General features: G+C 46.8%; 2 protein-coding genes across 2 annotated transcripts in view; one reads left to right on the top strand and one right to left on the bottom strand.

Moving 5' to 3' along the window:
- Positions 1 to 32,228, top strand: part of LOC144174476 (rho guanine nucleotide exchange factor 17) — a 178,152-nt gene extending 145,924 nt beyond the window's left edge. The window contains exons 9-24 of the mRNA XM_077703190.1: positions 1,585 to 1,635; positions 1,731 to 1,840; positions 3,708 to 3,802; positions 5,459 to 5,571; positions 7,965 to 8,074; positions 8,236 to 8,327; positions 8,555 to 8,828; positions 9,730 to 9,861; positions 9,955 to 10,007; positions 11,060 to 11,168; positions 11,426 to 11,512; positions 11,590 to 11,657; positions 12,960 to 13,108; positions 17,960 to 18,134; positions 20,788 to 20,958; positions 27,655 to 32,228. Coding sequence (XP_077559316.1) covers positions 1,585 to 1,635; positions 1,731 to 1,840; positions 3,708 to 3,802; positions 5,459 to 5,571; positions 7,965 to 8,074; positions 8,236 to 8,327; positions 8,555 to 8,828; positions 9,730 to 9,861; positions 9,955 to 10,007; positions 11,060 to 11,168; positions 11,426 to 11,512; positions 11,590 to 11,657; positions 12,960 to 13,108; positions 17,960 to 18,134; positions 20,788 to 20,958; positions 27,655 to 27,947 — 2,082 coding nt within the window. The 3' untranslated portion in view covers positions 27,948 to 32,228. The remainder of the gene's footprint in view (positions 1 to 1,584; positions 1,636 to 1,730; positions 1,841 to 3,707; positions 3,803 to 5,458; positions 5,572 to 7,964; positions 8,075 to 8,235; positions 8,328 to 8,554; positions 8,829 to 9,729; positions 9,862 to 9,954; positions 10,008 to 11,059; positions 11,169 to 11,425; positions 11,513 to 11,589; positions 11,658 to 12,959; positions 13,109 to 17,959; positions 18,135 to 20,787; positions 20,959 to 27,654) is intronic.
- Positions 32,229 to 73,719: 41,491 nt separating this feature from the next.
- LOC144173263 (uncharacterized) lies at positions 73,720 to 132,793 on the bottom strand. Its single transcript, XM_077701750.1, has 7 exons — positions 132,741 to 132,793; positions 113,251 to 113,314; positions 105,901 to 105,921; positions 99,918 to 100,030; positions 98,001 to 98,135; positions 96,165 to 96,281; positions 73,720 to 73,851 (listed from the first exon to the last, which is right to left on the bottom strand). The coding sequence occupies exons 2-7, from the start codon at positions 113,306 to 113,308 to the stop codon at positions 73,720 to 73,722; spliced, it is 576 nt and encodes a 191-aa protein (XP_077557876.1). The 5' UTR covers positions 113,309 to 113,314; positions 132,741 to 132,793.
- Positions 132,794 to 137,500: the final 4,707 nt, after the last annotated feature.

The raw sequence follows: 137,500 nt of genomic DNA, 5'->3' as shown, positions 1-137,500 counted from the left end.
GCTTTGGCCTGAGCAGACAATGGTTTTGTTTTTCTTTTTCTTTTTTTCTTTTTTTTCTTTTTTGAATCAGGGGTAAAAATCGGGTGCTATTTTTGAAACTGGTAACTGGGGATAAATCGCATTTTTTTTTCTAAAACCATTCCGAAATTCGGGTTTGGTTCAATATACAGATGTACTAAGTAATACACCCAGTTTATTTTATCAGAACGTATCGCGGGCTTCTTATCTAGTGCGTTAAAATTGGTGTTTCTTTTAAGCTGGCAATCGGGGAGACATCAGGGTTTACTAGCAAATACTGTCTGAAATTTGCCGTTTCTTTGGAAATAAATCGGTAATGAAGACAGTCAAAAGTGTTGGTAACCTCCAAGAAATAAAATTTATTTACAAAAAAAGCTGGTCATCGATTTTTTACACATTTTTGTTTACATTTATCTGCATGCTCAACATTTTGTCGGTCTTCATTCGGGACCTGTCCGATTATTGAACATATCTTGGTCGGCAGAAAGTTCTCTCATCATCACAGCTTCCATGAGCTACAGACAACAATGTCAGTGCAGCATGTGCCAGCTTGCGTTTGTGGGGCTTGCTTCCAGCAATTACTGGTTGAGAACGGCGGACCGCCCAAGCATGATTATGGGCATTGCTACTTGGAAAAGGTCCATTCGGGGAGAAATTGGGTGTAATCCGAATCTCCTAAAACATGTTCGGGGTTTAAAAATAGGCTAAAATCAGGTTTTACCCTAAAATGAACAACCCTTAGAATGCAGTGTTTGGATGGTGGGCTGAAGGGAAAGAGTCCGGTCCGACTTAGATTTCATTGTAAAATGGTAAAGATCTGAAGTCGGCAGAAGGTCACGGCTACTGTAGTAGTAGTTTGTGCATCTGTTTATTGCATGCGCCATTGTTGTAACTGATACCTACACCTCTCAAATAAGCCTAGTGGCAGTTGTGCTTCTTTTTGGGCACCGGTGTTTAGAGTTGGCATCACTATTTATTATCTAGTGGGTAAAAACCATAGGATGCTGTTCATAATGGTACCTCTGCCCAAATGAGATGTGTCCTGTGATAGATTGATTACTTTTTCTATGCCTCTGTTACATGTTTTTTATGTGTTGTATCTTGATTGAGTATCACATTTCTTTTTTTTTTTTGTGTGTGTAAATAAACAGCTTTAGTTGAGGCTGCACTTATCGTGTGAGCTTGCTGTTGAGCTTTGTTTTTATTTGAGTTATTACGCTATTAACTGGGCATTGAATGTTCTTATTTACAGTAAGCTCCCATTAAGTTTGTAGGGACTGGTAGTAACTACTGTTTGTGTTTCGTAAATTACCTTAAGTGGATGTGTTTTGCATTCTGTCGAAAGCGAGAGAGAGAGAATATTTTAAAGTTGGTCTTATGCAGCTGGTTGCAACAAGCGTCCTTTGTGTTTAAATTTAACGTAAGATAAATTTTAACTTTTTAAGGGTTAGCATGTGAAGAAATTTGATTTAATTTGGCACTGATTGTCATAGCATTCACGAGTCATGAACTATAAATGTAAAGATATTGTAATCTGGCTTGCGGCTGTTTACTTTCTTCCCCCAGCTGGTCCAACCAGATCGGACATTCATTCGATACGACTTTGTGACAATTCCTGTGAGTATTCTCCTCTGCTGTGTGGCTGTTCCTCGTCAAAGGACATCGTTGTTCTGGTCGTATTTCTAACCGTGCCTGTTATTGGTGCTTTCCAGGGTGGCCTAGGCACCAAAAAGGACAGATGCCTCTTCCTGTTTTCTGACCTCTTGCTCATAACCAGCATCAAAAGGAAAAGCGGCACGATGCGAAAAACATCGCCCTCTTCGTAAGTTTGCACACCCCGCAATATGAACCAGGCACTTTTCATGCCTAGTTCTAGAGAGCACGGCTTCCACAGAATGCTACTTTTCTTGGTTTCACAAAAACAAAAGTTTAGGGCCAACTAGTGGAAGTTCATTTTACTTGTAATGTCAAGCTTTCTTTTTCTTTTCTGTAGTTGTGTTCATCCTTCTCCCCCGTAATGGGAGGAGTGAGATTTTAAAGATATGACTGCTTGTTCATGGCACGCGCACAGCAGCCCACTCAAGAAATCGTAAGTTGTTGGCATCGAAAGGTTTCTGTTTCTAAATGCCCAGAGATCCTTTCGATGCACTGTAGCAAACTTTTTCCAGAATGTGGAAATGCGAACTTTAATTCTAGTATTCAATTTTTACAGTGAGCTAAACTGCGTCATGGGCATGGAAATATTTTTAATGTTTTGTACTGCTGAGTTCATCGTTCGTGCATTCGAAAGCAACACAATGAGGAGAGGGGGACGGGACAGTGAGTACCTGATGGTTGAAGTACGCCTAGTCTGAGTAGTGAAGCCCCATGGGCACACATTTTATTACAGAATGCCGACAGGAAAGTGCATGTGTGCAACAACGAAAGTGCAATAACGGACTTCCGGTTACAACAGACTATTTCTGTTGGTTTAAGCCAACAGAAATGGCCTGTTGTGGATTCCACTTAAAATGCATGGGGACCAGACAATTGTTTGGTCCTCATGCATTTTAAGTGGAATCCACTCCGCTCATAATGGGCTCGTCTATAGCAGACTATTGACTACAACAGACTAAATTTTGGGTGGGAATTACTTTGACTGAATGTAATAGTGGACTTCCGCAATGCCTGCACCCGATATTACCGTATTTTTTATTTATTTATTTTGGCGAGAAAACTACTGTCCGACAAAATTGTCAGCGTAGAATGGGTAATTGGCGTGGCCAAGCCAATCCAGTGCCGGTAGCCCCACCGATTAGCGGTAGGTTAGCTGGTTTCACTGTGTTGTAAACTAAGCATAATTAACGCTGTGGAACATGGTGAAAAGTAGGCCGCAATCGCCAGAAGTATGGGCCTGTCTAAGCACACGGTCCGCTTGGCCGTCAAGAACAAGGACGCTGCCAAAAAACGCGACTTGGTGAGGTTTAAGAACAGCGCTTTTTAGTACGCTAAGTGGTGCACCCAGAGTCTGCCCTCATCACGTTTTTTTTTTTATGTAATAAAGAACTCGGGTTCAGTGAATTTCAGCATTTATCATTCCCACATGTGCATCGTTCCCGTTTCATTCGATGAATAAGGTAAAAAATGCCACAAGAAGGGAGATGGTTCCCATTTCTTGTGTGCAATCTTTTTCTGGCTGTGTGGAGTCCAACTGGTCTAACTTCCAATTTTACAGCTGTCCTTTATCAGATTATTTCGTATCAGCCAATTTACTGGCCAGACTAGATTATTAAAAATTCAGAAGCTGTACTGTCCATTTATTTGCTCAGCTTAGCGTGCATCTCTAAGCACTCGACTGCATGTGCTAGGCCTTTGACAAGTGCGGTGCTAATCTTCGAAAACAGCTTTCGGTGATTCTTTTCTCGCACGTGAATGCTGTGCAGAGATGCTGCAGGAGCGTAAAAAGAAGAAATCGTTTGTAGCATGCATATGCAACACTGGTCAAAGCTCCCACTTTTCGCTCATATATCCCCCCCTCCCCAAATCGGATGCTGCATACTTCAGACACAGCAGACATTTTTTTCCTGATCAAGAGGGTTCGTTGTAACAGGCGTAGACTTCATCTCCAAAGCTGTTGAGAACCTTTTGTCATCCCATAGGTATAGGATAACGCCAAGGTGCCACTTCTAATTTTTTCCTGCCCTCTTCAGGAGTTCCCCAGCTGGGTTTGGATTCACAGTCTTTGACATGAACAAGTACAAACTGCTGCTGAGGTTTTCTCTGGACAACCTGGACATCTTGAAATGTAAGTTCTTATCTTCACTCACCTCTTTTTTTCTTTTATGAAATCACAAGTAAATTGGACAGAACTTTCATAACAGCAAAGTACCATCAGTCAACCATTAGTAACAGTGAGGAGTTGAAATTTTCTGCTCAGTGTTGTGTTATTTCAATGTGACTACGCTCTGAAAATTTTCAGTGCGCTCAAAGTACAGCAATCCCTTGTAAACTCAAACTCATATACTCAAAACATCGGTGAAGTCGAAACTTTTTCTTTTCGTGCATTTACTTCCCGTAGCTGCTAGGTATTTTTCCCCCTTTATTTTGAAATGTTTCTTCAAAGGATCAAGGATATCTCGAAATGTTGACGGAGAAGACACAGCTCAAAGTCCGCCACAGGGCGCTGATAAGGTCTCCGTGCGAACGCTCAGCTCCTACTGCCTGCCAGATGCAATCGCGTGCGGCAAATTTGAAATTCCCGCCGCCGCCTTTGTTTCCTATCCAACATGTCAAGCAACTCGAGAATGCTTTCCTGGGACAAAATGCGAACGGGAAACAAGCGAGCATTTCGCAGTCATTTCTTCCACAATAACAAAAATTTGTTTTTCCTGCGAATTATTTCGCCTTTATTGTGAAACCTCCCCTGTGCAGCGGATTTTTGTTACCAGCACTAGCTCTTATTTCAGTGACCTGACCACAAATTTTTGACATTTCGCTTACCTCGAAACTACGCTCATCTCGAAATTTTTTGGCGGATTTTGTGACTTCAAGTTAACGAGGTGTTACTGTAGATTCGACTAATTGTGTGCACCCCTTTTGCAGCCACAGTTTTGGCCCCGCAATGATGTTGTCGCTCTCGACCCTGCCGAAAAGAATGGGAATTTTCTCATGGCTTTTCTGTGTAGATAATAATGGGGTCGCACCAAAACAAAGGAGTGGTCGTGGAGCATGGGAAAATGAGACGTGTACTTGTGCAATTTAATTATGCAGTGCGGCAGCATGACCATCATTTGCTGTTTAGCTCTGTGGGAACCTGTGAAGACAGCAGCATGCTTGCGTTTCAATGTTTGGAGATAATCATGGCTTGAGGTACTCTTGAAGGAAGAAAAGATGCCACATTACTACCTGTAAAGAATTACATAAAATAATGTACAGAAGCTTGCAGCTGGCCTTGTATATTGAATTTCTCCATGGGTTTCTGTGTCTTCGAAGTTCCTTGCATGTTTTGTCCTGTTTATTTCAGTACAGCAAAGCTTTTTAATGAAACAATGCATTTAACTATTATCTTGTTGGCTATCCTCCCACACTGAAAGGCATCAGGCATTTAGCTTTTTTTGTGTTATAATTCACATTTGATCCGTTAGAGCGTATTATGTAAGACGACGTGGAAAATATTGTTACATAGGAATATGGATATTTTTGCGGCTTTCAAAGCATACCTGGCACACTGACTGTATGCTTCAGGTGAAATGGGAGGGTTTTGTTCACTATACCAGAAAGGCTCATGAGGGTTATTAAATCTATTGCTGCACTTCGGGAAACACCGTTGAGGTTGGTGCTTCTCAAAGTAGTTAATGGAGGCTACTCGCTTTCCACCTTTGATCATGGAAGTATTCAAGGGAGCAGTGTGATGAGGACTGTTTATAGCTCATCGTTCATCAGCGGTAAAATTTCCTTTCAGCTGCTGATGTTGGACTGAAGAAGGCACTGCGAGAGGCTGAAAACCTGGAAGAGGACATGTCCCTCATCTCACAGATATCCGAACTTGTCTCTCGACTGAACTGCCCTCATCAGGTGAGGAGAAAAGGCTTTCTTAAACACATAAGCATTTCTATGTGGAGTCAACGAGGAAACCCATCTGTCTTTGTATTACTTGATGTCTCATACTTTTGCCACCTAACAAAATGCTATGAAGGAACTAGGGCCTTCATAGTTTACTATCATACTCCTTACACTGCCCCTAAAGAATGTGTTTCTAGCAATGCATTTTTGTATAGTAGTGAAGCCGGATGTAGGAGCTGATTGCATAGCTCTTCATAGGGATACATGGTCTTATGGAGGTATTTAATAAAAGGCCCTGGGGCCTTCCTACTTTGATATCAAACTGTTTGCATTTTCCTTGGAAAATGTCTTGCCAGCAGTGTCTTACTGTGTAGTAGTGAAGGTGACTTGAAAGGGGCTCCGTACATAGCACAGTGGCTTAAGCATTTATCCGACAATTTCCAATGAGGCGTTTCTGGAGCTCTTTTTTTAATGATTGAATAATCCCCGTAGCATTGTCAGTTATCCCTGTAGTGGCTGCAAAAACATTTACTCAGCTGGGACTGAGGAAATTAAAATCCTGCCCAATACACATTGTTTGAGAGAACCGCACAAGCAAAAGCTATTTGTAGTCTTTAGTGAAGCAAACCTGACTGCAGCAACTTGTTAGGCTTCTTGTTCAAATATGCCCATAAGAAAACTTAATCTGCCTCCCGCGTAGAGGAGACAAACCAACACAAAGTGTGCACCATAAGCGAACTTGTTGCTATGAATTGTAAGTGCTACTTGATCTCATAGATGTCCAGGAAAAGCTTGAGGTGGCAGCTCAGCTGGGAGTATTTCCATTTGTCTGGCAAGCACTCAATGTATACACCCAGCTGATACCAATTGTAGATGCTCACAAAAAAGCAGAAAAACATTATTGACACACTGTCGCATCTTATATCCTTAGTTCTGTGTCTCCCCAATCTATTTTCTATTTTCTGGCACTCCTCAGGGATTTAGTTAGTTATATAGTTTATGACTTATGTTACCCTTTGCTTCTACTTTCGGGCCTTTTGTCATAATACATGGTCTGTGCCTGGTTTGAAGCAAAAATTTGTGCATATGTCATGTCGCGATGCATTTTTGTCATTGTCATGAGCTGCCCCTTACTAATGTGATAGGTGGTATGATGAGTCGCATCCAAAAATCCTGCCCTTTGTACAAGATAGTAGAGAGTCACCCCCTTGTCACGTAAGTTAAGATCGGGTGGGGCAGGAGTGTTGTATCGCTCTTCATGGAGCTCCTCGTCATATCCTGTGTTTTCAACCATTTCTTCAAAGAATAAATTAACCCTGATTTTTCATTTAAACGTAAACATATGTGGGCGAATTCCCGCGCACACAGTCTGTGTGTGCTTGTGCCTGGACAGAGTCCTATAATGGGAAATGGATTATGAATACCTTTCTTCGGACCTGTTTAAAGCACGTAGCGCACCACGTCCACAAAAGCTGTCACATTTGAAACTGCTTGCAGATTTACAGAAAGTACAGCGAAGTTTTTATTTGTTCTGTGATGTCTGGTTTGGTTGCATGGATCTGGAGGATTTTCTGAAATGATTACGAGTACTATAGCTTTGTCCTCATTTCCTGCTGTGGAGAATGTCGCTGTACTTCAATCCCTTGCCAGTGCCAGTTGGAATGAAGCTGCTGTTACAGTTTCCTGTGACAAATTTGACAGCAATGCAGCATGTATTTGTTGAAAACTGAAGTATTCTCGAAGTAAAGGTATCTTCGAAGTAAATGTATCTTCATTGCACTAAGGCATACTATGACAGTCATTCCACCTCTATTAATAATGAGCATAAATTCATTGTAAGTGCGGCCAGTTCCAGTGGGCTTGAACTGATACCAGATGTTTGGGGAAGCATTTTTACAATTTTACGCTGCATTGCAGCGTTAAATCACCTTTCTCCAAATCTGCAGTCATGAATATTTTTAGTTAATGTTTTCTTCTTTACAAAACCCTGAAAATGTTTGGCATTTTTCTGACAACAAGTGGAATTCAAGTCAAGTGTAGTTTTACAGATTCAGGGTGAAGTTTTACAAGACACAATTTTTGCTAAAATGTATTGCTGAAGGCACTAATCCCTTTACTGCGTGATGTAACAGCTGATCTTTTGATGCAACACCAACTTGACACCACATTGGCAGCAAAAAAGACGTGGACCAAGAAAGAAGCAGACCGGACGATTGCTAGAATAAAAGAAGCAGACAGGACAATCTAGCGATCGTCCTGTCTGCTTCTTTTTTGGTCCGCGTCTTTTTTGCTGCCATCATGGTGTCATGTCAAAGCAACTAGCCCAACTTTCAGCTTTAACTGCGACACCAACTGTTTACGTCAGTGATTCTTACACTGGTTTTTAACCAATTCAACCATTTCAGGCTCTGGACGAGGCAGTGAAAGAAATGACGAGTTCCCTGAACAAGCAGCTTGCCGAACGGCAAAGCTACGACCTGCAGCTGCTCAATCTACAGCTGTCTGTGACCACTCCGTGAGTATACTGAAAACGTGCGCCGCCTTCATTGTGTGTTCCTGATTGTGCTGAGTGCCTGTTTTTTTTCCCCAACAAACGTTGCAAATTCGCTAAGCAAAGTTTATTGTTTAACGAGTAAATTGTTACTGCTGCACTCAGAGGTTCTTCTGCAATTGCAGGGAAGGTGTTGAGAACCTAGCCATTATCTTCCCTTCGACCGAGAAAAGGTCGTCCTGGGAAGTTGCCTTCAACGAAGCCAAGCAAAAGCTAGGTAAGCGAAAAAGTTCACGAGTCTCCATGAGCATTTTATTTTCTTGTTGCCACGGCATTGAAATATTCGGCTAAGAACCAGTCTGATTGCAGTCTGGCCAGCGTTAGTTAGCCGCTTCTGCCACCGTAGAGCAGTACTGTTTGCTGCTCTGGAAGGTTACAGGTAAAAGAGGCAAAAACGTGCTTGAGGAGGCAGCGTTTTAAACAGAGGACGTTCAACGATTGCAGCGCTGTCCACGGACCGTCGGCCCCCGCCCGAGTTCCTGCACCCGGTGCCGATCCGCAAGACGCGGGCGGGGCTCCAGTTCACGTGCGCGGTGGCCACCCTGGGCCTGAACGCCCATGGCTTGCGCGACGTGTGGGTCTGCAACAGCGATGGCTACGTCGGGCAGGTGTGCGTCCTCAGCCTCCAGCCGGAGCCCACCGTCATGTCCTGCAATGGTGTCTGCAACGCGCGCATCCTCTGCATTGCCTCCATCCCGGCTGCCGCCAGCAGCAACACGTGAGCACCTAGCTACTGGTCCGGCTTGCACTTAAAGGGACCCTGCAGCACTTACCATTGATTACTCGGAATGTATTTTGGGATAAAGGCTATTGTCCCAGCAATCTCCTCCCGCAAAAATTATGAAAATCCGTTCACTATCGCCGAAACTACACGCAGGGAGAAATCGCACATAATTGTTCCCTCTCAACTCGTTCGCGGACAAAGCGACGAAAGCTGCACGCTCTCTTCTGAAGAGAGAGGCGGCTTGTGGCATTCTCTTTGGCAGCCTTCGATATGTCACAGGCCGGGGAGTTTTCTCCTTTTCTCCGCAACGGGGAGGGGTCTATTTCCAGTCTGGGGCCACAAAAAAGCAGGCATGGCTGCCTGCTCGCAAGTGCGCGCTCAGGCTGGTAGGACATTTTTGAAGAAATAAACATTTGTTGTCGAGTGGTCTTGTTGAAAGGGGAGTATTGAGTTCATCACTCAAACTGCACGCGTACTCCAAACACAAAAGAAACGCCAAAACTGTGTGTACAGGTTCAGGCATAGAAGAGGTTGGTACACAGCGCCGACGATGGCGGATCGTCACAGGAAATGTGAGAAATAAGCCGCGAAGTTGACCAGCGACAGCCAATAGGACAGCCATGGCCGCAATGACGCTGTTTAGGCCGTGCCAGAGGTGCATAATGAGAAAAATTGAAGAGAGTGCGGTTGGGGTTTTTCCCGCGTCTTTCACAGTGATTTGCGTGCTCACAGCTTCGCGTGCACGTGTAATATTTGGCTCAGGTATTCCTGGCAGTGTAATCTAAACGTCACAAAGGTTTACTTGCACTGCTCAAAGAGTGTTGCAGGGTCCCTTTAATAGCACCCCGAATCTTCTTCCTCCTCGAATACAAACTCTGCCACTTGCTTTTCGCAGGCTGACGTCAATGGGACGGAGGAAATCGCTTGTACCTGAATCAAACGCGCTTGCTAGCACGGAGACAGAAAACAAAGAGCAGGACACGACCACAGCTCAGCCAAACAACAACGGCAACATCCAGCTGGACAGGTGGGGAAGAAGGAGCAGTGCGGATCATTTCTCGCAACTTTGAGGGTTGTGCATTGCACATTAACGCCTTCAATTCTGTCTCATTTCTTTCAGTGAATCTAGTGACGATGAGGAGGAGGAAGAAGAAACAAACAGCGAATCCCAAGGTACAAACTGCTCTTAACAACTGCTTCTTTTTGTATGTTGTGCATAATATATTGTGAAATGCTGGCTCGTTGGGCCGCATCACTGCAGCTTCTAATAACTTATTTCTGGGAATAACTTGTGTATTACATTTAAACCACTTGTCTCAGCCATGTTGTGCTGCAGAGCAAGCTTTCAAATTGGAAAAAAAAAAAAAAAAAGTTTAGCGTTTATTTTTTCGGAGTTTGGGTCAACCAGAAAATTATGAGAAGCTGTTCGAAACGGTGCGCTTGTTGACATACTGCTGCCGCATAGTATTAGAGCATATGTTCTGTGGGTTCAGTTGAACTGTGGAAACAAAGCAACGTGCTGTTTTCTTTTTGTTTTGTTTTGTTTTGCAATCTGCATATTTTTAGAATAGTTTCTGAACACTGTGCTAGCTATGCAGTTTCCCTCATTCTATGTTTATGCATAATGAGGCAACCCAATTAAACACTTTAAAACCTCATTTGCTTTAAACCACTTCCTCGTTTTCACTCAAATTTTATGCCTACATCAGATTTTGTTGTCCGTTTTGTTTGACACTGTGATCAGCAACTACGTACGCATGCCTAAATGTTTCTTTATTAAATAAAACCAACCTTAAATGAAAACAGATGACCACTTTCAGCACAGCTTGGAATTACATCAGCCTTCATCGGTTCCGAAAGAAAATTCTTGGTGCATATCCACAGCAGGATGAAGTACTATTTTGTTTTAAGTAGTTACCAGATGGTGTCGCTATTACAAGGGCTGGTGGAAAGGCTGTTTCGGTGAATATCCGAACAGATGAAGGTTGTTTTTATTCCATTTGAGATAACCAAGTAAGTGCAGTCAACAACTGTGGCACGGGACGAAATATGGAACCTTAAAATCCAAGCTTTACACAAAGTTTGAGAGAGAGGGAAAGAGTGATCTAGACAAAACAGATCTTTGAAGTGCTTTTGCAACACCATGACGTTTTTTCAAGTTCTGGCCACTCAGCGTGGGCGTTTGTGTGCCTATAACTGATGTCCTTTTGTGTATCTTCCTTCAGAAGAAGAGCAGCAGCCAAAGCCTCAAGAAGCTCCCAAGGCGCCAAAGGAAGAGGTTGAAGAGACTGACAATCACTTTCCCACCATGTGGTTAGGCACCGAAGATGGCTGGTAGGAACTTTCTGCAGGCTTTTTTGACACCACAGCCTACAAATTGATCCGTGCCTGACAAAAAGTGGCATTGGCTTGGTCGGTCGTGTACTGTGCTAGTAGCACGCAACACAACTTTAGTAGCTGTTAGCATAAAATGTGGACTCTAGGAAGGTTTCGATTCAAAGTTTGCAGTATTTAATTTAACAGCCTCAATTCATAGCTGTGCTAATCAGGTAGGTAATCTCTCTCTTCCTGTTTGTCCCTCCTCTTTGCAGCATCCATGTGTACAATTGCAACGACAACATCCGAATAAAGAAGAACAAGATGAAGGTGCAGCATTCGGCTGCAGTTCACTGTATCATGTAGGTTTCTCTCGAACACAACTGGGGCGAGCACCTGTAGATGGGAAAACTTAATTGCGCTGTCCTTTTTCTTACAGATACCTCGACAACCGTGTATTTATATCATTGTCAAGTGGGGAAATTGCAATCTACAGAAGAGACCCTGGTAAGAGAGCACTGAATTGTTATTGGTTTGTATTTAGGGTGCTTTGTTTTCAGGTTTTGTATATATTTTTAAATCAGGTGCAATTTTTTAAACTCATAATCGTGGAGAAATCAAGTTTTTTCTAAAACCATTCCGAAATTCAGGATTTTTCGGGTTAAATCGACACGTGTACTAAGCGCGCGCTGAGGCTGGTAGGGCGTTTTTGAAGCAATAAATGTTTGCTGTCGAGTGGTCTCGTTGACAAGGGAGTATTGAGTCTGTCACTCAAAAACACAAAGGAAACAGCAAAACTATGCGTACAGGTTCAGGCACAGAAGAGGTTGGTACACAGCGCCGATGACGGCGGATCGTCACAGGAAATGAGAAATAAGCCGCGAAGTTGGCCATCAACAGCCAATACGACAGCCATGGCCAAAATGACGTCATTTAGGCCATCCTAGGGGTGCATAATGAGGAGAGTTGAAGAGAACGCGGTTGTTTTTTCCTAGTCTTTCACAGAGATTTGTGCACTGACCGCTTCACGTGCCCGTGTAATATTTGGCTCAGGTATTCCTGGCAGTGTAATCTATACGTCGCGCAGGTTTACTTGCACTGCACAAAGAATTGCAGGGTCCCTTTAAGCAGTCAGGACTTTAAAAATTTATGTGTTCATGTATCAAAGCTTGAGAAGAAAAAGGAACACAAAATTAAAAATATAGAGGATTAAGACAAGCCGGCAAACCATTGGATCAAAAATTTAGCAGAAATAGATTGCCATGAAAAAAAAATGCAGGTTCCTCCACATGCTTGTGAATACAGGGAGTGTATTTGACTGGTCCCTCAAGTCACATTAAAAAGAGAATAGGTATGCTAGCAGCTGGTATGACCAGTAATTTAATGCAAGCGTTGCCAAGAAGTAATAAGTTCTGATGCCTAAGCTATGCGTGTATATTGGCCGGAAACTCTTCTTCACCTCATAAATTTTACAGCGGCAGCATTCTGCTTAAGCTAACAGACACCAGAGTTAGCATAACACACTTGTTTCCCGCATGGCGTACATGGGTTAAGCTTTTCTGCACAGTTTCGACGTTGTGCAAAAAATCGACCCATAGGGGCATGCCATGCAGTGACGCTTGGAAAGTTTGCATGCTGTGCGGCAGGGCCACTTTGATTGCTCTGTTCGTAAATTCCAAATATGCGAAGACTTCGAATGATAAAACTGGGCTGGGAATTGAATCGAATGGCAAACACTGTTTGCGAAGTATTTATGCTACGCCCCTCACTTTGACTTATCGCATTTATCACTCTATCTTCGTTTTCCAGGGGGTGGCTGGAACACGAGCGACCCGCAGAAGGTGCAGGTCGGGAGCAGCGTGGCTCCCGTGCTGCGCATGCTGGCTGTGGCCGGGAAGCTGTGGTGCGGCTGCCAGAACTACATCAAGGTCCTCAGCACAGCATCCCTAGAAGTAGAGGTGGGTGCGAGGAGAAGGGCGCCGGCAGGCTCTTGGCTCTAGGCCCGTAGTTGCGAACAGACGCTTCTTTCATCATCTAATGTGGCTGCTGCTGAAGGTTGCGTGCACCACTGAATTACTCACAACTTCACATCCACCTGAAATGGTAAGGCCTCTTGCCTTGTGCCATCACGTGGTTACCAGAGTTCCCCACAAAAATGTTTGAGAAGAGACATGCAGTCTTCGGGGTTTAGGCAAACGAATAGAGATATTTATACGCAAATACGTGGAGTTGGGCAGGTCATGTGACGCAACTTCCACACAATTGGTGACCATTTGTTTAACAGAATGACTGCTAAGGGACAGCAAACGAAACAGGGGAAGGCCAAAGAACTCTGCGAAGGGACAAAACATGAAAATTTGCTGTCAAAAAGTGGGAGGCTTGCAGCAGGAGTGGTTGGAACTCTCTGGGAGAGACCTTTATCCAGTATGAAATGCAAATGGGCTGTGGGTGGTGATGATGAATTTTGCTTGGTAGCTAATTATCACACTTTTCGAGCACCACAGGCAGCCAGGTGTTTCAGTGACAGACTTAGCTTCATGCTTTTTTAACCTGCCAGATGGCAGGGGCAATCTCATGGGTCTCACGCATGCATTCCTGAGTCGCTGGTTTTGCCATGGCTGTGTGGTAATTTTTTATGCACTGCATAATCAGCGATCTCTGAGGACACAAAAGGCTGTACTTGTACAGTCTACGCCTGTTACAGCAGACCCTCTTAATCAGGAAAAATTCCCCCGCATTTCCCCGAGGGGGAGAATGTGAAAGTGCGAATGCACGGTTGTCGGCCCGCTTGCGGCGCTTGCGCTCGGCCCCCGCAGCCCACCGCCTCGCCGCCTTCTCTTCCATCTCTTCCATCGGGTTTGTAGTATCACGTGTACACCACGCAGTTATCAAGCCGCTATAACGCCGCTGAGTCGCCAACGCACGCCGCTGACGACGTAGTTTGAATGCGTTAAAGATATAAGGCGCGTCAACACTGATATCACCGTCGCGTCCGTGGCTTGATCGGTAGAGCGTCGCGCTGCGGCCGCAAAGTCCGCGGATCGAAACCTGGCGCCGGATGCTGTTTTTCTTTATAGAGGAGCACTGCGGACGCCGCCGACGCCGCCGACGCCGGCGGTGGATGGTTTGGGGTCGCTTATAAAGTGTATTCACACTTAAAAAATGTCCGCTGTATCCGAAGCATGCAGTATCCGATCTGATGGGTGAGGGTGAGGGGGGGGTTGGTATACTATTAGTGTAAAGTGGACTCTTTGATCAGTATTGCATATACTTGCTGCAAACAATTTGTTCTTTTTACACATCTGCAGCATCTCTGCACAACGTTCCTGCGGGGGAAACATCCGCCAAATGCGGTTTTTGAAGCTTAGCCCCGGCACTTGTGAAAGGCCTAGCACATGAGGTCGAGTGCGTAGAGACACATGCTAAGCTGAGCAAATAAAGCAACAGTACTCTTACGAGCAATTACTAACCAGCTATAAAAAAAATCCATGGCCATCAGAATCAGCCAGTCACTTTTCAATCCCTTAGGGACAAAGCAAGCTTACCTGAAACTGTTCATCAGACAATTCGGATCGCTGCTTGACGTTCCCCCAAGGCAGCTTCCGCATTTTTAATGATCTTAGTCTAGTCAGTAAAGTGGCTGATGCGAAATAATTTGATGAAGGATAACTGTGAAATCAAAAGTTAGACCAGTTGGACTCTGCACAGTCAGCGGCAGATTGCACACAATGGTTGGGAACCGTCTCCCTGCTTGAGGTGTTTCTTACCTTTTTCATCGAATGGAATGGGAATGGTGCATGCGTGGGAAGGATAAATGAAGAAATTCACTGAACCTGATTTTTTTATTACACAAAAAAACTGTGACAAGGGCAGACTCGACCGCCAGGTGCGTCACTTAACGTATTCGAAAGCGCTGCTCTTCAATCTCACCGGAGTCGTGTTTTTTGGCAGTGTCCTTGTTCTTGACGGCCGAGGGAACCGTCTGCATAGACAGACCCATACTTTTGGTGATGACAGCATATTTTTTGTCGTGTCCGACAGCGTTACTTATTCTTTGTTTATCTGACGGTGAAACCAGCAACCCTGCTTGCTGCTGGTCACACACACGCACACACACACACACACACACACACATAAAAAACTGGCTACCGGCACTGGCTTGGCTTGGCTGTGCCAATGGCCTGTTCTACACCGACAATTTTGCCAGACAGTAGTTTTCTCACCAAAATAAACAAAGCAAAAATAATATCGGGGGCCGGCAACAGGGAAGTCTGCTATTAACAGTCAGTATAAAGAATTTCTGCCTGAAATTTAGTCTGTTGTAGCCGATAGTCTGCTATAGCGGGGTCCATTATGAGCAAAATGGATACCACCTAAAATGCATGGAGACCAAGCAAACCAACAGAAATGTTCTGTTGTAACCAGAAGTCTGTTTTTTCCGGATCCACTGTAACGAGCGTAGGCTGTAATACAGTCGCTACCCGCAATAACGAAACCGCCGGGGAAAGCCAGAAAATTTGCTTTTGCGGGAATTTCGTTGTTGCGAGAATAAAACATAAACGACCAAAAAATCGGCCACAAACCAAAAATTTATTTCCTAAAGTCAGTTATATTACTTCGTGAGCCTTACCTTGCAGCCAGCGTCACAGTTCAGCTCTCACTGTACAAGTGGTTCATTGCTAGTCGTCGTGCGCGCCCAAGAACAACGAGATCGTGTCAAACGCATCCAAAACATTCCGTGGGTTCACCTTCTCTGCACGTTTCTCGCCCTGGCCCTCGGCACCGAGTATGTCCAATCATGCAAGCAAAGCCCAGCTTCTTCTGTTTACGAACTTTGCCAGACAGAGTGGCACGTCGTTGCACCAATACTGTTTAGAAAACGAAGTGAGCACCACTTTGTTGACGTCCAGAAAGGCCACAGCCGTCACTGTTTTGTTTTGTGCACGTGCGCCATTGAGAACTCGTGGCCCGCATACCTGCCAGGTTTGCCGGGATGGCATTAGGGAGATTTTACCGGGGGGGGGGAAGGCGGGGGAAGGCGGGGGGGGAGGTCGCTCGAGCTGCCCGCACCACTTCACGGCTGTGGCCGTGAAGTGGTGCGGGCAGCTCGAGCGACCGCTTTTAACTGCTCGCTGAAATGCCGCACGAGGCGCAAGCGAGGATGCTCATGCAAGAAAAGAGCTGATAATACTGGCGAAAAGAGGAATATAAACTGCCATCCACGTTGCTTGTGAAAGCACCCATCAAAAAACACCGCAGTGGTAGGCCTAAACATCTCTGCGCGGCCAGCCGGCTGGTTGGAGCGTTTCGGATCTCCCGCCATTAGGTGCGCGTCTCCCCATTGGTGCAAGTCGTCAGGCTCCTACCACTGCCATGCACTGCCACGCGAAGAAGCCACCGCGAGCGCAAAATCGTCGACACGAGCGTGAAAAAAACGCATGCGCAACGCCGTTTTCGTCCGAATTGTGTGCGAAAACGGGCCATGCGGTTAACGTTTAATAGAAACAACTTGCCACGCGCGGACGGGGACGAGGGTTGCTATCTTCCGAGGTGCGTCAAGCAAGGTCATTTGTGGTTATCACGTACGCGTGAACTAAAGGGTGCCTATTCTTTTGTTTTGTGTCGTATTCTTTTGTTTTGTGTCGAAGTTAGAGGAGAGCAAGGGGTGCGCATTGCGTCAGATGGCCGACTTCATCCCTTTTTTTTTCTTTTGCTACCATAAAACGATGTCCCAGCTGTGCCGGTCGATCAGCAGCCCCGCCAGAAAACCGCACTATAAACGGTATTGTGCTTCGGCCAACCGCATCCTAAGCGGTATGCTTATGCATTGAGTTCTATAGGAGGTGAACTGGTGGTCACAAAAACCCGCATTATACCCGGTCCCGCACTATAAGCGGTTACATTATAAATGGTCTACACTGTATGGCGGCGGCCATGGAAGCATGCTGTGGCTGAAGTTGACGCACTTCGAGTCCAAAAAAATGCATTCGAGCACTTTTTGGACACAGTTAACCTCCACTGGGTAGGTAAAATGCCGACCAAACTTGCACCGAATTTCGTTAACGCGGGATCAGTTTCCGAAAACGTTTCGTTGCCGCGAGATATAAAATACATGGGCGTCTATGGACGTTCGCCGCGAAAATATTTCGTTGACGCGGGAATTTCGTACCCGCGGGATTTCGTTATCGTGGGGTTTGACTGTACATTCAAATCAGGCAGCAAATGTATTCTTTGGTTCAGTGGGTGTAATGTACTAACTAAGTAGCATGTCTGATAGATGTAGTTAAAAGGGCGACAGGATAAAACGGGGTGATCGTTGACCACAACAACATTCACCTTCCAGTGCTTTGATTGATTGATTGTAGGGTTTTTAACGCACAGGCGCAACGCAGGCGATGAGGCGCGCCATAGTGGAGGGCTCCGGGTTAATTTTGACCAACTGGGGATCTTTAACGCACGCCGAAATCTCAAACACACGGGCGTTTTTGCTTTTTGTCTCCATCAGAAAAGCAGCCGCTGCAGCCGGGAATCGAACCCGCGACCTCATGCTCAGCAGCACGACGCCTTAGCCATTGAGCCACCATAGAGGGTCCCGTGCTTTGGCGTGGGTTGTTCTTGAGGGCAAATAAAAAAAACAAGGGTGTCACTGGCGGTTTTTACAGGCTGCAATGGTGCATGAAATGCATTGTCCTTGTTCCTGTGTGAGTGAGTGGATCAAGTTGCCCACACTTAGTCGTGCTGTAAAGACATTGCTGGTCTTGGCAAGGGGGATATATTATTGATTGGTGCCCGCTGGTCCTTTCCTGCAGCATTCTTTCCAAGTGAGCAGTGACTCATCGCGAGCTGTGCTGTGCATGGTGACGTCAGGACTGGGCGTCTGGCTGGCCATTCAGCACAGTGCGGTCATCCGACTGTTCCACGCCACCACCTACGAGTGCCTGCAGGATGTCAACATTGCGCCTGCTGTTACCAAGATGCTTTCAGGTGCGCAACAAGTTAAGGAAGCGCACTGCTCTTTTGAGCAAGCCTCGAGATGCAAGGGGCAGACTGTTCCCGACTGACTGGCGTAATTCCCAACTGCTGCCTTTTCTCCTTTTTCCAGCAATAGGGACATGTACGGGGGTGTCTCTGTTTGAAGGGCGTCTGGGCTGGAACAGTGTTCATCATATCGGTTAGGCCATATGCCTGTTCACTGCAGTTTGCAGCACAAGTGTTCTGCTGCTTGCAAATTCCTTTAGGCACACTGAAGACTTTTGTGCAGAAATCAACAGTTGAAGAATGCTCACTTTTTTTTCTCCGTTCTGACCCATCACCTTGTGACATGCCCATCCCAAGTCCTCTTCTTTTTCATTAATTGAGCTGTGAAGTCTTCCACCCAAGTTGGTTCCTAATCCAAGACATTCATTTCCTATGCCTAGGAATTTCCCCTGTCATATCTGGCCCCATGGCTCTTTGGGCTTAATTACCTGAGTCTGCAAGACAACGGGATACAATCTGCGACATTTATTTCGCAAGCTATGAACCGGCATTTGTAAGGAATGGAACATCCCCCGAAAGAGCTATACCTTTAAGGGGCCATGCAGACAAAATACAAGTTTGTTTTATTCGAAAGATTTCGTGCTTTCCAGTGCCCCCATGCGCTTTTCCGGAAGCAACGATGCTTTATTCACTCAGAAATTAATCAATTTCAGTTAAAATTTTGATTCTCCCGCCAAATCGTGTGTTTTTATGGTGTCTGCAATGACGTCACAAGAACAAACCTTCAAGCTAGACATAGTGCGCCATTAGGCACTGCAGCCGACTCCGGAGCCTTGTTTACAAGTCATTCATCCTAGATGGCGCCGCCATACCGCGTCGGGCCATTTTATGCCTTTGCTTTGTTTTTGACTGTAATTGCACCTGGTTTGCTTTTGTTAAGGTAGAAATAATCGTTTCGTTAAACATGCTGTTTGCTCGACAAGTACAGGGTGTTGACGATAATTAGAACAATATTTTTTCCTAAGTTAACCGCTCCGTTCGGGTCAAACTTCACAGAAAGATTGAATTTTGTGGTCTATTTTGTTTGACACCGGGAACAACGATGGTATGTGCCTGTTTATTCTGAAAATAAATAAAAATGATTTTCGCATACGAGAAAATTATGGCCAATTTGGACGTGCGTGCCAGTGCAAGCTGATCTTGGAACGATGACGTCACCTAATGCTAATCGGCCAGTGTCGCCTGAGACAACCCTAAAAGCTAAAACAAGCATAGTGCGCGCAGTACCCACAGCAGTACGTATCGGTACTTCTATGTTTACATGTACTTTTGTAACTTCCACTGTTACCTCACCATTCTTACTGCTATAAAAAGAATCTGCCCTAAGTTTAAGCACAAATAGCTCATTCGGCAATCTTATAAGCCCTGCCTAATTTTCGTTTGCTTTTGCTGGCCTCAGCCAATCGCAGAGCTGGGCGTATGACATCATAAGTTTTGTTGCAAGAAATGAGCTAGTGGGTCGCATGGCCATTGCCTTTTTTCCTGATTATATAGCTTATTTGAGCAAAGTGGTGCCAGTATGATTCTAACGAGAAAATATTTCGAATGAACCAATCTTGTGTTTTGTCTTCATGACCTCTTGGTGTCTCTTTAGCTGGCCAGCACGCACCACCAAGCTTAATTTTGGCACAGAGAAACTAGCTCCATTTGTACTTGCTGCCTTTTTTGGATAAGATGAAAGAGCATGAACATCTGTCGTACAGCAACTGTGTTCCATTGATCTTGCTTGCGTTTTCTTTTCCCTACCATCTTAAGTTATGCGGCAGCATGAACACATTTGTTTTTCAAGATCACTGGAAATTTTGAGCTTTTAAACATTGTCTATGCCATATTTTCATATTCAGTGGCAAGAGAAACAAATCCGCTATGGCTCTTGTTTGCTGCCATTTTTTCACCCTTCAGGATCTTTTCAATCATCGCTTCCCAGCTTTCATGTAGGATGCTTTTAGTTTATTGCTGCCCTGTTTGGTATGCGGATTTTAATTCGAAGTCTTGTGCTGCTGAGCACGAGCATCCGGGTTCAATACCCGACCGCGGCGGCTGCTTTTATGATGGAGGCTAAAAGCAAAAATGCCCTTGTTTTTGAGATTTTGGCGCACGTTAAAGATCTCCAGGCGGTCAAAATTAATCCAGAGCCCTCCACTACGGCGCGCCTCATCGCCTGCATTGCGTCAGGACATTAAATCCTACAATCAATCACTTTAATTCGAAGTTACTGCACACTGCTGAACACAAAACTGGAAGCAGAAGCCTTTTTCTCTTTGTAATCTGTACGTACACATTCAACACATCAATGTAGCTTGTCTCATACAGTATCAAACACTTGCTACTACATTTATTTTAAATTATTTCTTCTTTGGAAATTTTATGCATCATACCACACCTTCCCACTCTTGGCTATTCTTGTCATTTCTGACCGCAGAGCATGGAGGTTATGACTAGTATGTAGGGACGTGGTAGACACATGTGATATAATGAGCTAAGAGGAGCATAGCTTGTGACAAAGTGTCGAGTGGAGAGTTGAAGCTGGGCTTCGGTTGTAGTTTGGCTTGGCGGGCTGTTGAGACGGCGCTTCGCCTTCCCCCACTTCCCTTTGCAGCGTGCGACGACATAATCCGGCAGCACAAGGCTGCCTGCCTGCGGGTGACTGCCCTGCTGGCCTGCAAGGACCTGCTCTGGGTCGGCACTAGTGCGGGCGTGCTGCTCACCCTCCCCCTGCCCCACCTCACCTCCAGCACCAGCCGCCTGGGAAGCCCACCCAACATTGTCGGTGAGGGAATTGTCACTGCCATTAAGTTACAATACGTACAGCCCTGAAGTGAAGGCTGCATTTCAGTACAGCTGAACCTCATAAAATCACATCAGTAACGAAAACATTATATCCGGCATCCTTTAGTGTATTTACTCGAATCTACGCCGATGCTTTTTCTTAAAGTTGTTTATGAAAGTCGAAGGCCGGCTCTAGATTTGAGGATGCGGCTTTTCTGTCACCGCTATACACTCAACATCATCTAGCGGCCGCAGGCTTGCAGCTTGCAGGTTTGCGGGCTCCATTTTGCTTGTTCAAACGTTATGAACCCAGCTCTCAGCGTTCCGTGCTTGCTTGCTTACGCCGCTGCGCGACCTCGAGAAGTGCTCACGTTCCCAGAACAATGATGCCCACCAAGCGATGTTACTAGACTGCAGAAGTAGTCTTGGAGGCCAAGAGAACTTAAAACCTCCAAGCACAGCGCGAATTCGGCGTCGCTGAGAAGAACATGCGGTGATGGCGGAAGCAGTGGGAGGAACTTTTCAACTGCACTGCCAAGCAAATGGCCTTCACAGGACCCCAGAATGGTCGACACAGCGAGGTGGGGAAGGATGTTGCGGAAGCAAAGAGAAGGTGGAATGCCTGTGACGATGGAGGTAGTACAGGTGAAGGCGAGGGAGATCGCAAACATTCGAGGCATCACGCTGACTCAGTTCAAGGCTTTCAGGGGCTGGGTCACTCATTTTATGAGGCTGTTTGGGTTCAGCCTGGCCGACGGACGTCCGTGTGCCAAAACTTACCCCGTGACTTCAAGGAGAAGCTAGTCACATTCCAGTGCTTCGTTATCAAGAAGCGACTGGAAAAAGAGTACAGACTGGGCCAGAACGTTAATACCGATCAGACCCTGGGGTATTTTGACATGCCTGCGGCCTACGCAGTGAATGAGACGGGTGCCAAACAATTGAAAGTCAAAACTGCAGCCTACGAGAAGCAGCACACCACCGTGATGTCGTGTTGCACTGCCGATGGGCAAAATCTGCCGCCCTGCATCAATTTAAGCAGAATATTCTTCCAGCCTGGAAAGTTTGCCCTAAAAACGGTGTCGTATGAGCCCATGAGAATGGGTGGATGAGTGGTGCTCTCTTCAAAGATTGGGTTGAGGCTGTTTGGCAGTGCCGGGCCGGGACTCTGCTGTTTAATGAGCCACTCTTGGTTCTCTACTTACCGTGGCCACTTGACAGTTGCCATTAAGTCCGTACTTTCAGAGGGCAGTACGGACATTGTGGGAATACGCGGCGGTATGACGAGCCAACTACAACTGCTCAACGTGGCCATCAGCAAGCCATTTAAGGACACGCCATGGAAGCATTACAATGACTGGCTGATGGTGCAAGACCACCAACACACACTGACCGGCGCATCAAGCGTGCTTCGCTTAGCTTAGTGGTGAACTGTGGCGTTACAGCATGGGACAAAATTCCAGCCGAGCTAATTATGCGGGCCTTCTGTAAGTGCAGCATCTCAAACACGCTGGACGGAAGTGAGGACAGTGCACTGTGGGAAGAAGGCAGCGGCAAAGAGGATAGCGACGTCGACAAAAACGACAAGTGAGCATTGAACATGCAACGACAATTGCCGCAAGCGTAATAAAGTGCATGTTCTAGTCCCAGTTCAATGCCTTTTTTCGTTCGGCTTACATTCGAAGCAAGCTTATTTTATTTTCTTACCTGAATTTCAAGGGTCGACCTATTGAGGCTTGGCTATATTCGAGTAAATACAGTATATCCGGCCATGCAGGAGATCTGCAATGCCATACACATGGAAAAGTGGACTGTGAAAGGGTTAACTAGTGCATTTATAGTAGCAGTATATAATTCTATGCGAATCTGTTTGATGCATTGCATGCCGCAACACATGACACATCCTCTATGGAAAGACAGAGTACCCTTTGCTCTAGAAAAATGGTCCCGTAAACAGCTTGTTGTAATGTTATGAGTCACTCATACCACCATACAACATATTTGGCACATTTATACCTTGACCTTGGCTTCATATTTTATGTCTCGTTTCATGATTTTGCTGGCCAAATGCTCAAAGCATAAATTACTTTATTTTACGTGTCTATTCTTGCAGATTTATTTTTCTTTTAAATGTCACAGCATGTACAGTGCCAACATTGCTTACAGACATTTAATATAGTGTTGCACCCTAGCTCAATAGAATCGAGGATAGGTTGAGTGCTAACTTCCCATTTACCAGACATGAATAGAAAACGATTGTGGGGTAGGAGAACTGCTCAGTTTCTTTTTGTGATTGAGGAAGAGGTGACAGCTTCCTGACTGCCGGTACCTATGGCACCAATGCATGCAAACAATACAGTATTTACCGTACTTACCCGATTCTAACGCGCCCCCGATTCTAACGCGCACCGGATTTTTCAGACAAAAAACTTGCACCTCCGATTGTGACACGCACGGAACTTTGTGATCAAGAAAAACGAATGCGAGAGAAACGGGCAATTTATTTTTTGAAGTAATCTCGTTCATCTTACTCCTCGTCGCTCTCCGAGAGCTCCTTGTCGCCTTCCGCTGACCACAACATCTCGTCCTCAGTGCCGTCAAGGGCATTCGCGATGCCACACTTCTGAACGAACACTCAGCCATGGTCGATGAGATCGAGGCCCATGCCTCGCACGCCCATCCCGCGAGCTTCTCCAAAGGTGCACGCTTCAGCTGACCACTCGTTGTGAACACGTGGGAGCCGCTCATAAGCCACTCGTGGAAGCGGCGCACCTTTGTTGCCGCTGCTGCCATTGCTATTAGCAAGCGCGCAAGTGGAACAATTTGACGATTTCTGTGAACGGCGATAGAACAAAGCCTTGGCGCCTAGGCTTCTGCGTCCAAAAAATCCTTGCTAAAAGCTTTAGTGCCATCTTGAGATGGCAATGGCGATTGGTGGGACGAAATTTCTGCTGTTCCGGCAGTTTCGGTTGCATATCCAATTCTAAGGCGCATGCGATTTTTCGGCCAGTTTTTCCGGAAAAAGAATGTGCGTTAGAATCGGGTAAGTACGGTATAAGCTGTGTAACAGGAAAGTCATATAAGCGACATTCCAAGAGGTTTATGTATTGTCAATGTTTGCAAAAGGTTCACACCCCATGTAGCTGCACCGGGAATTCATTTGAACTGCACGCCTTGCCGTCAATAGACCCTCACGGTCTTCCTGTCTGTGTGTATGAAAGCGAAAGACTGATGCATTCGGGGGTGCCTTTTGAACCTGTGTGCTATATCAAAAATGGCAAATGTTTTGTGGAATGTGCAATGACGTGGTTTTTGGGGGAGTGCGGATGTCTGTATTGAGTGCATTGAAGTAATCTTCAGCGACCGCAGCACGGTAGTGCTTGCGGACTTTCAATAAAAGCTTGCTTGTCATGCATGGGAGTGTTTCTGTATACAGCATGCACAAGTGAGAATGTCAACGTTGCAATTTGGTGAGTCTGCCACCTGGGCCATATCTGCCGCCATTTCTCATCTTGGGGAGTAGCGTAAATGTGCAATTGCTTTTCAGCAGCGCCAGGTTTCCCATGGTAGAGTGAGTGATTGTTCCCCACAAATGGCTAGAAATCGACAAAACGGGCAGAAATACTTCTGCCCCTACGGGCAAATTTTGCCCATGCGGGCAAATTTTGCCCATTCTGCCCATACGGGCAAAGCTGGCAGAAATAGCCCCAAAAATGCAAGGCAAAGCTATTTCAATAGTGTGAATACACAAATATTGCCACAACACATGCATTCATTATCAAACTTGATACCTCCCCTAGCAAAAATTCTGATACAAATTCTAATACACGTATATGCTTATTGCCACTAATAGACCTATCAGTCTGTATTAGTCTATTAGGTCTATCAGTTTGTATCAGCCTATTAGTCCTATCAGTCTGTATTAGTCTATTAGGTCTATTAGTCTGTATTAGTCTATTAGGTCTATCAGTGTGTATTAGTCTGGTAGGTCTATCAGACTGTATTAGTCTGATAGGTCTACCAGAGTGTACTAGTTCTATCAGAACCAGTGCAAGTTCGAACAAAGCAATGAAACATGGCAACACATTTTATTATCAGAGTACACAGGCAAATTCCTCTGGCTGACAGAAATCTGGCTGAATAATTTAATGTTACATAAGTTCGTAACCTGATTAAGAACGAATGAATAAATTGCAATGCGAATCCACAAAATAGCTGCAGCATGCAGTCAGAAAAGCTCGTCAAACCTGTACGGTCCAGCCGTAGGTACATATCGAGCGCATTAATGGCCGATTGAACACCATTCCCATTTCGATGCAACTTCAAAACGGCATTCACCCTTCCGCAACACGCGATTAGAATAGAGTCTCTTCTTCGTGAGGCATTCCCTTGAGAATGAACAAAGGAGTCCGAAGCGGCGAGGTGACGGGTCAAAGATGGGTCGGGCGGCGGCCCGGATCACATTTGTCAATGTTCGGCGGGCGCTAGACACATCGCCAACACTTCTGGATGACGTGATGCACACGCTTTCTTCGATGACAGGCGTTCATTAAACAGCATAGCAGACAGAGCAAAGATGTCCGGAGCCGCGAGGTGACGGGTCCATGATGGATCGCGCTGCGGCCTGGTTCATACTTGCCAAAGTTATACGGGCGTTAGACACATCTCCAACACTTCTAGATGACGCGATGCACACGCGTCTGATGTGAAATAACGCTAGAAGCCGCTTCCTTCTAACCGTCTTCTTCCCGAACGTACACACACGCCAGCCGCACTTTGATACCGTCGCCATCTTGGCTACCCAACGAAGACCATTGGCATGGCTTGGCTTGACTTCGTTGCAGTTTTTTCGGCTTCGTTAGATTTCTTGCTGCTCTTCTTGCAGCCCTGCAGGTACGGTCAGGTTAAAGTCCCATCATCTGCTTTAAACGCCGATCAAGGGCCTTTAGGTCAGGTTAGCGTCACTAAATAAAGGCGTAGCTTATTTAGTGACGCTAGGTCAGGTAAGGTGGCTTATCGCTGGCGCAGCACTCCCAGCTCCCATCAGCGCTCTTAATGTAGCGCATTTTTTAGGAGCGAAAATGAAAAAAAAAAAAGTTGACCTATTTTGCATAAGAATTTGGTTGGAGATTTACGGAGATTTGTTAGTGAACAAAACGCTTCATAATAATATACCAAATAAACATTATTGCTCAAGGGCGATCCTTTCAACCTTTTTTGGCTTGTGATTTTCCAGAAAAAATAAAAATTCAGGAAATCGCACTTTGCGGGTCCATTTGTATTAGTTTTTATTAAAACCAATACGTCTCTATTAGTTCGTATTAGACTCAGGTCTATCAGATCTATTAGTATTTGTAAACTAATACAAACTAATAGGTGTATTTGTATTAGACTAATACAACTTGTATATGAAACTTATAAAACTGATACAAGTTTGTATAAGACTAATACATGTCTTATACACCTAATACAAAAATGTATAAGACTAATACAAGTTTCTATCAGAATTTTTGCTAGGGTCAGGTAATTGCAGGAGTGTTGTGAAGTCGAGGCTCTACAAAGGTGCCTCCGATTATGAGAAAATTAGAAGAACAAAAAGACATTGTTAGTGCTGGAAGAAGTCACAGCCTCACGAACTTACATGAACACTAAAGGGCATTGCGTGGTAAGCATCGTCGGGCCCTGCAACAAAGTAAACTCATCGTTCTGTCTGCCTGTAATGCATGATGTCCTACACTTCTGCTGTATACAAAAGTACTATTAATGAAAGGCACTAAGGCCTTCACACATTGTTATCAGACTCTGTGTACAGCCCCTGAGAAAAAAAAAGGGGGGGGGGGGGGGCGCAGCTTGCACTCTTGGTGCAAGGCTGGAGAACAGCAGAGCTGGCGGCCCCTCTCCCTTCGTCGAAGACCCGGCTGTTGCACCTCACATGGATTTCCGAACTTGCCGCTGAAACTTCTCCATGACTGCAGCCCCCAGATCGTTTTGTCCACAGTCTTTGACATCTGTCCCAAAGTGGACCGGGTTGGCAAGCACTAGAACCCGCGACAACTGGCTTCGTGAACTTGGCATCTGTAGTGCGAACTCGGTGTCTGTGCGCCCCACTTCAGATGCAAACGCACGTAAACGGCTGAGGAGAAGAGCACATGAGAGATCATGCCACGAATGCTGGGCAAAGTGTTCTCAAAGGTCAAGCTGGATGTCGCAGGCCCTCCTTACGACGCGCACACTCACAAGCACTCGGTATTTTTTCTTGGTAGTTTTTTGCGAACGCTTTTGGGAACGCCACCGGACCAAGCTTTCTCCATGACAGTTCTCTATGACAGCTTTAACAGCTCTGCCGGTAAAATGTCTTCCCAGCAGTTCGTATGGGTATAGCAGTGACTGTCATCATCGATAGTGAAGCTGACTCTCCATTCTCTCCTTAGAAATATGAGGGCCCTCCATAGGAATACGAGGGGTCTTTTGGAGGTATTTAGCAATAGGCTCTAGGGCCAACACACTTGCATAGCCTATTGCCCGTGGATAAATATGTGTTGAAGTCGAAGTCGACTCAAGTCGAAATATGTGTTCCTTGTAATGCATTAGGGTACAGTTGTGAAGCCAACTTTAAAGGGGCTCAGTGTATAGCAGAGTAGATCCGACAGTTCCCACTCTGGAGTTTCCGTGACGTCTTCCCCGCGTGCGGCTGCAGGCGTGCCCCACGGCCACACGGGTCACGTGCGGTTCCTGACCGCCGTGGAGACGACGGAGCCCGCGGCGGGCCGGCACCACCACCACCGGTCGCTGCGGTGCTCGCGTGACAGCGGCCCCGCCTCGTCGGCCGCAACCGTGGCCGGTCGCAGGGCGTCTCTCACCCCGGCCGCCGGCTGCCGCCTGCTGGTCATCAGCGGCGGTGACGGCTACGAAGACTTCCGCAATGCCGGACTGAGCGAGGCCGCTGGCCGAGACGACAGCACCAACCACCTCTTGCTGTGGCAAGTGTGATAGACGACGAGGTCTCGCGCATCGCGCCTGCGGGGACACTCACCGCCGGCTAGGGCCGCGGGGAAAGACGCCGTTGTCGAGGCGGCACAATCGACTCGAGACACCAGGGGGGCCCGTGGAGTAAATTTGTCGAGAGGCACTTACAGTGCACAACCCCTTAGCTTCATTGCAGATATCCATCTCCACTACAGTGCACTCCACTTGTCACGGTATTAAAAGTCAAGTCGTTGTGACAAGGCTGATGTTGATAAAAGTCTGTCGGTCTAATCGTAATATAAAGTGATATTATCGCAAGACATTCAGGAACAGGTGCGTTCTTTAGGTTGTTTCTGAAATATGGAGAACTTATTCGAGCTCATCCCATGATTCTCTTTCCATTTTCACTTTTTTTTCTTGGTGTTTTTCTATTTAAGTTGTTGTTTTTCTAGCTGTATTTGATGTTTCTTACCTATCTCATCTCATAGCTGATCATTCTTTGGAGATCGGTACCACACGGCAATGTAACTGTTTTCCCACTTTTCACTGATTACATTTGCTCAACATGCTGAATTCATTTTCCAGCTTCATTCACCCTCTGTCATGCTACAAAATGTAGATGCCTTTATTCTTGGTTCCAACGTGTTGTACGAGCTACCATACCATGTCCAGCTTCATTTCTCACCAGTTACCATTGTAACACCACTCATCATTTTACTAATCTCCCCGCATCCACTCATAATTTCCACCCAGCTTCCATCTGTTGCTGGTCACCAGTCCTTATTGCAATGGTTTCCTCTCCTCGTCAGAACAACTGTGGTCCGAACGTAATCTACCTGCACCTTTATTGCTTATTGACCCAGGCATAATAAATGCTCATTGTTTTAAAATTAATTTTTGTGGCAAAAGTCATTGTTAGGAGGAATATCGCCCTGCATACTATCGTTACTAGTGGAATTGCTCTGTACATTCAATGGGGATGATTCAAGCCTCGCTTACTTTTCAGGTGTTGTGATAAACTTTATTTCAGATTAAATTTACAATTCGCGAGGTTGCAGGTTCAATCCCCATCTATAAAGGCTGCAGATCTGACGAACCGCACTTATCGGGTGAATATCGCAAGAATTTCTTCTGTTGGTCCCGGTGACTGGTCGTTGAGGTGCATTGCGGAGAAGCATGTAGTCTTGTGGGAGTGCCTCAAGGAGTATACCTATCACCCACTGTATTTATTTTGATTTTCTGCTTACCTCCACAGCAGTAAGAGCGAGCGAAACCTAGCAGGGGCGTTTAAAGCTAGCAGAAATGCATGCATGTCCCAATTGTGTGGACTTGAATATATATTCCAGGTGTCTCGAGCCGAACTTGGTGCTTCGAGAACGCTTTCCCAGCTGCTCTGCCGTTGCCTAGTACGTGCTGCCGCCACAGGTGGAGAGCATTAGGCGCTGTGATGAGACCGGGAGCGCGCGCGGTACCTCCTCCACTGCAGTGGTATACTGGCGCTGGTGAAGCTCGGTGACTGCGCTTCAGCGACTGAAGGGACTGGGACTCCGGTGGCTCACTCAAGGGTGGCTGCTTGCCGCAAAACCCTCCCAAAAGACCTCCCTCGGATGACCCTCCTCTTCCTGCGCGCTGACCGACTCTCCGTTTTCTTTTCCCTCTTTTTTTTTTTCTTTTTTCGTGTGTGTCTCTTGTGGGCTGTTTGCGCAGCCTGAAGAGACGTGGTGTGTGAGGCTGTGGTGCTGCGCACCTGTTGAGACTCAGCAACTCTGCCGCAAGTGCCAAAGACTTAGAAATGTGTGTTGCGCGTCGCCGACACATCTCGACGCGGCTCTCGCGTGTTTCTTTCAGGCCGCGCGCGGCTGGGCCGAGTGCAACGCACGTCTCTTGTAGTGCAACATCAGTTTTGGCTGCAAGCGTAGTTGTTGCAATGACGTCAGGAAAATGGCGCTGCTGGGGAGAGCTGGTGCCGCCGCCGTCGAGATTTTAGAAACTGGGGCTGTCCTCGTTGGTCGTCTGTGTGAAAACAGTGTAAAAAAAAGGCACTGGCTATGTTTACTGTGCGCGAGTGGAGCTGTCGAGCATTGTCCTTGTTTTTTCATCCCAGTGTTACTCCTTCTCTATCAACTTCTCCCCCTTCTTGTGTGGGCAGTGTCGCATGCGTGTGTGTGTGCATGTGTGGTGAACAAGTGTGTCATGTTTTCCTCGTTGGTGGGGAATGGGACGAAGCTCACTGACTGACCTTGAGGAGAGTAATCTGTCGGCAGTGGCTGACCGTAGCGTAGACTTTTTTGAATCTTCGATTAGAAACATGGTACACGACCACGTTCTTCTGGCCGTTCTCGATTCCTGCAGACTCCTGGAGGACAGACAACGATGTAGCATAGTACTTACTTTTTTCTATGTGTAGCGTTGTTGCGATTAATCACACACAGTGGCGCTTCATCCAATTCTTTTACTTGTCAGCACAGTGCACCTTTTTGTGATTCTGTTTCGTATCTTGGGCCTCGTGTTGATTATTATGACACCAGTGAAGAGGCCGTGCAGTTCTCTCAAAGATGTGTGGTGTGACTGGAGCACCAGAGAGTCACTTTGTTTCTCACAGACAAACTTGGTGACTGGGAGGCCGCTAGGATTAATTTGCTAAAAGCAATGCTAGGACATGTGCGACTGAAAATTTTATTGGTAACAGAAACGAACAGAGGCCAAAAGATTGTGCCATCGAGTGATTCGAGAGTTCATATATCTCGTAGGTAATCCCCCGACCCTCTGTGCTAGTAAGTGAAGGTTTGTGTCCGAACTAATTTTTCTATAACGGCGGTCTTCTGACTTGCCTGGGTGTTGGCCCCGGCATGTAAACACCTGTGCTCTGGCCCCCGGCATAAATGGGGCTCGAAGCTTTGTAGCCTTTTGCTAGATGCATTGACAGCTGCTCGTTGCTATAGCATGTTCGGCACCAACCCTGCCGCACCTGTGGTCTGGAACACCTTTTGCAAGGCTGTGTACTCAAAGTGGTGGTGCGCATTTCTGTGAGATGTGTCATGAACACAGAAGGAGTTTACGAATCATAAGCGGGCTGCTAGTATGCTGCACGTCGCATTGTTTGAATGATGCTGCACTATAGAAGTACAAACTCCAGGCATTGATTTCACTACGTGCGTACCACGCACAGTGTGTATGTGGTGGAGTGCCATTGGTTCCCTTATTATGTCACTTCCGACACTGTGTGATGTGAAACTTGAAGGTTTTTCATATTTCTTATCTTTTATTAGTTAGAAAGAAGGTCTTTCGAGGATAGAATTGAGCTTAGTGTGTTATCGAAGGCCGGTTTTGAAATTAAACAAAATTGTACCATGTGTTGCAGGCCACTCTGAAGTACTTATGTTCCTGCTTCCTCTTTTTTTAGTGCAATACGGGGGGCTAGATTTTGTAATTTTGAGGCATGTCAGCAAAAGGAAACAAAAAACAGTAACACTTTAGTAAAACTGTGTTGAGTGTGTCACAAGCTTTGACACTAGATTTGCTCTAAGTGAAGGCAGTGTGTGGGCTACAAGTGTCCGGGATGCACCCTGTTTTTCATTCACTGTCTGAACTGAACATGCCACGCTTAAACTGTGCGTAAAGAAGAGGAGTTGGCAAGAAACCTAGCACATGCACCTTCTGACTGGCAGTGATTCGTAACAGCCTTTTCCTCAGAAAACCAGCTTGTGCGAAACAAGTAGTGGTCCAGACCAATGCTGAGGCAGGGTTTTAGACTCATTGACAACGAAAGCACAAATGCAGGGTGGCCGAAACTGTCCCATCAAGCACTCTCCACACAGCACTCGCAAAAGTTGATCACTCATCTCACACTGCAGTTTTGCCACTCACTCATTGCGCACAAGTAAGTGCCCGGCACTCTTCAGTTGCTTAACCTCCTCTTTCGAACTTCCCGCCTTTTCCCGACCACGAGAGACATCCGTTTTTAATCAGTCTGCTGGCCGGCAAGAAGCGGCCTGCGTGTAAACACTCTTTATTCTCTCTCTCTCTCTCTCTCTCCTTGTTGCTGTTTTATGTGAAGACCTGTTGTCATATAATTGCTGTTTGCTTGAGGCAAAACTACCCTGTAAAAATATGTGTAACTATGGAATGTATACTCGTTTTTTGCACTGACGTGGGACATTATTTTGGCACCAGTGCGCGTTGTACGAAAAAAGCGTCGTATTTCTCTTTTTTTGTTCGTTTGTTTTTTGTATTCTCACTGCTTTACTCATCTCTGTGTAAACATTGCACTAAACAGAAGTGAATGAAAACAAATGACAAAAACGAGTCTTTGTCTGGGTCTTGTTTCCCATCTCGCAGACTGTTAACGCAGTCCATGAAGGCTTTTAGCCACCCGTTATACTGAGTTTAGTACAATGTCACATGAAAAGATGTATGATTCACTAATATGGGGATTCACTTCATATCTGTGACATATCCTGCACAGGTAACCTGCGAGCAAGCTTTTTTTTTTTTTTCTATTCATCGGTCTAACGAGCTGTTTTCTGCTAAAGGATTGGTGTCATCAGATTTTTGTAGTTGCTCAGCAGAGCTCAAAACAAGCTGTCAAGTTGTTTAGGGCATATGCAGTAATGTGCTGTCAAAACTAAAGTTCTTGTTAAGCTCTGGCCTTTATGTGTGTGTTTATGCATAACATATCAAATGTTAGCTTCTGATTTGTTCCATCTGGGTTAGCTTTCCCTAATTTATGCATAGTGTAAGTATTTACTTCACAGTAGATCAAAACAAATAAGAGCCACATTAAAAATCTAATTACTCTAAACAAATGCCCATGCAACATGCAGTAGCTGAATGTTTGGTTAAGTACATGGTTAAGAAATGCTTTTAATATTATTTACAGCACTCCTTACAGCAATGGTAGTGCTCAAAATGCAGCGCTCTTTGTATTCATTCAAGAAAGTCAATACTAGTAGATCAACGCTTTCTTTTTTCAACATATACGCATAGAACATGCGCTGCTCCTCATGTATGGCAGCATCACCATGTTTACAAGATAGGCATGCTTGTTCTATTACCTGCATTAGATGTTTTACTAAAACTCTTTACCGAACGGAACTGACAAGTGAAGGTACTCGGTCATCTACCAAGAGTGTAGCGGTCAACACTGCTTGCAGCTGGAGTTTTCTAGCCAATTTTAGGTTAGCAGAACTCATTAGCAGAACACATGGGCCTCTGTGTGCTAGGCCACTCTATAACCTCTTCCTAATGTTTTTCTTTCTGCCCTTTAGCACCTCTCTGCTGATAAAAAATTATGGCAAACTAATCTAGGTTCATTCTGGCTAGGCGTACTTTGACCACATCCGAAAACCACAAACAAACGTTTGAAAATCGTAAGTGTGCCCTCTGCAATGTTTTTTGCTGCCCTTTATTTCTGGCTATACCCCCACCCTTGATGCCCGTACTGCCGCATCTGTGTGACGGTGCATTAGGCCTCCTTGCAGCATATCGTATAGGTACAGTCGAATGCTGCTACTACAACTAACACTTCTACTACAAAATAGCCTGTACAAAGAAGCATGCCATTAGGCCTAGCCAGACTCCTACATTTCCTATGTATTGTGAACGCCACTACAGCGAAGACCACAACGAATTTGCCTGTTTAACTCAATAATTCATCTGTTCCCAATCGCCCAATTGTTGTTTGGTAACGAATTACTGGCGCAGTTCTGACTTCACTTAGGCTGATGACACAGCTGATAGGTGCGCCGATGACCGTGAGGGATCCAGTTTGGCCACAGAGCTGCAGGCATCGATAACACGTACAGTGCCTGTTGCAACGCAGCATCGGTTATGACGGCCGACGATTACGTCTCCGTGGACAACCAGGTCCTGCTTTGCTCTGACCTGAAAACTGATGGCATCGTGGAGGTCATCACAGAGAAAAGGGATGCAACAAATAACCAGGCGAGCAGGGATGAAGATTTTGCAGAGAAGCCAAGTGTTACGACTATCCGCGATGCGGTAGCGGCATTTGTATCTCTGCAGAAATACATCTCGTCACTCCCTGACCTCGTACCGCAGCCCACTGTGAACCTCAGCAGCATTAGGTCAACAATGGTTGTGCATTCAGTACGTCATACCACTGTGCAGAAGAAAGTTGTTGACTTTTGCCGACTATTGCAGTTCAGATCTGATTATTGTTGTTCTCAATATGCTTATCTGTTTCTGCATCACCATCATCGTCAGCCTATCTAAGCCCACTGCAGGGCAAAGGCCTCTCCCATAAATCTCCAATTATCTCGGTCCTGTGCTAACTGCACCAATTTATCCCCGCAAACTTCTTGATTTCATCTGCCCACCTAACTTTCTGCCGCCCCCTGCCCCGCTTGCCTTCTCTAGGGATCCACTCTGTTGCCCTTAATGACCAACGGTTATCTTGCCTTCGCATTACATGCCCCGCCCACACCCATTTCATCTTCTTAATTTCTACTAATATGTCCTTAACCCGCGTTTGTTCCCTGACCCACTCCACTCTCTTCTTGTCCCTTAATGTTACACTTATCATCTTCCGTTCCATATTGCTCGCTGAGTCGTCGTCAATTTAACTTAAACCCTTTTAGTGAGCCTTCAGGTTTCTGCCCCATAGGTAAGTACCGGGAAGATGCAGCTGTCATACTCTTTCTCCTTCAGGGACTTTTCTGTTTGTTGGGGGGTCAGGGAAGTGCACAATGCATATAATGAAGCGACGTGTATAACAAACAGTTATTGTAGTCCCGCATGTTTCGTTATACAGGCGTTTGACTGTACTATAGTTCATCTCCTCAGGGAAGCCAAAGCTGTTAGCGGCATTCTGCGTGAGCCACACACTTTGCTCATGGCCTGCTCTACAGGCATGCGCTTCGCTTTACATTGTTCATAACCCCCACGTGCTTGATGGAAGCTTCGCGAGGGTGTTCGTAGTGATTAGTGCGGTCGGTGACTCTGCGTGGTTAGGGGTGTGGCATAACTGCACCAAGGACGTGAGCAGCACATGGCAAGTTGAACCTGTTGACCAGAGAGATATTTGTAGCCAGCATGAACAAACTATAGCCTGGCTAATGTTCAGCTAGCTATCGCACTCAGCACGTCAAACAAGCCCCGTGTGCAGTTGTGGCTCCCAGCCACCCTTGCTCTTTGCTGACTTCCTTACTATATTGTTATGCCATGAGAAGACGAGGAAGACGGCAGTGGTGCGTAGTGTTGTGCACCAGCATCTGGGACGACGACGAAGCCGGGTGGGGCAAGTTGCCTGGCCTGGTTTGACCCATGGCCGCCTTGTACATTCTGTAAATAGTAGGTCGCTGCACCTTCCAGTGTTCGTGCCACCTTCATCTTGGTGCCATGTAACAATATGAAGGTCTGTAGTAGCGAAACTGTGTGTTTGCCAAATTTTGAGATGTCTCAATTGTTGCCAGAGCACTGCAGGTCATATTGGGAACAAATTTTGGTGAGGAGGCTTGGTGACTTCATAGGTGAACATATTTATTGATGGAAACGTTTTTCGAGCAGCTGCTCATATAACATGATAGTGGTTGCTATTATTACTCTAGTGGGACCAGAAGACAAAGAAAATCGCCCTTTTCATGTGGAGGATTGCATGGTATGTCAAAATGAACTAGAAGCCTAGAAATCAACTCAAGGAATACAGTCGAACACGGATATATCGAACTCCAAGGGGATCGCGAAATAGTTCGATATATAAAAAATTCGATATAAAAAATATGGGCTCTGAGACTTCACCTATGGCGGACGAGCACTTACCGATCGTCGCATTCAAGAATGACAACTAATTCCGCACTCACGACGCAACAGGACGCTTTATTTCCGTGAAAAAAAATTCGCTGACCTTGGCCTGCTTCTTCGTCCTGGAAATTAAATTAAAGAAGCTGGTCTCGATCTTCTCGAGGCTGCACAACTACAAAATTCCATCAGCACGCTGCGCCTTCGCACACCATGCACAACACGCAGGCAAAAGAAGAACAGCGCGCACGTACCACAAGAACTTTGAAGGTAACAATTCCAAGGCTCTCTGAACGGACTCCAACAAAGCGCTCGCGATGGTCATCTCCGAGAGAAACAGTGATCTCCGAAAGGTGCGGGACAACTCGCCAAACAGCAGCAACAGCAGCAAAATGCAAAAGAAGGAGGATTCCGGCAGCGCCTTCGTTCCCTCTTCCCTTTCCCGAGACGACATCGGGGGAAGACAGACCCAGAGAGAGAGAAAAAAAACTCTTTTTCGGCAAGCCGGGGAACGTACGCAGCCGCAAAACAAACAAAAAAAAAAAAAGGACGTGCGCAGTCGGGGCATCCCTACCTCGCATTGTCACATTTTCCGAGCGTTCGGGCTTGTGTGCCTAGAGAGATTCAGCATACCGGGCTCCGTCCGCTAACGCTACGGCCGCAGGTAGCGGGGCCCGACTGGGCAAGCGCAAATTTGTTGCGGTAGGGGGGATTAGTTCCGCGAGCCAGTCTTCGCCATGCCAGCGCATTCCTCCACATTCTCCTCAACCTCAATCGGGGGTGCAGCTACCGCCGAAGAGTACCTTCCAGCTCGCGCGGCGTTCGATATACACAATGTCGGGAAAAATACGGTTCGATATAAACGTACGAATTCCTATACTTTTACACAGAATTTTCAAGGGGATAATTTATGAGTTCGATATAGACAATAATTCGATATAGCCGTGTTCGTTATATCCGTGTTCGACTGTATACTATATGATGTGCCACAAAACAGTACTCAATGCTTACATATTCAAACAGCACAAATTGATTCTTGGGTAAGGTTCAACTGGGGATCATCCATGAAGATGCTGCATCTCGATCTGTACTTCACAGGAAATGCATTGTGTCCTGAAGAAGAGATTCTAGGTAAGTACCTATTCAATTGGAATGGAATTGCTTTGTTTGAAGTAAAAGAAAGTTTGAAACCTAGAAGTATATTGGGTTAAGGCCCTTTTAAAGGTTACCATTTTGAGATCTTCGAATTTTGCGACTACTGAAACATTCTAGGGCAACAACAGGTACATCACTGATTAGTATAAGCGGTATCGCTGACAGCATTCTGCTGTGGTAGGCAAGCTGTGGTGCTTCATGTGATAATCAACATTCAGTCAATAATTCTTGATAAGTGATGAACCGATCCGGCACTCAATCATATTTCATACTGAAGCAGCACACAAAAGTGATCTCGTTTGTAAATGCAGCTACTTGCACTCACGGTAGTCAAGTCTGGCGAAAAGGTTGCACACACACAACCATGCCTTCAAAAACACTTGGTTGCACTGATTCCGGGGTGCTTCATGCCAGCGGCTAAATAAAACATTCGGCTTGTGCTTTTTTCCTTGCTTAACTTGTTACTGCTTACATTATGCATTCCTCCAAAGACTCTCAAGTACCTTTCAAAGCGTCACTTATTTTTAATGCCTGACCGTACTGTAAAAAAAAAGCCCTTCCACTCAACGTGAAAGCTGACGGAAGTGCAGAGAAAGTGATTCACCAAAACGGGCTGTAGCGGCGCCGTTATCCGCTCATGGCTACCACCCAATGCGTTTCAGATTTCCTGCATTCGCAGTGCTCGCGCACCGCCTGCCTGAAACTGCGCCAGCGGGAGTTGTGTTCCTTTTGCACTTGCTTTTCCTCCCACACGTGCCAGCGTTGCACAAACCAACCCGACGAGCGTTCCTAACTAAGTGAACACGGGTGGTGCCAGTTAATTACATATATTTTGCCTGAAATGTACCTGCATTTTTTTTTTAGGTAAGAAACGGGGAGATGTATGACAATCGCCAGTGGTTCACGAGGTTCGAACGGTGATGACTATTTAAACCATGTGGATTTCGAAACCTCAGCGTGACTTTTTGACGATGGTACACCAGGGTCTACTTGGGTCCGTTATCTCGCGATGCGCCGCCTGATTCCGGCAGTTGCTTAACATCGACCCTTAGTGAGCTACAATGACAAGGCGAGCCCATAAAGTGCTCTACACTTAAAAATTCCTTGGGCTCTTAAGTCTGCTTATACGCTTTGAAGACGAAAGCATTATGGCTTCCGCTGACGGTATATCAAAGACCCCTTTATTGTTACATCTTGTTTGGGCTTTTTTCTTCGCTTTTGTTCATTTAATTGTCTTTTGGTGCGAATTATTGCAGGTAGATGCGACACTTCGCTTGGCAGCTTCCTCAAAATCAGAGTTATCCGTGGCTGGTGTGCACCAGCTTGACTCGCGTGCCACCAGGCACCACACAGACTAAGCTAACTGTGATTGTTCCCTCAATGTCAGCGGGCAAGGGTAGTGTGGTGGTAACGCACCCGGCCACCAAAAGGTCCGGATACCCAATTTCAATTCCCATGCGAACTATAATAAAGTTTTCTACTTTTCTAAGTGGCAGCCATTTAATGTGCCAGGCAACAGCACTTGTTTCCCGCAGAATTAGACATTTCAGAGTTTGGCTTAAAATGGCCGTGAATAAAAACAGAAAACTCGTGTATGTATATATTGCTTTACAATTCCGCTAAAAACATGCAAATTATCAGGCAGTCCAAAAAATTAATTTAGGCAGCCTGCAAATCTTTAACATGCTCCAAAACATGCATTGACATTCGGGTGCACAGCATCCAATGTATTTGGTTTCAGTGTGCATACCACCATTTCTGATGTACCCGATACTTCCAAGGTCAGGTGTCAGGTGTGAGTCAGGTGTGACCATTATCAAGTCAGGTGTGACCACTAATCAATCATTACTGATTATACCATTACTGATGAAGCATCAGTAGCTATGGGCTTTATAAAGTTGCGATAGAAGGGACTTGAAATCTTCGGGGGAGGCCTTCTTCCTGCTATAGTTCCTGGAGTATACAAAAAATTCGCCCATCTAAATTTGTTACTATTGCTACTAAATGTGTTACAAAATTCGACCATCTTTTGTTACTATTGCGTTGTCATAACACCGCTATAAAACCCTTTGGGGGGGGGGGGGGGGGCGGCAAACTGGGGCTTTGCTGCATAAAAAAGCAACCATAACGTAGTTTTAAATTATATAACTTTGAGGGACATTGGTTTTGAAGTTGTCGCAACTGATAATAGTTTTTCTGGAACCAGTTTTGTACTCAAACTTCTGCCGCCGACAACACAATTAATTCCTCGTGTGGCATGTAGCTTCCTGGCGTATCAATTCGGAGGTGCTTCTATGCGCACCCACCTGCTTGCATGCACATTGTAATTCTGTGTTTAGTAACATGCAGGAAACCAATATTTCGAAAGTCGTTCTGTCAAAGCGCCTTTTAACGTCGGAATCAGTTAAAAGGTTGTTATGAGCGAAAAGTTGAGCCAGAGCAGGTATAGTTAAAGAATTTTGTAACGATATTTTGCAGGTCTATTACAGGTGCGTAAGCGCAAATCTGTTTTCGGAGTTTTGTTTAGCCACCTTGATTTGCTAATGACGCTTTCTTTCGTTCTACTCAGACACATTCCTTCGCTTTAAAAGCTTTTGAGGCACCTTCGTGGGCTACTTGTGCGTTTTCACCGTCATACCTACTTTTGGACCCTTGTCTGTGGTGTTTTTACTTTTGTATTTTTATAATGCACTTGAATTGATTGATCGATTGGCTGTTCATTGGAGGAGGTCATAAGACCCTGAAGGAGATGGATCCCATCGCACGTCGGTGTAGCGGGAAACGAACATGCTGACAGCTTGGCCAAGGACGCCTTATCTTCTACAAGGACGGTGCAAACGCGGTGCGATTTCCAACACATACAGAAACAGACCGTTGGCGAGCACTTTAGGCAGCTGTGGCGACCAGAACATCAACCAGTAGTGACGAGACCTGAAAAGAGCCGAAGCCTGTCTGCTCCACCGAGTAAGAACAGACTCAGCCCGTACACCAGCTTGGCTACATAAAATCAACATTGTTTCATTCCCTTTGTGCCCCTCGTGCAGTGTGACTGGTGACATTAATCACTTCATTATGAATTGCTCCAAAACCAACCCTGAGCGGACGAACTTTTTTCGTGATCTCCAGAAGTTAGGAGTGCCCCATGCTACGTCGGAGGACATTATTTTTTCTAGGGACCACTGGATTGTGCGAAGAGAGGTGTCTCATCTCCTACTCGGATTCTTGCAGTCCACAGGACTAAGTGAGGTGTGGTGACATTGTGTGTCTGTTATTTTAGAACTAAGTGAGGTGTGATGACTTCGAGAGTTTTGATATGGTATTGGGGACGATTAGGCGGAGCAATTGCCGGCAGCTATGCAAGGCTCAGTCCGCCTTATTCAACAATACTTACTTACTTACTTAAAAGGGGGAGAGTGGTAAAAGGGAAGAAGTTATGACAATAAAAGTTTCAATAAACTTCTTTTACGCTGACTTTCGCTTACCGCCCTGACGCGAGCAGTAACGGTCGCCACTCCACGTGACGTCTTCCTTTTGCACTCACCGCTCAGGGGCCCGCGCGCCAGCTTTCCGTCACTGACGTCACGAGTTTCCACTGCGCAAGTGTGGCGCCCGCGCGGAGGCTCCGCGCATCATTAGGCACAGAATTGGTCAGTTTTCAAACTTCCTGTGCTTTAGAATGAAAAAAAAAAAAAAAAGTCGTATTTTGCCTCTAAAGGGTGCTCCACAGCAAGTACAGTTGTACTGCGGGAAAGCTTAACAATGCAAATTGGAGTGAGTGAGTGAAAAAAATTCCCCGCATTTCCCCGAGGGGAAGAATGTGAAAGTGCGAATGCACGAGTTGAATTTGCGCGGTTCGGTAATGTTCGCGAAAGAGAGATCACACACACACACACAACTACAAAGAAAGAAAGATGCATTTATTCACAGACACCTATTTGTGTTGTCGTTGTACTTGATTGCTAGAGCGGATCTCAGCTTTGAAATTTCGTGTCAGTACTCCTTTAAGCGGGTGCATTAGCCCTTCTCACGCCCGATTCTTGGCCAATCCCCCACGTGGGTATGTGCCATGTCAGCGGCCAGGCAGCGCGCGCCCATCTCCCCCCGTTGCCAAGGAAGACGAGGAGATTCCTGGCCAATCCCCCACGTGGGTATGTGCCATGTCAGCGGCCAGGCAGCGCGCGCCCATCTCCCCCCGTTGCCAAAGAAGACGAGGAGCGCGCGCACCCGCAGCTGTTGCTATGCGGACGGCGGCGGACGCTTCAGGCTCGCTTAAGAAGTGCATTCGCACTTAAAAAATTGGCCGCGTATCTGCTCCTTTCGTTGCAAATGTCGTCAAAAGACGATAGTCTTTGTAGACATTTGCCCAGAAAATGCCCCCTTTGCTTTCCCGCTCACCTCTCATGCTGTTCCTGTACCGTCGCGCTCATCCCGCGCTCAACCCAAGGTAAACACACTAAAGGTTTGCGCAAGGCGATTTGAATTTACCGCGTTCCACAGCTACAGGCCGGGTTCCTGCCAGCGCGACAGTACAGCGGAAACGCGCGTGAATGGAGGCGGCCGACTACAAGGTTTCTAGAACCGCGTGGCCGTGTTCTACGTGCGTTCCAAGCAGAACGTGGAAACTAGTTAGTGGAGGAACCTTTCGGTGCTGTTGCCGCGTGATTTTTCATATGCCACCAGTAGGCGGTGGTTTTCTGCAGTAGATGTAGAATATCATTTGCTATCGAAAAACCAAGCATCCATAATTTTTTTAATACAAGAACACTGTAAGTATCCTTTGTGTACTAATTTGCTGTCTTATATTTGCGTAATGTCTTGTTCTTGTTCAACAAAGTTGACAAGTATGAACATATAAACCGGGCTTAGACGTTTACATGTGGCTGGGAGTATATAAGACTATTGCGCAAAATCAATTTTACTTTGGCCGGGTGGCTGAATCGAGTCACAGACAGACAGACGGACAGACAGACAGACCAAAATTTCTGGGTTTAAGTAGCCCAAGAAAGACTATCGTCTTTAAAAACTATATTAAGACGAGCTTCAGGCGCTGATGGTTGGGCGCCCGCCCGGTTTGGGGCCTTCTCTAGTCCGGGGAGCCCTGGTCCCCGCTGGCTTCCCTGTTCCTCTCCACCAGCCCACGCTGGATTGAGATGAGAGGTCGGCGCTGGCCAGCTGGCCCGCCCACTTCTCGTACGCTGGTGGAGTTTAAAAAATTGAGCTTGCCCCGTAGGATAAAACTCTCGAGCCCAGGCAGAACATATCATGTGGGAACTAAACTAAATTGACTTTACAGCTTTTCACCCTTGTAAAGAGCGTTGCACTCACGTTTCCGCGAGTTTATTTTTCTTTCGGAATCACAGTAGCCACTCAACGAAAGTTTGCAGAAAGAGAGAGAGAAAAAACTTTTATTTGTCCAGTTTGTGGAGGAGAGCTAGACCTCCACCCTAGGCGTCGGCCAGGAGCCCTTGGGTCCTAGCAGCGTCTTCGGCTAACTGGATGGCCCAGACTTGATCCTCCGGGCCTGAGCTGAGCAGTACGGTCTCCCACTGCTCATTACTGCTAATTCTGCAGCTCTGAGGAGTCGCTGAGGACATGCCCATAATATATGTGCAAGATCGGCCCGTTCCTTGCATCTCCGACATTTATCTGAAAACATTTATCCAGGATAACACTGACTATACGCGACGGGGTTCGGGTACGAGTTCGTCTGAAGAAGCCGCCAAACCACAGATTGCCTAAAGCTTTTTTTTTTTTTTTTCGTTTTCACTGCTTCCACAAGCTGAGAGTGACAAAACAGGGTGTTAGCCTGACGGGAGCGCAGTTTCGTTATCGCGACCGTAGCATACAGTCTACTATAGTTCATACTACAAGCTACGTGCAGCGCTGTACGTGGAGGGTGCATTGTTGTCAACAGTCCGCCCACTGAAGGCGCCTAACTCACCATGAAGGGGCCTCCGAAAGGACATTCCCTTCCCCCCTCTCAGCAGGTGGAACGGCAAGGCCCCGGCGCCTTTTGTCGCTTCCTTCGCCGCGAGTTAGGCGACCTCAGGGGGCGGACTGTTGACAACAATGTAGCCTCCACAGTGAGCACTGCGCCGTTTGATTTTCACGCGCAAGAGAGCTCCGCGTTTCAACCAACGCCGCCGTTAGACGGAGGAGCTTCTGATGTTTTTCCATCTCACACTTATTTGGCATTATCTTGAGATACGTATTGAAAGCTCTCCTTCAAAGCATTTGTGTTCTAACTCAAATAACGCAACTGAGGACCAGAAATGCGACCTCTGTGAACGCCGCAACGAGACATTTCTTTTTGCAAAGGTACACCCGCACGCCTCGCCACCGCACCTGAATTTTTCCGCTTGCGATCACGGACCTGGATACAGACACCCGTGCGCCCTCGCCCGAACGGAAACATCCGACAAGCATTTCATGAGGACGACATTTCCTGATACTTTTCTGGATATTCATCTGAGCACCGAACCACGTTAATTAGGCGAATATACTCGCCGGATACCAGGAAAGAGCACGGAGCACTGAAGTGCCCGCGCGTTGAGGACTCGGTTTTCAATTAAGACCGAATCAATCGCGCATGCGTAAGGGTTACGCGTAAGCCTTGTGTCGGTAGTTCTCGTCGTTCTTCAGCTTTGCGTGGGCAGGTTACAAGTCTGACATGGGCTGCAAAAGACACCTTGAGTTGCAAAAGACACCTCGCAAAAGACACCTTGGGCTGAAAAGACACCTTGCAAAAGAAGACCTGCGTTGCTCTTGATTTACGAGCACCGACACGCCTTCGAAAAATGGTAAGGTGAGGAAAACAGCACAAACACATGTCTAAATGCCATCATGTTTTACCCCATCAACAGTGGGACGTGAGCATAGTTTTAGCTGGTTTTTTGACTATTCATACCGTGGTTATATTGTTGTTACACGAGGTTCCCTTGGAGCTTCAAATGAAAGTCGCCGGAACAAGCTAGACTAGCATGTCTTGCCGATGAATCGTTCGATCAGTTCCCACGCTGTCTTTTTCTCCTTCTTATCTGTCCTTATCTATCTTTCCCTGTGTTTTCACCACGACTGTACCATGCTTACGGTGGGTTCATGTATTCACGTGGCGACTTCTGCGCCTTTCTTGCCTTGGGTTACGTAAGTGCAATGCTACACACAAGGTCATAGGTTACAGGTCGCAGAGGCGGCGCACAAAAACTTTGCGTGCACTTGCTTGCTTTACTGCAGGTGTCGTCAAAGCGCGATGCCGTTTTTGTCGCTGCTTGATAACGTTCATATTCCTTAGATTCGTTAGCCTCAAGGCTTAGTTGATATGGAGCGCCTTCGAGCTATATTCAGGAAGCTAGTTTAGCATCCCGGATATAGTCTAGCAAGCAACGGTACATAGCCACCGATGGTAGTGAGTGCCTTGCCGCAAATTTAGGCAAATAATTCATATATAGTTTCACCTTGTTGCCCTGCGGACACAAATGCGATATCACTGCAACGCTGCGTGGCACGAACAGCGTGTCAAAGTTATCGAATAAGAGCAACTGTGCTTGATGCACGCACCTTTTCAATAGCGCTACCGGGACACCACCGCCTACCCGCATTTAATGGCGCACGGGGCTACATACAGCTAGCTCTCAGATCACGCAAGCATCAACGGCACGGTGACGTTTAACACGACCACCTGTCGTTCCTGTGAACGCCTTACTGCCATCCGCTGAGTGTGGCTTAGCCGGTATTGCTCCCGTTTTCCGCGCACAGACACGGGTTGACTTCCACCAGCGACTCGGCTGAAACTTTTTGTCTGGCTGCCAATTTTAGGCGAAGCTTTCTTGGTCTCACTGATGGCGGTTTTGTAACCAAAACACACTGCAGGAAAGCCAACTTTACACAATGAGAGGCCGCATGATGATGATGATAATGATGATGAAGCAAGAAAAAACTATTCCCGTGGTCGGAATCGAACTTGGATCCCTCGTGTTATAAAGCCGCGGTGTCTACCCGATTGCGTCATCATCGCATTTTTTTTTAAACGAAGAAAGGACACGTAGCTATACATTCGAATACGTTCTGTTACTTATAGACAGTTTTAGATGAGGTGAACAACATGGCACGTTTGTAATAATTGAGGACCGGCAGATCCAAATGACCCATGGAAAGCGTCTCGGTTTGAAGAAGGCTTAGCCCCCTAGATCCTAACCTAGCCACTACCTTCATAGGACTTGAGGCGTTTTGTTTTATTTGTTTTGAAGGCTACCGTGGCACGGCAGAAGCGCGCGAGGACCTGGAACAGTTCTGTGTCCGGGTCGTGTGCCCCGTGCACGCTCGCGGTCCATTCTGTCTTCCGGACGGAATTTCGCCACGCTGGCTTAAGGTTGGTAGTACACTCCACAGCATAGACTCGCGCTCGCCATAGTGAGTGTAGACCTAGAGTGAGTGCGCATTTGCCCAGCAACAAATGTTCCGTAGGGAAGACTAGGCAGCGGAGACCCGAACAATCGATGTCCGAGCGGACGCCTATATATCAAGCACTGCGCCTCGTCCCAGAAGTAACGTGCAGTGTTGCACTCTTAGGAACACGTGCTTAGACGTCTCTAGCATCCCACATAAGGAGCACCTTGCACCGTGCGGCAAAAAGAGGCCACGTTCCTTCTGCCGTGATCCCACCTGTAACAACCCAGTGTAGAACCGGAAGAATTCGAATCACTCAGCATTTCTTTTCGGTTCGTTGCGCGGGCGTTGGGTTTGGACTTTAGCTGAGCCGAAGTGGACAGTGGGATGTAGATGACGATGATCTAACGACGACGATGGGTGGGGGGTTGGGGGTTCTCGTGAAGGGTTCGTTTGCTGTCGTCTGAGTTTTACTCGAAGGCAGTTTGCACTTTGATCGTAGACACTTGGTTTTCACATTGTTGGAAAGTCCCATGCGTCCCCGTAAATTCTCTCTCTTAGTTTCAGGCTGCTGAAGTGTCTCACCTCAACACGAGTTTGTTTTCTAAGCGTCAAGCCCATCATAGTCTTTTCCACTGCTCTTTCAGGACACCCACATTTTCTTTGAAGGTGCCTGGTAAGATCTTATGTTCCTGCAAAATAAGTTTGCACAGTAAGTGGGCGAGGTGGGTATATGATTAGTTTGAGTGTTTGTCCCTAACGCACCCCAGCTTAAACTAATTTTACGCCCGGTTGTTTTACTGGTCACCGTCAGCGGTGAAAACTTGCCCGGGGTGATTATAATCATCTACCTGCTCTAGAATGTCATTACCTACGTTGGCGGTGCGTCGCTGCCTGGGTATTGTTTCTTCCTGAATACAAGATTGCGTTCTTTCGTTTTGCCAAATTTTCTTCTCGAAGACATATTCCTCTTATGATCTTGAGTATCAACGTTCTTAAACTTCCCGAGCACTTCATTGCAAGTCCTGAACAAGACTTCGATTGAAACTTAGGATGAAATCTATTTCATTTTTTAGGTGGAAGCCTGATATGTATCACTGAAAGGTTGACCTATAATACCTGGACGTTGACGCGAAGGGTGCAAAAACTCAAGTGAGCCTAGGAAGGCCAGAAGCGAACCAAAAGCGTGCCAGCCGTGTAGAAGAAACGAATAAGGATTAAAAAAAATATTGCGTGACTAGGGATTGATAGTAACAATTAGTAAGGCGGAATTAGGTGGAGTAAGATGAATTAAGGTTGATTTAGATGAGTTGAGGTAAATATAAGGTGGATTAAGATGAACTATAATGGAGTAATGATTGCATAGTGATCGATAGTAATGATCTATAAGGTGGAATTAAGGTGTGTTCAGATGAATGAGGGCGAAATAATGTTAGATTAGTGGTTGACAGCTATGTTTGGTAAGGTGGGACTAAGGTGGATAGCGATGGATTTAAGGTGAATTGAGATGGATTACTTTGGGACTAAGGTGAATTAAAGATAGATTATAGTGGATTGAGGTTAGTGTGAATTGAGATGGATTACTTTGGGACTAAGGTGCATTAAAGATAGATTATAGTGGATTGAGGTGGATAAGAAGGATAAGAAGGAAGGTGGATATATGGATTGAGGTGGATAAGAAGGATCAAGGATGGTAAAATAGCGTGGCTGCTGTCTCGACGTGTATATAAAACACACCCGTCATAATAGTACGCCAGGCTTTTGCCTTTAATGCACGTAAGAGAACTGAAATGTGCCGAGAAATTTATTGCTTCTGCATCATGGTTTTACGTGCCTATTTCCGCTTCCATGTCTTTTTCATTCAAAGGAAGACCACCGGCAAAGCCGAAGAATATGCCCCTCCCCCTCCTTAACGATACTTCTTTGCGGCCTGTTCAAAGATACCACGAAGCTATTAACGTTCTCTCTGTTGCGCCGGCGTTAAAGCAGCCGTCAGGATCAAAGGTCTGTTCTACGAAAACTACGCTGAAGTTCTGATGCGCTAATTTATTGAAACGTGATGCGGAGGCGGTTGCAGCAGATGGTCAGATGACGTCATCGACAGTTTTTTTTTTTAGTTACGATGCGGGTGAGGCATGCCACCATAGATTTTAAGGTCTGCCTCTCTGTGGTAATACTACAGCTAAGTTTTTACTGGCTGTAGTTTACTTAAAAGTCGATGATTCGAAATCAGCATAATATTCAAGCACGTCAGGTAGCCCTTCACATCATCATCAAGCGTGTTGTCATTAAATGCGTCCTCACTCAAGGTGCTCTGTTAAATTATTGCCTTCTCTTATCATAGAAATCGCCTCAATTTTTGTCTGTGCAGAACATGTTCACGTTAAAATTGTTCATTTTGGTGCCAGAATTTAATTGTAATTTAATTAACAGAATACAAAATGTGAAGCCTATACACATCGATGTAGCTTCCTGGGTGCAGGGCTTTGGAGCCCTGGCATGATTTAAAGAATTTAGGCGATAAACGCTGGAAGGAAGCGATATAGAAAATGCGCGACTTGAAACAAAGAGCGTTGTTGCAGAAAGCTATGACCGAGAGAAAGAGAGAGAGGAAAACTTTAATCAGAGTTGAAGTGAGCATATTTGCAGTCGGGGACTTCAGTCCAAGACTCCGCAGGTACGGCCGGCTGTCTTCGCTCTTTCGGCTTGCAAAAGCTACGTTTCGGGACAGGAGCTGGCCAGCGTACTCTCCCACGGCTCGCGTGAGGGGTTGGGGATGGGGTGAAGATCTGGGTTTAGTTGGCATTCCGGACAATATGGTAGATTGTGCCTGGGACTTGGCAATGCGTACATAGAGGATCATAAAGAGTAGAATGGATAAAGAGTAGGAACCGTGCAAGGTGTTTTGCCTGGTTATGGAAGGAGACGAATCTCGGCTTCCTTCCAGGCCGGCGGCACCGCTCCCTTGTCCCAACACTCATTCATGTTGGTGGTTAAGGCCTCCACGGAGCCGTCGTACAGGTTTGTTAGGGCCTTGTTCGACACTCGGTTCATGCCAGGGGACATGTTCCGGCGGATCTGGGGCAAATCCGCCCGCGCTTCGGCTGATGTTGTTGGGCTATCTAGATCTGCACTGGGGCGTCCCCCGTACTCTGGCAGCTGCACCCTGAGTGTAGGCGGAAAATATCGTGCCTGTAGCTCCCGTATGAGGTCTTCTTGCATGCCAGGGAATTGGTGATGGCTTGCATCGTCTTACTTGCTTCACTCCGACTTTTAGTAGGGTCAATTAAGTAGCGAAGGATGTTCCACGTCTTGGATGTACTTAGTCTTCCCTGTAGAGCATCACACATCTGAAGCCAGTTCTGCCTACAAAGGTCGGCCGCGTATTCATCCGCCTCTTTTTTGAGTAAGGCTATTCGTGTTCGGAGCCTCTTGTTGGGCCTTTAATTGCACCTTCCATCTGCGAAGAAGGCGGCGCCTAGTGTCCCATACATGAAGGAGGTGTGGGTCGACCGCTGGGATGTGATCGGAGAGGCTGAGTTTCTTCGTGTGGTGCGTGATTTCTTCCACGAGTGTCTCCGCCTAGTGACTGATGTCGTCGCACTTTTCTTCTGTTTTACCTCTTCTATGGGAGCGTAGTGCTTGCCAATCAGTGATTTTTGCTACACCGATGACCCTGCGTACCTGAGGCCCTGGAATTTTGGTCTGTAGTATCGTGTGGACACTTCCGAGGTTGTACCCCGTATTGCTCCAGGTGGCATTTGGAGCGTGTGCAACGAGCGTCCGGGCTAGTATCCCGGGCTGTGCTCGTGACTATACGAGTTGGGGCACCTGGCTCCGTGAGGAGAATGAGGTTTTCCTCGTCTATTATTCCCGACAGTTCTTTGCCCCGTTTGGAGTCGTACGTGTACCCCATTCAGAGTGAGTAGCATTAAAGTCCCCCACTACGATGAATGGGTTGGAACCTGCAAGGCACTTTGCCTGTCGGATCATGTATGCCAATCCCGGCGCTTTGTTTTTGTGACGACAGTAAATGTTGAGGTTGAACAGACTGCTCGTACGGTTGAGTTTTTGCGAGACCAGTTTAGTAAGGGCACAATTATGGGGGTTGATAGATAGCTGGTGGTGGATGGCAGTAATGTTTTTCTTAACTGAAGTGCACACCTCTCTGCCTTATTGCGTTGTCTGCGTAAAGTAGCCCGGGTGTTTGGCTACCACCGGTGATACTTGAATCGATATTGAAGGTCGCCTTTGCTGTTGAAGGTCGCCTTTCTTATTTTTGAATTCCCTACAATTTCATTGCCAAGTGACAGTGGTACTACCGATCTCCCCATCAACCATAATGGCCACTAGTCCAAAAAATAAAGCAATGACCGACACTTGGGGTGAGTGTACGTGCTGAACTAAACGCGCACGCACGTGCGCACTCGAACACATAATTACAGGTGCTCATGACCAACGGCGTGGAAGCGCCTACTTAAGCTGTTTAATGCGCCATTGTCGTACGGCATAATTAACTGGGAACATGGTGGGCGTTTAATGCATACCGCGGCTAAGATATGGAGCGGCACGAGGACACTCACTCGCTTGTCTCGTCCAGGGACATAACCCAGCATTATCGCCTTCTGAGACAGACCCTACGTTCGCCTTACCCTGACATTTCCATAGAACAACCAACTATCCTACGGCTCATACAACCTGGCTTCTTCCCACACCCGACGCGTCTTCTCTTAATGCACCCGAATCACTACGACGCTGAGTGTACATTTTCCACAAAATTAGGAACACTCTTCCACATAATCGGCGTGTGCGACTTTAGCCCTGAGTACCCTCCTCTCTATCCGTCAACTACCGAACAATAGCAATGGGAGATGCTGCTGTCCAGCCCCTCTCTGTCTACCCAGCTTCAGCTGGTGGACTGAGCACAGGCGGCGCGGACTGAATATGGGCTACAGGGAAGAAGGAACCACTCCCCTGGGCTGCACTCTTGGCCGTTCAGAAATCTGAATAGAAGGTTTTCCTCTTCCTTCTCCTCCTCCTCCGCTGTCTCTGACGCCGATCTCGTCGCCTCCGTCCGCGACGGCATGCAGAGACGGAGAAGTGAGATCCTCTAACACCGGGTTTGAGCTTTAATTTTATAAAAAAAGAGTTTCCACCCATGTGCTAGACCAATACAACTCAACCAACCACCGTTCATGCTTCATGCATTACTTAACCTTACCAAGAATATCTCTTTGAATTAATAGAGGGTGTGGGTAAGTGCATTTTACTTCCCTCTGATTTCGCTATTTGTAGAACGACGTGAGTGAATTTAAATGTCGTCGCATGGGTAATCGTTGTGGGTGCTGTTTACAGCTTTGCTTTCTAACCACAGCCACAGGGTGGATTGGCGCTATTTTTTCTTCAATGCAACTGCGTCATGTTTGGCTTCGTGACAATATCAGTGATGTTTTTTAGATGAAGACAGCGTTCTTCGAGGTTTGAATAAAATTGAGCGAATCATTGTTGGCTAGTTCTCTCAAATACAAAAAAGAAAGTAGCGCATGGCCATGATCATGACCTTTTTTTAACAACCGAGGGATGGCCTGCTCCGCAATAACTTGAGGGTGTGCAAGCTTTAGCGATCGAAATCAAGATCTACATCATTGGATGCATTGAAGAAGGTTTGTCCACCTCCCCAACGAGGTGGGAGAAGGAATGAGGAGACGAAGCATGATCCTGTCCCCAATGAAGACAGTGACGAGTGAACAGGCCCACCATCCCGCGCCGCCGCTGTTCCTCTAGCGCAGGGGAATCGCATCGCGGTGCCACCTTCGATAAGGTGAGGAGCGAATAGAGGAGCCCTTGTGTCCGTCTAAATGCGTGTTGTACTTATTGTGCGTTCTTACCAATTTCTTTAAAGAAGCCCTGCAACACTTTTAACAATTTTTTTTTCTCCTAAATTTTAAATGCTTTCAGAACGTACAGCCGGTAAAAAGCTTGTCTAACCCGCCGCGGTGGCTCAGTGGCTAAGGCGTTGCGCTGCTGAGCACGAGGTCGCGGGTTCGATTCCCGGCCGCGGCGGCCGCTTTCCTGATGGAGGCGAAAAGCAAAAACGCCCGTGTGTACGAGATTTCGGCGCACGATAAAGATCCCCAGGTGGTCAAAATTAATCCGGAGCCCTCCACTACGGCGCGCCTCATCGCCTGCGTTGCGTCGGCGCGTTAAACCCCACAATCAATCAATCAATCAATCAATCAAAAAGCTTGTCTATAACGCAGTGTTTGTACTCTCAGCCCTATCCTGCCCCGCCGGAGCGGGATTTGAATAAAACTACTGCGGAATTCTGAAGTCTTAGCCCTTCGCTTTTGCCTCCGACATGTTTGGAACGAGTATGTTTCAGCAGTTTTCGAATGTAGCTGGTTGAAGTTGAAATCGCTGTTATAGACAAGCGTTTTACCGGCTGTACTCAACTAACATATCCAGTACTCAGAATACGGTTCCCAAACTACTTCGGCCAAAAATTACTTCTCTATGCCCATCAGATAACTAAGAAACTTGCTAAAAAGATTTTTCTCTCTTTCCCGGTCTTGCCGCTCTTCGACCACTGGAATTACGTCACTGAGGCCATGTAGCGGCTATTGGTCGGCTTCCTTTCAGTCGCAACAGTAAGCGCATTCGGTAGCCACTTTAAAAAAAACATCGCCACAAAAGCAAAGCAGAAACGGAAGGCGGATCCGCTGCGACGGGCAAATCACGCAGTGCCGTTTCGTGCTGGCGACAACTATAGCTTTCATAATGCTCCCAGACGCGAAGGAAATGGTCAAAGCGTTTATCAAAAATGTTGCAGAGTTTCTTTAAAAGGAGGCTTAAATCGGAAGTTTGAGTAAACCATTAGTCTACGGGGTGTAATGAACACTTCTTATTTGTGAAGCGGATAGCGTGCAGTCCGTAAAACAACAGCTTTGTTTACTGCACTGCTGTTGCGCTCTGCGTAAATTCGCGGGATAAATGCCGGGTTCACCAGACGACCAAATTCGGAAATAAAAATAAAGGAACAAACCACGCAAACTTTGCCCTTCAAAAGCCGGGCTGCGGGTAAGTAGAGCTTCTCGCGGCGCTCCTTCAAAGCGCGCTAAGAACGTGACGCTGGTGTTTATAGAAGAGTTCTTAAGCGCCGGCGTAAATAGAATTTATAGGAAGAGCAGTCGTTTCACGGCCACTGGGAAACGCTTTCGGGGAACATAAACCTAGTCTCGTCGGCATATACGAAAGGCAACTTTCGCGCGAAAAAGTGGGTGAGAGAAAGGCTCTTTTGTACTGAATACCCTTCTCGGCTAAAATAAAGTGAAATAAAAAAAATCTAGGCCCACGTTTCCCTTAAGCAACCTGTGCGGAAAGATAAACTCCCCGTAAGTACTGCGCGAAACCCGTGCGGTGGCGGTCTTTATAGCGTTCGCTAAAACCTGGAGCTGATTTACGGTCTACGCACCCGCTCCCACCGTGTTTTACTCTGTTGCCGCAATTCCGCTCACGGGGAGTATATGCCTCGCTTCGTGCACATATTGCAGCCTATCGCATGCCGGAATGAACGCCAGGTATACCGGCTGGCGCAAGATATACCGACATTGGGAAGTGCCACGCCTTTGAAGATTTTTGCGCTTCGGGGGTAAGGTTGCTTTCACAACACTGGCTTTTTACACGCGTCTCTATTAGAACAGAGCGTCTGAAACTATTACAGCTCGTACACGCCATTATTTTTAATTTACATACGCACGGTCTAAGCACTGAGATTGCACTCTTGTGTGATATGTATCACCTCAATTTCTTGTGAGAATACATTGGAGTAATTGGTGTAATCTAAACAACAATGTTGCCTGTCTCAGGATAGAAACTCGTTTGTATCAGTGAAGATTTTACTGCGAGTTCGAGGATATTCCCGTGCCGAATGCTCATTCGATCGGAAGCGTATATCATTTACGGCTGGGTTTTGTAGTCCGAACTTCTAGGTCAACCCACAAGTAGTGGTGAATTTATTATTCATCAGAAAGGCGTGGAATTTAGCACAATATTGAGTCCTATTACCGAAACAAATATTTTCCTAGTACGTTTATCAGGACAGTAGTTCAAGTTGCTTCCGGAGGCATATAACCTTCTCATAAAATGTTGACCCCACATGCATTTTAATGTGGGGTCAACATCGAATACACGAAAACCGCTCCAGTGAGGTCAAAATACGTGAGGCGAAGTAGGGACAAAATTTAGCCCGTAAATCAAAACGAACTTGAGCACCGTCCGTTGGTATTTACCATGAAAGCAGTTTCAAAATAAAGGTGCAAAATAGTTACACCAGGAACTTATACAAGAATCGGATAGTCTGTTTCTGGTGTTCGTTTTTCAGCGCGTTTCTTTCTGGAGTTGGCACAATTTACTCAGCCATCTTTCGTCCTGTGTTGGCAATGCTGTTTTCAAAAGGGCCAGCAGATTTCAGTAGGTATGGCTTGAGGTCCACAAGGCGCTCTGACGAATACACACAAACAACGTCTTAGCTCACTATCTGTGGTTCCTATTCTATATTTACTCTTTCCCATTCATCATGTGTTTTAGGCATCATGCATACACTTCTAACTCATATTTTCTTGTTACCGATGAAGAAAAATATACTCAACTTGAGTTAATGAACTGGGGTTTCTTATTATCTATAATTATGACAGTTTCAGTTATCCTTCCAGGTATTTCTGGCGTATGGGTGAAGGCTGCTGGCAAGCAGAAATTTTACACTCGCGTTTTTAAGACAAAGGTAAGCTGCTGTCGTTTATTATGAGTCACTTCTCCAATAAACGCCAGCATATACGAATTTTTCATCTAATTTAGTTTTCGTTGTTTAGATCTGGGGGATACCGCTAAAAAAAGGTAGTGCAGAAAATTATGCCAGGGGCAAGAGACGAGGGGACGGAAATATTGAAACAGAAACAACCTAGCCTGCAGCGAGTAAGCGAGGAGTCACAAAATGAATGATCGAAAGTAGATGAGAAATTAGGGCACTATATATGGTACCTGGTTCAAATTATTGCAGAATCAGGTGGAAGCAGAGTTAGAATGAAACGCGAAAAACAACTGAAAAACTCATGTAACATGTTAGAAATGCAACGTATGAATAAAAAAAAAGGGGGGGGGGGGAGAATTCAGATTGAAAATGGAATACAGTTAAGCCTGGATGTAAGGAACCTCTATGCAACGAATTCCGGTATTTAACGAAGTTTTTCAGTTCCCATTTCCAGTTCCACTGAAAGCTATGTTTTGTGTGATCTCGATGTAACGAAGGTGTTGCGACGGTTCACCTTGATTTAACGAGTTCGCTACATTGATGACCCCTTGTTTTTTGCACTTTTCTGAAAAATCGGCTAGGGAAATGTACTAATTTAGCGAATTTCGCCCGTATCCGCAAACTACTCTGCGTTTCCACGTGTGAGTGCGGTGCAGGTTTTATATTTTATATTTTATATATATTAACATACTGCAGCCCCTCTTGGGGCTATAGCAGAAGTGGGGTACATGGCACAAAGAGCCATATACATTGAATAAGTGACAGACAGCTCGCAAAAAAGAAAATGAAACAAAGTAATGATACAACTGGCATTCTATCAGCAACACGCAGGAGGAAGTGCACAAAATAAAGTAGCGCCAGTGAATCACAATAAAATGATCTAGTATGCGTATCTAAATACAAACGCACAGACACAAGTACAGTCTTACAAAGAAAATAGATACAAAAAATAGAAAAATAAAATTTCTACATTTGTATTGCTTACAGCGCTTACATTTCGGTAAGAAATGCACCCGAGTCAAGGGAGCGCACGAAGCCAGGTAACAGATTCCACTGCTGAATTGTTCGCGGAAAGAAACTATATTTAAACGTGTCCGTGCATGGGGGATAGGCGGAAGCGTTAAGAGCATGACTGCTTCTGGTCTGTGTCGGGTTGGCATATGTAACATATTTGTTAGAAGACAGGCGGCACGAACTGTGAATGTCACGACGAAAAAAGTTTAAGCATTCCATTTTCGCGATGGGCAGATAAGGTGGTGAAGTTCAGCGTACGAAGGCAGTGGATGGTGAAACCGTACGGTCATACCGGCGATAAATAAATCTGATGGCTTTCCTTTGAACGGTTTCAATTTTGTTAATATGAACTTGATGGTAAGGGTTCCACACGGTGCATGCGTAATCGAGTTTCGGTCTGATGAGTGTTTTATACATTAGTACTTTGGTGTCTTTCGGTGCCTCGCTGAGTCAGCGCCTTAGGTAACCCAATTTTTAAAGTGTTTTTGTGCATATGTATTCGATGCATGTCGACCAGGATAAATTACTTGCGAAAATGATACCGAGGTAATTGTATTCTGAAACTCTTCGAAGGTTTATATCAGTGGATGAGTACTTGAAATTTGACGGCAAACGTTTGTTAGTAAAAGACATGGAAACTGTTTTGCGGAAATTTACGGCCATCTGCCATGTTTTGCACCATGCGCAAAACCTAGAAAACGACGCGTTAAGTTTCTAATGACACTGTGGGGAGGTAATGCTGTCGTATAGTACGCAATCGTCAACATAAAACCGGATTTTGGAAATGATGTTATTAGGCAGGTCGTTAATGTGGATCAAAAATAGCAGCGGTCCAAGGACAGAGTTCTGGCAAACACCGGAAGTTACGGTAGTTTTATTGGATTCGGAACTGTTAAAGGAATACCCTTAGCTGTGAACCGTTAACTTTGCGCGATCGGAGAGAAAGTTTGATATCCATCTGACCAAAACGGGATTGTTTAGTATGGCATTCAGTTTGCATATCAGTTTACTATGGGGCCCCCTGTAGAAAGCTTTGGAGAAATCAATGAAGATATTGTCGACCTGTTCTCCGGAATCAAGGGCAGAAGAAATGTGCACAAATTCTGTTAGTTGCGTCACCGTGCTAAATCCATGCCTGAATCCATGCTGAAAATTAGACAATAAGTTGTGTTGTTCTAGATGCTGCATGATGTGCTTATAAATAACATGCTCCAGTTTCTTACATGAATAGGACGTTAATGAGATAGGTCGATAATTGTTAATTATATGCTTTTCACCAGACTTAAATAATTGTGGCCTTAGCCAATTTCCAAGAGCTAGGCACTATGCCTGTTTCATGAGATTTTTCAAATATGACGGTAAGATAACGGACAGTGCAAACGGAATAACGGACCAAGAACGCATTGAGCATATCGCCAGGACGTTCGCATTTCTTAGTGTTTAAGTTTAACATTAAGTTCAGAACGCCTTATTCGCTAATAAAAATATCCGGTATTAATAACGATGGGTTTGCACTACAAAAAGAAGGGGTATCTAGGTCGTCGAAAGTAAACACAGACTAAAAAATGCTGTTGAAAGCTTCAGAGATTACCGCTAGATCATTAAGGTATTTTAATGGTGTAATGTAATGGTAAATGTAATGTAATGGTTAATGGTGTAATGTAATGGTAAAATGTACCATTGTGGATGGAAAATGAAGCTGACGTGGCATCGCGGGGCAGTATTGATGACCAAAACTTGCGTGGGTTACTGGATAAAAGGCTGTGGAGTTCTACTCGAAAGAAGACGTTCTTAGCAGAGTCCATTTTGCTCCGAAGTTCTTTTTTTGCCTGAGCAAATCTGTTATCACCAGAGGTACCACGTGACCTCACTTGCCTCATCCTATGAGCACGTCGTGAAAGATGCAAGATGTCACGGTTCGTCCAAGGAACATTAGTATTTTTCTTTTTTTGTTTTACTCGGTACAAATCGTAGAGTGCAAGCTTTCACCAATTGTTCAGACAGACAGACAGACAGACAGACAGACAGACAGACAGACAGACAGACAGACAGACAGACAGACAGACAGACAGACAGACAGACAGACAGACAGACAGACAGACAGACAGACAGACAGACAACTTTTATTTTTGGTCCTGGGGAACTACGTTGGGGCTGAAGAAACCTAGTAGAGCATCAATGTCGTTGCATGTGGTAAGGGCTGAAAATGACTCAAATTTATCGGCTAAGCAATCGAGAACGGAAATGTCGTCAGCACGGTAAAATCGTGGAAGGAAGTTACCACGAATTGCGGTTTCGTAACTTCGCACCGCAAGGAAACGAACACTGCGCTGTGATCAGAGATTCCGTCGATAATTTCACAGTTACACACCTTTTTCAATGAAACTTTAACTGACGAATAGCAAGTCTAGGAGTGCGTTATGCTTGGTGTTTCCAGTTACTATCTGGGTAAGTCCAAAGGATAACGAAAAATTTATAAGCTCAATACAAATCTGTGAGTCACGGCTGTTGGGAGTTAAAGAAGGCCAGTCTATTCCAGGGGGGTTAAAATCCCCCATGAGAACCAGATGCTTGGTGAGGAGATTTTGGGAGTATGCGAACTCGTTAAGAATGTGAAACATATCGAGGGAGGATTCCGGAGGGCGGTATAGGACGCCGATTACAATGTGAAGTATGTGATAATCCGTTCCCGGGTTTCGATCGAGACGCAACGTCTTCCTCGTCAGGCACAGACCTCTGGCCGTAACGGGACTGGTGGTTTGCTCGTAAGCCCGAAAATGGCAAGGTCCCGTTACGGCCAGAGGCGCAATCACACCTATTACATGCCGCACCAACCCCCCGGAACGGATTATCACAAAGTATGTCAATATGTAGCCTACACCATACCGATTCGATGTCCGAACGGCTGGGCAGGACTGAAAACCTTAAGTCCGACCGAAAAAGCAAGGCTACGCCATCGCCTGTGCCGTTTCGTCTATCGACACGAACCGTGACATAACCGGGTGGGGTAAACTCAAAATCATAAATGGCATCGTGGAGCCCCGTTTCAGTTACACCAATGATATGTGGGGAGCATGTTGAAATGAGAGAAAGGAAGTCAAGGAATTTGCCTGTTATGCTTCTTGCGTTAAGGTTGACAATAGTTAGGGTGGGGGCAGAACTATGGGGTAGTCAGCTGGGAGTTCCAGAGTAAAGAGGGGCACTAGAAGTGCCGGCAGCATTGAAGAGCGGCGACGCATTTGGGGACCGTACTTTCGGAGCTGTACCAAGATTTTTTGTGGCCCGGCTATGGAGGGGTCTTAACTAGCACATTCGAGGTGTCGCTCCAGTTGTAGCGAAAGCTGTCGATAAATACATGGTCATACACGAATTTAACTGAGAAGCCGTTATTACGAAAAGTGTAAGTTGCGTCCCATAACTTCTTGCAGACACAGCGCACTCTAAAAGAGTAATCTTCGGAGAAGCTGTAATCAGAGCCTTTCAGACGTTTGGAATTCTTTTGACAGAGCCATCTTCTCTCGACAAAATCCAGCAGTTTCAGTATGATCGCACGCGCCCGCCGTTACTGCGCTTTGCCTAATATGTGTAGACGCTCAATGCGGGATATTTCCGTTTCCATTGTCTGCGAGACGAGCGCAGATATACGAGACAGCATAGAATCGCCACTTCGCTACTGGCCGCGTAAAATAATAATATTTTACAGCTAGGCCTGCCTGTCGGCGTTTAGTCGCGCGTCTCCACTGCTGTCTGGGATGTCGGTTCGTCGGCGATGATTTCTGCTGCCAGAAAACGAAAAGCTTTCTGAGAAACAAGAACATCGAGGGACAAGAACATGGCCACACGGTACAGTATTCCAGCTAGCACCTTCTCACTAATTTGTGATTCCGGATAAGAGCATCAAGTTCGAGCAAAGGCGTCCTTATGTTTGGTTCTTGAAAGGCCTTAAGGCACCGAAAAGTGTCAAAAGCAAAAGTGGCGCTTGAGTTACGTTTGTATATACGGGGGTAAGTGAACCTACTTCTTCGGAGTGCCGTGTAGTTACTTGGCTCGTCGGAAAGCATCAGGCTGAAATCACGCAGACTCTCGCTGTGAAATAAATCCTTGTAGGGTGAGTTCACCGTGACTGATGCCTAGCATTTTGGTTTCGTTTCTGCTTCATTCATGAGAGCCTTAACTCCAAACCTGCATGTAACGAAAGCTTGCATGTAATGAAAAATTGCGAATTTTTGTAAACTTCATTATATCCACGTTTAACGGTACTTGTAAAGGTGAAATTTCAGTAACAGGAGCATAGCAGGCGGTTCTCGTATATTCATTATTGAAAAGCACAGTATATGTCAATGTACAAGGTACTCTAAGTCTCTAACATCCAACCTGCTCATGGGTCCCCAGCAGTGCAGTTACTTGCAAAACGTTGAAAAGGGACGATTGAAAAGTCTGCAGAAATTCAGAGACTTGTCTACGAATGCGTAACATTCGTATGCCGCTTGTCTTGAGTGTGAATTCTTCACAGCCAAGTGTTTTGGTTTGTATAAATCTTGTCCGACCAATTATCCCCATTTACGCTGTTATAACGATTACAGGTGTTGCTTGCGCCGAATCTGCATTTTTTTTTTGTAAATGAAGGGCGTTACACGGTTCGCCATTTCCGGTATTTTCTTATTTTACTGTTTTTTTTTCTGATTTTCAAAATTCTGTTCGACCAATTACCACCATTTACACTACTAAAACGATTACAGGTGGAACTTCCGCGAAATCTGCATTATTGTGGAAATGCAGGGCGTTACACGGTTCGCCCTTGACCGTAATTTTTTTTATATTTGGCTTATTTTCTACAGTTTATAAATTTCGTTCGACCAATAATCTCCATTTATGATATTATATAACGATTATCGGTGGAACTTCCGCGATAACGTCCGAAAACAACAAACCTTTCTGAGAGCGTATTGTAAAGGTTTTGAATGCGTGCCAGGCATTCTTGTCAACCTCTCTGGCGGGGACGGGGAATGGCCTAGCACCCTCACGTTTCCTGTCGGAGTTCTCACATGGAAAGCCCCCGACAGGCCTCTAGAGTCAAGGAGGGCTAATTATCAGTTTATACAAGTCAGCCTTGGCACTCCTGCACAGTAACGGGTCAATTGCAAGCAAACTGGAGAAATGTACTTTATAATCACTTTTATCCTTCGCAGGAGTAGTAGTAGTAGTGGTGGTGGTGGTGACGGTAGTAGTGGTGTAGTAGTAGTAGCAGTAGTAGTAATTGTTGTCGTAGTAGTGGCAGTAGTTGTAGTAAAAGTAGTAGTAGTGGTAGTAGTAGTAGTAGTACAACTACTAGTAGTAGTAGAAATAGTACTAGTGGTGTAGTAGTAGTAGTAGTAGTAGTAGTAGTAGTAGTAGTAGTAGTAGTAGTAGTAGTAGTAGTAGTATCCACTTATCCACTCAGCCCGCCGTGGTGGCAGAGTGGATAAGGCGTTGTGCTGTTGAACCCAAGGACGCAGGTTCGATTGCCGGCCGCGGCGGCCGCTTTTTAGATGGAGGGGAAGACAAAAACGGTAGTGTGTCGATATTTCGGCGCACGTTATAGATACCTAAATGGTCGAAATTAACCCTGAGCCCTCCACTACGGCTCGCCTCATAGCCGAAGCATCGCTTATGCGCGTTGAACCCCCAACACTTGAAAAAGCGAACTTTGAAAAGTGTGGGCGTTCTTTGGCTACTTCCCCCCCAAAATCTGTCCGTCCGTCCGAACGTAACGCGCAACACAATGTCCTCAGTAGGCGTACTTGAACTATACGAGGGATGTAACAAAGGTCACAGGTCCGTCTAATAACAAAAGACCCTTAAATAAAATTATCTAGGCACTAGGGCGTAGGGCCTCCAAGGCAAACTCACGTGACGGTGTAAGCGGGGAAAGGGAGCCTTTGGAACGAATGATTGTGCACTCAAGAGTTTCCATAATTATTTTAGAAACTTTTATAGCCATTTAACATCACATGCCACCGGAATACGTTTGTGATCGTTAGTTATTAAGGAGGGGGGGAGGAGGAGAAGGGGCTGCATAGGAGCAATGCTTTCTCGCAGAAAATGTTTTACGCTTGGCATATTTCACCAAGGTTCTCATCATCTCAAGTTAACCAGTTTTTTTCCCGCCGTTCCTTGCGCGTAATCAGGACTGGGTAACGCGAACACAGTTACGATCTTCACGTAGTAGCATGCAGTTTCGCTTGATGTTGCAATTCGCCAGAACCAAATACCCAGACGCGTGGTCTTTGAATGCCAGAAACTGTTGCATAAGGCGCCGAGCGTTTTGCTTTATATCCACTTAAGAATATCCGGCCACACGAGGGTTTTATAAGCGCCTTAAGTACTAACTCTTGCGTTCCTATTCTGTCTTTGTTATTTTGGCCAACGCATCCTTGCGAAACTTTTGTACAAAGCGCAAAAGAAAAAAAAACAAAACAAGGTCGGTAAACATTACCGCTATCTCTGTTTACCACCGTTTGGGATTAACGCGTAATGCGAGCGAACGTGGTTGTGTGCTACAGCGATACGTCAAGGCGGTACTGCATTTTCAAAGTCACAAAAAGAAAAGTAAAGAACTGAGTTGCGCCAGCACTTTCTTTTGGGAATATTCAATAGCATGTGGGATTGCTGCCATCTGGGCGCCACTCGACTTCAGCTCTCATGATGAGGTCAGGAAAAGGCCCCATAAAAACGATATTCTGCAGGAAGTATCGAAGGTATCGCTCTTCTTAGACCGTCTCGACGCTCCCTCTGTATTTGCCCAGCTTCCTGATCCTAAATTGTTGCCGACTAAAATAGCGCCGTGCATGTTCTGCTTCATTTTGTTATGCGCCTGAAGGGTAACAGGAGAAAGTTGTGTGTGTGGTTCGAAACGGTTGTGTTTCATGTAAAATGTAAAAGAAAACACTACAATAATGGGAATCATGTGACATTATTGAACAAGGAAGGAAGAATGTAGAAGAAAGGCAGGAAAGATAACCTGGCTAAAGCCTAGTTTGCTATCTTGCACGTGGGAAAGGGGAAATGGGCAAAAAAGAGAGAGGAAAAAAAGAGGAAAAGTTGGACCAGACACGTATGCCCAGCACTGAGGCACTGACAGTGATTGACACTGGAGACTCTCAGTCTATAGCCTAGTGTTCAAGTTCGTCGCCCATAGAAAACGTAATAGTTCCTTAGTCGCCTTCTGAGAGGATGACTAAGAAGGCCAGTGGCACAGAATCTTCTCCTCCGAAAATGGCTGCCGAGAGTCTAAGTTCCTCAGTGCTGATGACAGCTTCTTCCTTGCAGGTGAGTAGCGTGGGCACTCGCATAAAACGTGGCGTATCGTCTCCGATGTGCCGCACGTTTCGCACTCCGCCCTTGCTGCCATTCCTATTAAGTACGAGTAAGCATTTGTGAATGCCACCCCCAGCCAGAGACGGCAAAGAAGAGTTGCGTCAGACCGTGGGATGCCTAGTGGAAGGGGACGTTGCAGGTGCAGGTCAAAGGCACCAATGCGTGCACATGTGAAATCTTCTGGAGACCATTGGGAGATAGCTGTTTCCCGGGCAAAAATGCGGAAGGCCCTAGCTGCGTCCGTCCTAGACAATGGGATGAGTACAGTTGTCGCTGTTTGATGCGCCAGCCGGGCGGCAGCGTCCGCACTTTCGTTGCCGACAATGCCGCAGTGGCTAGGAAGCCACTGTAGGGTGACATCATGACCCGCCTGGGCAGCACGGTCGTACACCATTCTTATTTCTGTCAGGAGCTGTTCGTAAGGTCCCCGGCACAGCGCTGACTGGAGTGACTGAAGTGCAGGCTTCGAATCACAGAAGATAGCCCATCTGCGGCACGAACTTTGCTCGATGGTGTGAAGAGCGCTACGGATGGCCGTAAGTTCTGTAGCCGTGGATGTTGTAAGATTGGCTATCTTGAATTTGCTGCACCGTGACAGTCGTGGTATAACAACAGCTCCGGCAGAACCCGACGATGTTACCGAGCCATTAGTGTATACATGGGTTCGGTCACTGTATGTCTCGTGCATGTACGTCAAAGCGAGCTGTTGCATTGACGCAATTGGATTGTTGCAATTGGAGGATCACGTTTTTTTGTCACTCCTGGGATATCTAGGTACACTCGGGGCTGCATCACACACCACAGCGGAAGGAGTGGTCTCATCGCTGGCGTGTAGTTCGATGAAATGCTGGTGTTGTGGGCAGCTACTACCCTTGCGAACGACGCCCGGGGATGGGTCACTGGTATTCCCGCGAGGTGATGATCAGGTAGACGGGCGAGGTGCCTGATATGTGTCCTGAGTATTTCAACGTCCACAAAGGTTGTCAAAGGGTGATTTCGAGCCAGGGCAATGGTCGCTGCTGTGGACGTACATCGTGGTAGGCCAAGACAGGTTCGCAGGGCCTGAGCTTGTGTACCCTTAAGTGACCGAGTAGTTGTGCAGCACGCTCCAGAAAGGACAGGGGCACTGAATCGCAGACAGCCCAAGAACAGCGCGTTGTAGAGCTGTAACATTGACTTCAGTGGTGTTCCCCACGTCTTGCCACCGATGAGTTTGAGCACATGCACCACTGCAGAGAGCCTCTTCTTTAGAACGTTAACATGAGCGCTCCAAGAAAGGCCTCTGTCAACAACTATGCCGAGAAACTTGTGATTTCTCACATAAGACACCCTTTCACCATTAATATACAAAGGGTATGCATACATAGGCTTTCGTGTAAACGGAAGCACGGCGCATTTGCTGCTGGATATTTCCAACCCTTGTCCGTGTAGATATGCGGTCGTCAAGTCTGCGGCATTTTGCAGTCGGGCGCGCACATGCCGACGAGTCACGCCATCTGCCCAAACACATATATCGTCGGCGTATATCGACACGTGAACCCTCCTTAAAAGGCGAGAAATCAGGCCAATTAGTGTAAGGTTGAACAGTGTAGGGCTCAGGACGCCTTCTCGGGGAACACCACGGTGAGTATAGTGAGCTGATGTAGGCCCATCTGCAGTCATAACATGTTTGAAATGAAATTAGCATTGCAAGTGATTCAAGACTATTTCGGGCGCAGCCAGCTTGCTGGCACGGAAGGGATTAACATAAACTGTACGTTTATTAGATGTTGCAATAAAGGTTATCCCTGTGAGTAGCGCCACCTCTCAGTATCACTAGCCCAATTTAGCCGCCCTACGTAGCTCGAAAATCGCCCGACCCATTAAAAATCTGCCACATCAAAGATCATTCGACTGATAATGTAGCGGTCTAAATCGAGCAGGATTCCTAGTAGGGATTTCATTTGAGGAAAGCATGGAGTCTTCTATGGCTGACCTCATTTCGCCTTGGGAGAGGTCAGGAATTTCGTGCGATATTTCTTTTAAACATATCGACAAACGAAATGCGCCCATAAAACTTATACTACAGCACTTTCTTCAGTTACAACACAAATTCCCCCACACCGCCTTCTACACCGATGCTTAGAAGTCTTCTTCAGCTGTCGCATGTGCTGCACACGGCCCAAACTTTTCTAGCCGAAGACATTACACAGAAATAGCAGCATTTTTACGGCAGAAGCACATGGTATCTTATTAGCAGTACAACACATTACACAAACCAGAACAGAACAGTCCATTATGTTTACAAACTCACTAAGTGTGGTAACAGCCTTACATTGCTTCAAACCTACAAAACACATTGTCCTCGAGCATCTAATCAAAGCTCTAACCTGTGCTGATCACTCAAAACTAAAAATAATTTTTTGATGGGTTCCGGGTCACAGCGGCATTCTGGAGAACAGAATTGCTGACCAGAGTGCCGCTGTGGCTGCGCTTCGCAGTAGCGTAGATGTACCATGCGTTCCCTACCTCGACCTGAAGCCACTGGTACGGACAGCCTTGCGCAAATCTTGGCAGGAAACATGAGGCACACAAACATAGAACAAACTCTACACTATAAAGCCACACGTAGCCTTAGCCAGGCTACGGATAGGCCACACTCATGTAACACATTCACACTTGCTCACTGGGTCTTCGAGACTCCTGTGCGGCAGGTGTGGAGATAGCCTATCCGTAGTTCACGTATACTAATCACATGCAAGGCACTTCACACCACACGACGCAAACACTTTCCAGAAATCTACAGACGACAAATCCCACGCCACCCATCGCACTTACTAGGCGATCAACCAATGTTTTCTGTCAAACGTGTTTTTAAGTATTTATCTGAAGTTAAATTTCAGAATCTCATATCGTATCATGCATAATCACAATCTGGCCCTCTACAGCAGCCATCTCCATTGTCTTTATTTGTTTTTACCTCTGTTGCTATTCAATTTTAGTATTCACCTTTAATCTGTGGTAACTAACCATCTGTTTTGGCGCTCTTTGCCCTAGTTGGCCTTGCGCCACTAAAATATAGCCATTCATCATCAACGTGGCAACGCAACGCAGGGTATGAGGCGCGCCGTAGGGAAGGGCTCCAGATTAATTTTGACCACCTGGGAATCTTTAACGTGCGCCGAAATCTCGTACACACGGGCGTTTTTGCTTTTCGCCTTCATCAGAAAAGCGGGGCTTTGAATCCGAACCCGTCCCCGTCACCTCAGGTGTCCCGCAGGGGTCCGTCCTCGGCCCCCTGTTGTTTTTAATTTTTATTATTGATATAGGTGTAAACGTTTCATCTAAACTACGGCTATACGCTGATGATTGTGTATTGTATAGGGACATTAACAATCGGAATGACGCTGCTGAATTACAGTTGGATCGAAACAGTATTCTTAACTGGTGTGATAAATGGAATATGAAATTGAACGTCTCAAAATGCAACTGCATGCGTTCCAGCCGAAAACGGCCAAATACAACTTACTTTTTAAAGACGGAAAGCATTGCATTTTCAGATCAAGTACCTTGGCCTCACATTCTCATCAAACCTGACCTGGATCAAACACACTGAAACCGTAGCAATGAAGGCTGGCCGTGTTCTTAATTTTATTAGAAGAAATTTCAAAAATGCGCCACAGGACGTAGAGGAGACTTTGATCATAACTAATGTGCGCCCAATACTAGAATACGCTGCTGCTGCATGGGATCCAGACACCAAGGTACTCATTAACAAACTAGGAGCTATTCAAAACCGGGGTTCCCACTTTGTCACTGGTCCGTTCGGTAAGAATACCAGTATTTCCGCAATAATCTTGGGACTGTTTACAAACTCGCCGCACAGTATGTCGCCTACTATTCCTCAACCAGATAGCTAACAAAAAAGAGGTATGGCCCGCCAGACTTATTTAAAGCCGCCTGTTTACGTATCAAAAAGGAGAGACAATAGCAAAAAGGTCAGAGAAATTCATTTCCGCACCTCGCTTTTTAAATCATCTTTTTTTCCACGCACAATTGGCGATTGGAATAAGCTTTCGGAAAATGTCGTTTCCGCATCTGGCGTTAAATTTGACACCGCTCTAAAGTGTTATCTGCGTGGTGACAGTGAAAACGGTGTTTCCTGAATTGCCGTGATATCGTTCCTGTCAATTATTTGTTTTTTCATTTTTGTAATTCATAACTGCTGGTGCGGGTTGCTGCCCACTGCAATGTTTAATGACTAGTGTGACTAGTTTTATAGAATCTCGATTTTTTTTATTTAGGCTTCCGTCTTGTTTTCATTTTTCTTTTTTATTTTGTTATTTTTCTGCCTTCGGCTTTGTTGTCGTCTGATGTTGTACAATGCTCTTTGCTGCAAGCTTTTAAAAGATGCCTCTGTTGATTTTTATTTTTGTATATCCCTAGATTCATGATTCCTTTTCTGCACCGAACACTTTTTATGTATCTCTTACAACAATGCCCGCTGGGCGAATGTAGTAAGCTAAATAAATAAATAAATAAATAAATACACAAACAAATAAACAAATAAATAAATAAATAAGCAAACAAACATTGGATTGCCGGAAAACTCCCATTCCAGTAGAAACACGACGACATTACTTTGATACCAAAAACCGGTAAGCCACTAGCCTCAGCAAATCTGCGACCCATTTTCCCTCACATCTTGTGTCGGGAAGTTATTGGAACACATGGTACAAAATCGCATTTCCCCGTATATCGAATAATGGACATTTCCCAACAAATATGTATGGATTCCGCCCCCATCTATCCACACAAGATATCCTGCTGCAACTTAAAGAAGAAATAATAGATAGGCTTTTCAATTCGCACAAAAGATGCATACTAACTTTGGATATCAAAAGAGCCTGAAAGTGCCGGAAAAACGGCTGCAACTAGCGCACACGTATTACCACAGATGAATCCCTATGCAAATAACACCACTATCGACCAATAAGCCGTGTCCACTTTCGTCTCATTCATTACCGCCAATAGCTAGCAGTCGCAGTTTAGGAACTAATCTTGGGACCCCACGTAATCAGGAAAGTGGTCGCCTAACAAGCTTTACTTTGAATTTTTTTTTAAACTATTTGCGGAATATTTGCATCAAATGTAGCGAAACTCTAAACGCTCGGTTTTCCAGCTTACGCTTTCTAAAAATCTTTTGTCGATCCGCGAGTTTCGATCTGAAACAATAGCAGCTCCGATGAACGCGTCATACAAAAGTGTAATTCGTCGCGCCGTCGCATTTTCTTACCAATACTCAAAAGAAGAAAACGCAAGAAGGAGTAAATGTGATTTGAAAGCAACTGTGAGAGAGACCAGAATGCCGTTCTCTTCAGTTATTTTTGCAGCCAAGTAAACTCTCCAAAACTGTTCATAGCTTCTCTGGCAGAAGGGGGGGGGGAGCTATTCAATAGCTTCTCTGGCAGAAGGGGGGGGGGGAGCTATTCAGGGAGCTTGACTGAAAAACGTAGGGTTTCGGATTAACTGAGAATATTTGAATAGTTTGGGGTTTGCAGATGATCGTCTTGCTCAGTGAATCTGCAGAACAACTGCAAAAAAATAATTGAACTACAATCAGAAAGTTTTGCTGTGGGGCTAAACATAAATATGAATAAATCGAAGGTAATGATAAACCTACTGAATGCGCCCTCTTCAACACAGGTATCGAAACGCTAAAGCAAGTACAAGAGTATAACTCTCTTCGCCAGATAGTCAGAGCGGATTCCAACCTCGAGAAAAAAAATCCAATGCTGGAAAGGAATGGGCTGGTGTGCCTTAGGCAAGCACTTACAAATCCTCCTCCTCCTCCTCCTCCTCCTCCTCCTCCTCCTCCTCCTCCTCCTCCTCCTCCTCCTCCTCCTCCTCCTCCTCCTCCTCCTCCTCCTCCTCCTTATCATCATCATCATCATCATCATCATCATCATCATCATCACAAATCATGGTACTCATTATAATCACAATCACCGTCATCATCATCACCACTACCACCACCACCACCAGCCTATCTACGCCCGCTGCAGGGCAACGGCATCTCCCATCATTCTCCAATTATTCCGGTCCTGTGTTAACTGCGACCAATTTATCCTCGCAAACTTCTTGATCTCAACTGCCCATCTAACTTTCTGCCGCCCCCTGCCACGCTTGCCTTTGCTTGGGATCCACTCTGTTGCCCTTAATGACCAACGCTTATTTCGCTTTCGCATTACATGCCCTGCCCATGTCCATTTCTTCTTCTTAATTTCTGCTAATATGTCCTTACCACGCGTTTGTTCCCTGACACAGTCAGCTCTCTCCTTGTCCCTTAATGCTACACCTATCATCTTCCGTTCCATTGCGCACTGAGTCGTCCTCAATTTAAGTTGAACCCTCTTAGTGAGCCTCCAAGTTTCTGTCCCGTAAGTGAGTACCGGTAAGATGCAGCTGTCATACACTTTCTTCTTCAGGGACAATGGTAGGCTGCCATTCATTATCTGAGAATGCCTGCCGAATGCACTCCACCCCATTCTTATCCTTCTAATCATCTCTGCCTCATGGTTGGGATCATGGGTCACAACTTGGCCTAAGTAGATATATTCGCTTACCAATTCCACTGCCCTACAAATAATGAAGAGTAAACTCCCTCTATCCTTAAAAGAATGGCATACAACCAATGAGGGCTGCCGGTGACGACGTATGGAGCGGAAACTCTGCGCCTTACGAAACAACTGCAAAGCAAACTAAGCTCGGCCGAGCGGGTCATGGAGCGAATAATGATAAGAGTAACACTTAGGGACAGGAAAGGACCATCGTGGATCAGGCACAAAACTCGAGTAGAAGATATCATAGTTCAAATTAAGAAAGAGAAATTGACTTCGGCTGACCATGCACTGAGACGAAGCGACAACAGGTGGACGATTGGGGTGACAGAGTGGATACCAAGAGACGGCTCTAGAAGAAGGGGAAGGCGATTAACTCGACGGAGAGACGAAATAAAAATTCGGAGGACAAAAAAGGACTCGGGCAGCGCAGGACAAGAGGTGAATGGGAGAGGCCTTCGTCCTTCAGTAGACCTGGATAGGCTGTCGTTGTTGTTGATGGTGATGATGTACATTAAAGGCAAGAAACTCTGCAACAAGTACTCAGCTGCTTACAAAAATTTACCATTTCTTCCGTAAAGAAGTTGAGGCAAGTGCGAAAATTTTCTAACATCAAAACTGCATCAAAAGTGTGTCAAAACCTTCGCTAAAGGCGCGTCCAACTTTCGCTGAAACTGTGTCCAGTTGATCGCCAAACCTTCAAAGACCCAAATCGGAAACGAAGAACGAACCCATGCAACGACTTTTCGCGCGCTAAGTAAACGTATTCACGAACGATCTAAATGTACACCCATACGTGGTTTATGAGATAAAAGACATGGGCTTATGAGATGAGTTGTGACATCTTCTTCATGGTCGATGCGTGTATTACCTCATCTAGAACCGTTCCACTTTCGCGATTTTCAAGTTACCGTTTTGACCCGATGGAAGCCTCGTTTCACGCATGCGCCGTGTGTCCAGATATCAGAGATCGAGTTTTTCCCATTGTATGAGGGAGTGAATTAGTTTTTTTAACAGGACGTCCTCGGTCCCACTAAAAAAAAGCTTTCGTTTCCAGAACACTTAGACTAGCTTTTCGTGGTTGTTTTGGGGGCACATGTTTATATATGGAAAGTGTAGCAAGTAATACCCAAAACAAGCCAGCAGATGGTTTGATGCACATTCGTTCTGGATGCACATTCGTTCTGGATGCACAAGCAAGCCTCACTGGGTTCATCTGAGCCATAAAGTGGGTTGAAATAAATCTTACTTGTTCTCTTTAACGTGTGTGCGTCACACTCGGCATAAATTCTGCTTGTAAACGCACCTCTGTGGATACGTGCTACCTTTTGGTAATGTTACACCACGCGGCTCCGCAGTCCGCGCACAGGCTTTAACAGCGCACGCGCCCAGATGCTTTGTGGTGAAACTTCCAAGGGCTGCGCACTAACGAACGAATGGACAACAGTTGCTTGCTTGTAAATATAACAAACTCATAAAGAATGATTTATTCCAAGGGTCAGACAAGCGATTTTCGTGGAGTGCGTGATTTCTAGCTGATATGAAAGCCAGCGTTTTATGTACAGGGGTAACCGCAAGAAATATATAAACAAGCAGGCGGAAATAATTTTAATCTTGCACTAAAATTTCTGAATTCTGAAAGGCGGCGCCATGTAGTGTCTCAACGTGACATCACCGTTCGTGTCCAAACAACTCCATCAGTTTCAATGAGTGATTCGTAAACCGCATAAAGGAATAGGAAAGGTTGTACATTATTGTTGTCTTAAGCGGGGGAGGGGGGCGAGTTTTTAAATACCTCTTTTCACCTCACGTGCGGCTAAAAATATGTTGCCGCACGGGTCACTGTCATGGTTGCCAACATTCTTTTTGGTGGGCCACGTATGGCTGGTAGAACTGAAAATTGCGATATCAAAGGTTCAAGGGCGCTATGATCAAAACCGTTTCGGGTTAAGGTGTTTTAAGGGATGCCGTTTCACTTGAGGTAGAGAAAATGTACTCAAAATCGGTTATCTATCCCTTTATAGTGCATGTGCATACATGATTGTTTGATTGATCGGTTGCCCATAAATGACTATTAACTAGTGATTAATAATACACGTAAATAGTAAACGAATAAAAGATTGATTGATCGATCGATCGATCGATTGATTGATTGATTGATTGATTGATTGAACTTATTGACTGGCTGAAATTATTAAGGGCATTAGCAGTTCTAGAAAGTGTTGTGTAGCACACCCATGCAAGTATGTGCTACTCTGTGGCAATGCAACACCAGGCTAGGCTCCAGAGTACGCGCATGACCGGGTGGCTAGCGTCTTTATCGTATGGTCTTAGCATATCCTGCCCGTTGACACTGAGTGGCTGTATACTAAGCAAGGCTGTTACAATACCAAAAACGTCTATACAAAGCTTACACGTGTTGTACAGCAGCCAGTTCTTCTTGTCCCAAGGAATTACTTTATACACACGTCCACAGGCTTAGCTGGAGCACCATATTCTACTTTAGCGTGGCATAGCTCGAACGTTGTGACTTAAAACGGTTCAAACCAGCGTGAAGAACTTGAGTGCCACCCTTAACTTCAGAGCAGTGACAAAGTTGCGACTAAATTACCCTACGCTACTAAAAAAGAAGACGGTAAATGCGAAAAGCATTGCTCTAGGTAAAACGTAGGACGACTGTACGTCCGTCTTCGTTCGAGATCTATCTCAACCGGTTTTTTATCCCTTCACCTTTCATTTAGTTCCTCGCAGATAACCCGCCCAAGCCCACTTCTTTCTCACAATGTCATCTATGATGTCTTCCACCCCAGTTTCCTATCCCTAAGAGCTACTGCAGCCGTTTTAGGGGCGAAGCTCCTTAAGGCGTGGGTCTGTCCATCCTCGACGTATGTATGTAGCCACCTCTAGTTTAGTTCTTGGATTGTTTACTAGATGGCGTGGCTACCTCTAGTTTAGTTCTTGGATTGTTTACTAGATGGCAGTACTTGTATACGATGAAAAGATGCGCTTGGATTGTTTACTAGATGGCGTGGCTACCTCTAGTTTAGTTCTTGGATTGTTTACTAGATGGCGGGGAGCGTTGTAATAAAATCCGTTCGCTGTTGGCGCGCGCTCGGAGTCGCCCGATGGATAAGGCTGCAGATGTGCGAGCCCGCGAGGCAGAAGCGCTCCGTGAAGCTGCGCGACGCCGCCGCCAAGATCCTGCCGTACGAGAGCGGGAGGCCGAAGCGTGTCGTCTGGCTGCGCGACGACGCCGCCAAGATCCCAGCGTTCGAGAACGAGAGGCCCAAGCGTCACGGCAACGGCGCGAGGACCCTGCCGTACGCGAAGCGGCACGGCTGCGGCGCGAAGAGGATCTCCAAAACGTCAGAGAACGGGAAGCGGTGAGAAAGCGCGCGTATCGGCAGGCAGACCCCGATGCAGTGAGAGCTCGTGAGGCGTCTGCAAAACGCATCAGGCGAGCTCAGCCCCAAGGTGCCGACGCGCGGTTTAAGCGAGACTTTCTAGACGTTACGTTCGGACACAGATGTAGTGGGCGAACTTTCACTGAAGAGTCACGGTTTTAAGTGCGAATGCACTTTATAAGCGACCCTGAATTCCGGTGACCGCCGTCCGTCCACATAGCAACAGCTGCGGGTGCGCGCGCTCCTCGTCTTCCTTGGCAACGGGGGGAGATGGGCGCGCGCTGCCTGGCCGCTGACATGGCACATACCCACGTGGGGGATTGGCCAGGAATCTCCTCGTCTTCCTTGGCAACGGGGGGAGATGGGCGCGCGCTGCCTGGCCGCTGACATGGCACATACCCACGTGGGGGATTGGCCAGGAATCGGGCGTGAGAAGGGCTAATGCACCCGCTTAAAGGAGTACTGACACGAAATTTCAAAGCTGAGATCCGCTCTAGCAATCAAGTACAACGACAACACAAATAGGTGTCTGTGAATAAATGCATCTTTCTTTCTTTGTAGTTGTGTGTGTGTGTGTGTGATCTATCTTTCGCGAACATTACCGAACCACGCAAATTCAACTCCTGCATTCGCACTTTCACATTCTTCCCCTCGGGGAAATGCGGGGACATTTTTACCGATGATTTCCCCTCAGGAGCTTCGCCCACTCATCATCATTCACCCCATGGATATGCTGTGAATTTTCTTCTTTCCATGGTTCATTGGGCTGACAAAAAGTTTGCTCTCAGGTCTTTGGTAGAGCGCCAAGTTTCTGCCCCATCCAGTATCAAACTAGGTCGAAGAGGCGTAACTGCATTCTTGACAACAACAATTCAGTGGTCCGCTTAGAGACTGAATTGGAGACCTGTTGCCAACCTGTTGAGCGCTACTGCGAAAATAAGCACAGAATGGATTGCACTTGTAAATTATGTTGTCTGTAACCTTCCATGCTCACAAAAAGGTACCTAAATAAAAGTTGAACGTTTGGGTTGAGGTGATAAAATATTTTTACAGATTTATTTTATCTTTATCACTTGCACAAGCTAAAGATTTGCGACAGGCTGTGAGCAAGCGAAGTTTTGACGAACACTTCAGTGGCTGCGGAAAGTTTTGACCCAAAACGTTGTGGAGAATTTCGTTTAGTGTTCACGATTTTTTTTTGTTCTTTCAGGGAAAGAAGAGACGCACATCGGGCAGGTACAGAAGATGGAAAGGGATTTATTGCTGACTTGCGCTAACGGAGGAACGCTGGATGGCAGCAGCGTAACGATTGTACCTTCTCACTCCTTTGGCGAGAACACTATTCGGCTGAATTTGCAATGACACGTGTTGTCCTGGCAGTACGAGGACACTTGGACATCTCCGGTCTTCTTGGCCTTGCACTGTTGAGAGCACGTATCTGGTTTGCAGAGCTGCAAGGAAAGAACATGAAGTAAGTTTGGCAAACCGACCCCGACTTCGGGTCGGTTTTGTCTTTCGAAACCCGTCTTTTTTTCGTGCTGCTTGGACCAGTCCTGGGGTTGGCAATTTTTTTCTCTGTGTCTGGCTCCTTTTTTGACACCAAACAACACCAACTCTACCCACAGGCGTTCGTTTCCATTTGTTACGTTCATAATTTATCAAGAAACTTTACTGCGCATTACCCCGAGCTTACAATAATCTATAGCACGACAATCACAAGCAGTACGCTCATTATATGTCATTATATTTCAGTATATATTTCTCCAAAATCATTAGCGATAGCGGGCTTTTCTGAAAATTATGCACACTTACAACATTGCGCCACAAGCTGGAAATAATTTATTTCCGCAGCTTTTCTGACTTCGTCTCTTCATATACTTGTTTGATCAGTTTTAAAGAAAATGTGTGTGCCTTTAACGCTGCCCGAAGAGGCACCACTGAAAGCAGCGAAGCGGTACGTCCCGGTCGATTCCTTGTTTTCTACTGCCACAGTCAGCGGAGCTCACTGCTGCAATTACCCGCTTGCACATGCGTTGCTAACGATTATTTCTTCGATGGTGCCACTAGCAAAGAACGGGAGCATTACATGTGCGCAATTATCTTCTGCTATGACAGACAGACAGACAGACAGACAGACAGACGGGGAGGGAGGGAAAAAAACAGAGTGAGACAGTGTTAGATAGATAGATAGATAGATAGATAGATAGATAGATAGATAGATAGATAGATAGATAGATAGATAGATAGATAGATAGATAGATAGATAGATAGATAGATAGATAGATAGATAGATAGATAGATAGATAGATAGATAGATAGATAGATAGATAGATAGATAGAGAGAGAGTTGCATTGAGCTGACAGACAGACAGACAGACGGGGAGGGAGGGAAAAAGCAGAGTGAGACAGTGTTAGATAGAGAGAGAGAGAGAGAGAGAGAGAGAGAGAGAGAGAGAGAGAGAGAGAGAGAGAGAGAGAGAGAGAGTTGCATTGAGCTGACGAGACCAGCCTACATCTCCGACTCAATCGTATGCAGCGTGGGACGATCCCGTCTGCGTAAGTATTACTACGTGTTCCGCCTACCAGCGTCGCAAAGTCGGCAAGTGATGTTCAGCTGATTTCAATTTTACTGCGAAGCAGTATACATCTACCAGCCGAGGATATTTTCGTGTCCGCGTCAGCAGAAAACTTCCAGGGTAAGTAAAAGAAATTACTGCCACCGCCAGAAATCAAAACTGGACCCGACCCGAATACAGAAACGGAGAGAGAGCCCGTTGTCTGACCGACTAAGCTACGCCCACGCGAGGAGACGGGGACACAGACGGTGTACTCAACGAGCACAGCGGCGGGTCTACCACGTGCGCTGATTCAAAGCCCTCGTGTGAAGGGCAAACCGCATGATGTAGTATAACGGCGTTCATATGGTTTGGGTTAGCGCGAACAGAACAACGTCTGGGGAGAGGGAGGGCGGGAAGGGCGCTCTTCGGCGGCGATGCATGAAACAAGAGTGAGGGGGAGGAAGTGAGAGAGCCATATCCGCGCGGGCCGCCCTCCTCCTGTTTACCCTTCGCCGAGCCCTCATCTTCGTTTTCTTTCTGCCGTTGCTGCTGCGTCACCCTGTCACTTGGTTACGCGGACGCCCACCTCGCGAAAGCCAGGTAGCGGCTGCCAGAGTTTAGTTTCACTCTTTGTAGAGCCACGTGAGGGGATTCAGGTGGCGTCGCATGGGTAATCGTTGTGGGTGTCGTTTACAGCTTCGCAGTCCAACCACCTTCACAGCCAGATTTTTTTCGTTCGCCAAACTTCGTAATATATATTAGTGCACTGCATATATTTGGATGGACACGATGCAGCGAGGCACTGCGACGTAAATGGCTTTGCACGGAAGAAGTTGCGATTTCCCCGCGCGACATTCACTGAAGCTAGCGGCTCATCACAGCCCTGCCATACGTTTATTCCGCGACGGTGGCCCTCCGAGACCGCATGCCTGGCGACTGGACCTCGCCTGGCTGAGCCCATCCTTGTTTACTACAGATCTTACAGATCCGATTATCCGATTAACAGGCCCGTCGACATACGGCTGGACTGCGGCGATGCTACCGTGCTCGTATGTTTGACCAGGAAATGGACAGTACTGCGCCTCCCCGGAGTTTCCGAGTACCCCACTAGACCGCATGTCTTGTGCGTGTCCTGTATGTTGGTTGATTACACTCGTGGCCATGTAATGAGCGGTATGACGAAAAAAAAAAGCGAGAGAAAGCCAGCACACGGCCGCTCAATGAAAGGGCCAGAATCATTCCTTTTAACCACGCATAGGTGTCCGTCCCCTTAGCCGCCGTGGAAGCACGGCGACAAGCGGCCAGCACTCGCTGGTATCGGGGTCTATACAATATCAGGTTTTTTTATAAACTTCATGGCAAAAAAAAGTATTTGGACTCCACCCTCATTAAATAGCATTAACTATGACATTTTTTTTCAGTTGGCGGTGAATTAATGTTGATGGTAACTCCTGTAAGGAGACCGGAGGCGTTGCGCACGCTAGTTTAGTATGTTTCGGCCTACTAAGACTAGCCAATTTAAGAGCCCGGCTGCCAATAAGCGGCCCTCTGCGCTGACTGACTATTGGGTTCAGAATGGCTCGCGATGATCGGCGCTTAGTGCCAGCGTGAGCAGTAATACTTGGTCGAGTAGTATGCAGTGGGCAGGTGGGGGGGTAAGTCTTTGAGATAAGTGTACAAGGTAAGTGAAATAGTGTAAAGGTAGGTCCTTGAAGGTGAGTATACATTCTGACGGGATTAATAACAAAACAAGAATGACGATGGGGACTCCGTAAGTTGCGGCACGTTGGCAACGACGAGGATGAAAAGGGAAAGAGCCGCCACGCTGCTGGGTAGTAATCAGCACAAGTTAAAATTACGTACAATTATTCGAGGTTCGAGATGAATAATAGCGCGCAGCAGGCACGACTCAGTAAAAGTAGTAGCTAAAAAGATGTAAGGATTGCAAAGCCGGTTTTTCACATGGCAGTTTTCTTTTGTTGCGTTTAGCCCCATTATTTCGGGAAGGCATTCATGCCATTCGGTGTGCAAATTGTGCTCGTCATGCACTTCGGAGGCTGTTACGTAAAAGCACGGTTAGAGTAAAAGGTAGGCCCAAGGCGTCAGATAGAAATAAGAGCAGATGTTCAAGTGTGCAGGTTAGCTGGGTAAAATGGCTGTGGTGTAGCATTGTTTGAAAACAAAACTTTCGTGCATGACGACAGGAAAATTAAGGGCAAACAGCAGCTGCGCAATTCCATTGCATATGTGAAGCATCCAACACATGTCAATCGATAGCACATCATGCGGCCTAAACTGTTGATAACTTACAGCTTCTCTGCGGTATCGTGTTACCTGCTACGACAATCCAATCCCACCCATAAACCGCTCATCCCCCACCATCTAGTGCCTCCTAGCCACCACGGCTCCCAAAGCAAAGCACTAGGCGCAGACACCACCTAACAGCAACGTGTCTACAGCAGCGCCGCGCCAACTTCATTGGAGAAATTTAAAATAGCGCGCTCATTCCCCACCATGAATAGCGTCCTAGCAGCAGCGGCGCCCACAGCAACGCGCAGCCATCATTTCCGGCTATTCGTTTAGGGTAAGTATCCCGCTTACGAAGCACAACGTTACGATCTTGACTACCAAAAGGTTCATTGTTCGAAACCTGCCAGGAGAAGCAAGCATTTTTAGTGCGAAAGCACGAGGAGGGTCGACCACAAGCAATCTGTGCGTGCACTCTGAAGCCTCTACACGAGAAACTAACGCGGGAGAACAAACTATATTACAGCGCGAGCGCCAAGCGGGGAATGACGAATGGTAGTGCAGCGAAGAAAAAAAGAGGACGCGTGATTTCAACATGTGCCGCGCCTGCGCAATAACGGAGCGCGGTGAAGGTCTCGAGCGTGGCTCGGCTCGCGGCTGCTTGTGCGTATGTATGTAAAGGTCCTCCGCGATCAGCAACGGGGCGGGCGGTACCACGCCGATTGGGGGAAAGGGCGATAAGCGCAGGAAGAAAACAGCTTGATACACGAACGTTGAAGAGAACAAGCAAGAATCATTAGGGGCCCCTTAGTGACGCAGATGAACCGAATGAGGCGCGTTTGCGCACTAAGAACAAAGATGCATTAGACCCTCTTTTTTTCAGACTGTCAACCGACATAGAACGAGTCGCTGCGTTCCGCGTAAAACAAGAGAGCTGGGCAAGTAGCCTCAAAACATTTGTGATTAAAAACGATGCATTTTCATCGGCCATCAAAAAAATTAGTTTAGGCGAGCGGCCACATTCCAGAAATTTGCGCAGTCATGACGAGCACCGGCTGACGAAGTCCGACACCATTGCTCTACTCGGAATACTGGTAAGACCTCCGACAACTGGTATTCAGTCATTTATATGGCATTTATTACAGTTGTACAACATTCATGTTGACACACGAGCCTTATAGGCTGTTTCAGGAAACCTGGTCGATGCACTGGGCTAAATAAGAAGGCTGGTCCATCCCGGCCGGAAATTTTCGACAACTGAATTGTCCGAAGAACCTCTTTCCTCGGGTACCACCAAGTGTGGCCAGACTACAAAGCTCTATAAATGGATTGAATAGATAAAACTGTGCAAGAGCGGCTGACCAAGAAATAGTGGTGACACCCGCATGAATGGAATAAAAGCACTATGGTCGAAACTTCCTGCGTTTGTTTCACTTTATAAAAAAAAAGTGTGCATAAAACGTCTAGGTGAATTATACAAATCTCAACACGGCTATTTGCTTAGTATGTTTTGAGACGGAAAATACGCATGTGTTGCTGCACTTCATATAAATGTAAGAAATGGAGCTAAGCAAATCTGTTTTAGTCCTTGTTCCCCTGCGCAAAACTAGATGTGTGCACTGGATCCCGTACAAACGTTTCCACTCTTCCGATGGCGACAATATTATTACATAATCAGAATTCGTTAAACACGCTGATATAACGAAATCCTTATTACGTTGCTGTTTCAGATATTTTGAAAGTCGGTGAGAAAAAATGGTTCTGTAACAAATACTATTGCGTTATTTTGACACTATGTATCTGTTTATTTCTTACTAATAACTTTCCAGACCAACAATAGTATTGTGAGAAAAATTAATAATAAAATATTTTCTTTTTGCTGAAATTCCAACACTCATTTGCACAGAGGTGAAAAATATAGCCAAATCGGCTTTCTTGGTGCTATACCAGTTCAGTTATTCTTTTAAATTAGGGTATATGAGAGTGTCATGACAAAACGAGGATATACGATAATGTCCAGAAACCGCTGCCAAGCCCGCCAAACAACTGCATATGACACAACTAAGATCACTTTACATTATTCAGTTCCACATGAACAAGTTACTGTTTAATTCGCGTCGGCTGTAGAGAAAATCTCCACAGCTGCCTGTTGCCATATTAGGCTTCGAGCACACGCACTGATATTCTAAAACTAACAGTACTTTCGCGGTCTGGTAACACGCGCCAACCCCTGTCTACCAATTCCTCCCACAACTCGCTTTGCCAGGGATGTCTAAATAGTGACCTTAACTATTCTGGTGTACACCGGCTGAACATTCGTGGGCAACGTTACAAAAAATCTGATTCAGTGCTGCTTTTCATTATTAATTCGTTTGCTAAAACTTCAGGAAAAAAAAATTCGCAGAAATAGCAGCACGGAATGCCAAATTGTTGGCCGGACAATTTCGAAACCAGACCAGTGGGGTTTTCGTTGGACCAGTAATGACGCGTCGGTCCCGTAGCACTTTCACGAATTTTAGCTATGCGATAACTGTGAACCCATTGTAGCCGGACAGGGTACAGTAGAAGCATCGAGTAAAGGCACGGCCGATTTATCTCTTGCGGAAGTGTCATCACACATTTCACAACATTTTGGTTCGGACCAGGTCGGACCACTCTCCGGATCAGCCTGTACTGTCGCATCCGACCCATGGTGTGAAAAAGTCGGGTACCCCGCTTGCGTAGTTGTAGATGGAGACCAATTTGCAAATATTTTGACAGGTCATTGAGATTCATTGGAAAGCGTTAATACCGCGATAAAGATATGTTTTGTGGCAAGATTGTGTCCATTGCAAGGTTATAGCCATACTGTCCATTACACAAATTTTTAGGGAACCTCGTTGGCCTTTTGTGCAGTATACTGAACAAATATTGTTTCGGCTCATCCTTCGTGATTGCACTGTGTATTACTTAACTGTCGGAGATTATGTAATGCGACAACTACAATAATTTCAGCCAAATCGTCCCACTTCTTCGTGCAGGCCCATGAGGCAGCAGTGTTCATGTGAAGGAAAAACATTTAACTGAACTTTTAAGGCTGAAATTTGGGCTATTTGGTATTGACTTAGAACCATTTTACCAGCGAAAAAAGACAGGGACCTTGAAAGAAGCAAGTCTAGCGATTGTCCTGTTTGCTTCTTTCTAGGTCCCTGTCTTTTTTTTTTTTTTTTTTGCAGGTAAAATGGTTCGAAGGCTTAACGCTGTTGGTTTATTGGCCACGTTTTAAATTCTGCTAGTTATTTCGTTACCAGGCACTACAATATTCGGTTTTGAATTGATCGTTGGATTGGAACTTAAATCCCCCCACGTCAAAGATGCGGAAACCCCCCTGCGCGTGTTTTTTTTTTTTTTTTCAGCAGAAGACACTTGGGGCAGGCTTTGAGAGGTGTGCCCGTGCTCACTCGCTGGGCCGGATCGCCCTTCATGAAAAATGCAAGCCCGATAAATAATGCCAGAAGTGGCAGAATATCTCGCGCCCTATCTTCGACCGAATACGGCTGTGTATCCGAATAAGTAAGGTGCCCATAAAGCGTCACTATACATGCATGCATCTATTTCATTGAAACGTCTTGCATAAGCGATCAGGGAAGCTTCGCTTCTTGGCAACGCTAACCTCTTTTTTTTTATTTTGACACAGAAAAACTCGCTTTGTCGAATGCACTTATGCGAAATAGCAGTATTGGCTTGCGAAAATTCCCACTGTTGTTGTTTGGGTCCCAACAGACACGGCTCAATTTTTGTTCTTCACGGGCCAGCCGAAGTGTGTTTTCAGATGGCGGCTACAGAAGTTGGATTTATTGCTTTGCTGGATAATGGTTGCCTCTGAAGAAGAAAAACTTCGCAGGGATCTGCAGGTCAGCGTCACACGAAGATCTAGAAGAGAATACGTTCAACACAAGTTGCACATAAACTGTCAAGTGTCTCGTAGAACGTCCTGTAATACCCAAAGAAAATAACACCAAAAGAAAAATATATGAGGCAATAAAAACTGGCACCGACCAAGAATGTTTAAAATCCAAAATAGACGTTTCGGCTCCCGTACGGCTGCCTTGTTTTCAATCTTTGTGAACAAGGCACCCGTACGGGAGCTAAAACCAAGTTTAACAAGGCACCCGTACATGAGCCGAAACGTCATTTTTGGATTTTAAACATTCTTTGTCGGTGCCAGTATTTATTGTCAAGTGTTTTCCTGACCAGACGGGCTTCCGTCCAACCCTCAATTTCGAAAATATATGAGAAAGCGATAAAATTTTGTGGGCACCAAAGTCGTTGGTCTCTTCCGGAACAAATGCTCATGACTAAACAAACCAGCTGCAAAAACCTACGTATTGTATAGTCCGGTGTCTATACTTTATTCTAAGATACTACGGGACGACGATTAGTGGGGGTTTGCGAGAGATATGCTAGCGGTTGAAAAGTTACAGTGACAAAATAAATTAGCATGATGAAAATAATCGTCAGAAACACATATTACACAAAAGTTCCATTATTATATAAAAAAGATATAAATAATGCGAAGACAGCATACCCACACGCACATGCCCACACGCACATGCCCACGCACACTCACACGCACATGCTTACGCGTGTAAACTCGCGCGTTTATGTGCATATAAGTGCGCTCTGCGTTAGGGATGGTAACCAACGCCATTCCGACAACTTCGCGTTGAAGGCGACATTCTTTTTGCCCACCGCTACTGCGACTCGAGCGATTACGCAGTGCCAGGAGTAGTCGACTGATACTAAGGTCAAGACTGCCACAACCGAGGCCCTCGCTTCGCATGTCGCGATTTATTAGGGAAGGCGGGACCATTGAATGAACACAGAACATGCGTGTAATGTCGGCTACAAAATAGTAACGACAAATATTTCACAACACGTGGAAATTATGGAGAGCATGGGTCATGCCCCCCCCCCTTCCCCCCCCCCCCCAAAAAAAATCACGCATCTCCACTAAGTGAATCGTGACGAGTGGGCGAAGCACTGGGGATCGTTCTTACCGCAAATCACCCGTGGCATTGCCCACTCGCGCATGTAAATGAGTGACAACGCGTGTGTACAGTATATACAATTCCAATCCAATCCAATCCAATCCAATACAACACAATTCAATTCAATTCAATCAAATCCAATCCAAATCCAATCCAAACGAATCCAATCCAATCCAATGCTCCTCACTCATGCGCGCAACACTGCGTACATGGACGCCAAGGGACAAGCCACGGAAAAAGCGACGTCCTAAGGTGCTTCGTCCCTAATAAATAGCAAACTTCGTAATTTAACTATATTAATTCTAAGAAAGGTCCATGACTAAAAGAAAGAGCTTCAGAGCGAACGGCATCGAAGTGACGCTATGTGGAGCCATCGGGTAGTGCTTGTCCAGACAGTTGGAAAGCTCCTAGTAAATATCTCGAACATCCGACACGACGAGAAAACGAATGATCAGCCGCACATGATATTGCATTGACTTTTGCATTTTGCAGCCATCCAGCGGGAAGCAGTCGTGGTTAGGGTTTTTGTTCGATTTCTTCAGGTCCTCCACAGCTGCGTTCGAATAACGTTCCACCTCTCTACGTCTTAACCCTACCCACATCCCTTTCTGCTTCCCAGTCATAACCATTTCTTGGCTGGTCATGCAAAGAGAATTTTACGGGCCCCGCTTCTCCTCGCAGACGAAGGTAGCTTCGCCTCACAAGAACCCTCAGTGCAGTGAAGAGAGCTTCGACGAAGACATCGCTAGGCTGAATGGACGAGGACAATTGGGAACTGCGCTCCTGAAGATGAAGGGCTTGTTATCAGCCGTAAGAGGCCGGAGGGTCAGGCAATAAGAAGAAAGAAAAAGAACTCAAGAGGAAGGGTTCAGCTAGAGAATACACAAAATGATCCCCAATTCAGGTAAAAACCGTGCAAGCTTGAACCACGCATTAAATATGGGTGATAACAAAAAATCTCCGCACCGCCGCGCACTGTGCGCGGAGCAGCAGCTTTGTTCGAGTGCATTGTTCCCATCCACGAGACTGTACCAGAGGAACGTGGCGTCAGTGATAGAGAGTGCGCTCCTTTAAAAGGGTAGAAATTTCGCGCGTTCGTTTTTCGCACTGCCTTGATAGTAGTTCGCGTCGCATCTGACAGATGGCGCCACCAGTCCATGGCGCGCGCGCCACTCGTGGGACCTTGTTCTCGGTGGTTGTACTCGGTCTTTGCAAGAGGTAGCGTGAACATCCCCCTCGCGAGGGGCACGATCAAATGCAGAGCATTTTCGGGGGCGCACGACGTTAAGTAGTTTGCGTTACGTTAATGTTGTTGCACTTGTGGCAACGGCTGACGAGAGAGCGCTCATCAGCAGTAATTTGAATGAGTCAAGGATATAAGGCGTGTCCGTAGCCTTCCATTCTGTGTCGGCTTTGTGGCGCAGTGGGTAGAGAGTTGCGTACATTGCGTCCCGCCCGCAGGGTCGAGGGATCGAAACCTGGCGACGGATTGTAATTTTTTTTTATATAGTAGCGACAACGACGGTGCGGACCACGGACGCCAACGCGGGTGACATCGTGAGTTACTGAAATGCTCTGCATTTAAAAGATTGAAAAGGTAATAGAAGTTGATGTTCGTATCTGGGCAAACATAGAAGCGGTACATTCTGAGAGAGAAGGAAGCACATGTCACTTCCAGTGCAAGTAATTTTGAACACAGGTACTCAATATAAACACATCGGACGAGAAACTTGAGGCTCGGAAATTATTAAACAGGCCCCAGTAAGTACGGTGAAAAGAAGCGCCGAGGGCACAGAACACCGTAAAGGATAAGCTTCACGGGAATGGAGAGATTATGTTGCTTCCTGCATGCCGCCAAGGCAAAATACGCAGTGCCCGGAAAGGCCATGTCAGTTGAGGGTTGGGCCGTTGGCCATATGCCGAATATTAATACTGAAATAGGTGGCATACGGTTATTCATCGTTGAGAATTCGTTGCATATAAGAGTTCGTCACAGGGAATCTAATCCACGCTGTGAAAGTGGTTGGAAAGCAAAGCTTTAAACCACACCTACAAGACTTGCCCATGCGTCGTCACTTGAATTCGCCCACGTGGCTCTACCAAGAGGGAAACCAGAGATTCTGCCAGCCGTTACCTGGAATCCCCGGGGGCGGTGTCCCGAACGCCGCAGCGTCGGCCACGGCCAGGCTAGAGCGGCGACGCCGCCGCTCTATCCCGGCATCTGAGCTTAGTGATTCCCATTTCTACAGATTTAAACTAGTTAGTTTAGCAAGTTTGAAAACTGCGAGAAAGCTGAGGGAACTTTTATAATCGCTACTTATCAGAACCAGTTGCTCATTTAGCCTTTTGTAATGCTTGTTAAAACACAACCGACTTGGTATTCACCAATTTAGAAAACGGAGTCCCATTCGTGGCAAGCAGTGCGCAAAAGGTATGGTTTGCTTAGCGGCGAGATGTCTGTACGTGGTCTCCACCTTTGTTTTCCCGTTCTGCAAACCATTCCTTAACATATCTCTGCCATACGACTCCGTCGGGTGCGGGTTACTCAGGAGGTGCTGTCTAACAAGTTAATCAAGCCGTGCGGAGGAAGCGCGCAATGGACGTGAAGCTGCGCCAAAACAGGCCCAAAACAACCGTCGCTAAAGCCGACAACAACGCCGTACCGCTGACGCACCCGCCGTGGAGCAGGCGCGGGAACGCTGCGTACGCTGCGTAAATTCGCCGCGCCATCTGCAGTGTGCTCCGAGAGTGAAACCCTCCGCCCCCCAGCCCCCTCCCGTCGCCGCTTCCGCCGCGTTGGGAGTTTATTGTCCCGCACGCCGCAAAAGAACCGTTAGCTGGTAGAGGTAGAAAGCTTTGCTTTAAAAAAAAACGCTACGTATCAGCAAAGGTCGTCGAAAGATGATAGTCTCCTGCCACCCCTGACACGTAAATTACTCTCTTCTCTCCCCGCCCATCTCTCACGCTCTGTCATCTCCGTCTCGCTGCTTCCACAATAAAACACGGTGGAGGTTCGGTCAAGTCAATTCAATTTTCCTGCTTTCGCACTGGCACCGCGCCATCTGTTGAACGCTTTCGTTCTGTTGGACTTGAAATGCTTCCTCGAGGTCCGGACTTGCGTGCGAACCCCTTGTGCATTTGAGGCCAAAACTTTGCCTTCAATGCGTTTTTTTTGCTATTGAAAAAATAGCGCAGACATGTTTTTAATTATAACTACACTGCTAGTTGCAGTTATGTGTTGGCGTTTTGCCTAAATATGCCGAATGGTTGCTTTTTGCTCAATAATGCTTACGAGTGTGAAGTGTGGTACCAGATTCAGCAGCTTGGAAATATATTTCCACACAGACAGACAGACAGACAGACAAACAGACAGACAGACAGACAGACAGACAGACAGACAGACAGACAGACAGACAGACAGACAGACAGACAGACAGACAGACAGACAGACAGACCAAAATTTTCGGGTTTAAGTAGCCCGAGAAAGTTTATCGTATAAAAAAAAAAGGCCGGGCAATAAGCCGCACGCTCTGACGTAAATTTCATTCACAGTGATTTGTGATTACAAGTTTCAGAGAGAGAGAGAGAGAGAGAGAGAGAGAGAATCTTTAATGGCACAACGAGAACAGTATAGCAGCGATCTTGGATTGCTATTCAGTATGAGAATGAGAAAGGATGAAGAACACGAGCCCGCAAAAACCCACTAACACTGACAGAAGCGATATACAACGTAAACCCAGTAAACGTAAACATACAACGTAAACGCAGGAGTACGATTACGAGCAGCCTTAACAGAGTTTGACCCGAACTGCAGGCACAGACAAATGTCACCAACGCCCTTTTAGTACGCATCGCTGCGGCTATCAAGTGTCATGGTCAGGTAACATCGCAGAGTTTTAAGTGCTTATAGCTACCGCTGCAGAATTTTGACTTAAATCTCGTTACTCACTTCGGCCACTCTAAAAAAGACCATTGAAAAGTTCCATACTCGCGTTGTACGAAAGCCAACTATCTCAAACTCAAAAGATGCCCCAAGCCAGACCCCTTTTCTGCTAGCCCTGCTTATTTAAGAATCCCGCTTAAGTTTATTAACACCTGAAATTTTACGCGTACAGCAATAAAATGATCCAATTTCGCATTTTGTGTACCAGTCTATTCAGTATTGTTCTTTTATTTTGCTAGATTGAGTTCTCGCTAATCTACCGAGTGTGAGGAAATCTTCGATTAGCTATTGGTTTTCTTCACTATAATAATAATTCTTATGCATTTGCTGTCATATAGACACCGAATCCTTTACGAAACACAATGCGGTCTACACGGTTTGAGAGCGCATTATTCTTTGTCTTTTTTAAAAGGAGTAGCCATGCGAAATAGTCATGTAACGTTCCCAATGTTTTTACATCTCTGTGAAGCTACAAAGGCTCAGTGTTTACAAGATGAGGTTTATTAGCTTCGGCGCGAATTCTATTGCTTTCAAATGCCAATAAGATAGTGCATATGCGGTGGTATCAATTTGTTCGCTGTTTTGTGGCCGCTGCAAGAACGCACGCTCGGCGAGCCGCAACAAGCGCGCTAACATCGTTTTTTATAACCCATCAAAATAGGCAGATGGGTCACGCGTGCTGTTATTATTCTTGAGATTCCAATGAACGCGCCTGAATAGCGACCGCCCAAGCAGCTGCGTGTTCCGCCTTCGGAAACTCAGTCCCTCAGCCATGCTGCTAGTACGCTTATCCTTCGGCGTAAAGTACACACCTTTGGTTATGTCCTTATTTTCTTTTAATGCGGACCAGTTTCTGGCACTTATCACCACTATATTGGTGGTGATAATGGGCTCTAATATATTATAACAGGGGGCCCACGTGGTTGCTTAAAAAAGTAGTTGTCTGCGTTTGTTTTTGTCGCACAAACTGTCGACGCGGCGGACCTGCACGATAAAAGTCATGCAACCGACGGTAGGAAAGAGTGAAACCCGAAGCGACGCAAATGCTTACGGGAGATAATTTGCATCAACGCGAATCTTAAAGGAGCCATGAAGAGAAAACAAAAGTTTGTTTTATTAGAAAGATTAGGTGTTTCATAGTACCCCAAGCGCTTTCCCGGAAGCAAACGATGCTTTATTCACTGAGAAATAAGGCAATTTAAGCCAAAATTTTAAATCTCCCGTTAAAATTGCACATTCCATGACGTAAACAATGGCGTCATACGAGCCGGTCCATGAAACAGATACTTAGTATGTCGACTCCATATAGCACCCACACGCGGGAGTCGACCGGGACGGCGGCCATTTTAAAAATACTAGTAAAACCTAGTGCACCCGTAGCCCTAGTCATGGAATCGCCTGATCCGGAGAACAAAACTCTCGCCGAGGAGCTCGGGCTTGCATTTAACAACCTCACACCACTTGAACGCTCAATGCTTCTAAGTGCACGAGCGGCAAGAGTTGTGGGATACGCGGTGGACGGGAAAGCGACCATTCTGCGATAGCCACAACAGACGAACGCCCTGCCGTCGGCACCGCTGCCTCGTCAGCCCCGTCGCGACGGACGAATACAGACTGGTACGTATGTGCCGTATTTTTATTACGGTTAATAATAGTTCAATTTCAGTAGCAGTATCGCTTATGCCAGTTGGCCGGTGTCGTGTATGGAAAGCCGTTCGCGCGAGCTCTCTGCTTCGACCAGAAAGATACGAGCGTCAATGCGCGGTGTTTACGGCATTTTTCCCCCCAAGGTCAGAGCGATTTGACGAAGTCGGCGACGAGCGCCAGCATGTCCCAGGAGTGAGCTAACGTAAGGGTCCCTGCCGTAATCACTTCCTCGGAAATGAAGTGAGCACACTCGTACTTCCTTCCTTTCTCCTCCGTTTGCAAAGTTCACAAAACGTAGCCACTTGCTTCGCCGAGGTTCGTCGTTGGGCAGCACATGAAAGGAGATCTCCTCACCGGCGGGGATGTCGCACTCCCTCGACGATTTGCCCGTACTACATGGGTATTTCAAAACGCAGCAACGAAATTTCATTGTAAATTACTCGAACAAACTGAAGTTTTCAGTGGTTGTAAACTGGAAAGGAGCTCGTAACGACAGCAGCAAGCCAACACCATTCGAAACTTCTGCGACGACTGGCACTATCTCGTCGCTTCTTGCTGTTCCTTACTCCCCTCGTTTCTATTTTTACCTTTGCTGGTTGGCGATATGGCGGCCAACCTCCTGTCAAGGGATTAAGATACCAAGCAAGGTCGCGGCTGTACGTGCTGGAACGGTTCGTTGGCCCCTAAGAGCCTCGAACCGAAAATTCGTCTGTGCGACGGCGAGATGTCGAGCTCGGCCGGCGGTAGTTTCGTACTCATCGGCGCACACGCTTGCGTGTTCGTTCGGAACTTCAACGGTTTACTCCACCGTTCTTTGTCGTAAAAAGAATGTGCAGTATGTTTTACGGGCATTTAGCTCGCTATGCAAACTGTAAGCCCTGCCTAACATGCGTTTGCTTTTGCCGGCCTCCGCTAATCGCAGAGCATTCTCGAGTGACATCATAGGTTCTGTTGCGGAAAATGAGCTGGTGGGTCGCATGGTCATTTCCTTTTTTCCTAATTATGTAGCTTATTTGAGCGAATTTTGCGTTATAAGTGGTGTCGTTATGGTTCTAACGAGGCAATCTTTCGAATGAACCAAACTTGTGTTTTCTCTTCATGGCTCCTTTAAGCTGATAAATATTAAGATGAATTTTTAGACACCTATTCGCAATAATTTAAACTTTCTCGTGGGAAATTTCGTACTATGCGTCGAATTTAACAGTTCGTACTGATTGCGTCACCATCCTCTGGATCTGCACTTCAGGATGTAGGAAGGACATATATAAGTCTCGCAGTGATTTACGCTAAAAACATATTTTGCGTGACCAGGATTAAGCCCCTGCACCAGTTTTCTTTTTTAGATGCGACGGCATCTCATTCACTCGCCTTGTCCCTCCATACGGCGTCGTCGTTGTCCGTCCACACCCCTCCCCCATTCTCCTCGCCGCGCGAGCTACGCTCTCCGCCGCTCACCCCCTCTCCTCTCCGATAGCGAACTCTCTCTCGCGAGGGGCATTGGATTGGATTGAATTGGCTTGGCTTGGCTTGGCTTGGCTTGTATTAGATTGGATTGGATTGGATTGGATTTGGATTGGATTGGATTAAAGTGGATTGTGTTTGATTGTGTTGCGTCATAGCCGCGGAGGGGGTTCACGGCACGTTTCACGTGATGGAAGAATCAACCTAACGGAAACAACAACGGAACCCCCTATGCGTCGCATCTACACAGGGGTTCCCGCGAGGGAAGGTGGGAGTAATTTTTTTATCTCGCCCCTTCCCCTAGTCATAAGGCGACCTTTGCATTTTTTCTCTAGCCTTTCGGTAGTCACACCGTTACTCGTGTGGTCACCCACTGCATCTGCTTCGCATTCCGTGTCTTTCTGCACTTAACCTTTTCTCTTAGCTTGAGCGAACACGTTGTCTAGCTGCGTTTTAAAATTCAAACACAAAGAAACTATTTCAAGCCATTTGACTGAAGTACAGAATATGTATTCAAAGCAAAAGGTCCTAAGGTTGAACAAGCCCTACTATCACTTCAAGCGCCGACAAACGATACACAGGAAGAAGACAACACGAGCGCTTGCGTTGTGTATCGTCTGCTTGTGTATCGTCTGTCTGCTCGTGCTTTCCTCTTCTTGTGTGTTGTCTGTCTGTGCTTTAACTGTTAATCTGATCCAACTAGCTCAAATTTTTATTTATTTTATTTACAAATACTGCTGGGACATTGCAGGAGAGTGTACAGAAAAATCAAACAAGAACACAGAAGCAAACAATAGTGCACATAATTTTGCGACTAACACATTGTGACGGATATAGCCAAGTTACGCTGGCATCATACAACCAAGAAGACCAACTCTGGGCCGTCCAGCAGGTCCGAGAGGCCATGGTTAGGCAGGCCCCGGAGGACCCCGATGGGAGACCGCAAAGGGACGGCCCAGCCGTCCCCTCGAGGATGATCTAGGCACAATCGACGAGCGCTAGCGTCTCGAAGTCAGCGTTAGTTCTGCAGGCTTAATAAAAGTTTATTCAATCAATCAACCAAGATTAAACATGTAAACTCGTGCCTAGAAGGAAGAATTTTGTTTCATCTCTTCCATTACCCATGCTTTGTTACACTTTGCGGAACACGTAACATTTTTACGCGCAAGCGTAAAAACTTTGTGTGCTGCATACGCGTTGAGTGCAGAGCCTGCGAAATCAACGAGATTAAGTTGGAGGCCGCTAAGCTGGAATTGGGAAGCGAGCGCCGGAGAATGGGGCGACTGGATGGAAAGAGGAGAAAAATCCAGTCCACGCCGTGAAGGTGGTTGGAAAGCAAAGCTGTAAACGACACCACAACAATGGGCCATCCGACGTCACTTGAATTCAGACACATGGCTCTACAAAGAGTGAAATCAGTTATTCTGCCATCCGTTACCTGGGGTTCGCGCCAGAAAGCGCCCTCCCCCTCCCCAGCCGCTGAATCCAAAAACACAACCGAATTGGTATTCACCGATTAAGAAAACGGAGTCCCATTCGTGGCAAGCAGTGCACAAAAGGTAGCGTTTCTCTAACTGCCAGATGTCTGTATGTGGTCTCTACATGTTGCTTTCCCGCCCTGCAAACCACTCCTTAACGTATCTTTGCAGTACGACCACTTAATTCCGTCGGGTCCGGCTTACCCTGGAGGTGCTGTCGAACAAGTTAATCAAGCCGTGCGAAGGAAGCGCACAATTGATGTGAAGCTGCGCCAAAACTGGCCCAAAACAACCGTTGCTACAGCAGACGACAAAGCCATACCACCGAAGCGCCCGCTGGCCCTCCGCGCGGGGAACGCTGGGTAAATTCGCCACGCCATCTACAGTGTGCTCCGTGAGAGAGAGGCGCGCAGTAGTGGATGGCTCTAGATTAATTTTGACCATCTGGGGACCTGTAATGTGCGCCGAAATCTCCAGCGCACGGGCGTTTTTGCTTTTCACCTCCATCAGAAAAGCGGCCGCTGCGGCCGGGAGTCGAACCCGCCACCTTGAGCTCAGCAGCACAACGCCATAGCCACTGAGCCACCGCAGCGGCTAAAGTGTGGGCTCGAGCAGCACAGAACAGGGCCGGTTGGAGGCCAATGGGAGAGGCCTTCGTCCTGCAGTGTACCTGAGTAAGCTGATGATGATAATTACGATGATGATTATGATGACGATGACGATGTTACCAAGTTATAAACCTGTCGCCCTCAAAAATAATTATTTTTAGACCAGCTGGTGTCGCCGCTAAATGTGTTGTGTTTCATGATTTATCGCTTGTTGTCCCCTCACCTCTCGTGTGTATGTTGTGCGTACCAACGCTATCGCTTTGCCCTTTATAAGTAGCACAAGGTTCACTAAGAGCCTATTCGGAAAGGGGCAGAATCTACGTGTCATGCTAGGGATTACTTCCGGATTCCCAAAGGAAAAAAAAAGTTGGTAAATTGATTGATTGATTGATTGATTGATTGATTGATTGATTGATTGATTGATTGATTGATTGATTGATTGATTGATTGATTGATTGATTGATTCAAACAGGCAGTAGTTCCGGTCGGTGGCGATATCGGGCCTCAGGTGTTCGAGAAGAGCAAGTGAAGAAAAAAAATTCCCGTGCCTTCCCGCGAGGGGAACACGAGTAAATGCAGAGCATTGGGGGTCGTTAAAGCCGCGTAAAGTCGCGTTAGGGTGGGTAGTTTGGTCGTAGTTGCGTTGGTGTTGGTTTGGGGTAGAGAGAGGAGAGTAAAGTAGCGTTAGGGTGGAGCGAGCGTCAACCAAGGAAGGAAGAAGCAACGCAGTGACTGAAGCACGAGCGACCGCTAGCCGCTTTATATTTGGAGCCGGCGCAGTAGAGGGAGAGCAGTACGGGGGGGAGAGCGCGCATGCACAAGCAGCGCGCGCCCTTCCACGCCCCACCGCGCTGCTATCACGCACCTATTACGCCGAGACCGCGACGGAGCGAACGGGCTGTCTACGACGCATGCGCGCGCCAGCTGCTGTTGAGAGAGAGGAGGGAAGGAGGAGAGGCGCACCTGCTGCGGACGTGGAGCTGTTGACGCCGTCCGACGCAGGAAGAGGCGAGGCTAAGAAATGCTCTGCATTTAAAACATTTGTCAGCAGCAAAGACCAGTCCGGAAGCGGGATCGGCTACCTACACTCCAGATGTTAGTAGAAGCAGGTGTAACGCACACACACGCATACCCACGCACACGCAAACAACAATCACATGAACCCATACATACAGAAAGTATGATAACGCGGAACATTTGCAGTGCTCGCTACAAACCACCGCCGTGGACAAAGGACAAGTCCTTTTGTAGCTCACGCTGCACTATTCACGCACTCCCGCTGCGCCACTGTTTACGATATGGGTGCCCCCCTTTATATTACATGGCTGCCAGCTTCTGTCGCTATTTCTCTCGAGCAAGGCTTCAGTTCTTTGTTCCCGGCACAGGTTTTATTGCATTACTTCTTAAGACGCACCGCTGTCATAAATAACGTCGGAAGATGTGAAATCCCATCCAAGGAAAGGTAAGGTAAAGCGCGCTGCTCGGAGAGCTTAAACTCGCTGCTGATACCGCTTGCTTCCATACCAAGTTCCTAAGTGGCACTCCATGCTTCATGTCATTTTTAATTGCAGGCTACTATGGAAGCGCCTGGAAGACTCCATTTATCGTCCAACACTCCTTCTCTAAGATCACTAGCCCGGTGTAGGGGGATTTTCTATGTTTTTGCCCTTGGGGCAGGGCCTGCCTTGAGGAGGTTGGGCGGCTAAACCGGGGGTGCGTGGTCCTGATTTATCATCGCGATCCACTCACACCAACGTTTGCGTTTGCCTAATAGAACGGTACTCTCACTTATAGAAAAGACTGAGTTGAAAGAGCTTACTTATATAAAGAAAAAGACCAAAGCTATCAAATAAAGTCCAGTGTCTACAAAATAAGAGATGCGAGAAATTATGAGTGTGAAACTCGGTCCCGCAGGGCGTGAAATCCTCATTTTTCAAAATGCTGTTGTGCTGATAACGTCACGCGAGTCTTGGCGGTACAATGCCTAGTTCGCGGGTCACTGAAAAATGATTGGGAACCGCTTTTCAGCGAACTTCCAAGAAGGTGCGAAGGCAGGCTCAAGCGAAGGGCTCAGCGCACCCGAAAAAAAGACACAACTTGAGATGCCTTATTATACTGTACCGTGGGGTTAATCAAGACCGCACACTGCCCTAAGAAGCAGTGTGCCTGCCCCACACCACCGACTTGATAAGCAGGCCATAAAGGTCAAACCCTCCGCCTCGAACCTCTCCTTGCGATTGGCCAGTCTCGCACCCTCTTCCGGCCGCCCTATTCTGACGCTTTTTAAACACAAACAATCCACACCAAGAGACTGGAAAAATCACCACAGCAAAGCAACTCAACACTAAGGCTTTCTTCTTGTTTAGTGGGCGTTCTGACGCGCTTGCTGAGGTTGTTTAACACCTTCCAGACAAGAGGAAGGCATCTGCATGAACTTGTCGCATCTGTATTGCAATAACTATAGCTAGCGTCACTAAATAAGCTACCCTTAAGAGTACCGCCACTTCGTGCACCCGGAAGCGTCTGGGGGCCATTTTGTTTGTGGCTTGCAGAGTTGCCATCTCTTTTTAGATCCGGAGCAAGATCAGGGTAGACCCCTTACCGAGAAACATGAACCCGGAATACAACAAGGGAAGAAGGAATGCGAGAGCCATGGCCCTCATCGACCTACACGCCAAAGACGGACACGCGCGGTACGTGGACGCGGCCGAATATCAACGAGAGGCTTTCGCCGCAGATGTCATCGAAGCGTCCACGGGTGCCGTGAGGACGGCGGCGAGCGTCAGATGCACCAAGGCGGAATGCGCGGAGGAGGTCGCCATCGCCCTGGCCATCGCCTACACAGACTGCCGCATGGTGCTGAGCGATTCGAGAACGGCGGTGCGCAACTACGCCAAGGGACGCATCTGTGAAGAGGCCGCGCGCGTGTTGCGTGGAGTCAAATTGGAAGAAAAAAATTGGCTGCGTATCTGCTCCTTTCGTTGCAAATGCCGTGAAAAGACGATAGTCTTTATCAGCTTTTGCGAAGTAAATGCCTCCCTTCGCTTTCCCGCTCACCTCTCATGTTGTTCCTCTTGCGTCGCGCTCCTCCCAAGGTAAAGACGCCAAAGGTTTGCTTAAATCATTTTAAATTTCCCGCGTTCCACTGCTCCAAACCGGGTGACTCGATGCGAACGCTGCCGTACGGCGAAGACGCGCGTTAATCGAGGCGCCCTACTTCAGCGTTTATAGAACCGCGTTTCCCTACTCCACGTGCGTTGCAAGCAGAACGTGGAACCTACCTAGTGGAACCTTGCGTAACTGTTGCCGGTTGATTTCTTAAAATGGCCCCAGAAGCTATAGTGGCGCGGGCGACAGCAGGCGACGGCGGAGTGAATTCTTTTTCTGCAGTTGATGAAGTATTTATTTCGCAAATTCAAGCATGTTTGATTTTTTTATAAAGGAACACAGCAAATATCACTTCTGTATTGATTTGTTGTCTCATATTTGCGTAATGTCTTGTTCTTCTTCAACAATGTTGACAAGTATGAACTTTCCACCGGACATAGACGGGTTCATTTAGCTGTGACTATATAAGACTATTTCGAAGGCATTGTTTTGCTTTGGCCGGGTGGCTGAATCGGGTCACAGACAGACAGACAGACGGACAGACAGACAGACATACAGACATACAGACAGACCAAAATTTCTGGGTTTAAGTAGCCCAAGAAAGACTATCGTCTTTAAAAGAGTGAGGGTCAAGTGGTTCCCGGCGCATGCGGGCGAGTGCGCGTCGGCGAGAAACGCGAACCACAACGAGACGGCACACGTGGCGGCACGAGCTCTAACCAACCGCGCCCCCGCGACCGACCGTCCCGCGTGGTTCGGAGCCAAAGACCGCATGACGGACAACGGCGAGATCACGAAGGCCTACCGCCTGGCTCGCAGAGTTCTCCAACCCCCGCACACGGGGCTGAGCCGGGCGGAGGCCGTACTTCTAACACAGCTACAGACCGGGTCGCTACCCACCCCGGCCTTGATGCATCGTATGTACCCTGAAGCGTACCCGACCGACAGGTGCAAGGTGTGCCGTAGGGAGACGGCCGACCAGTACCATATCCTGTGGGACTGCTCAAAACAACCGGAGGAAGCGGCATCGAGAAAAATCCCGCCGCGGCTGGAAGACGCCGCGAAGAGCTACGACCACGAACATCAACTCTGGGCCGTCCAGCAGGTCCTGAGGGCGCTCGAAAGGCACGAGACTCGTGAGCCGTCAACGGCGAGCGGATGGCTCGGGCCGAGTAACGGCTAACCCCTAGGACGACGCCGGGCCCGCGTCACGGCGCACAAAAACGCCGATCTGCAGGCACAAGTAAAGTTTACTCCAATCCAATCCAATCCCAATGAAACCGCCGCCGGTTGTGACGGGAAGACTCCGGAAGCAGAGAGAGAGAGAGAGAGAGAGAGAGAGAGAGAGAGAGAGAGAGAGAGAGAGAGAGAGAGGAAGGAGAGGCGCCCAGAAACAAAATGGCTGCGCCATTATGTAAACAAATATCACGTGGTGCCGACCGACCAATGAAAATCCTGGCGGCACATAACAATGAGTGAAAAGAGTGCCCATACTCTAAAGCCTTCATTTAGTGACGCTAACTATAGCTTGCAGGTGCCATTTCACTGCGCAGACGTATTTTGAATATCTAGGTTATAAGGATTTGGAAGGAGCGAATAGTTCTCTAACTACCTCAACGCACTAAAATGTGAAGGCCTTCTCTCCACGTGAGTGGCGTTTTTGCTGCTGCGGTCGGTCACTCACCTCCTTGTAGGTGCACCGGCAGGAGCCGTTGGGTGCGCAGCGGGCGTTGAGCAGCGGCTTGGAAGTGTCCATGCGGCACTGCCTGTCGCACTTAATGATGCTGCACGGTTGGTGCGGCTGCGCCGGGGAGGAGAACGCGTTAATGACTCGCCCGGGATTAGCGACGCTAATTGCGAACGCAGATGGTCGTCGAGGAAAAGAGGCAACAGCGACATGCAGGGAGCCCACACTGTGCGAGGATTTAGAGAAACCGTAGCAGTTGTCACGGAACGGTGTTGATTGGGCAATAGAGAGTTTTAGCAGTCCGTCTGTTCCGTCGTGTACGTAGTTACCGTGCTGACCGGGACCCGTCTGCGCCTGCGCGCGCGCGGAAGGGCGAGGAGGCGCACCCCACCATGACGAATGCGTGGTCACGGGGAAGGCCGGCCCGTGGAACTAATCCCCCTACCGCGACGAACGGGTCCCGGTCAACACGGTAACTACGTACACGACGGAACAGACGGACTGCTAAAACTCTCTAATATCATGTACGGGGTTCCTTTTGTTTTCTTGTTCTGTCGCGACAAGGATATTCTGTTGCAACGATGATAGAGACGAGAGGGTGACGGACATCAATAGGTGGAGTATGTTAGTTCAGAAGTAGGCGATGGGCGTTATCGCTATGCGTTCTTGGAAGCGTGTGATTTTAGTAAAGTTTGCCTTACTTGATTGGCAGATTAGGAAAACTGAAGCGCGAGTCACCAAGCCGGAGTGTTCATGTCAGGTGTTGAGCGAAATAGTTGTTTTGGCGTTTGGTGGCTGTTTACTTGTTTGCGGGGGTGTTTTATGCAATGCAAGTCTTGCTCAGCTTTTTTAAAAGTTTGGTATCACTAGAGTAACAATGTGTAGCTTTTTTTCATGAGAAATTGTAAGAAAAAAAACATTCGGTGGTTGCCTCAGTTAAGCTGTTGCCTATATGCCAGCTTTTTTTAATTTGTTTGGAAAGCCTGATGTTTGCAGTTACCGGATGTTTCAAGATGTTGAAATCTATTACACGCAGAGGATAATAATTGGTTTATGACAAAATATTTTTTTCGTGAATTTTGATGACGTTTTGTTCTTGGAAAATTTCTCTGGTTGCTATGTGCATCTTATGTTCCGGAGTGAATAGCGGGTAAGTAATTTCGGAAAATGTTTTTCTGCAAGAGGTATAGCTTGTTTTCCTTTTGATGTGTACTGTTTTCAGGGATGGTTACCATTGGGAGCACACTTATTTTGTTTATTGCAATACAACAAGAGCAAACCAAAAATAAAGCGGACTTGTTGACATAAATGTTATCACCTGAACTGAAGCAGTCTAAGGTACGCTACTGAAAAAAAAAAAAAAAGCAGGGTGCTGAAAACATGTTAAACCTTCTCCCCGCTTGTAATATTTTTACAGTGAAGGCTAAATCTAAATATCATCTTAAAAGTGGCATGATAAATTTTTCTACCTGCTTATACGTTCGAAAATGCGCACAAAGCACCTATCACGAGAATTAACTTTCGCCGGAAAGATTTTCAGAAGTTCCTTGAAAATAATTTGTGTGCACAAAATAAAAAAACTTCTGTCCTCTACGATTTTTATTTTTTGTTGTAGTCTCTGAATACTCGATCAAATCTATTTCTTCGCTAAAACAGCGCTTAGGACGGCGAGCTAAATCTAAAAGCCTCATCGACAACCAATGTTAAGTAATGGCTAAATGTACCCACCGAAGAGCACGCTAGTTGCAAGGCTTGCAAAGAAGGGAGCACAAACACTCCTTTTTTGTGTGCTAGGGGCTGACAAAGGAGAATATGCATGGCGGCGACACGTACCGGCTGTAGCCACTCGCACTTGCAAGTTCCCGCGGTACTGCAGTGAGCCCTGACAACGGCAGTGTTGTACTCTCGGCAGGTCTCCAGGCAGCGCGCGTTATTGCAAATCAAGCCCTGGGGTCCGGCAGGGAAACTCTGCGATATCAGGCCCAGGCAGCCGTTAAGCACGGCTCTCGGAATTCCCCCCTTGCCACACTCTCTTTTACGCCCGTTATTAGGTGAGGCGGGCGAGGGAAATCAATTGGTCTCTGCGAAGGAAAGTTTCACATCCACCTCAATGCAGCCATACAGATACAAAGGAAAGCTATACAGCTTTCTCAGGAACTTCGCAGTCGTCCTGGTCCAGGATTAATTCGTCCTGGTCCAGGGTTCAGATTCGTCCTGGTCCACGATTCAGATTACTGGTTCAGGAATCCTGGTTCCGGAGTCCTGGTTCAGATCCGTCCTGGTCCAAAATTCGTCCTGCTCCAGGATTCAGATTCATCCTTGTCCAGTCCTGAGACAGCTGTACAGCTTTCCTTTGTAGCCGTATGGCTGCATTGAGGTGGATGTCAAACTTTCCTTCGCAGAAACGTACTCCACCTTGGGGATTCCCCCTAAATCTGGTCGATTAAATTGGTTTCTGTAACCGGACCTTCAGAGGAAGAGCGGAGCAGTGAATGGACGGAGGGAAGGGAAGGTGGAACACGAGAAATGGGTCTAATTCGTCGGGAAGCACAGCAGAAAGGCAAGTGGTTGTTAAGAATGCGAACGTCCATTCGCCGACAGCATTAACGCCCCTCACAAGAGAAATAAAAACACATTGGAATAGTTTTATTTTGTTTTAGGCTTAGGCTAAGTATCTTTTCTCTGTTTTTATTTCAATATATTTTTAGGCGGTCTGAAATTGTAATTGGGGAATTGACGAAGCACATACGCAAAAATGCTGACCTAAGCACGCGAAGACCGAAGTTTTTCGGTCGTTAACTATTTTTTCGTGGGTTGATACGGCCACCAATCAAGTAAAGAGAGGACTGCACAAATCAGTGTCTTATATTTTGTGGTTTTCGTATTTTTATACACTGATGTCATCGTTCTTGCGGCCTGATGGCGACAGGAAAGGAAAGTACGCTTCCCCTGCTTTCTGCGAAGACAATGCAACAATAATGCGCCATTAAGTTGCGGGATGATTTCGTGCTGTCCTTATAGGTGACAGATACCTTCTAATTTTCGGCAAGGTGAGAGTACCTCGCAAGCGGCACGCCGCTATATTCAAACCAAGAAAAACTCTTGGTGGCGCACGTCTGATTACATGCTTTGAAGGCTAAAACGTTGTCTTTGCCTGGCGATACTTATCAAAGACTTCATTACTGCTACATCACTTTGCGTCTCTTCATTCGCTTTCGTTTCTCTGACTCTTGGAGCAAAATACTTCGACGGGCAGACTCGCGACACTTTACGCCACACCTCCCATGGAATCAGAGTCCTCCGTGGTTGGGGGGCAGCTGGCCTACTCGCGTGCCGTCACGTTCGCCTGTCACGTGATACGACGTCAGTGCCACAAGCACTAGACTAAACTTTGTACCGCCACTGCAGGGGGGCTGAAGTCACGCAGTGATAACGCACCCGGAGCCCAGGTTGGTGACCCGGGTTCAATTCTCGCAAGGACCCAAACGACTTTTTCTTATTGTTTACACCGATGGCCACTTTGTACATCAGACAACATCAACGGCGGTTTCTCGAACAATGGGGAACTTAAGGCTTTCACCTTAAGCCAGAGCAAACAGTGACAGCGGGAATGCAGCAGCGGTGTCTTACGTTTGCACCTGTCTCCCGCGTATTATCCTCCCGTCTGCACCGTATAGTCCACGTCAACACCTCAGCGTACGTGTTAGGTCGTAACTAATGCAGCGTTGGTCGACGCAACACCAAACTCACCGCTCCGGGACCGGGGCCGCAGACGCAGCCCGTCGGTGTGCACGCTCCCCCTGCAGCTCCCGTACCCTGGCACTGTGCGAGGCATGCCCCAGGGATGCACCCTGCGCCTTGTCCTGTTTGCGCGCGTGCGACGAAGTAATTAAAAAAAAGCAATTACCGAGTCTAACAGCAAAGATCGATCTCCAGGTGCAACTTTCCTCTTCGGACCTTGTGTGCACAGGCATTACTCGACAAAACAGATAAAGTAGGGTGTTATGCTGCAACTCCCTCGCGAAGTTTGCCCCTTGACGGCGCCGTTCACGAAGCAGGTACTTAGGCTGAACCACGCGGGGGCCTTGCCCTCGCACGCGTAATTAATTGTACCTCGCTTTATCAGGTTTATAAGCAGCACTGGGTCGTCTGGGGCCCAGCTTCGTGCACGCTTACGTGCATATTACCGACGCTCATGGGCTAATTGCGCGTAATTTCTGTAGCTACGCCAAGATTCATTAGCTATACCACTACTGCAACAGCAGTATACGTGCAATAATTAACGCAACGGATCACACGGACCGCGCCCCGTAATGGTAAATGCAGTGGGATTACCCAAGAAAAAGGGAGAGAGAGTAGTTTCATTGCAAGAAGAGAAAACACAGAGATGTCGGCCTGATGAAACGGGATTCTCCAAAGCATGGCGAAGGTTCGAAAGTTCAAATAAATTGTCAAGGTTGCACGTGGAAGCTGTCACCGTGTTTTGGTTGTCGCAATGGGTTAATGAAATTGTGTTGTGCAGCTGTTCAACATCAACAACAACAAAAAAAACAGCGAAACTGTTACACGCTACTGTCGTCTGCACGTTTCCCTGCCCTACTCACCAGGTACAGAGCTTCCTTCTGTTAGCGCGGATGAACAACCTCGCACAAAAACGTTTCATTCGTTCGTTATTGGCAGAGGAAGGAAGCAGGTTCGATAAAGGCTACAGATTTAATGGTTTGCTTGTGAACAAATAGAACGCCGTTTGTAATCGACGAACAAAAAAAAAACCATGAAGACTGTGATTTTTTGGATGAAAAAGGTCTAATGTTTGTTCGAACGTGTAACGTTGCTGTCACTGTGTTTTTACATGATTAAGCATTTCTGCGTGGACTCATCGAGAATCCCATCTGTTCGCAAGTAACGCTTAATTAGTCACATCTTCGCTTCGTACGAAAATTCTGTTAATAAATGGCTCTAAGGCCTTCATATTTTGATGTAAATCGCTTCTATTTCTCCTAAAATGTCTTTCCGCAATGCACTTCTGTATAGTAGTGAAGACAACGTTATATGACATTCGTCTACAGCGTTTTTATTGAGATACATGGGGTCTCATGGAGGAATTTAATGTAAGGCCGCAGGGCCAACATATTCAGTACAAAACCTGTTATATTGTCTCCGAGAAAATGTCTTTCCAGTAATGAGTTGTGTAAAGTAGTGGAGTTAACTTTTATGGGGCTTCGTGTGGCGTTTTATTGGGATTTCAGGGTCCTCGAAGGTACCTAACAAAAGGTGATGCGGCTTTCGTACTCCAATTACAGGCTCCTTATATATCACCCAAAAAGTCTTCAAAGCAATGAGATCGTTTATGGCAGTGAAGATAACCCTATAAGGGGCATTGGTATGTAGCGGTTTACATGGATTCGTGAAGTCTGATGCAGGTAGTTAACAAAAAGCCTTGGAGTTTTCCTGCTTCGATATCAAACTGCCTATATTTTCCTCGAAAATTTTTTTCCAGCAGTGTGGCTCTTTATAGCAGTGAAGTTGAGCTGAAAGGAGCTCCGTGTGCAGCAAAGCGGCTTAGGCGTTTATCCGACAATTTTCATCTGGGAGTTTCTGCATTTCCTTTTTTTGTTGTTGTTGTCTTGCTTGGAATGCTTTGTTATCCATTCGCCACTCCCATTTTGGTTAACTTGGTGGTAGAACGAAAACAAATAAATAAATAACTAGATAAATCAGGTTGCCCGTATTTTCTATATTAAAGTCAAAACACACTAAAGGGTATCTCAGGCCTGTGATTTAATTGACCGAGACAAAAGTCTCAAGAACTGTAGGATTACTGTAATGTCAAAATCCTGATGTCGATCTAGTCTTGTGGTTTGCCGCTGCCCCAACATATCCTGATGGCAGGATGATACCAAAAGGTTAAAAAGAACCATGGATTAGATGTTTAAATCGCATATGTTGTCAATGTGAGCACTTGTTATGGAAGGTGTTGAGTGTTGTGGTTTCCGCTTACCGAGAGACCAGTCGAATACTTGGATGATGTGAAGAAAGCAAGAGGCGAGGCACGCCACATTACACACCGATTATTAAACACTGTGCATTCCTTCATTCGTACATTTGCGGCGCACACGGCTTTGCAGATGAAATATTGTATAAGCAATTTTTTAGGTTAAATAGCATGATTAAGCTAAGAACAATGCTTCAAGTAAGTTGTGAGAGTTTTAGAAAACTCTTTGTATTGTTTTTCTCGGGAATGTAACAGTAACCAGCATTTCCAACAACATGTGTATTTGTAGATAATGTTACGTACTCCAAGAAATACGTATATCAACACTCCTCGCAGTAGTTATGTCACATCAACATAACACATGTGCACTTTTGGACTTGCTAAAATATGCATCCCGCATTCACAGTATCGGTTAAAATCGTACATAGTGCGTATTTATTTTTTTTAGGCGATAAGTAAAAATAAAGCGAATACCCGAGAACACTTAAAGCACTTCTTATTGGCGGTGAAATGTTTGAGTGGCGCCCCTTGGCTCTGACGTCGGCTTAGGGACTCGTGCCGCTGTCGTCTGCTACACTCCGCTTGTGAGGGGCAGCAGTGCCTGTGCTAGAAATCGCCCGCTTTGTTGCTTTAGTACATTAAAAAGCGCATTTCTAGTAATTCAGTGTTTTGTGCCTGCTTCTGAAAACTCTGAATAATTTCAAGCTGTATCCCCACAAGCTTGCAGCACACGAGCAGAGAGAGAACAACTTTATTCAGAAAATCGGTCAGAAGATCCTGTGCAACTCGTCCTTTCTAGCTTATTCGCGAGGTTCAGCGCTCAGAGCTTCTCGATAAGTATCCAAAATGCGTAGGCTTCCATACAGTATTTTTGGGACGCTCTTATGAAGACTCAACAGTGTAATGCTACGTACACACGCATCGCAAAGCAGGAAATAGAGTGGCTGTCTTCTATTTCTTTCGTTGTTGTTGACTTGTATCAGATGAATGTTTTTTTTTCTGTGCCCAACGCACTCATCTTTCTGCACCGTAATAAACGTTTTATTAGTAGGTTTTGGGATCTTTGGGAGGCTCACAAAGATGGTGTGGATATTTTATGCAGGGTGTATAGCATACATTTCCTTCTTCACAAATTGGCTTTCTTTATGGCTGTGTGTAAGAAGGTGCATATCCGCAGCGTGAGTGGTTTATTCACATGCAAATTCAATGAGAAAGTTTGTGGTGCGCCACCGCTACTGCACCCCAGACAACGTTGTCCGAAGTACTCAAAGATAGGTGGCTTTAGTGCTCCGAATTTCTATCCTAACCATCGTTATCATAACGAACTGACTTTCAACCCGAACAAGTATGACATGCTTACGGCGTTGAAGGCCTGATAGTCCCGCTAATGAACGCAATAAATAGTATACGTGCATGCATTACAAGGATCGAAACCAATGAATATTTCCAAGCAGCTGTTTATTGTTTTCCAACCCTTCCAGGCCTAAAAAACAAATCTTGGTCTACTTGGGATGGCGTTCTATGAATTGAATAAATTACTCTTACTCTCTTGTCCTGGACTGAGGACACAGCTCACTAATCAGCTCGATTTTACGGTTAAATAAAGTTTTCTTCTGCTCCTACTACTCCTCTTGAGTGTATTTTCGTAATAACGCATATATGGGGAAGATATGGCTGAGGGAAATGGGCGGAAATATCCTCCCAGGTCTTAACAAACATCATGTTACCGTATCTTTACTGTAGACGTTACTCGTTTTTCTAATTAAACCTCCATACTGGTTAGAAGCCTGATATAAAACCAGCACGTGCCTGTACACACAGTACAGTAGGTTATTCGGAACTCAACCTACATTTTTTTTTTGCGTGCCATAGTGCATGTCGGCATACTTTCATGCCATGAGAACGTAAAGTGAGGAGATACAATACTTTCGAGCATTCGGCAAGTTTGAAAAAAAACTGTTTTACTTTGAAAAAAAGTTTAAAAAATCTGCTTGAAAAGAAAGTTTGAAAAAAAAAAACTGATTACCAGGGATCGTAATGCCTTTTGCCAAAGCCGACAGCCCCGAAGTCATGGAATTTGTTTTGGTCTTGTATTTTCGCTGTTGTCGGTTACTAGCAGCTGGCTTTTCCCTTTCTTCGAAAGACTGCCGAATTCAGAAGCTCAGCGGCCAAGCTCCGACTTTTCGCGCTCCGCACAGGACCGGCTTCGGAAGGAATGGGGCGACGCCGACGATGTTTCTTCCGGAGTGGTATCAAAAACTATACTTTAACTCACGCCTTGAGCTAGTGTATGCGATTTTAAGCATATTATTATGATAAGAAATTGCCCACACGCAAAATCTGGTGCGGACAAGCATTAAGAGTTAACTGAGCGCAATGCGACAGCAGGGAGAGAAAGCCCGAGTGAAGCAGACGACAAATGCGAGAATCCCTAAGCTGACGCCACGGAGGCGCGCGTCGCAGCGCCGCCCGTGGTCGCGCACACCGCCAATAGGTTGCGAATGCGAAGGCTATGCCCAATTGAATGCCTCTGAGGGCTCGCTAATTTTGTGATGTCAGAAATATCCTCGAGGTTTTCTGCGTGCGTCCTCGAGTTTTGCTATTAGAGAGAGAGAGAGAGAAAATAATTATTTACTGGTTGTTGGTGCGAAACGCGCTATAAAACGCGTCGCAGTCAATGTGCATGCCCAGACGTTCGATTTTTAACTGTGCGAAGATATGTTGCAGAACATTTCATAGCTATTTCGAGTTTAGTATCCCAACCTAACAGTTTCCTAATGTTGCTCTTCCAAAGGCTCATAGAAGCTCAAATTGGCAGTATTTTGGAACACTGCGTTTGTTAACAAATATAAACTACTGGTATGGCTAAAAACAAATATGAATCTATACCAAGTTCCCAATGCAAAGAACGTGACATGGTCTGCTTCAAACATGCACTCATAAAATCGTGCCCTCATCTCACTGATTTCCTAATTGTCACAATCAGCGCTCGTCGAGCGCTGGGTTCCCGAGTCTCGTGCTGACCTCCGTGACACCTACGCTGGGCAGCCTGTCCAAGGTATACGAAAGGTCGCTGCCTTCCCATACTGTCATGAGCAGTCACAAGCCTTATGTAACGCGGCAAGGTGCTCCGACGTCCAAGAAATCTTTTCTGCAACCATCTAGCTCTCAGTGCTTTGCATAACGAACAATGTGGAGACAACTCAAAATATGATTAAGATAAGGATCACAGAATGTTCTGCTGCCTATGCGGGAGGTGCGGTTTATGTAATTACAGAGCTGTGGAGAACGGTAAATAGGAAAAATCTTATTTGGAAATGTTTGATTGATAGGTAGTGGAAGAACTCTAACAATGTCAGAAACGCGCTTGACAGAAAAGTGTGCGAGGGCTTCTTGCACTGTAAACAGACAGACAAGCAGACAGACAGACAAAGAGACGTGGAAAACAAAAGAAAAACAAAAAAAATATTTTTGGTAGCAAACACTCTAAATCTGGTTATTCCACGCGGATAACCTTTCCCCATGGAGGCTCCTAAAGCAATCAAAACAGGCCGCACAAACATTGCGTGCCTGTTAGATGAGGATAGGCATTGAAAGTGTATTAGTGTGCCTTCCGTGGTTTCAGTCTGAAAGACCAAGCGAACTCTGGCTCCATGCTAGGTGATAATCCCCACCGGAACGTAGCGAACTTTCCGAAGAGTTTAAGAGAGCAAGGCTTATGAGGCCCAGTAAACTTACCAGAAGCTTTTGCAATCATTGCTGTTGTAAAAAAAGTGGGAAGAAAAAGCACGAGGAAATAATTAGATTCCAACAATTTTTTTTTGCATTAAGGGAGTAATCAGCACCATCAAGGTAAGAACAGCGGAAAACAGAACTTCCGATACATGCTTCACCATTTGTTGTCTATGTAGTGACTAATCAAACTGCGTACTCAGAAATGACACTCTATTCATACGCTTTCATCCTATGCGCAAGACCGCATCTGTTATGCACGTTCCCTTTAGTGTGCAAGATGTCTGTGAATTTTCGGCGTTGTGATGATGTCGCACTTGAAGCTGGGACTTCATGTGCCAGTACGTATGGTTTGCACGTGAAGCCCATTGTTCTAAGGACACCTAATCACTTATTGACTTTAATTCCAAATCGAGCGTCGTTGAGTGTTCCACGGTACTGGGGGCGCCACCATGTTCCTTGTAGGCGATTGGAGCAGGAGCTGCAGCGCCGGCTGTGAATGCGGCGGCGCTCCACAAATCATTGGTGATTGCTGCGCCTCTGAGTGAGGCCAATGATAACACGCACCTCCTCCTCCCACAGCGCCGCCAGCAGCTGTGCTGGCCCCTTAGCAACAATGAAGCCGTTGCTGTAGAGACACATGATGTGGAAGCACTACAGCACGGCTTGGGAGAGCGACCGGCCTGATCCGGCGCACGTCACTCAACGACTTCCGGTTGAGCAATACGCGACATCTTTTTTTGCGCTCATTGCTCACGAGAAGTGCTTAAAGGAGCCGTGAGGACAAAATACAAGTTTGGCTCACTGACGAAATTGCCTTGTCCCGATTACAATGATGCCCACTTTATCGCAAACTTCAAACAAGTAATCGAGATATCATCGAAAACATGGGAAGCAGTGGCGACTACCTAGCCACTTTCCGGCAACGTTTCTCTGACGTCACAGGATTTTGTTTGTGCGATTGGCGGCCGCCTACCTGAGCCACTATTAAGAAACATGACTGGGCAATTGTGGTGGGGCCTTTAGATCCATTTCATCGTATCACTTGAATGATAACGTGCAGGTTACACACCGATAACTATGTTTTAGGGCTGGCCAGTATTACGTCACTCTGTCACGAATTTGAAGGCCTTTCGAAATTTGTTGAGTTTTTTTTTTTGTCAGGAAATCATCTTTAATGGATGGAATGGAGCTAAGCGAGAGACCAAATGCTATTTATTTTAAACTGAACAAAGTTCTATTTTGTCTTTATGACCTCTTTAATGTGGATAGCAACCAACATATGCTGATGTGAGCCCTTCGGCTGAATATCGGCGTCCCTCTGTTTCGCTCCAGTGCCTCCTAATACAGATGCGGCTCTTAATGCGTTCATAAAATGAAGAGAAGCTTCGAGTTTTGAAAAAAAAAATACTGTGCCAAAACAGAGAAAAGAAAGGAGGCAGGTGAAAGTTTCGGTTTTCATTTTTCTAAGTTTGTTTATGCACCTTGTACTCCAAGGAAACGTGGCGAAAACCGGGTTTCGCCAACCGCTTCGGTTTTCGCACTGTTCGATGAGGTGTCTAGCCGTCTTGTGTCTTGTCTAGGTGTCTTGTCTTACGACAAGATGTATGATAAAATAGAGGTTAAAAACATAAGCATACACCAACGCGATAGCGGCTAAGCGTGCTGAAAGCAAGTGTAATAAACGAAAAATGTCGGCACCGGCAAGCAGCCGACAATGCAAAGACTGCGCTTGGAGGGGGGCTGATATGCGAAATGAGGATTAACAAGCTTCTTATCGCAATTATAAGCTTCCTGCTGCTGGTAAACAGCCGACATCCGGCTGCACTCTCCTCGAGGACGTATTGCACCTGTTTATTGACCGTGGTTAACGCGTGTCTCTGAACCGCTTAAAGGAGCCATGAAGAGAAAATACAAGTTTGTTTTATTCGAGATATTTCGTGTTTTATAGTGTCCCCAGCACTTGCCGAGATGCAAACGATGTTTTATTCACTGAGAAATTAATCAATTTACGTTAAAATTTTGATTTTCCCGCTAAATCGTGTGTCTTCGTGGTCCGCCATGACATCACAGGTACCGACCGCTCTGCAGCCGATTGGAAAGCTTTTGTTTACCGTTAGTGAACCTAGATGGCGCCACCATACCGTGGCAAGCCGTTTTCTGCCTCTGGTTTGTTTTTGACAGTATTTGAACCTGGCTTGTTTTTGTTCAGGGACAAAATAAACGTTTCGTGAAACAGAGTGCTCGCTGGACAAATATGGTCACGTAATACACAGTTGCCTGCGTCAATCGACCAGTGTCGCCTAAAACTATCCCAAAGCCCCGCAGTCCTGTGCAGCTAAACCAAGCGTAGTTCGCGCAGCACTAACAGCAGTACGCATCGGTACTTCTATGTTTACGTGTGCTTTCGTAACGTCCATTGTCGGTCCCACAATTTTCACTGGTTTAAAAAGAATGTGCTTTAAATTTAAGCGTAAATATCTCGTTCGGCAAGCACATAACCTCTGCCTAATTTGCGTTTGCTTTTGCCGGCCTCCGCCAATCGCAGAGCTGGCTGGTATCACATCATAGGTCCTGTTGCGCGAAATGAGCGAGTGGGTCGCATGGCCTTTCCCTTTTTTCCTAATTATATAGCTTATTTGAGCGAAGTTTACGTTAAAAGTGGTGTCAGTATGATTCTAACGAGGCAATCTTTTGAATGAACCAAACTTGTGTTTTGTCTTCGTGGCTCCTTTAAGGCTGTCCTACAGTTGACATTGAAAGAGAGGAGTCCTTAAAACACGTGTTTACGACAGTTTATTTTCCCAAGCCCGCAGCATTACGGAATGTATGTCGATCTCTTCTTTTAGGGTGAGACACCACCGGGCAGATATTGGAGAGCTTTAGCTTATCGTGTGTACCAAGTGTTCCGTGAGTACCGTGTGTACCGGGACCCGAGTGCGCATGCGCGGACGGGCACGGCGGGGCTGGCCACTCCTCAGCGGACTGAATGAGCGGGCAAGGCGAGGGCCGAACGCCCGTCAGCGGAACTAAGTCACCGTACCGGAATGAGTGCGCGCATACCCAGTCGTGTCCCAGTACAAACGGAACACACGGAACATACGGTATACACGGTATGCTAAAACTCTGTACTAGCTCTGAACGAACGCTTGCGTCCACGTGCAAAAGCTCGCTTGTCGTGGGCAGCTGCTTCTTCATGCTCGGTGGCGGGGGACAATTCCGGCGGCTGCTCCACTGTCCGATTCTGAGGCGTGTAGGCAAGCGTGCTCCTGTCGCCTTTGTGGACTCCCCGGCCACAGCTGGCGCCCACCGATTCGGTAGCTTGCGTGAGCACTAACGTGGAACGTTGGACTCCTTCTTTTTATTAGTTCCAAGGTCACGTCGACTATTGTGCACTAACTGTGGAATTTGGCACGGGCTTTCGAGGGTTTTGGGGGGTAATTTCCTTCGTGCCAATATGGAATGTTACGGGCTACACATCTAGCTCACGCTCTGGGGTAAGGAAGTGAACATTCTATTCGTATTTGTATAGAGTGTGACCAGCTGCGATTTCGGGAAACTTTCCATCAGTAGCTGATGCTGTAAATGCAACTAGCTCGTGGCGGTAACGGGCTTGGAGGGGGAGGACTCGGCCTACCTAGATGGAGGATATCCTCCCCTTAAACGCGCCGACCGAGCGTAGATTTCAGTCACGGAAACCTTCAAAGCTCCTTCTTCCAACTTGTCAACGGTGCGACGTCCACGCCATTGAGGCACCTGTAAGTAGGAGCCGGCCTTTCAAGCCTCACTGGGCTTGAAAGGGCGGTTCCACCTGATGTGCTTTCCATTGCTGAAGTTTATTAGATACCCATGCCCTCCAGGTAACGAAGTATGGATTCGCACCTTTGATTGTTCGTGTTAAAAATAAAGCCAAGATAAATAGTTATACATTATAATAAATTTCCGCTGATAGGCTTCATTAGCCTTGTGTGCACTTAAAAGGCAGATGAAAGGGATTTAAGAAGGCAACTAGACAAACGACGAGGTTCAGCGTAAGGTCTTGCAAGAAAAGTGTTGTACGAATTCGGACATTTCGTAATGCAGTGCGTGAGGTTATATCGCCTATAACGATTTCGAGTAAATTGATATAACGGGCCTAAAATTTGTGCCCTTAGTTGTTGAGAAATGTCAGTAGGTGAATTATGGCAAAGTAAACCTTAGGTGATTTTTTTTTAAATTGTAGAATAATAAGCCGTACAAGATGGAATGAGATATTTGACTCTATTTCCTATCGGAAACATTTACTACGGTATGACAGAAGCAGCTAACGATTTATTCTTTACGGGGTTGGAAACGGCGGTTTCGCATGATGTGTTAAGGAAATTTTTCACGCTGTTTGCTGTAAACACGAGCACAGTTACTTTGCGTCAAGGAAAGGGACGGCTCATAGGGGACGGTTCATCTCAGTGTTGCCGGGTCATGTTCTGAGAAGCTTCTGAATAGAGATAGTGACACAGTGAATACTTTTATGTAGAAAACCACGGCCTCAGCATTCGCGCGTGACGTTTCTCCAAGTAGGTATAACAAGCTTGGATAAGGTTGTAAGACGTAAAAAAGGGAAACACAGTGAAGGCCGGGCGCTTTTATGCCAAGAGCAGGCGAGTTAGTAGGGTACACTTTTCAGATTCTTCTTTGTTTGTTTGTTTATTTATTAAACCGTTATGGCGGAAAATAGGGTAAAAATTTGCACTCAGCAACTTGACGGAGCACTACATCCTCTTTTCTACTCTGCTCTACTCGTATGAAGAGTTGGTAATGCTTAAAGGGGCCATGAAGACAAAATGTAAGTTGGGTTTATTCGAAAAAATTTCCTCGTTAGAACAACACCTATACTACTTTTAAAGCAAAGTTCACTCGTATAAGCTAGAGAATGAGGAAGATTGAGAATGGGCATGCGACTTACCAGATACTACACGGCACTAGTAATGATGAACTGTTTCCCGCTTGTGCGATTGGCCGAGTCCGATAAAATGAAATGCATATAACAGAGATTCTAACTTTGCAAGCGAGCTATTTGCGCTTTAAAATAAATGAAAATTGTTTTCGTACCAGTAAGAATGGCGGGGTAAGCAATAGAAGTTACGAACGAACACCTAAACATGTACGGTTGTGCACCGATACGGGAATACCGCCGGCCGACGCTGCGAAACCCCGCCTTCCCTTGTGCAGACGATACTTTGGGACAGCATCGGCCTGACATAGACTTCACTGACTCAAACGTTTTTTACTACTACTACTACTGCTACTACTACTACTACTACAACAACAACAACAACAACAACAACTACTACTACAACAACAACAACAACAACAACAACAACTACTACTACAACAACAACAACAACAACAACTACTACTACTACTACTACTACTACTACTACTTCTACTTCTACAACAACAACAACTACTACTACTACTACTACTACAACAACAACAACAACAACTACTACTACTACTACTACTACTACTACTACTACTACTACTACTACTACTACTACTACTATTACTACTACTACTACTACTACTACTACTACTACTACTACTACTACTACTGACATAAGCGACACTGCCACTAATTATGTCACCCTGTATGTCGAGTCATACGCAACGTTTCAGGAAAGATTACTGTGAAGCGCAAATGAACCACGGCACGCATTGGCCCCAGTCAGAAGTAAACTGAGCGATCGACGAGCGGTATCGGTACGCTATCTAGGAAGGCCGACGGTAGCCAAGCGCGTTGTGTCATGGTCTCCTAGTAGCTTCCGGTTCCTGTTGCATGGCAGCGTTCGAATGCTACGCGGAATCAACATTCTAAATCTCCGTTCAAACTACCTGCTTCTAATACATCATCGCTGGCGTCACGAAGCATGCGATGAAGCGGAGGCATTAAAATTTTTAACGGGTTCAATTTTTAGTGAGGAACGCGTTGTAGCTGGTAGACAAACGCTGAGGGTACTACAAAGCCCAAATATTTGAAATGAAACAATGTGGTATGTTGCCTTCATATACTCGTTATTATTAAGTATTTCTACGCGGACTTACAGAGGGAACTCGTCCATCCGTCTTTAACGCTAGATGTGTCAAATTTTCGCCACATAAGGAAGTGCAGCCTCAGCGTCTTACGGCCTCAGCGTCTTCATATCTTCATATACGGCTGCTTATGCAGCTCCTAAGTATCTCTTCCCAACAATGTATTTCTGTACAATAGTGAAGCCATCTTTAAAAAAGGTTCGGTATGTAGCGCTTTGTAGCGCATGGGGTCTTGCGCAGGTAATTATATAATGGCCTAGGGCTTTCATGCTTTGATATCAGACTTCGTACATTGCACCGAAAAAGTGCCTCCCCAGAAAAGCGTTTGTGTTTATTAGTGAAACCGACTTTAAATGGGCTTGCTGTAGAGTGGTTAACGTCCTATACTTGATATACTAGTCCGCTCATATTTCCGCTAAATCGTCTTCTCAGCAATGCACCTTTGAAAGCCGACTTTCAAGGGGCTCGGTGCGCAGCGCTTCATAGGAATACGTGGAGCCTTATGGAGCTATAATTGGCGAATGCCTTCACACCTTGATATCAGACCACTTGCAATGTCCCGAAGAGATGTCCCCCAAACAATAAATTTGTGTAAAGCAGAGAAGCCAACTTCTTAACAATGCAGTCAAGTATAACTGTGCAGCCAACTTTAAGGAAGCTGAGTGTATGGCAGCGCTGATTAGACATTTATCCGAGAATTTCTACTACGGCGTTTTTTACGATTTTTTATACACAAACACAGTTTACCACAAAAATATGCGACAATACATATGCCCGTATTTTTTTTTTTGAAAGTTGGTTATACAAACTTGCTGACTACATGCCAGTATGTCACAACTTGGATGCCAGAAAAGTAATAGCCCATTATAATGACTTTGGGCAATGAAGAGATTTAGCGCATGCGCAGGAAGGTAACATTTAAAGCTCGCCCGAACAATAAAAGATTATGAACTAGCCTCATGTGTTAACGTGAACGAAACAGATGCTTGCTGTCAAACATATCGTACGTCTCGCCCGTGCCGTTCGCCGAATCTTTGCCAATCCATTTAGATGAAAAGAAAATACCGAATTTCTCAGAGTATATTTGCAAGCTGTCCGTTAACGGCTGGGCAAATTTTGCGTTTTTGTTGAGCCATAGCAGATTGAAACATCCCACAGCGTACCCGGACATGCCCTCAATCTATGCGGAGGCCTTTGCGTGTCCTAGAAGGCGTGAGCCCGTCTTGTAATTTCTCTCCCGTGCTCGGTTGCGCGCTCGCGCCTGTAGGGGACAATGCGTGCACTCACCCAACAATGCTGCGACCACCAGCGCGACGGCCACAGGAGCCCGCAACGTGTCAGCCATCTCCTTCTGCGAAGCGGACGGGCGCGTGCGTTACGGCGCACGTTAGAGAAGGAGCAGCAAGAAAAGGAACAACGGCGACAGCTTTCAGCAGCGGACGGGGCGCAGCACGCGAGCAGCACGCGTGTTTGTGTGATGCTGCCCGGCCCGAGCTACACGCGGCGCCGATAATGTCGCGCTTGCCCGTCTCGCTTAAGCCCAATCAATGAACTCCTGCTCCGGCTGCGAGGCGGGCCAAATTTGAATGACATACGCGTGCGCGCGCCTCCGGCAGGTGCGCGGCCGCGTGTACCGCCGCCGCAGAACCGCTCTCCTCTGCTGCTGTTGCTGCTGCTGCTGCTGCTTGGCAAGCAGTGTGGAGACACCACGCGCTGTCGCGACAGGTCTACGACTGTGCGCTTCTTGTGTGTGAGTGCGGCGGCTTTGTAAAGCGCCACTGAAAGAACCCTTTCGCTCCGCTTTTTAGCACTTCAGGCTTTGCTTAGGCCTAATCTCCCTCCCTTTCTCTCTCTCTCTCTCTCTCTCTCTCTCTTGCTCTTCAACGATGTGTGGCAAGCTCCCTCTAAACCTGCCCTTCATTAATATGCTTTGATTCAGCTTCGATGTAAAGCACGTGAAAGTTATCAGAGTACGCTGGCGATGCGATTGCGCTCGGATATGCCCGCAGTGTTTTGGGTGGGCCAAGCCTTTTGCTTACGCTGAATGAAACGCCCGCCATTGGTAGGTCATCTGCCTCTCTTTCTCGTTTTGATTTAGCTGTCTTTTGCGGGTATTTGAAAACTCGCGCCTTTGGGAACGTGCCCGACACTTTGTTCACCAACAGCTCTGTCGATACGTCGCCGCTTTTAGGTCTAACTCCATTTGAATCCCTTCGATGAAATTTGGACATATTTATTTAAACAAAGAATGCCTGGCACCGTGACTATTTACGCGTTTTGTTGCTTTTATTTTGACGCGTGATGGAGCAGGCAGTTGCTGCCACAGATCCTTTTCGCTGCTCCAGGCTACCTAATTTGAATAAAAATGAGATGAAGGCATTCACACTGCCTACAGTCTGAAGAGTAAGCCGTTAATCTTAACCAAAAGATGAGCTTTTGTATTACTTATGGAAGAGAAAAGCAAAACGCGAAGAAAAACAAGAACGAAGAAGTGTATACGTTTTCTGAAACTCTTCATAGGGCACATTCACAGTTAACGTTATACAAGCTAGTTGAACCTTGTACGTCATTACGGTGGTTGTGTTGGAAGAAAGAGAGATGAGAGAGCGAGAACATAAAGGAGGAGAGAAACGGGGGAGGGAAAAGAAGTGAACGCTGTATAGGGGCAGCTGGGTGGCTAGTTCCCTATAAAAAGCGGACTTCGGCTTCTTTTTTTACCGAGTCGCTTGTATATTTTTTTGAGCCGCTTGTTGCTTGTTTTGGGATTCCTCGCGGTTTTTTTTTTCGGTAACATTGCTATTGCTACGCCACGTTCACAACCACGTTTTTCATTAAAAAACTTGAAGAACATTGTGGGTAGAGGTGTTAGATTTGGCGTATTCAATTGTTGAGGGCTGTTTTAAGAAGAAAAAAAAAAAAAGAAAACGGTTCGCTCTCTCGTCGTTTGCCTTGCCCATCAGAAGTACCGATGTCGAGCGCGTGTTGTCACACATGGTGAAGTACCGTGATGGAAAACAGACTGGAGGACCACCTATTTAGCGGCATCCACGTAAGTTACGCCCTCAAGTTTTGATGTACTTACTCCTGGGACTTTCAAGTGACCGCAAGGACATTGCATTTTTTTGAACTCGAAAAGCATGCATGGTTCAGCCAAAGTGAGAGCTGAGGATTTTCCAGATGAGTTGCACATATACGACAATGACTGTGTGTGGTTGACGTGTGAAACAAAGCATACGTTGTAGAATCAGAAATTAAGTGAATTTTGTACTGGTGTGATCAACATAACCGACAATAGTGCATTGAACTGAATGAAAAGTATCTACAATAAAAATCAAATAAGGGCTTTCGTTTACAACTTTTTACATTTTAGAGACATAGAAACATTTGTTGTGACTTTTTTATTCCCAAATCATATTTGAGCGAGTTTTCGCTTAATTATATCTATTGGACTTTTTTCAAGATAACGAACATTTCTGAACTCCCGTTTGTTTGTTTGTTTTGGCCTTTTTCAAAAGGCCGCGCCGCGTCTTGAAAGCATATCTGTTCAAGCTATTGGTTGCGCCGTCGATAAACAGAAAGAAAAAAAAACACCAAGAAGATACCGAGCACACGTGAGCGTGCGTCTCGTGAGGAGCTCCCGAAGTCATCCAGGCTTGCGCGTAGGTTTGCGCCACGTGAGGGGCTCGCAAAAAGAAAAGAAGAAAATACTGAGTGCAGGTGCCAGACAGCGTTTGAGCAAACAGCCTCCCCTAGAAAACCGACTGTCTTCTGGTTCTGACGTCACTAGCTCCGCGTTGCTAGGGGCAACCATTCGCGCTCATAAAACTCGGAACTGCCGCGACGGCGGCGGCAGAGCTCTTTCTGACTTTGTACCGTACACACGAAGGATGGGGCGATCAAAGAAGATCCGGACGCCGGAAAGAGAGGTGGCTTATCACGAAGCGCACCGCGCTGCCAGGCGGCGAGAAGGCAATCGCCCAGGAGAACAAGAAAAAGTAGCGCAGGTCTTCAACGGCGAGGGTGCGCTCGTTGAAGACGTTGCTGCGGCGGACGATGAAGTTTACGAAGACTGAAAGGGGCAATGTACAAATAAAGCACTTATATACTTTACTTTAACTTGATTTGGTCTTCTTCTGACGAGCGCCGTATATACACACGGAGTAAATGGTTCCGAGTGACATATGGTCTTCGCCGAGCTTAGCTTAGTGAGACGTGCACAGCTCTGCTGAGACATCAGGCTTGCACCATCGGGCAGGCCGGCTTGGATTTTTTGGGGCTTCTTTTTGAACGATTAGTTGCTTGTTAGCTCCGCAGAATCTGGCTACGCTGCAGGGCTGGCAGTCCAAGCTTTGCATACACAAGCTGGTAGCTGGTGCTTCCGAGCGGCACTTTTTCCAAAATCATGCGTAACGCATGAACAAGGTTCGTGTCCCGAAAGAATGGAGAGGGATGGGAGAGAGACATCTGGCATAAATATCCAACTCACAACAATCCAAACCCCGGACGAGAGCACTGACAGCTCCGCTGTAAAAGACAATGTTGGCATGTCTTTGCGTTGTTCCTTGCTCCATGCCTGCGCAGTAAGGGTAGCAGCACTGCATGTTACAGGTAATAGAGTCGCCGCAGCAAAGAGTGGTGTCAACACTAACACGTGGGGCGTAAGGATGAGTGGCGCCTTTACCACGCTTATAAAGCAGGTACGGGGACGATTCGTGAAACTCTGCATTATTGGGATGAGTGTGATGTGACAACGGGAACCATGTTCCACTTGCTTGAGAGTGACACGGACGCTGACCCCTGCTCCTCACCATGAGGAAAGGGAGAAAAGGGATGCCGACCTTAAGAGAGCTTCCGTAATGAAAACAGAGGCCTAAAAGAGCGTACGCGTTTACCGGAGTATGAACGTAGCCTAAAGGGAGGATGAACTGAGCCTTGTCGGCTTTCTTCGGTTCTGGCGTTTTGTTGCGCAATTCTCGAGGATGCATCAATATAAGCGGGCCTGTTAAGTTTGGGGGTTGCTTCGCCTAATTCCCAAGACTGGCCTGGGATGTTTTTTCTTTTCTTTAATTTTCGTAGAGGCTCGGACCGAGTGTCAACTAGCCGGCCTAGATGGGCTGAGGGGTGCGACACGCCGCAGATAGAAGCACTTCCTTCGAGTGCATTTTTTTTTTGTCTTTCTCTCGGGGCGGCGGACACCACTTAGCGCTTCGGCGGCAACTGGTAATCGGTTGGCCCTAATTCTCGGAAGCATGCGAGGCGCGGGGGCCATGTGGTTTCGCACCGGGCGCGTTGAGTGTCCAGGCTGCGGCGCGGGACCAGTAGCGGCAGCGCAGCGGCCGGGTAATAAATCGCTGGATGGACTCGTCACGAAGACGCGAAATGTCAAGGCGGCGGCAGCGGCGGCGACGGCTTTCTTTGAAGCTGTAACACGCTCTGTTTTGTTTTGCATTCGCGGATGACCGGAAATGGAGCGACAACTGGACCTAAGTTCTCAGAACCGTTGTAGGTTGGAAACGGGCATGGTGCGGCGGCGGCGACCTTTGGTAAACAAGCGGCGACACGCCGCAGGCGTTTGTTGGCATGTGGAGTTCGGGGAGTAGGCCTTGTCGGGCGTGTAACAACGCGTCAGACTTGGTTAGTTTGTTTTTCGTCTCGCGGTTTCTGGTGCGAATCCTTTCTGAGTATTGACGTCTAGTTGGCGGGGAATGGGAAAGGAGTTTGAGACAAGGGGTGGGCCAATTGCCTAATTATGAGCTCCGCCTGTGGCGGCTGTGTGGCCTAGGAATGGCCATATATTTTCATTATGTGTCCTTCTCTGTCTCTTCAGTTCCGCCTTTCGTGGATGCGTGTTTTAAAAAAAAAATAAAACCAAGGTGTTTGTTGTAGAGAGGGGAGAGAGCCCCGCTTGATGCGGGATCGTCTCGAGCTTTCCTCGAGCAATGGTACTGCGATGTCTGTTGTAACTTAGCTGTAAATATTGAATAAAGTGTAAATATCGTGGAGCAGACCGTCGTCAGCTATGTGCCTTCGATCAGCGAGCCATCTTCAAAATCAACATCATCGATCGATGAGGAGGATGAGGAGGAAGAGGGAAAAATATCAGGCTCAAAATAAAGTTTTTCCTCTTCCTCCTTTTACCACACGGCTCTAATTGTTGTAGTCTGCCTGCAGATTTTTATGTGGAAACCTGGAGATTCTTGTGGCGAATCTGATCAGCGAATCTGCGGGTTCTATTCAAATCCTTCAAACTGAAGACATATGACGGATTAGCGGCTGACTTCCCTCTACCATACATGAAACCTTATTAGTCACCTGATTTACCTCACCAAGAAAAGGTTGGAGGAGAAAGGATATTACCAGCCTTTAAGTGCCTACAAAGGAACGAACCAACTGCCTATGAATGACCAGGCCACTCTCTATCTGCGATGCATAACACCCACATCTGAGACACCACCCCCGAACTACACCGGTTGCACCATATATCCACCAGCATGCCCACACTGAAACGTACATCCAACGCTGTACCACATCACGTGAACTTGTCAGAACACACCAGCAGCCCTCATTATTCGCACGCAGGTCGGACCCTGATGAACAGCGACAGTCGGTGGACCGGGCACGCAGGAGAGCATTCACCGCACGAACCCTGGACTAAGGCGTTCTCCTGCTCTCTAGCGTGAACCTCCTCTCACTAGAAATAAATGTTTTACCACCATTTCCACCACCACAACTCTAGCCTGGATGAGCCCAACTCTGCTTACAACTAAGCCTTTTCATCGAGCAATAAGAACAGCTCAGCAAGCGCTGACACCACAACCTACAGAGCCCTGTGGAACTTGGAGGATGCCGGTATAGATTCACTTCTTGACCATATATACAAAGCCTGGGGCCAATGTTTCATTTCCGAAGTATGAAAACGCGCAACAATGTCCTTCATGCAAAAACCAGGCAAACCACTGACCACCAAAACCCAAAAACCAACTTCCACCACCTTCCGCTTGGGCAAGTCTGCCGACTCCAAAACTTCCTCGATGGGATGGGGCAATTTCTACTCACCAACCTTGGCTTCCGCCCACACGTTAGCATTCAAGGCAACCCCCTTCAACTAAAGGAAGCCGTATTTTACAACACCACCCGGAAAACCCACAGGGGTATAATGGTGTTGGACCTCAAGGGAACTTCTGATAGCGTGCTACCCAATGGGATTAAGATAGGCGACTTTGAGTCGAGCACCGTCCAGTTCGATGATAAGGACATCCAGCTAGGAGGCAATATCACTCTTTTCCACCTACTTTCTGCGCAGTCGACATAACTTATGGAACATAACTTATGGAACTCAACCGGACGCCTTGGACAAGCTCCACAATACACTACAAGAAGCCGAGACATCATTACCGAACATGTGAATAGCATGGCCTCCAGTTGTGCACCTAAGAAGACAGAAGTATTCTGTGAAGAGGGGCACATCTCAAAAATCCAGTCCTACAATCCTTCCTCACCACAAAATGATAGATGGTGAGTACGACATGCGGGCCAGTCTGGACAGTGGTCCCCATATAGAAACCAACAGCATACATACTCATTACTAGGCCAACAACTCGACAAACTAGGCTACATGATCCAGGGTGAGAGAGAGAGAAAAAATAAAATTGGCGCAGCTTGCACTAGCGGTGCAAGGCTGGAGAAACAGCAGAGCTGGGGGTCGACCTGGCTTCTCCCCACGCTGACCGCGGATCCCAGGAGAGAGGGAGCAGCCGCACCGCAGAAGCGCAAAGCCGTTTGGGACGACACTGTAAAGCAAAGACCATTAAAATGTTTTGTTCAGTAGGAATTGTCATCCATTCCGTCGACGTCTTCCGACAACACAGCCGCATAGGGGAAGTCCTCTTTTAGCGCCCCCCCTTCCCCCCCGCTAGACCTCCACTTCGTCAGACTGTCTTCGGCGCGCCGGACCCGCCGCGCGCCGGTCGCTACACGACGACGACGAAGGCGAGAGCTCCTCATGTGGCGTAAGCCCACGCGCAAGCCTGGACGACGCCGGGCGGTCGCCGCGAGGCATTCGCTCATGTGTGCTCGTTATTTTTCTTTTTTTCACAAAGCCACAGCACGAAGGTAGTGTGCGGCGCCTGGCGCCGGGGACATCGGGTGGTCGCCTCGAGGCATGCGCTCACGTGTGCTCGGGGTTTTCTGTCTACGCCGAACGGATTTGCGTCGACCTAAACAGCTGTGCTGTGAAAAAAAAAGGAAGGACAGAAACAAAAAAGAAAGATATAAAGAAAGAAAGAAAGAAAGAAAGAAAGAAACAAAGAAACAAAGAAAGAAAGCTTGAATGAAGCAGAGAAGTGAGCCTATCAGTGAGACCCAGCGCTCGTGTGCGTCGATATCTGTTCCTTTCTGTCCGTGTTCCAGCTGCGCTGTCGCCCCCTAATTATGTTCTACCAACAAGTCCAAATAGCCACTTCAATGCATTTCATTTCTAGCAGCAAGCTTGGCCTGCTACTCCGTATGGGAATCATGAAGGGTGAAGGTGAGTGAAGGCATGTAATCAAACAAGAAAGCGCGCAAACACTAAAAACCACAGGAGCAAAAACATCAACTGCCGCAGGAACGCACAGATAACCCACGCACTGGGTATGTTTGAACATAACTTTTCCGGGATTCGGCCCAGGCGTTTCCCGACGATTTAAGGTAGAGTAGGAGAAACACAGAACCGCCTTGCGAAATGCGCTGTGGATAGTATAAATGACATGCCTATTTGTCTAATTTACAGATGCCTCTCTCAAATTCAATCCGATGTCTCTCTCCATTTCAATCAAACATTATATTATATAAGGATTATATAAGGGGAACCCCGGTTACATGTCCGCGGGTTTTACGACAACCCGCGTTTTACGACGGACTAGTGGAGTCCCGGCGACGTCCCCGTAGAAACAATGCATTAAAAACCTCGGTATCCGACGCGATTTCATGACTTACCCGCGTTACCCGACGACCCACGCGGAGCGTACGACCAACTGGGGACGAAATGAAAGTGCTGCAGGAGTGTTTCGCGCTAAATCGCTTCTCTCCGCCATACCTTTCTTCTCCGTCTCATCTTTCGTTTCTGCCCCCTCCAGCATCCGCCCGCTGGTGCGCACAATTGCTCTCCCTTTCTCCTCGCTAGCAAAAAAATGCTTCATGTGGCCGGAATCGAACCTGGGTCTATCGCGTTTTGAAGCCGGCGTCTATTCGATTGCTCCGTTTCGAAATTGTAGAAGCGGTTTGGACTTGGAGAGGGGTGCATGGACGTCCAAGATTAAAAATTTACACTCCACCGTGTAAAGAAGGCAAAGAACCATCACGACAGAGCTTCGTGTTCAACCACGGCGCTTGTCGGACGCATCACATGTGACCGTTGCTGTGTAGCGGTCGCCGAGGAACCGTGCAGGTGTCCATCTATCCCACTTAGCAGTGAATCTCCAACGAGGTTACGCTCACAGGCTTCCACATGTGTTTCTCGTGATCATGTGGGCCATAATTCGCACTGGCTGGCAGGAATCTCTGCAGTGGACTGTCCTACAAGGTTTGTTTTAACGTGACTGCCACGTGCACTGCATTATCCTTGTCGCATTTACTTTTCTTTGATTATGGTTTCCGAGCCCTACAAAGCATTAGTCTTAGTTTACATTGAGTTTCTTGCAACAGCCTCAAAAGTCGATAGTAGCCCCGTGGGTACTGGCGCCATGGAAAATTTGCACGACGATACCCGGAATTAGCAAAAAGTCTGCCATGCCTGCGGCCGCGCTCAAGTTCTTCACACTCGAGTATATTTCCAGCACTTACAAAGGCTACACACATGTTTATGCGGATGGCTCGGTTCGCCCGGGCTCATCCGCCATCGGCGTGTGGATCCCATCAGCCCGGTGCACTATCGAAAGAAAACTTAGCCATGAAACATCCTCGACTGCTACCGAGCTGGCAGCTGTGAGGGCTGCACTTCATTACATCAGCGGCCATCATGCCCAGCAATGGGTAATATTCCTCGACTCCGCAGTGCCTTACAAGCGCTCCGAAAGCTTAACAACAACCGCAGTCAGCTTGTATGTGAAATTGCCGAAATTCACACAATGGCAGTGCGCGAAGGCCATGCAATCATTCTTCAGTGGGTACCTGGTCACTCGTACATACAAGGCAATATTAGATCCGACGCAGCCGCCAGCGCAGGCCACTTGCTGAGCAACACAACCCAGCTTCCTTTCTCCCGAGAGGACAGCAACGCCCTTATCCTCGCAAGTGGACGGGCTGCACAAAGGTCGGAGTGGCAGGACCCTCACCGCAGGTATCTACCACTGCATGCTATTGACCCGCATTGTGACTTCCGTTTTCCACGCGGCCTCAACAAGCGGTGTGAAGGAGTTCTGCACCGACTGCGCCTGAATGTGGCGTTTACTCGGAGTTTTAAGTTTAAGATTGGTTGGGAAGATTCCCCCCTGTGCCGGACTTGCGGTGTGCGCGAGACTGTAAATCACTTGGTCTGCGTCTGCCCTCGATACGCTGCTGCGCGAAAAACTGCAGCGAGCTCCCTCTCTCGTGTACGTCATGGAGGCAGCCTCGAACTTTTTCATTTTCTTGGGCCCTGGGCCAATAGTGCTGACAGTACCTTAGGTACAAAAGTTCTGCTCCAGTTCCTACGAGAGACTGAACTGGACAAATCTCTCTAGATCAGAGACAGAGCAAGTGTGTCACGATATCTTCTCTTTCGCACTGTGGCGTTCATCTATTTATTTTTCTTGGGTTGGTGTTGTTACTTTTTTTTCCCGCCGTTTACTTTTCATTTTGTTTGAGCGTTTCCATTAACGATTTTCTTTCCAATTGTATTTTTTTTGTCCGGACTCTGTTGGCAGCAATCTCTTGTTTTTCTTGTCTTTTCTTTTCATTTTTTTTAACGCTTCATGTTTGTCTTCTTCCTACTGTAACCCTGATGTCTGATATGCACCACTCATCAACGTAGTCACCCCCCATCTGGTGTAGCAAGCCTAGTCCCTAGCAGGGCTGACCTCACCAGTTCACATTAAAGAGCATTCTCTCTCTCTCTCTCTCTCTCTCTCTCTCTCTCTCTCTCTCTCTCATCCTGCGGAACAATATTTATAGGCGTTACTAATTTTGTTCGGATTTTACGACCCCGCATTTTACGACACTTATTTTACGATCCCGATAAAGTTGTATAATCAGGGTTTTACTGTAATAATTAAAACCAAGCTGTAGTGTTCTCACTGATGGCGCCTGTAACGTGAAAACGGGCGAAGTGGATCGTGTATCCTGTGACCGGAATCGAACCTGGGTTTATCGCGTTTTGAAGCCGGCGTCTATTCGATTGCTCCATTTCGACATTGTAGAAGCGGTTTGGACTTGGAGAGGGGTGCATGGACGTGCAAAATTAAAAAAAAAAACCTGCACTCCACTGTGTAAAGACGGCGATGAACCGTCACGAGAGAGCTTCGCGTTCATCCATGGCCGTCGTTTGATGGAGTAGTGTCTGATTTTTTACATGCTGGTTTCGGATAGCACATTGAAAATTTTCACAGGCGAGTCCATACGTTGTTTATATTTCAAAACCAGTGCCCCTGCCGAAGGGGACGCGCGCTTCCTCTTTGATGCCTCTGATTGGTCGAGCCCTTCATGACGTCAATACACTTCGGCCGCGCTGGCTGTCGGAAGCAGGTGAAATGATCGGTCGGCAGCTGCGCTTGGCTCCGCGGAGTCAAGCAGGGATTTAATATTTTTACAAAACTGCAACTTCCAGATTTGCCGGTTCAAGTATCTCGGAGCTCGAACTTGCTTTGACTGAGCGAGAACCGCAATGCAATGGCTATCCATATATTCAGCTGGCCGATTTCTTTAGAACATCCCGGCATTACATGCCTCGTTTGGCTTTCGTGCGTACTTTCTGAGCATCATACTTTTTGAGCATGAAAATTGTGCAAACAAGTGTTATAAAAAACCACCGAGTATCATTGACTCTGTGGCGAGCCTCCGTAGAAAACACGGCGAGGAGAGCGTGGCACAGGTGGCCGTTCCGGTCTGCCGGCCGATTTCGGTCTGCGCTCTTCGATCTTCCGGCATCGCGCAAGGGGTATTCACACGAAGGAGAAATCCGCCGTTTGGCTCCTATAAGTGCGCATCACGTGACCGCTACGTCACGGTTTCTCTCCGGCGCACCGCTCCCATCGGAGGTCGGAGCTTCTGCCACTTCTGCTTGCGAGCTACAAACGATCCGATGCTTGGCGGCGGAGGCGGCGGGATTTAGTCTGCTCGGCGGGGAGCTGGCCGAGACACAAGGTCTAGAGCGGTTGCAGGCACTCTATTTTTATTGCTCATTATTACAATGGACGCGAAAATGCGTCGCGCACACGACAGGCGCACTGAGCGAGCCGCGTATAGCACGGTCGCTGGGCGAGCGGCGGCCGCGGCCGCTCAAGTGGCGTAGACCGGCGCAGGTAGCTCGAGCGATAGCTTGTTATCGCTCCACCAGGCGCAAACAGAGCTGTACATGCGAGAAAGGGGATAATGATGTGATGGGAAGTTGCATTAAAAATCGACATCTGCGCCGCTTGCGAGAGCGGCAATCGAATATTCGCCGCAGTGTTAAGCCTAACATCTGTATGCGGGCCCGTAGGAGGACCGGCCGGCTGCTCCCAGCGCGCATCCCCACTCACTGCCTTGCGCGTCGCGCGCCGTTCTCTACCCGCGGCAGCGCCTATATCGCGTCCACGGCCAATTTTCGGGCGGCTGACAGGATCCGTTCGTAGAGGCTTAAGCACAAATTGCCGCCGTAGCGGAATCAGCGGTGCTACGGCAGCTCTGCTTTAGAGATAGGCGACTGCAAACACTGATGTCCGTCCGACCATGGGGGTAAAGCGAGCTCCGAGACCGTACGAATCGTGGGCGCTGACATGATAGAATTCCCATGGTAGCCAGAGCAATTGTATTCAGATTTCAAAAAAGTTGTTCCGTAATTGTTTACCTAAAACAAAGAGCTGAAACAGAATAGTTAAAAATACTTGCTTCTGTAATTAAAACTAGCTCTTTAAAAATCTTTTAGTGTAATTAAGCTCTAATTATTGAACAAAGAGTGAATGTGTAGTTGAGTTTTGGTTTCGATTTTCTTTAAGTGCGCTAGGAAGTGGCGAGGCCCTTGCGCCTATACACCATTTTCCTTGCTAGACATGGAGGAAAGAAAAGGTTAGGAGAGGCCCTGACGTCACATTTGTGAAGCCGAGTCCCGCCATGACTTGAGCCCACGGAGCCCAGCACTCTATCCCATCATCCTTTGCTATCTCCGGTTTGATTTGACTAACATGGCGTCGCCCTGCCCTCCCGCTTCGAAGCGAAAACAGCTTCGTCGCTAATTCCTCAGTGCGATGTCATCATCTAAGCTGTTGATTTCGCCTTCAATTTGCCCATTCTAACCCTCACCCAAAGTTTCAATCGAAAAACAGCCTTCGTTTTTGAGATAGAAGGACGATTTTTCAGCTCTTAAGCCTGGGAAAGTAGCGTTTGTCGTCGTCATAGCAACAGGCTCGCGCGATGGCGAACGCAGACGCCTCCGACGGCAGAGTTTTCAAACTGGCCTAATCTAAAAACGTTTGTCGTAGCGACTGCGCTGGTTTGCAAGCGTAGCAAAGCAGCCACATACCAAGCGCCTTAAAAATTTGTCCGTTCTATTCGCCCAAATTTGGCCACCGCAGTTGTAAACAAGTAAGCAACATTGTCCGTGGGCTCAAGAAAAATCATGTGACTTCCTCCACACTTTTCGCAATGCATTGGGGTGCTAGGGGCCTCTCCTGAGTATTCTTTCCTCCATGTTGCTAGAGGTGGGCGCCGCCATTTGCTTTTTCTGACCGGACCGCTAGCGCCGTCTATGAAGCGACCGCCGAAACCTCCGCGCTGGGCTGTTAAGTGCTCCGTTCTTTCCGTGCGTCTGCTCGGTACCCGTGCATTACCGAGTGAACCGTAGTGGTTTGGCGTTAAGTTAGCGGTTGCAGTGCTTGTGTGTGTGTGTGTTCTGTTTTGTTTTTAGCATCTGCGTACGGATTTTAGGTCCTAATGTGCTGCCAGAGTGGAAAATGCCGACTCCGGCTGTTGCAAGCAGTAGTAGCAGTGTGGTTGTGGTGCCGCTGGTGCTCCGCCGTTCCGCGATGCAAACGTTCCGGTATGGCACCGACTGACATTGAAATCGATATCGGGGAGTAAATACGTGTTTTCAATGCCACCGCGCTTGTTATGTTCACCGATTAGTCATGTTTACGGAAGCGCGGACGTCGAATGCGGAGCGCGCACAGCATATGTGGGTCACGGTGATCCGTGCTCGCGATGGACTTTCGACGAGGCGATTGCTACGCTGTTGACATTGCAATGCAATATTATGAAGGTTACTGACAAAACGAAATTACCTGGGCGGAAAAATAACACGACCGCACAACCAGTCAACTTACTATTCGAAGGTTGAGCAGAAGGGTCAAAGTTCGGGCGAGTTAATATTGGTTGATCATGATCGTGATCATGATTGACCTAACTCTGCGCAGCGCATGTGGCCTGTCTCTCGGAGCCCACCTTTGTAAAACCGCTGCTTGCACCACAAATGCTTTACGCGAGCAGCAGTAACTGTTTTGTAATTGTAATACTTTAGATGCCGTGCCAACGCAAAAGGAGTAGAAGCTTTTCCTCTGACCGCGTTGTGAACAGGTTGAGCTATTTTCCAAATGCAGCGTTCACGCGTATCTCGAGCTGCGTTTCCACGTTGGGCTGCCTGCTTATCCTGCTATCGACCAGCAGTGTGCGATTGAGAAAGTTATCTTTTCATATCGTTTGGCAGTGTAATGCGTTGGCCTGAAAAAAAGTAAACAAAACGCCGTGATTTTAAAGGTTAGATTAAATGAAAAGGGGATTGTTTAATGCCAATCGGCTGTAATGACAAACAATATATGGTATTTTAAATTGACTACAAGGAACCAGAAGTTATTGTAATGTTGTATTGTATCGGCACTCGTGAAAGATCCCCAGGTAGTCAACATTAACCCGGAGCCCTCCACTGCGGCGCGCCTCATCACCCATGAAGCGTTGGGGCGTTAAACACCATAATGAATCAATTAATCAATCAACCAATCAATCAATGCTGTATTGTAAAAGATAAAGTTGCTTCTAACATTTCAGGGGGTTCCGTTCCCTGTCGCAGCATTGCGTGTAATAAATGGATTTTGCTCCGTCTGCTTGCCGTCCAAGTGCACCCAACAAACCCTGGAGTTGGTCGTTGGTACAAAGTCGTTGCGATTTATCAACGGCATCCACCGATATCTCAACTCGGTGTGCGTTGGGAAGCGATGCAGCAAAAACATGCCGCGACCGCAGTGCATTTTCTCCAGGCAGTGTCGTGCACATGCGTGCTGTCAGTTACTGTTTCTCGCTTTCTCTGGTTGTTCAATAACCCACCACCGCGCAGTGCTGGCCAAGCGACGTTTGCGCCTTGAACTGCATCGCAGCATTGACTAAAACAGTTGAAAGTTCCGCAAAAACTGAGCACACGGTGCGAAATACTCCTGAACTACGCAGCGGAGCACACCGCGCCGGGCGATTTTAACAGCCCAGCGCGCACAGGCAACGCTGGTCGGCCGCCGAGAGAACTGGTTTGAGAGTATTTTCCCCCTTTCCCGGCTGCTTATGGAAAATGGTGTATATTGCGCAGTGTGTGTGTGTGCAGTCTCGAGCTAAGGTCTGCGTGCGTGCAAAACGTGTACAACTGGTACAACTCAGATGCACGCGCTGAGCAACTGCCTCTCCGGGCGCCTGCGAGGCTGTCATTCGTTGCTTCACGTTAAGCACCCTATCTGTTGCCCCTGAACTGACGCCGGAACAGCGATTCCGATCTGACCTTGACTACCTCAAGTTCACTACAGGCTACGGAGTGGAAGCCAGCGATCGTTCCCATTGGAAAAGAAATAAAAGCAGCTTTTACAATCGTTCCGTTTAAGTTGCTTTGTTCATGGAACTTCATACAGCTCTCCGTGCTTCGAACGTTCGCGCAAACGTTCGCGAAGGTAGAACGAAAAAATAGGTAACGAAATGTGGTCTGTTTTTTTATCAGTCACAATACGTCATTGTTCTCTCCTCGCGCGCTCTGTGCAGCAAATTATTGCCATTCAATACTGCCCATTCATTCCCGCAAGCTTTCCCTTTGAAGTGGTGGAAAGCAGCCTGAACTTGACGAATACAGACAGAAAGGAAAACGGGACACGCCGCCGACTGTATTTCGCATACTCCCTTGGCGTGCATTCTGCCACTCCGTTGGCCTGCGATCGACCGCGCTCTTTTGTTCCTGTGCTTCAAAGGGCCGCGACTCACCGGCAATATCAGCGTTGGCCCATAAGATAACGTTTTTCTTTTTGTGTGTGTGTCAATAAAGGTTTCACATTCAGCTAAAGCCACAGTTCACTTTGCTTCCTTTGAAAAGCATTGAGCGACTCGCATATTGTTACAGAATGGCAAATAAAGCGGCACAGCGTGAAAATGCACGGAGATCATGACGGAGATTGATTTTTCTGTGCGCCCCAGTACGGATCAGCTGATTCCTTGGCGTCCTCGCGCATGCGATCAGTCGCATTCGAGCTTGTGCGCAAGTGTTATGTGAGCGTTGCCACATATTGCTCAAATAGTCTCAGTACATATAAGTCACACGCTAAACCGGAAACACGTTGGTTGCCTACCCACAGGAGATAAACTACGCAATGCTATCGACGCCGCCCACACAAAATCCGCCTGGCCAGCGGGCCGCCATGTTACAATTGATCCCGGCATGCTTCGCTAACCGGACGCGGAAGCGCCACAGTAGCACGTTGCCAGATTACAACCCATCGCTTTCGCCGTTTTTAGTAAGCAAAAGCTCAGCTAGCAACCTTCAAATCGTTGTATCATATCTGCCACTGTGTGTCGTACGGTTCCAATGCATTGGCTCAGCGGCGCGCTTTCCCTCTAGAGTCAGTATATTATCTCTATGCGTCCGACAGACACATCCTCCATGTGAGCGTAGGAGCTGGCCGAGCGGAAGTCCGCCTGCGGTGACGTCACCTCCCTCGAATTTCTCTGCTGAAACGCTACGCCGTGTGAATACCCTTTCAGGGGGTCGGGAATCGGGCCACTTTTGTTTGCGTATTGTGGCGCTTTTAGTGCAGGTAGTGCGAAAATATTTCCTTCACGGAAAGCATTCACTGTGCACCTGCTGCGAATCAACTTCTCTTGCAGTACTAAAACCGCTCCACCTCCCCTTAAACATTGCTATCAATCGCCATTACTTAGTCCTCTCGTGCTGATATATAACTACATTTTGACATAGTAACTGAGTCTTTCAGTTCTCACAACTATTAAGAAGTATTTCTCGCTTTTATACTGAGAGCAGCTGCATACGACGACAAACACCAGTCGCTTCTTATCAAATCCTTCGCATGATTTAGATAACATTCAGAATAGTTTCTGTGTTTACTATCGCCCTTTTTCAATCTCCCTCGGTTAAACCTTCAAATGCGCCGCCACTGTGGCATCTCTTCACTGATGTCACTTGCAATCAAATCACGGAAACTGACGTCGTAATGGGAAGTAAGCTAACCTCAGGTAGGGAAGCTAGAAGAGACGTCCTTTTCGGTTGTTTCGTCACTGGTTGCCCATCAATGGTTGCCATCAATCGGCTGGGCCGTAAGAACATGTTGATGGACGGATGACCCAGCCATCAATACGAGACTTGCCATCCTATCCCCAAACGCAAGAAAAAGAATTTGTTTTGGCGTTGTTTACATATTTTTGGCATTAATTCAGCGTCCCTTGATATTTCTGGGATCTTTAACGGGAAAGCATTAAATGTTCCCATTGAGGTAAACAGCCGTTGTTGGCGTCGCCATCTGTAACAGCAAAATGGTTCCTAGACAACGTCTATTTGAAGCGTTTATTTCATAGTGCGAGTCTGTCGCCAACACTGGAGCTTGAGGCGAAATGAAGATCGAGAAAGCCTCACCGGAACCTGCAGTTCGGGCCCTTGAACTCTTCCAAGTTAGCACCTCGGCACCGAAAGCGCTTTGCGGAATTCTCATACTCACGATGTTCATCGTCGGTTTCCGCACGTCGCTTACGCGTAGTTTCGCGGGAGCGTTTGTCGGACGCCGCATTAGTATCGGCACGCCGTTTGACGCTTCACATTTTTTTATGAGCATGTTTCACTGCGTTACCCGCAATGTGAGAAAGCCAACTTACAAAAACCAAGCTTACTCCTTTTTTTTTTTTTTTTTTTAATGGTGGCTTCACTTCTGTGCACAAATGCTACGAAGACATTTTTGGGGGTAGCAATAGAGCACTGCACGGACCCGAGCTGACCCGAAAGCGCAGTTCCGGCCTGGCCCAGCCCGCCGGCCGGACCTGACCTCCCGAAGTTGATTAATGACAGGCCCGGGCAGGGCTCGAGCTCGGCGCCGTCGGTCTGGGCCGGACTCGGCTTAAATTCATGGGCTCGTCCGTTAGTAGTTCCAACGTGAAATGTAGAAAAGAGCATTAAAAGGTATGTTCTGAGTTTATTTTTACGCGATTCTTGGTGTTAGTTGTACGCATTGTTTGAAAAAAAAAAAAAACGTGTTTTGCTAGGTCTGATACTCACTATACTGTAATTGTAATAGCATTTTATGTGCTGCATCAAGATTTTACATTTTGGTGTATAACAAACTAAAGATACGATTACGAGGAATGCTCCAGCGGGGAAGGGATTAATTCAGACAACCTGGAGCTCTGCACCAATGTCCATGTGTACACGTGCGTTTTGTATGTCGCACCCGTCAAAATGCGGCTGCCGTGGCCGGGGATCGAACTCGAGGGGTAGACAAACACCACCACTGAGGAACCACTGTTGGTAAAACATCTAAATGAACGTACATACTCGTGGGATGAAACGTGCAGCGAAAAATTTCAGCAATGTCCACTTTCGCCCGCGACAACCACGCGAACTTGCCGAGAATCTAGTCATTAAAGGTGATGGTTTCTCTCATGCAAGAATACGAGCTATGATTACGCCGATGTGACACGGGAACTGAAGATGGTGTAAGTTAAAGTACGTGCACTTGTTAGCCCTAATGTTTTGTATTTCAGATCATGACGTGCTATACACTGTGTGCAGACTAGATGCTCCGTGTGATTGCCCGATACGATGACACTCAACCAAATATGATAAATTTTCTTCAGCGTCTGCGGCCGGGCCTGGTGACGCGCACGCAGGCCCTCCCCATGCTTAAAAATAAATGACGTGGCCCTGCCCGGGCCTGGGCTTGAAACGACAGCCCCGGGCCGGGGCGGGGCCCGGTCCAGCTTCATTAAGGACGCCCAAGCCCGGGCCGGGACCGAGCTACGGGCTACGGGACCAGGTCGGGCTCGGGCTTCATAAAGCGGGCTCGGGCCGTTCTCGGCCCTTAGAATAAGGTCCGTGCAGTGCTCTACGTACGAATATAAGCTGTCTTATATAAAAGAAATGAAGGCCCATGACCTCATCGGTGTAAGTTTGGTCGTTCCAACCTAGCTTTCCTACAATGCGTTTCCCGAGTCTTCTAGCCAACGACAGCTTTGCTATAAAAAGAACCTAGAAATGACTCTTGAGCATCTAGAAGGCCTACATATTATACAATAACGTCTGTGCGTACCTTTCCGTCACGGTGAGCGCGGTTTTCTCATTTATAAAGATGGTACATACTTCCGACAAACACCTATATGACAACGTGATGCCAACCAAACTGTTTTACGTATTTCGCAATGCTCAAAACCGGTGACACCATGCTCTCATCTCCTCTGTTAGGGCATTGCTCACTTATTTTGTGGGTGGGCGAAGCACGAACGTACGGACAGCGGTAGCAACGACAACAAAACAACCACCTAAGAAAAAAATCCCGTAGTTGTTCAAGGTAGTACTGACGCTGTAGAAATAGAGGTAGCGAATGGCGGGATTTCTACGCAGGTTGAAGCTGACAGAAAACTAACGAGACGCGCGTCATGGGTGCAACGTTGTGGGACCTCTCAGGCAAGCTAAAAAAGAATAGAAAACAAAATAAAAAAGAATTCACACGGAAAAGGTTCAGTTAAAGCCGTTTAGAAGGGCGATACACATACGCAAGAGCGCTTATGAAGAATTATTCAGGTTGCTCCGAGTAACCAATGTAGGCCCCATTCGCCGTTATTTTCCAGCTTAACCTTCTTTGTACCACATCTACCCCTATACACCCTGCCATGTCCACAGCCGTGTCAGCAAGGTGCGAGTAGTGCTCTAGGACCGTAACAAAGAAAAAGATACTTGCATTTTTGTGTCCGTCCACTGCTTCCTCCTTGTAGCTTACATATCGTTGTAAATGTAGCTCGTGCCGGGACACGATCACGTGACTACAACTCCGTCTTATTGGCTGGAGCCAGCGACTGCTCGAACCAAATCAGCGACGACCCGACACACGCATGGTCAATTAACCGCCCCTTTGTCCCAAGAAATTAGCCCGAGACGGTACTGTCCTCACATTCTCCCAGCAGCGTTCGAGCGGCGGTTGCGGAGGCCATAACGTTAAAAGAAGACGCCCTCACAATGGAAGGCGGCGTTACCTGAGCGATACCCCCTTCCCCAGCGCACAGGCGACACGTCCGCACTAGGCCCGCTAATCTGTCGTTGGGCAGGCAACACCAGGGATGGGGGTGTTGGCGCGCGCTCCTTTGTCTCCCCCGTATCCGCAATAACTCACCTGCTCGCACGCGGCCGCGTCCCCCGGTTTTGGCAGGCTTCCCTGATTGTGTGAGCGTTCACCCCGTTCTGACAGCGCCGAGGAGCTCGGCGGCCGTTTTTATGGCCATTCGTGACGAGACGCGTAAAGGGCGCGAACTCGCCCTTCGCGACAGCTGCACGCCGCTTTGGGTCCGAGCCCCTGGAACGGCCAGGGCTTAGCTCGCGGCGGGGAGAGAAGATTGCGGAAAGGGGGCCGGAAGGCTGTCGCGGGAGCGATTAAAAGGAATCTTCGCGAGAGCAAAAAAATGTGTAAGGCGCGGAGACAGGAAGGTGGGCCGGCGGTAGCGCTTCTGAAAGAGCGCGCAGAGCGAAAGTACTGGCCTGACGTTCCCTAATGAGACTCGCCGGAACACGACTCGGCCGTAACGGGCGTCGCGCCGCCCTTTGAACCGCGGCGCTCCCAGGCTACGCCGTAAGCGGCTGTCCGCCTATTTTTCGGTTCGTACACTGGCCTTTCGACGTCGGACGGAGTCAGGGGTGAATTTATGGCGCCGCGCGAATCGCCTTACCAGGGACCCAGTTTAGGAGGCGTAGTTAGGGCCCCTTGTCGATGTCCGAGTGGGCCGTTCGGAACACGGTATCGTGACCTATTTTGAATGAATGGAGTCCGGGTCCAGCGGCCGCGTTGCAAAGGCAAGCGGTGAAGGTCCCTGGAAACCGCTTGGAAAAGGCGTGTACGGTTGCCCGGTGTCGTATGCTAATATTGTCTCGCACCGCTGTGGCCACGCTCCTGATGCTCCACAGTGCTTGTGCCGACAATACGTTTCTTGCGTTGTATTCACAATAGCCTGCTGACAAAACATATTGCTGAGGCACTGTGTTGCTATTCCTATTGATGTTACATAGTAAGGACGTTACAGACGTCACATATTGATGCTACATTAGGTAACGCGGCCACTGTTGCAGATTTTAGAATCGCGGCTAGAATATTTGCGCGAACATGTCCTGACGTTCGTTGCGCAAACATAAGCCCGGTATGAACGATGTCAACCAGTACTTCCGGTCAGGAAGCGCATTGTATGGCTACCAATGCGTCGAAGGCTGAAACGGGGAACGAATGAATCTTTCGCCGCACTCCTGAGCTTGAATTCACGGTCGCGGCAGCTGCCCTTCTGAATAGGATGGAAAACATTTATAAACGCCTGCGTGTGAGGATTACCGCTCCCATTACAGGTCCACAGGTGATTTAAGTTAATCAGTAGTACTCCGCCATAACACCCTGCACAACCCCAAATTACTTTTTGGGTGCCATATTGGAGTTAGTTAAACGACGTCGACGCAATCAAGTGATGGTCCTGCTACAGTGTTCTAGAAAACAGAGGCGTGAAGTGCTGGGAGTAAACCAGCAGGGGGCACGGGTCTTTTTACAGAGAAGCCGTTAGCCTCTAGTTGGTCGGAAAATTTTGTGTCGTAAACAAAAAAACCCAGGCAGGACCCAGCAGTTCTCGCCCAAGACTCGGAGCTCGTGAGGTGTGCAGCATAGAGCTTAAAGGGAAGCTGAAGCGCTTTCCAAAAAAATTGAGTTAGATTAACAATTATATAGTTTCTTGCGCGCTGATTCCGAATATCACATTGAAATTTATCGTGCATGAGTCCAAGTGGCATTTATCTTGCAAAAAGCGCGGCCCCGTTTGAAAGACGCGCGCTCTTCGTCTTTTGACGCCCCTGATTGGTTGCGCCCGTCATGACGTCAAAGGAGGACACCCTTCGGCCGCGCGGGTTGTCGGAAGCATTGCGAACAATCGCACGGTTGCCTTTGCGGCAATTTAGCTTGCAGTTTAATTTTCGCACATGACTGAAAGTTTGTTTTATATATTTCCCGTGCTGTTGGTTCAATTATCTTGGAGCTTAAATTTGCTTTACACGACAGAGAACCCCAAAGCAGTGACTGTGACGTCGACTACTGGGTTCCATCAAAATATTTTTGAATTAGGCAACCAGCATAGGGGGATTTTATACCTTATGTTAATATTAGGTACTGCCTTAACTGTTTCTTATTATACACAAAACCATTTATGCCGAAGATTAATGGGCGTTTTATAAACAATCTACCAGCGAAAAGCACGTACGTGCACTGCGCGAAAAAATAACGTTCATGCGCTGTAAACGTATATGCGAGACACATCTTGCCGGTACACGCATAAACCAACAAGCAGACTCTGCTTCCGCATTTCCTTTGTTCGTTGTCGCCCACCCCAGCCCCGTTACTCATCCCCGTACACAGACTCACACGCGCGCGCCATTTCGGCAGCGGCGCTACGGCGCCTCCGCGATTGCTAGCTGCACTTCGATTAGTGGCGTCTTACTGCTTCACATGCATTTATTCTGAAAACACTGCAGCATACTAGTGCCTGCTCAGCATTATTGGCTGTAGTAGGGCTTGCTTTTCGCTTGTGCGTCGCGCATTCTGCTACAATATTACGACCACCTCGTTATAATTAACAGACCAGTCGGACAAGGCAGTTACGTTGTAGTTACGTTACTTTAGGAAACAATCACCAAACGTTTGTGATAATGAATCGTTGGCCTGTTTCACCATTTCTAGATTTAAGCATTTACCGCGCTAGTCGGACAGAGGCCGTATATTTACTCTTCTCTCCTAATTTTTTTAGTATCATCATTATATATACCACCGACTATCACTGGAGCACACTTGAGGTTCAGGGACAACAAGTGCTTGCCAGGTTATAATATGCAGCCACGCGGAATCTTGGGCAAAAAATTAGGTCCCCGCAGTCAACACAAATTATGGCACGGTGGTGGTTCGGAGTGGTGTTTTTCTTAATTCCAGACAAACATACAATACAATACAATACAATACAATACGTTTATTTCATCATCATTACATGATGTTGCATCACCTTATCGTGACATGTATACTTGCAAAATAAGTAATCTGGTTGTCTTGGTTCTTTTACTTTGTAGGAATACTGTTTACCTCTTAGCCGGGAGAGAACTTCTATCAGGATTGGCCCCTTGTTTTAGTTTCGCCAAAAAATTGTTTTTTTGAACACTGTCCTGAGCCCACAGGGAAAGAAAACCGACGCGTTTAACGAAACAAGTATTTCCTGAACAAATGTGACTTGGTTTCTGGAATGGAACGAAACAACCCCGGCCAAAGTACAGCAGTATTCCCCATCCTTCGTAAATCTAGAATCTAATGTGAACATTCACGCCCGTCGCATCAAAAAAAAAAAAAAAAAACGCATTGGAGCGGTTAACAAAGTATTTAACGTAGTGTAGTATATTCTCTGTCATCAAGCACAGCCACCTCGGCTGTCGCTTCCGTATGTTATCAAGCATCCCGGCGTGGCATTATTCTGCTTAGGAATACGGCATGATAACGTATGCCTCGTTTGGCGTTCGTGCATACTTTTTGAACATGAAAATTGTACAAATGAGTGCTATCAACCCCAACAACGACAAGTATTATTCACAAGGAAACACGGCGAAAAGAGCATGGCCGAGGCGGCCGATCCGGCCGGAAGTCCAGGTATGACGTTTTTCAGCCGGTTTTCGCCCGCGCTCTTCGGTCTTCCGGCATCGCGCGGCGAGATGGGGGCGGGGCATCGGGCCATTTTTGTTTGCTCATTGCGCCGCTTCTATCGCATGTATTGCGAAAATATTTCGTACACGGGAGCTATTCAATGTGTACTTGCTGCTAGTCAACTTTTCTTTTAATTCTAAAACCGCTTCACCTTCCCTTTAATATTCGTGTAAAGAAAAAAACACAAAACGAGCACTGAAACCGCATGATGGATGATAAGGCGCCGGTGGACAATAAGACTCTCCCCCCCCCCCCCTTTCCATTTGTTCTGGTTAAAATTAGGTCTGCAGCTGCTCTCGAAAGGGAAGGGGGTGACGTCATTCGAGAGCTATCACAGGCTAGGCAGGACCGAGGAGTTTTCGCCCAAGACACCGAGCGCGTGCGTCAGGACCCAGCATTTGCCGTCAGAGATACCGAGCGCAAGCGAAAATCCCGCTGAGACAACGCGAAACATTTCCTAGCCTCCTCCATCAGTGGATCAGCTACGCTGGAAATCCACTTTCGCAGGACGGAATTGCGTCCCTTTTTTTTCTTTTTTTTTGCGATTGAAAAACTGTATGGGGCGCAAGATTTCCCCGCCCCTGCCAGCTTTTTCTTGTTTCAGCCAGCGCCACCTACAAATTTCTTAACCACCAGGTTTCAAGCGCTGGGGATATTTACAGTGCTTTGTAGAGCTTTGCCATAAGGTTTAATAAAAGGGCTATTTATAGCTATAAATGAAGGTGGATAGTACCAGACAAGACGTCAAATTGACCAATAAGCAGCAGCCTCCGAGGGGACTTCTCACCGTAGGAGTTACTCACCAGAAATTTTCAATACAAAGCGTGCCACCGCTACCCCCCCCCCCCCCCCCCCCCCCCCCTCACACATACACACACATATATATATATATATATATACACAACCATTCACGGACGACACACCTCTCTAGTCCTGCTTCATACATGTCTGCACCAACGCCCCCACACACATATAAAGAGCAGACGAAGACAAACGAGGCGGTACAACGCAGGGCCAGGAATGTTTCTGCCAGCACGAAAGACACGCACTACTCTTTCTTGCTGGCTCGACAGTCTTTCGCGTAGCAAGCAAGCGGCTCACTGTGCGCTGCGCGTTGCCAAGCAACGAAGATGCGCGCCCTTTTTCTTGGTGGATCGGTATTCTAGTTTGGC

The sequence above is a fragment of the Haemaphysalis longicornis genome, unplaced genomic scaffold, assembly GCF_048455015.1.
Source record: "Haemaphysalis longicornis isolate Haplotype H1 unplaced genomic scaffold, Haemaphysalis longicornis Haplotype H1 scaffold_3, whole genome shotgun sequence".
Lineage (NCBI taxonomy): Eukaryota > Metazoa > Arthropoda > Arachnida > Ixodida > Ixodidae > Haemaphysalis > Haemaphysalis longicornis.
This window is presented reverse-complemented; position numbering and strand designations above follow the sequence as displayed.

Excerpts from the sequence above, each read along its gene's own strand:
- LOC144173263 (XM_077701750.1), bottom strand. The coding sequence starts at position 113,308 with ATGGCTGACACGTTGCGGGCTCCTGTGGCCGTCGCGCTGGTGGTCGCA. Across the intron at positions 96,282-98,000 it reads AGTGCGAGTGGCTACAGCCG|CCGCACCAACCGTGCAGCAT; the intron begins GTACGTGTCGCC and ends TCCCCGGCGCAG. Across the intron at positions 73,852-96,164 it reads GCCGGTGCACCTACAAGGAG|CTCTGCAAACCAGATACGTG; the intron begins GTGAGTGACCGA and ends CTTTCCTTGCAG.